Source organism: Dendropsophus ebraccatus, chromosome 1 (assembly GCF_027789765.1).
Source record: "Dendropsophus ebraccatus isolate aDenEbr1 chromosome 1, aDenEbr1.pat, whole genome shotgun sequence".
Classification (NCBI taxonomy): domain Eukaryota; kingdom Metazoa; phylum Chordata; class Amphibia; order Anura; family Hylidae; genus Dendropsophus; species Dendropsophus ebraccatus.
Genome location: NC_091454.1, coordinates 142,276,358 through 142,417,579, shown reverse-complemented (window position 1 = coordinate 142,417,579; position 141,222 = coordinate 142,276,358). Strand labels below are relative to the sequence as shown.

The 141,222-nt window shown below is 43.8% G+C and overlaps 3 protein-coding genes across 19 annotated transcripts; 2 read left to right on the top strand and 1 right to left on the bottom strand.

Moving 5' to 3' along the window:
- Positions 1 to 39,201: 39,201 nt before the first annotated feature.
- TPM1 (tropomyosin 1) lies at positions 39,202 to 69,856 on the top strand. Of its 15 annotated transcripts, none has more exons than XM_069980715.1 (10): positions 39,202 to 39,437; positions 40,371 to 40,496; positions 52,216 to 52,349; positions 52,778 to 52,895; positions 53,035 to 53,105; positions 54,100 to 54,175; positions 55,589 to 55,651; positions 55,752 to 55,821; positions 56,318 to 56,396; positions 63,606 to 63,857. In XM_069980715.1, exons 1-10 carry the CDS (start codon positions 39,324 to 39,326, stop codon positions 63,607 to 63,609), a joined length of 855 nt encoding a protein of 284 aa, XP_069836816.1. In that variant the 5' UTR covers positions 39,202 to 39,323; the 3' UTR covers positions 63,610 to 63,857. The 15 variants fall into 15 exon arrangements, with proteins under 15 accessions (XP_069836816.1, XP_069836858.1, XP_069836781.1 ...); XM_069980757.1 differs by lacking the exons at positions 54,100 to 54,175; positions 56,318 to 56,396; positions 63,606 to 63,857 and adding exons at positions 40,056 to 40,181; positions 54,723 to 54,798; positions 68,685 to 69,856 and having other exon boundaries at positions 39,203 to 39,437; XM_069980680.1 differs by lacking the exon at positions 54,100 to 54,175 and adding an exon at positions 54,723 to 54,798 and having other exon boundaries at positions 39,203 to 39,437.
- A 4,625-nt stretch (positions 69,857 to 74,481) lies between these two features.
- LACTB (lactamase beta) lies at positions 74,482 to 98,549 on the top strand. Its single transcript, XM_069956346.1, has 6 exons — positions 74,482 to 74,768; positions 77,450 to 77,516; positions 81,117 to 81,307; positions 83,354 to 83,669; positions 85,344 to 85,509; positions 97,904 to 98,549. Exons 1-6 carry the CDS (start codon positions 74,583 to 74,585, stop codon positions 98,409 to 98,411), a joined length of 1,434 nt encoding a protein of 477 aa, XP_069812447.1. The 5' UTR covers positions 74,482 to 74,582; the 3' UTR covers positions 98,412 to 98,549.
- A 4,973-nt stretch (positions 98,550 to 103,522) lies between these two features.
- Positions 103,523 to 114,828, bottom strand: RPS27L (ribosomal protein S27 like). 3 transcript variants are annotated; one of them, XM_069956343.1, is made up of 4 exons: positions 114,732 to 114,828; positions 108,285 to 108,393; positions 105,938 to 106,048; positions 103,523 to 103,757 (listed from the first exon to the last, which is right to left on the bottom strand). In XM_069956343.1, exons 1-4 carry the CDS (start codon positions 114,735 to 114,737, stop codon positions 103,729 to 103,731), a joined length of 255 nt encoding a protein of 84 aa, XP_069812444.1. In that variant the 5' UTR covers positions 114,738 to 114,828; the 3' UTR covers positions 103,523 to 103,728. The 3 variants fall into 3 exon arrangements, with proteins under 3 accessions (XP_069812444.1, XP_069812446.1, XP_069812445.1); XM_069956345.1 differs by lacking the exon at positions 114,732 to 114,828 and adding an exon at positions 114,606 to 114,700; XM_069956344.1 differs by lacking the exon at positions 114,732 to 114,828 and adding an exon at positions 108,494 to 108,540.
- Positions 114,829 to 141,222: the final 26,394 nt, after the last annotated feature.

Here is a 141,222-nt window from a genome sequence, read left to right as displayed (position 1 = left end):
CTCTTTGTGCTTAAAAGGCCATAGCACTTGCATTTTTCCACCTAGAAACCCACATGAGCCCTTATTTTTTGCGTCACTAATTGTACTTTGCAATGACAGGCTGAATTTTTGCATAAAGTACACTGCGAATCCAGAAAAAAAAATAAATGTATGGTGAAATTGAAAAAAACAAACAAACGCATTTTGTTTATTTGGGGGAAATGTGTTTTTACGCCATTCGCCCTGGGGTAAAACTGACTTGTTATATATGTTCCTCAAGTCGTTACGATTAAAACGATATATAACATGTATAACTTATATTGTATCGGATGGCCTGTAAAAAATTCAAACCATTGTCAACAAATATACGTCACTTAAAATCGCTCCATTCCCAGGCTTATAGCGCTTTTATCCTTTGGTCTATGGGGCTGTGTGAGGTGTCATTTTTTGTGCCATGCTGTGATCTTTCTATCGGTATCTTGATTGCGCATATACGACTTTTTGATCGCTTTTTATTACAATTTTTCTGGATTTGATGCGACCAAAAATGCGCAATTTTGCACTTTGGGATTTTTTTGCGCTGACGCCATTTACCGTGCGAGATCAGGAATGTGATTAATTAATAGTTCGGGCGTATACGCACGCGGCGATAGCAAATATGTTTGTTTATTTATGTATTTATTTACTTTTATTTATAACCTGGGAAAAGGGGGGTGATTCTGACTTTTATTAGGGGAGGGGGCTTTTTACTATTAACAACACTTTTTTTTTTAACTTTTACACTTATGCTAGAAGCCCCCCTGGGGGACTTCTAGTATAAGTGCTCTGATCTCTCATAAAGATCTCTGCAGCATAGATATGCTGCAGAGATCCATGAGATCGGCACTCGTTTGCTTTCGGCTGCTGCAGCCGGAAGTAAATGAGTGCCGAGCCGGGGACGGCGCCATCTTGGAGCGGTCCCCGGCCGGCTTCAGAAACGGAGATCGCTCCTCCGGGATAACATCCCGGAGGAGCGATCTCCTCCACTAGACACCAGGGAAGTGCTGCGTCCGGTAATCGGATGCAGCTGTCATGTTTGACAGCTGCATCTGATTACTGTATTAGCGGGCACGGCGATCGGACCGTGCCCGCTAATACCGGCGGTCCCGGGCTACAAGCGGCACCCAGGACCGCCGCGGTTCAGAGCGGGGTCGCCGCGCGGCCCCGCTCTGAATGTCCTTAACGGCATCAGGGCGTAAATATACGCCCAATGTCGTTAAGGGGTTAAAGGGGTAATCCGATGGAAAAAAAAAATTTCAAATCAACTAGTGTCAGAAAGTTATACAGATTTGTAAATAACTTCTATTTAAAAATCTCGTCTTCCAGTACTTATCAGCTGCTGTATGTCCTGCAGGAAAGGGTGTATTCTTTCCAGTCCGACACTGTGCTCCCTGCTGCCACCTCTGTCCCTGAGCAAATCTCCATAGAAAACCTCCCCTGCTCTGAGCATTCCTGTCCTAGCAGCAAAACCCCCTTGTTGTCAGACTGCAAATACAACACCACTTCCTGCAGGACATACATGAACTGATAAGTACTGAAAGGCTTGAGATTCTTAAATAGAATATTTCGTTTTTCCTCCCAAAGTTTGCCAAAAATAAAGGACATTCAAATGATTTGATGGTCATTGAAATAATTCCAGATTTTTTCCCTTGTGTGCACTGGTGGCCAATTTTCCGTTGACAACAATGGAAATATTAGACAAAACATTTGCAGATTTATATCAGTTTTTTTAACTGTAAAAATGCAGTTTCACTGGCATTTTACAGCTAAAAAGGTGGCCAATTTTATTGTGAGCGACCATGGCTTAAAGGGGTTACCTGTAAAGCAGAAAAAATCCTACCTGTTCTGTTCAACAGCCTTCCAAGTCCTTCCTCCAGCCATTTTAAAAGGTACCTCTGAGATGAAAAGGGGGTGACGCATATTGTTAGCATTGATCAGCTATCGGACCTCACCTGCATCATGCCCCTATTGCATTATTGCATTGATTGTATATATATATATATATATATATATATATATATATATATATATATATTCATTGGCCTTCATATTGTACTTCCTGGTCCCTCCCTATACAGCTGATCATCAAATATGCAGTGGATAGGCCACCAACAGACACATACCTTTTATATGTTCCCTTTAAATAATTGTTCTATCAGCATAGTTACATTATACTTAGCAGGGACAGACACTGTTGTAATGTATTCCTTACATTTGCTATATGTACCTGAATATTATAAATGGACTGCAGACATAGTAATGAATTAATAGGCCAACAACTGAGGGCTCTGATGCTATTTTAGACGCCTCTACCCTACACTCCTAATGAAACATATGTCATGCCACACAGAGATACAGAGAGGAGCAGGTGCAACAAGCTCACTAAAAATACCCACCAGGAAGGCAGCAGCTGGGCAAGTCAATTAACCCATTCTTCCTCATATTGGCTAAACTATTTAACCCCTTCACTATTAGAGGAATGTGCACTACTGGCAAAAGGGTGAAATTAGAACACGTGGCTGAGATCTTTATAGATATTACATCATGGATTCAGGATGCTGAATTTCTCTTTTGTTGTTCTGCTTAAACTTCCATTGATAGATGCATTGTTAGCTCAGGGCATTTGCATTAGGTCAGATTCACACACAGTATTTGGCTAGTTTCTCATGAGCGTATGGTAATAGATGCATAATACAGATCCATATTATATGGATGTATTAGGGTGGGTTCACACTACGGAATCGGCGCGGATAAGTTCCAGAGGATTCTGTCACTAGTTCCCGCTCACAGCGGCGTGCATCGCCGCCCGCGCCATAGACACCATTCTATGGTTGTCTGGATTCCGCCATCCGCTGGAGAAACCATCATAATTGCATTCATATTTTGTAAAGTAAGAAATGATGGGTGTCTTCTAGACAGAGCTGAATGACACTTTAAAAAATGCATAGAAAATAAATGAAAATACTGATGAGGTATGGATGTAATATGGATTAAAGAAAGATGCATCCATAGAGTTTAGTGGGTACATTTCATCAGCAAAATGGATAAAAGCAGCACTTGCTTTGTTTTAAAAATACACTTACATGTTATAATGCCATGTAACTAGCCCTATAGATTAACATTATCTCTGTTGTTACAGGCTACATGAAAAATAGTTAAAAAGATTCTATGGGCACATTTCAGACAAGCATAATAAAGACACATATTTCCACCTGTATCATTTATTATGGTCACAGTATTAGGGTATGTTCATACATCTATTTCTTTTTTCACAGTGGAAAGCTCTTTTTACCTAATCAGTTTCTATTTTCTGACTGTAATTCTTTACATTTTTTGTACACTATTATGGGGGCTATCATCTTGCCTGGGCTGTTTTTAACAACATTTATGGACATGTTCTACTGCAAGCCCTGTGGATAGGCATAATATTTAGGCGAAGACACTGTTCATTTGTAAGGCTATGTTCCCACATAGCAGGGAAAGGCGCCCATCTCGTCATAATCATGTCCGGGAATAATGATCATGAACATTATTCGTGTTCAAGATTATAATGAGGCGGCCACCTTTTCCTACTATGTTCCCAAGGTGGGTATTTTATAAGTATACACTGTGACCTGAGCACAGTAGATTCCACACGGTGGAAATTTGGGTTGAGCTATGAACATCAATTATTGTAAACCGGTCTTATCTATATAGTGTTGTCACCTTTCATTGTAATCCTGTGTGTGATAATAAGGAGGCAATGCTGGAAAGTGATCTATACAGAACAGAAAATCTCAGCTTAATATTAGGCTTAATGGTCAGACTGAAAAATGCAAGATTTCTGGATAATTTTAAATTATATACGGTAAAATGGAAAAGGCATTCTCTCTAAGGCTTCCCTCAGACACAACTTTTGCACATCATTTTTGGTTGGGGAAAAAAAAAACTTTTTACTGGCAATTTTTTATTTTAGTGTAAATTACTATTGGCGTTCTAATTTGTGGTGTTGGTGTTTAATCTTCAGGGGTCTTTTTAAGTTTAAGTCATGTGATTCTTTATCATGAGAAAGTAATGATAGCGCAGTCTTAGGGCCCATTTACACAGAAAGATTATCTGACAGATTATCTGCCAAAGATTTTAAGCCAAAGCAAGGAATGGATTTGAAAAGAGGAGAAGTCTCAGTCTTTTCTTTATGACCTGATCTCTGATTATAGTCTGTTCCTGGCTTTGGCTTCAAATCTTTGGCAGACAATCTGTCAGATAATCTTTCTGTGTAAATGGACCCTTAGGTGGTGCAAGTTGATAAAGTAAAGAACTATATAAGAATTGTCAACCGCATTCAACATGATTTGTAATGCTCTTTAGACCATGTAATTTATTCAGAAATTCAATATTTCCATGCTATATGGATTGGTACATCAAACATTCAGACATTTGAAGAAGTATTCAGATTAGTGTACCACACATGGGACATTTCGGACATGTAAGACAAATTACGACATGGAATACATGTGAATAGAGCAATAAATATAGAAGGTAATATACCGATCATTAAACAATGAAGAGCATGTAGTATGGCCTGAGCCACAAAACACACTCCCCGTCCTGCTACAATTGGTTGTGTGCGGTTGACAATTTTTCATATTCTTTATAATGTGACTCCAAGCAGGGCTAATTCTAGCTTATGTGCTGCCTGAGACCAGAACTAAAAAAGAGTTCCTACCGCCCCCACCCCCACACATACACACACACACAAAAAAAGAAGAAAAAAAAAGTGCATAAAACCACCCTAGGGAGTCCAGCACAATTACATCCAGTGACTAACATTCAGTCTGGGCCATCATAATAACTTCTGTTAGCCACGAATTGTCCTCCCAGCATCTTTTGGACGAACATTTTAGGCTTCACACTTTATCAACACTCTCCTCACGATACCCCATCCATAGGGCCACAAACATGAACAGTTCTCCCTATTTGACACCTATACAGTAATTAGCCTCTTCTGTTCCCCCACGCTGTAAATATCTACTTTTACCCTGACAATCAATAAGATCCCTTTTATACCTCCAAACTATTATAATCCCCCTTTTTTGTCTGCTAAATAGCAATAATCCCCCCATGTGCCCTCTAAATAGCAATAATTCCCCTCCTGTACTCCCAAATAACAATTATGCCCCTTACTGTACCCCAAAGTAGCAATAACCCCCTTGTGGGCCCCAAGTAGCAATAACCCCTTTCCTGGGCCCCCAATATTAATAGAAATCCTTTTTGTGCCTTCAAGCACTAGAAATGCCCCACTTTTGTCCCTAAGGATAATACTTATTATAAGTAGCAATTATCCTCCCTTCTGTGCCTAGAAATAGCAATAGCTCTCCTCCTGTGCACCAACATAGAAATAATACCCCTCTTTTGCCTCCCAAATTCTAATATTCTCCAATCTTGTGCCCCCAAGTAACTATAATGCCCCTCCTTTGCACCAAAGTAATAATGATTCCCCCCCCCCCCCGTGCCCCCATGGAGTGATTATCTCTCCCCTGTACCCCATGTAGTCATAATCCCCCTTCTGTGTCCCCATGTAGTCAAAATCACCCCTCCTGTGCCCCCATCTCATTATAACCCCCCTCCTGTGTCATCATTTAGTCATAATCCCTCCTTCTGTGTCCCCATATAGTTATAATCCCTCCCTTCTGTGTCCCCCATCTCCTAAATACATTTCTTTGCAGTAAAAAAGCAAACACACTACCCACCTCTCCAGTTCCTCCCACACTGCTGTGCCCCACCAGATGCTTCCTGGTTCAGGCTGATTGACGATCTCATAGAGCAGCCTGACCAGGAAGACATTACTGGCTGCTCCAGATCACTTTTAGATTCCAGGCCTAACAGAGCCTAACATTCCAATCTAGAAGGGAAAGGCACAGAGCAGAGAGCTGATTGCTCCATGTGCCTGATTGCTCCAACGTTTCAACCAACAGGTTTTTCTCAAGCTGTTGGTTGAAATGTCGCTTATATATATGGATGCCAGTTCTTTTCTCTATATATCGCCTGTGGATGCTGTTGCTTCTGTTCACACTTGGATTTTCGTTGCCACACTTTGGACACTGCGACTGGTAACTTTGCATCCCCTCCACATCAGATTATATGATTGCTAGGGGTATTAGCCCATAAAGAGTGTGCTGTGGTTACTACTATACTTGTAAGGACGCAGACACAGATGACAGTGGGGGCGCCACCATAGAGCACAGGAGCAGAGAGTCCAGCATCAGACTGCTTCTATGAATATTCTGTTGTGCAGTCGGGTGCGCTATTAGTGTAGCGTGCCACTGAATATGCATAGAGGAGCAGGGACATCAATCCATTGGTGATCTCTCTGGTCCTGTACTGTAGTCAGCGGTCATACATATATGGAAGGATGAGATTCGGTGCATGGATCAGCACTCCCAGGTGAGTAGATCATTAATACATAAATTTTAATGTGCAACTAAAATCATACCACAATCCATATGTCCGTTCTTGGAGCGGAGAGTGGAGGCGCCCTATAGATAACATTTAGACAGTGAGGCAGGTGGGATTCCAAGTGGAGTCCACAGCCGGGGTTCCACTCAGAATTTCCACCTGTTTTCCGCAGTGTGAACAGGCCCTTTGTTCTCTTTGTTTTCCACAGCAACCAATTAGAGCTCAGCTCTAATATTACCAGGACTTATTAACGTATGAAAGCTGAGCTACAATCAAGTGGTTTTCAGTTATCATGTATAATGACAAATCTATACTTACCAGAAATCCAGGTCCAGTCTTTGGGGGAAAAAAAGAGTCAGAGCACAGGAAGTGCCGTGTTTTCCATGATAACTAAAAAGAATTGACTGTAAATTGCAAACTTGCTTTATATTAAATCTACTGTAACTTTAAGTTATAATGTCAGTGGCACTTTAAAGAAATATTAGCAAGCATTGTTAACCTGACCACTATTTCCTTACTAGTCCATGTGTAAAGATCATCCAGTACATTAAAGGGGAACTCCGAATAAGAAAAACTTGTTTTCTATTAAAAGTACATTAAAAGTTAAATAGATGTGTCTATACAATGTATTACCGTATCTGTACGGTTCTGCCACACTGGTAGCTGACAGAAATCCAGGAAGTGAAAAAAATGGCTCCTGTGAAAAATCTTCTATGCACAGGAGACAAATCTTCTATGCCTCTGTCTCACATTGTGTGTGTTTGCTGAGATCAGGCTGATGATGCAGACAGGGGGCAGGGCGTGATGTCCCAGGAGGCTTGGCTGGATCCCCCAATCCCAATCCCCCCCAATCACCTTCTCTGACCAGACAGAAGCAGTTGTTGCACTGATTTCTCTAATTGTGCAGAAGTGTTCAGTGAAATTAGGGCTGTGTTCACACATGTTGGAGTGTCACTGCAGTACTGCAGCGTATTCACAAAAATGATGCAGTAAGGGTCCATTTACACAGAAAGATTATCTGACAGATTATCTGCCAAAGATTTGAAGCCAAAACCAGGAATGGATTTGAAAAGAGTTGAAATCTCAGGCTTTCCTTTATGACCTGTTCTCTGTTTATAGTCTGTTTCTGGCTTTGGCTTCAAATCTTTGACAGATAATCTGTCAGATAATCTTTCTGTGTAAATGGACCCTAATGCTACATTTACACGGAACGATTATCGGGCGAATTTTCGCAAAAACGATCGCATTGAGCGATAATCGTTCCATGTAAACACAGCAAACAATCAAGCGATGAGTGAAAAATCGTTCATTTTGATCTTTTAACATGTTCTTAAATTATTGCTCGTCGTTCGCTAAAAATTCGTAGATCGCTTTGTGTAAACAGTCTTTCAAAGATTCACCCTATGTAAAAGATGGGCTTAAGCGATCTTAAAAACGATCACATTAACGAATTTTCTTACGATTTTTCTAACAATTTATTCGTATAAACGCTGATCATTATAAAAACCAAATCGTTGCTTCAAAATCATTAAACGATCGATTGGGCGAATTATCGCTCCGTGTAAACGTAGCATAACACAAGTAAATGATGCTAAACGGCAGAGAGGATCAGAGCCTTATTGTGGGGCTCAACTTCAAAGATAACAGATGCTTGATCATAATATGTGCGTGGAAATGAAAAGAAAAAAAAATCAAAAAGTTCTTTACTTTATTCCAATATCAGCGTTACAGGTAGAGAATACAGTGTGCTGTGTGGTGTTACAGGTAGAGAATACAGTGTGCTGTGTGGTGTTACAGGTAGAGAATACAGTGTGCTGTGTGGTGTTACAGGTAGAGAATACAGCGTGCTGTGTGGTGTTACAGGTAGAGAATACAGCGTGCTGTGTGGTGTTACAAGTAGAGAATACAGCGCGATGTCTGTTGTTACAGATAGAGAGTACAGCTTGCTGTGTGGTGTTACAGGTAGAGAATACAGCGTGCTGTGTGGCTTTACAGGTAGAGAATACAGCGCACTGTGTGGTGTAACAGGTAGAGAATACAGCGTGCTGTGTGGTGTAACAGGTAGAGAATACAGCTTGCTGTGTGGTGTTACAGGTAGAGAATACAGCGTGCTGTGTGGCTTTACAGGTAGAGAATACAGCGCACTGTGTGGTGTTACAGGTAGAGAATACAGCGTGCTGTGTGGTGTTACAGGTAGAGAATACAGCGTGCTGTGTGGTGTAACAGGTAGAGAATACAGCGTGCTGTGTGGTGTTACAGGTAGAGAATACAGCGTGCTGTGTGGTGTTACAGGTAGAGAATACAGCGTGCTGTGTGGTGTAACAGGTAGAGAATACAGCGTGCTGTGTGGTGTTACAGGTAGAGAATACAGCGTGCTGTGTGGTGTTACAGGTAGAGAATACAGCGTGCTGTGTGGCTTTACAGGTAGAGAATACAGCGCACTGTGTGGTGTTACAGGTAGAGAATACAGCGTGCTGTGTGGTGTAACAGGTAGAGAATACAGCGTGCTGTGTGGTGTAACAGGTAGAGAATACAGCGTGCTGTGTGGTGTTACAGGTAGAGAATACAGCGTGCTGTGTGGTGTTACAGGTAGAGAATACAGAGTGCTGTGCGGTGTTACAGGTAGAGAATACAGTGTGCTGTGTGGTGTTACAGGTAGAGAATACAGTGTGCTGTGTGGTGTTACAGGTAGAGAATACAGCGTGCTGTGTGGTGTTACAGGTAGAGAATACAGCGTGCTGTGTGGTGTTACAGGTAGAGAATACAGCGTGCTGTGTGGTGTTACAGGTAGAGAATACAGCGTGCTGTGTGGTGTTACAGGTAGAGAATACAGCGTGCTGTGTGGTGTTACAGGTAGAGAATACAGAGTGCTGTGTGGTGTTACAGGTAGAGAATACAGCGTGCTGTGTGGTGTTACAGGTAGAGAATACAGTGTGCTGTGTGGTGTTACAGGTAGAGAATACAGTGTGCTGTGTGGTGTTACAGGTAGAGAATACAGCATGCTGTGTGGTGTTACAGGTAGAGAATACAGTGTGCTGTGTGAGTGGGTGGGACCACAATGAAATCATAAATTACTGCAAATAATTCAGTAACACAATGAAACTGCAATGTGTGAACACAGATTAATTTGTTCTGCGACAGATTTGGGTGGGGAATGTGCAGGGTGGAGGACTGTGATGAACAGCCTAGGGAAAGCATTGTATTCTGGAACTTGTAGTACTGTATACAACTGATAAACCATGAAGTGCAGAAACACAAAACAGAACAAAACCCCCCAAAACAAATGGATTTTTGGTAGTTTCAAAAATGGAATAGATAGGTAAGTAATGCTTTATGCTTCTGCAGAAGTTTCATTTTTTTAACCTCTACCTGGAGTTCCCCTTTAATGTAGAGTAAAATGTGAATTAATATATTTTCCAATCATAAAACCCTTTCATGATACATTTAATTAAGTGTGAAATGTGTGATACTGGCTTATTAAGTATCTAGTGTGCATATTGCAGTCTATTTCATCACCACAGTTTATTTCTGTGCAATCTTAATTAATGGATTCCCTAGGGGGTGCTTTTATACTTCTCGAATAAACATATACTGTAGTACTTCAGGGCAGATAGAGCTGTTCTACATTCAGACAGCTTAAAACTTGACCAGACAGAATTTATAGCAATCGTGCCATACGTAAGACACCTTTTTCTTCCCTATACCCACTCTTGACTGGTGCTTTTCTTTTGTGTCTCCTCTTCTTTATAATTTAGAGATAACAAAAAGGTGTCATATGTAAAACACGACAGTAAGAAGTGTTCCTCTGTGTACACATATCCTTAGGGTGTGTTCATACCGAGGAAAAGGGGGAAATTCCGATTGGAATCCCTGCCTTAAATTCCGCCTGCCTCAGTGTCTAAATGTTAAGTATAAGGCACCTCCGCTCTCCGCTAAAAGAATTGACATGACGAACGCACCCTAAGGGTATGTTCACACTGAGTAAAATAGGCAAAATTCTGTGGCGGAGAGTTCCGCCTGTCTCAGTGTGTCATAGCATCTCTATGGGAGAGCGCGAGCTCCTCCGCTGCCACCGCTCTCCGCTCAAAGAAGTGCCTATTTTAATCAGTGTGAAAATACCCTAACATAGCAACAGGCGTCACAACCACTGGCGGAACTACCGCCGTAGCAGCCGTAGCGGCTGCTACGGGGCCCCGCCGCATCAGGGGGCCCGTGACGCGGGCCCCTGGAGCTTACATATCCTGCAGCACCCGGCGGCTGAGCATGCCTCCCGGGTGCTGTAGCCGGGGGCCGGTCCCGTGCTCCTCCCGACCCGGAGACTCCTTTCCCCAACCATAGGGAAAAGGAGTCACTGGGCCAGGAGGAGCACGGGATCGGTCCACAGCGCTCCTGTCACCCCCTGTCTGATGCGCGGCTGCCGTCTGATGCCGCGTCCTAGCCCCGGCAGCGCGCGTATCATAGAGTTCTGTGTGGGCTTGTGCTGCGGCCGCGACTTCCGGCACAGAGACGTGTGCCGGAAGTCGCGGCCACAGGCCCACACAGAACTCTAAGATACGCGCGCTGCCGGGGCTAGGACGCGGCATCAGACGGCAGCCGCGCATCAGACAGGGGGTGACAGGAAAAAGGCTCGACGGGGGAGCGTGTTGTTAGGTGAGTTTTTTTTCTTTTTTTTAAATTTGCTTTCCTCGGACGGGGGGGGAGAAGGGGGCATCTATAAGGAAGGGGGGGAGAAGAGAAGGGGGCATCTATAAGGAAGGGGGGGAGTAGGGGGCATCTGTAAGGAAGGGGGCATCTGTAAGGAAGGGGGGGGAGAAGGGGGCATCTGTAAGGAAGGGGGGGAGAAGAGAAGTGGGCATCTATAAGGAAGGGGGGGAAGAGAAGGGGGCATCTATAAGGAAGGGGGGAGAAGGGGGCATCTATAAGGAAGGGGGGGAGAAGGGGGCATCTATAAGGAAGGGGGGGAGAAGGGGGCATCTATAAGGAGGGGGGGAGAAGGGGGCATCTATAAGGAAGGGGGGGGGGAAGGGGGCATCTATAAAGAAGGGGGGAGAAGAGAAGGGGGCATCTATAAGGAAGGGGGGGGAGAAGAGGAGGGGGCATCTATAAGGAAGGGGGGAGAAGAGAAGGGGGCATCTATAAGGAAGGGGGGGAGAAGGGGGCATCTATAAGGAAGGGGGGGGGAGAAGAGAAGGGGCATCTATAAGGAAGGGGGGGGAGAGAAGGGGGCATCTATAAGGAAGGGGGGGGAGAGAAGGGGGCATCTATAAGGAAGGGGGGAGAAGAGAAGGGGGCATCTATAAGGGGGGGGAGAGGGCCATCTATAAGGGGGGGACACCATAGGGGGAGAGCAGGCCATCTATAAGGGGAGAACATAGGGGGAGAGGGGGATATAAACGTACAACATTGGGGGAGAGGGGAACATCTATAAGGGGACAATAAAGGGGGAAAGGGGGCCATCTATAAGGGGACAATATAGGGGAAGAGGGGGCCATCTATAGGGGGGGCAACATAGGGGACCATCTATAAGGGGACAACATGGGGGGGCATCTATAAGGGGGACAGCGGGGGGGCAACATAAGGAAGCTATCTATAAGGAGGGGCGACAGAGAGGAGGGCCATATACTAAAATGGGATCACATAGAGTCAGCCTACCCACTAAATGTGGGTGTAAAGGGGCCAATACAGATGTGCAGTTGGTAGAGATGAGGATGGTGACAGAGTGTGGAGCCTAATATGTCTGTCTGGCAGATTCTGTGGATTTGAGGCCCGGAGAAGTTCTCATAACGGCCCAGGGCAGATGGAAAAGAAAATGAAAAGGGAAGAACTCCGATCAGAGAAGACGTCTCCTGTAAGTCACCTGATGTAACTGTACTGTAATTTATATGGTGTACAGAACCTGTGTAGAGCTGAGTGTGTTGATGGCATAGTGGTCGATCGAGAGGGGGTGGGGCGGGGGGGCCCCAATCAAAAGTTTGCTATGGGGCCCAGCCATTTCTAGTTACGCCCCTGGTCACAACATTCGCAATAACCACCGGGCCCATAAGCACACAGGCCCTCGCTTACTGCATGCTGAATCAGAAGCTCAAGGAATTCACCCTAATCTGATGTTAAAATGGAAACCTGCTGAAGGAAGCCTGTTGTGTACTCAAGGCAGTGTACCTCAATCTGTGGCTGTCCAGCTATAGCAAAACTACAGCTATTGCAAAACAAAACTACAATGCCCTGCTATATATGTATGATGGAAGTTGAAGTTTCGATAGCTGGAGAGCAACAAACTGGTGAACACTTATTTTGGGATCAGTAACACAATATATTAGGGGCCATGGTGGCACAACATATATTGGGCAACAATCATTTGAAGGTTGTTAGTACAAGGGTTGGTGGTGCACTTCAATAGGTGAGCGGTGGCTCCATTAAATTACTTAAGGGTGCACAGTGGTGCAATTAATTATTACTTACCTACTCACCTGTTTTCCTCCGCTATGTCCAGTGCTACCTCTCCAGTCCTCCACACTACCTATTCTTTATTTCCCTGCAGAGATGATATGCCCGTATACTCTGCACCAATCACTGGCTTCTGGGCCAAATTATTTTAAAGGAGAAGTCCAGCGAAAATTTTCATTTCAGTATTGTATTGCCCCCCAAAAGTTTTACAAATCCCCAATATACACTTATTACGGGAAATGCACATGTGGTGTCCCACTAGGGGTGTTACAGCTGTTCACACCCTTCGTAAAAGTCTGTACTTTCTGTGGTCTTATTACAGCCAAAGTCTTACTAAAGATGACCACTAGGTGTCACCGTATTGTATATTGAAGTATGGAAGCTGCACAGCTGAAGTGTCTCAAAGGGTTATTGTGTTTATGTGTACCAGATTCTGTGAACCAGTAGGATCTTTACTTTCTTCTGTCCTATCACCTCTTCCCTTTCTACTCTTCTGTTGCACTCTGTCCACCCAACCACAGAGCATCTTATACGCTGGTTAGGAAGTTTGTCCCTTGGGTGAAGGAGGAGTCTTAGTTGAGCTTCGGTGGAAAAAGGACGCAGCTCCGATAGCTCTCCACAGTGGTTCTACCTTGGCCCTGGCCCTCTGCCAGGTCCCCTCTACAGAAAGTCTTTGGGGGGAGATTTATCAAAGGGTGTAAAATTTAGACTGGTGCAAACTGGCCACAGCAACCAATCACAGCTCTTCTTTCCTTTCCCCAGAGCTGGAAGCTGAGCTGTGATTGGTTGCTGTGGCCGGTTTGCACCAGTCTAAATTTTACACCTTTTGATAAATCTCCCCCTTAGTCTTAGTCTTAGTCAGTACCCCGCATGGGTAGGACGCAGGACAGTGTTCTCTTACAAACTTTTTTCTTAAAGTGCCTATACCCTGCATAATGCAGTGTTAAACCTCTCAGGATAGGACTAGCCAACAGATCATCTCAACCCACGCCAAGGACTAGGAGTAACCACAGTGCAGGACAGTATCCACTAAAGAGCCAAAGAGCTAGCAACTGATCCGGGTGGAGCAAAGTTACTGAAAAGTCTAGGAACTCCATCTCGCAGCACGAGTGTCAGCCAGGAAACCCTCAACACTCTGCTCATTCCAGGTAACAAGGTCTGGGGCCTGTGTCGCCCATTGGTACGGTTCAGCCAAAGCTGGTGGGCATAAGGTGGTGTGAAGACTATAGTAAAGTCAATACACGGGCACAGGTTGCCTTCTTCTTCTTCTTCTTCTTCCTCTACAAGTATTCTTCTATACACTACACTTCCATACACACCTGTTGCACATTTGCCTATATTAAATCAAGTCAACGTTATCAACAGAGTCTGTGATTATTCACTACCACCTGCACAGCACTTACCCCGCAATCTTGGGACATTCCCCCTTTCTGTGGGTGGCGGGTCCTACTATTATTTGGGAGAGTCATTACACCGCTCTGGCCATCTGTGACTACATCACCTGTGACTACACTATCCCAAGGGACCCAGCAGCAACCTGATGCAGTAGTAAGTGCAGGGAAAAAAGCACTTTATAACCATTTTCCGTAATAAGCATATATTGGTGATGTGTATAACTTTTAGGGTTCAAATTTTGCGGGACTTGTCCTTTATAATAATTTAGACATTCAGATCACAATGGTGTGATTATTCAGTTCAGGAGGCAGTGTGTGGCAACAGCTGCGAACTCTGCTTAGTGTGACTGGAAGAAGTTTCATGGAGGCCTAAGCCAGAAGGAGAAAAAAACAAAAATGGACTCAAATAAGGAAAGATGTCACCTGTGAATCACTGGATGTGAATGTATATTCTGCCTCTGACTACATCTATAGCCTGTCGAAATGAAATCGAAAGCATATCATTATCCGTCGTTTCAATAGTACAGGCGATTTTAAGAAACTTTGAAATTGGGTTTATAAGGGAAAAATGCCATTATCTGCATTCAAAAAGACTTTCCCCAGGTCCCCCCACTCCCTCCTCTCTCTCATTCACTGCTCATTATCAAAATCAAAATCTCGACTCTTTCACATCAGTCGAACCCTGTGTAACCTATGGAGAGGGGAGGGGGAGGAGAAGGCCAGCAGAGAGCAGAGAACAAAGAATTACACAGTGGGAGCTGTGTGAAACCATTCAGAGGTCAGAGAGGTCAGTGCTGACTTCAGAGGAGATAGCCTGGTGATAGCTGTAAATTAACTGTTTGTTGTCCTGTTTTGGTGACTCATCTCCCTCCACCCCTTCCCTCTCCATAAAAACCCATGAAGACGGGAAAGAGCTTTTTCATGATAAAAAATTATTTTTCGGCTAATAAACGCAATTACAAAGTTTCCTAAAATCTCCTGCAAAAAAATGTAAACAACAGTGACACTTTAAGGTCACACTGAATGCTGTCGTTCCACACACATAACACTTTAGTAGCATGTTTTTACCCTCACTTAGCATGTGTACATATACACAGTGTGTAGTGATATATGCTATGTTCCCCTGTTTATTTGGCTGCTGTATAACTTTCTATTACGATACTGTATATAAATATTTATTGCCCAATTTAGAGGAAACAGCGCGAAGGGGGGGAGCGGCCCAAAGTGAATTTTTGCACTAGGACCTTTGAGCCTTTAACTACTATTTGCACATGAACCTGATGCTCAGAGGAGATGCTGATCAGTTGAATGTAGGGGTCTAGGTGGGAGGACTTAAGAATTATTCTGTAACATTCTATTTGCCATTAGTTTTCATGCCAAGTCACATTTTAATCAAATTCCTGGAAGTAGAAAAGGGTAGCATATGTGGAAATACATAGGAAGCTGCTAATTAAATAGTGTAGAGGTGGCAACAAGTTATTATGGGTTGTAAGTAGAGATGAGCAAATCTCGAGCACGATCAGATGAGCCCTAGAAATGCGCTTGGGTGGGGGGCAAAAGCTTGTTGAGCAGCCCAAAGCCTATAGAAAAGATAATCCACCCCTGGTCTGATGTAAGGTAAGGAGTTCCAGAGTATGGGGGACACATGGCAGAAGAAAATTAGAGGTGAAAAAGAAAGAACCATAGATTACATGTGAGGAGGTATTGGAAGATAAGGTACATATATGTATGAAGGGCACAAGTTGTGGACAGCCTTGTTTGTCTTTGCTGGTACTCCACAGAATCTTCTAAACATTTTGGGGGAGATTTATCAAAGGGTGTAAAATTTAGACTGGTGCAAACTGCCCACAGCAACCAATCACAGCTCAGCTTTCCTTTCAGCACTGCCTAAAGCTGGGCTGTGATTGGTTGCTGTGGGTAGTTTGCACCAGTCTAAATTTTACACCCTTTGATAAATCTCCCCCTTTAGGTCCAGCATCCTCCTCACCTCAATAGAAATTTCTTCTGTATCGACCCTCTGTACAATATTAGGCCTACCTCTGTGTCCATATAGCTTTAGGCCTCCTCTGTGCCCTCATATAGTAGTTAGGACCCTCCACTGTAGCATCATTAAATGGCAGGCACATACCTTATTAAAAACAAAACAAAAAAAAAACAGGAAGTGACACAGAATCCATGTGTAAAAAATCTGTGTGAACAAGGCCTTATGGTGCAGGAAATTATGCTATGATATTGCCCAGAAATTTGGCTTTTTGCCAACTTGACAGGATGCCATTGGTCACATACATCCTAATACACAAACCTCATATTCTTTTCCTTATTGCTTCTAGCAGCATTAGACATTTCTGTTTTACCTGGATATGAAGCAGATAATAGATCCTGAAAGCTACACTGTGTAGAATTGTGCCATTAGGACCATTATTTGTATGTTATGTATGATTTATGGAAACAGCTTTATATATTATTAAACCATGAAGCAGCCCACAAATATCCTAAATAATTTATCTCTGTAATTGTTACCTTGCCAGCATTGTATATTGGCTTAACTAGGTTTTGATATATGATTTTCAGACTGCTGAAACCAGAAAGATCCCCTAGGTTTATCTGTGTGTGGTGCAGAAACTAAAATTGGCAGCTAGTCCTAGTATAACCTCATACAACTGAACTCAAGATAAGCAACAAACAGCCCACCCCTAGCATGTATTACATCAAGCATAGTGAATAGACTCATGAGTGCTGACAGCAGAGCTGCACAAGCAGGAACGTACAGCCTGGTTACACACGTTTTTGGCAGACAACCTCTGCTCTCCATATTTGTTGTTCATTCATTTCCTCATTGATTGAGGAAATATAGCAGAAACTTGTATTTCAGTGTTACAAGTATTTTATGTTTTGTATTTATGCATCTTATTTAACTATTATATTATGTTATGTAAAGGGGACCTGTCAACACTTGAACCACAAGGCATTGGGATGGTCCCCAGCTGCTCCTGCATGCCCTGCCAGCCTAGATTGGTAGATCTCTCCCTGTACCCAATTGGCTGCATCAATAGCTTGTGGTTTAGGCAGCATAAAACCTATACTAGCCCCAAGTAAGCATAAATTTCAGCTACAGCTTATACTAGTTCACTAGAATAAGTTGTTGAAAATTTGGAATATGCAGAAAGCCAAGCCTGATTTATGCTAAGCCTTCTCTACGTGCTTAAAAGGAAACTATCACCTCTGAATCACATATAAAACATGCTTACAAAGCCATTTTTTATTCAATCTAATGCCCCTATTCCACGAGTCGTTTGGAGGAGCAAACGAGCGCTATTAGCGCTCGTTTGCTCCTCGTTCTCCGCTCGCTGCCGCCGCTATTCAACGCGGCTGCAGCGAGCGGGTGAGTGCGGGAGGGGCTGCTCGGAGGATCGCTGATCGTCCGGGCAGCCCATAGGATATAGCAGCATCTGCTGCCGACGCTCCTATTCAACGGAGCGACGGCAGCAGATTGCTGCTATATCAGTCGCTTGTTTTTCAACATGTTGAAAAACAAGCGACTGCAACGATCAGCCGACATGAACGATGTCGGCTGATCATTGCACTCTATTCCACGGGACGAATATCGTTCGTAGCGGCCGATATCGGCCGAATACGAACGGTATTGCTCCTTTAAACGACCCGTGGAATAGGGGCTTAAGGCCATGTTCCCATTGAGTATGTTACGCCGTTGTAACAATGGCCGTGAATACAAAGGTACTTACGTAGTGCTGCACCTCAGGGAATACCGGCCGGAGTGTATACACATAGGGGGAGATTTATGAAAGGGTGTAAATATACACTTGGTGTATTGGTGCCCACAGCAACCAATCACAGCTCAGCATTCAGCTCTGGTAAAATATGGAGCTGTGATTGGTTGCTGTGGGCAGTTTACACCAGGTGTATATTTACACCCTTTTATAAATCTCCCCCATATTATACACCCTGGCCAGGATCCCTAGCGGCACTGCAAGAAACTGACATGTCAGCACCAGTATAGGATTTGAGCAGGACTGTGAGAGCCCAGCTTCTCAATCAAACCTCAGTGGTTGGAGATGGAAAGGGAAGAAACAGGGAGAGGTGCAGCAATGTTGGAATCAAATGGACAAACAGGAGTATTTTTACAGTGAATAAAGAAACGGACATCCATTACAATGGCACCATCTTAATCTAGGTGTGGATGGCTATGTTAGCATGCCGGAGGTGTTATATGTAATTCAATGGTGACAGTGCCTTTAAAAGTAGCAATAGTGTGCAAATTGACAAATAGTTGTATATGTGCAAACCAATTTTGTACCACTCTGCGCCAGGCATCATTTTTGATAATTTACCCCCTGTGTGTGTGCATATGTGAGTATATAGGTAGATATATTAATAATAATATTATTATATTAATGATAATATCTATATAATAAAAATTAAAGTCTGTCTGTCCCAAATAGACTTCCAAACGCCTGAACCGTTTGACCCCAAATTTGCCACACAGATACATTGGGTGCCCGAGAAGGTTATTGCGAAAGTCCCGTGACTGCCAGATGTACAGGAGGGGAGGGGAAAGAGCGGCCCATAGAGATAAATGGGAAAATCTCCACACTGCACACAGGTGATATAATTAGCTGCTTGTCTCCAGCAGTAAACGGCAGTTGGAGCCTTAGCAACCAGTAGGATTACTGCTTTCATTTTCACAGGGAGCAATGGTTGCTAGGGAAGCTGCCTCACAACATCCACAGAAATAACTGGTAGACCCCCTACTCCATCTATACAGTACATGTATATACAGGACCCCCTACTCCCATCTATACAGTACATGTATATACAGGACCCCCTACTCCACCCATACAGTACATGTATATACAGGACCCCCTACTCCATCTATACAGTACATGTATATACAGGACCCCCTACTCCATCTATACAGTACATGTATATACAGGGCATCCTACTCGATCTATACAGTACATGTATACAGGACCCCACACGCCATCTATACAGTACATGTATACAGGACCCCCTACTCCATCTATACAGTACATGTATACAGGACCCCCTACTCCATCTATACAGTACATGTATACAGGACCCCCTACTCCATCTATACAGTACATGTATATACAGGGCCCCCTACTCCATCTATACAGTACATGTATACAGGGCCCCCTACTCCATCTATACAGTACATGTATACAGGGCCCCCTACTCCATCAATACAGTACATGTATACCGGACCCCCTACTCCATCTATACAGTACATGTATACAGGACCCCCTACTCCATCTATAAAGTACATGTATACAGGACCCCCTACTCCATCTATACAGTACATGTATATACAGGGCACTACAGGTATACCAAACTGTGACTGGATAACACTGCCACACCAGACCTGACCAATACCGCCATACTGTGCTGGATAACACTGCCACACCACACCTGACCAATACCGCCATACTGTGACTGGATAACACCATCATATTAGACCTGACCAATACCGCCATACTGTGACTGGATAACACCGCTATACCAGACCTGATCAATACCACCATACCGTGACTGGATAACACCGCCACACCAGACCTGACAAATACCGCCATACTGTAACTGGATAACACTGTCATACCAGACCTGACAAATACCCCCATACTGTAACTGGATAACACTGTCATACCAGACCTGACAAATACCGCCATACTGTGACTGGATAACACTGCCATACTGTGACTGGATAACACTGCCATACCACACCTGACCATTACCGCCATACTGTAACTGGATAACACCACTATACCAGACCTGACCAATACCGCCACACTGTGACTGGAGAACACTGCCACACCAGACCTGACCAATACTGCTATACTGTGACTGGATAACACTGCCATACCAGACCTGACCAATACTGCCATACTGTGACTGGATAACACTGCCATACCACACCTGACCATTACCGCCATACTGTGACTGGATAACACCACTATACCAGACCTGACCAATACCGCCACACTGTGACTGGAGAACACCGCCACACCAGACCTGACAAATACCGCCATACTCTGACTGGATAACACCGCCATACCAGACATGACCAATACCGACACACTGTGACTGAATAACACTGCCATACCAGACCTGACCAATACCGCCATACTGTGACTGGATAACACCGCTATACCAGACCTGACCAATACCGCCATACCCCCCTTGAAAAGACACCAGATTTTATGGCAAGTCTGAACGGGAGGGTACTGCCCCTCTGCAAGGTGCTACCCTACGCACCAGACCATGGGTGCCTAATGGTAAATACGACCCTGCAGGTATACAGGACACTACAGGTATACAGGACCCCAAAACTATACACTACAGGTGCACGGGACCTCCACCAACTATATACTACAGGTATACAGGACCCCAAACTTTACACTACAGGTATACAGGACCCCAAAACTATACACTACAGGTATACAGGACCTCCACCAACTATATACTACAGGTATATAGGACCCCAAACTATACACTACAGGTATACAGGACCTCAAAACTATACACTACAGGTATAAAGGACCTACACCAACTCTATACTACAGGTATACAGCACCTTCACCAACTCTATACTACAGGTATACAGGACCCCAAAGCTATATACTACAGGTATACAGGAACTCCACCAACTCTATACTACAGTTATACAGGACCCTCAAACTATGCACTACAGGTATACAGGACTCCCGAACTATATACTACAGGTATACAAGACCTCCACCAATTATACACTACAGGTATCCAGGACCCTCAAACTATAAACTACAGGTATACAAGACATCCACCAACTATATACTACAGGTATACAGGACCCCCAAACTATACAGTGCAGGTATACAGGACCTTCACCAACTGTACACTGCAGGTATACAGGATCTCCCTCAACTATACACTACAGGTATACAGCCCCCCCCCCAACTACACACTACAGGTATACAGGACTCCCCCAACTATACACTATAGGTATACAGCCCACCCACCTATGCACTACAGATATGCGAGACCCCTAAAAACTATACATTGTGGGTATACAAAGCCCCTCCAACTATGCACTACAGGTATACACTAATTCCACTGATTAACTCAGATGAAACAATACCTTTAGCTTGGCCTCCTGGGCACCTTATAACAAATCTAATTAACACACTGACACTTTATACCCGGGCAGCGTCGGGTATATTTTCTAGTCTATATCATAAAAATGAAAGTCTGTCTGTCTGTCTGTCCCATATAGACTTCCAAATGCCTGAACCGTTTGACCCCAAATTTGGCACACAGATACATTGGGTGCCCGGGAAGGTTTTAGCGAAGGTCCCATCCCCGCCAGATGTACAGGAGAGGAGGGGGAGGGGTAAGAGCGGTGCCCCATAGAGATGAATTGGAAAATCTCCAAACTGCAAACACAGGTGATATAATTAACAGAGAAAACGGCAGTTGGGAGCCTTAGCAACCAATAGGATTACTGCTTTCATTTTCACAGGGAGCAATGGTTGCTAGGGCAGCTGCCTCACAACATCCACAGTAATAACTGGTAGACCCCCTACTCCATCTATACAGGACATGTATACAGGGCCCCCTACTCCATCTATACAGTACATGTATACAGCACCCCCTACTCCATCTATACAGGACATGTATACAGGACCTCCTACTCCATCTATACAGTACATGTATACAGGACCCCCTACTCCATCTATACAGTACATGTATACAGGATCCCCTACTCCATCTATACAGTACATGTATACAGGACCTCCTACTCCATCTATACAGGTATACAGGGCAGTATTACCAGCTGCTGCTGCCCTAAGCACTAAACCTGAAGACTCCCCATCCTCACTCTCCAATTAGCATCAGGACTGGTAGGTAACAGCTCCACACGTCACATTTAACACCGCCACACCAGACCTGACCAAAACCACCACACCAGACCTGACCAATACCGCCATACTGTGACTGGATAACAACTCCATACCAGACCTCATACCACCATACTGTGATCGGAAAACACTGTCATACCAGACCTGACCAATACCGCCATAATGTGACTGGATAACACCGCCATACCAGACCTGATACCACCATACTGTGATCGGATAACACTGTCATACCAGACCTGACCACTACCGCCATACTGTGACTGGATAACAACTCCATACCAGACCTGACCAATACCGCCATACTGTGACTGGATAACACTGCCACACCAGACGTGACCAATACCGCCACACTGTGACTGGATAACACTGCCACAACAGACCTGACCAATGCTGCCATACTGTGACTGGATAACACTGTCATATCAGACCTGACTAATACCGCCATACTGTGAGTGGATAACACCGCCACACCAGACCTGACCAATACCACCATACTGTCACTGGATAACACTGCCATACCAGACCTGACCAATACCGCCACACTGTGACTGGATAACACTGTCATACCATACCAAATAAGACAGCCACACCAGACCTGACCAATACCGCCACATTGTGACTGGATAACACTGCCATACCAGACCTGACCAATACCGCCATTCTGTGAATGGATATCACCGCCATACCAGACCTGACCAATGCCGCCATACTGTGAATGGATAACACCGCCACACCAGACCTGACCAATACCGCCATACTGTGACTGGATAACACCGCCATACCAGACCTGACCAATACCACCAAACTGTGACTGGATAACTCTGCCATACCGGACCTGACCAATGCTGCCATACTGTGACTGGATAACACTGTCATATCAGACCTGACTAATACCGCCATACTGTGAGTGGATAACACCGCCACACCAGACCTGACCAATACCACCATACTGTCACTGGATAACACTGCCATACCAGACCTGACCAATACCGCCACACTGTGACTGGATAACACTGTCATACCATACCAAATAAGACAGCCACACCAGACCTGACCAATACCGCCACATTGTGACTGGATAACACTGCCATACCAGACCTGACCAATACCGCCATTCTGTGAATGGATATCACCGCCATACCAGACCTGACCAATGCCGCCATACTGTGAATGGATAACACCGCCACACCAGACCTGACCAATACCGCCATACTGTGACTGGATAACACCGCCATACCAGACCTGACCAATACCACCAAACTGTGACTGGATAACTCTGCCATACCGGACCTGACCAATACGGCCACACTGTGACTGGATAACACTGCCATACCACACCTGACCAATACAGCCACACTGTGACTGGATAACACTGCTTTACCAAACCTAACCAATACCGCCATACTGTGACTTGATAACACCGCCATACCAGACCTGACCAATACCACCATACAGTGACTGGATAACACCGCTATACCAGACCTTACCAATACCGCCATACTGTGACTGGATGAATCTGCCATACCAGACCTGAACAATACCACCATACTGTGACTGGATAACACCGCCTTACCAGACCTGACCAATACCGCCATACTGTGACTGGATAACACTGCCATACCAGACCTGACCAATACCACCATACTGTGACTGGATAACACTGCCACAGCACCTCCACCAACTCTATACTACAAATATACAGAACCCCAAACTATACACTACAGGTATACAGGACCCCTGAACTATATACTTCAGGTATACAAGACCTCCACCAACTCTATACTACAGGTATACAGCACCTCCACCAACTCTATACTACAGGTATACAGGACCCTCTATACACACTGACACTTTATACCCGGCAGCGCCGGGTACATTTTCTAGTTAATAATATAAAGCAAGTTCGCAATATACATTCATTATTATTATTATTTTTTAGATATCATAGAAAACCTGGCACTTCCTGTATTCTGACTCCCAGGTCATCTGCGCACAGAGAAGGCAGTCATGTGATTGATTGACATATTGCGATTGACAGATTTATTAAAGGTTGCAAAATATACACTGGTGTAAACTGCCCACAGCAACCAATCACAGCTCCTCTTTCATTTTACCAGAGCTGAAAGCTGAGCTGTGATTGGTTGCTGTGGGCAGTTTACACCAGTGTATATTTAAAACCGATTGATACATTTCCCCCCATGTGTTTAGTCTCTTTTTTTCAATCAGCACAAGACTAAAAATCTGCCTTCAGGAGACTGGACCTGGATTTCTGGTAAGTATAGCTTTGTTTTACAGCTTGAGGACAAAAACTAAACTAATGTTTATTGCAAACTTCTTTATATGACATCTACTGTTGATTTAGATTTTGAAAATGATAACAACAGGTATGCTTTAAATAAATTCAACCTAATATATCATAATAAAATTGCAATCTATTCAGGTATGATCACTATTCTAAAGTCATCTTTAAAAATGCTACAGTACAAAAACATTTCTGACTAGTAATACTGTGAAGAATAATACAACTGACTTTATATAAAGATCTATTAATATATTTTTCTCAGGTTAGCCAAGGCCTTTCTATGCATTCCATATGCATTCCAAAGCAAATCATGCACCAGAATCTGCCTGAAAATTGCATGGAATCCTTTCCCCTTCATTGGAAATCCACACTGTAGTTTGCACATCACAGAAAACTCTTCAGGTAGTAACACAAGCTAAGAATTCTAGACCGTGGATTTCTGCCACAGATTCAATTTTTCTAACTGAAAGATGCATTGTGTGTAGTGATGAGTGAATCTGACGAAAGCTCAGCTTCAGCCAAAGCCAAAGTTTGCAGGCATCCCAACGGCTGCATCCAACTTCTCCAGTCACCAGGAGTCAAATGCAGTTCAGGTTTGGCTGAACCTGAGTGTTTGACAGGTTTGCTTATCACTAATTGTGTGAACCTACCTTTAAAGGCTTGGGCTAGATAGGCATTTAAAGTGACACCCCTTTTTGCATTCTGACTTCTCTACACAGGTGTAATGGGTAAATTTTGCAGTTTTTATACCGTATATTACATCATACATCATGGTGCTTGTTCAAGTAAAAAGCGATCTTTTATCATCTGCAGATTGTGCTAAATGGGCGGAGTTCATGGCAGTAGTGACACTTGGCCCCGTCCACATCGGCACTGTTGACCCCGCCCCTCCGTGACTTCATAGGGATATAGGCCCCGCCCCCTCACTAACCATGGGAACAGGCTGTCCTAAAGGTCTAGGCCTCACCCCCTCTAGGTCGGCCCATACCAATGGGCATCTAGGGAGCGGGCCTATGTGGCAATTACGTCACCGAGGGGCGGGTCCAAGGGTGGCAATGTGGGCGGGGCTAAGTGGTGCTACACCATGAAGCCCTGCCTACTTAGCACAATCTGCAGTTGATAAAAGATCACTTTTTACTTGAACAAGCACCATGATGTATGAGTTAAAATAAGGTATGAGAACTGCTAAATTTACCCATTACACCTCTGTAGAGAAGTCATAATGCAAAAAAGGGGGTGACAGTGTCACTTTAAGAAGCATGTGAGCAGATGGGGAGAGTTCAGGCCGGTATTTGTAGTTTATGCTGCCCTAGGCATTATACGTGCTGACACCCCAAATCCATGCCTCCAGAATCAGGAGAGGTACATTTTGGGCTGTGTTCAAACTGCCCAATGCAATGTGGGAACACATCCTTTCAGCACTTTGTTGTTGCTCTTTCCTGTTTCACTAGCTTAGGTGTAGGGAACCTTGTCTCTCCAGCTGTTGCAGAACTACAACTCCCATTATGCCTGGACAGCCAGAGCTAAAGCTTTGGTTGCCCAGGCATTATGGGAGTTGTAGTTTTGCAACAGCTGGAGAGACAAGGTTCCCTACCCCTGCCCTAGCTGCTGGGGCTAGAGCATATGCTTGCAAACTTGAGGTCCCCCCTGGAGTTCACAAGCATATGCTCTAGCTGCAGCCACTAGTGCAGTGGGAAAGAGCGTCCTCCATTTACTAATGTTTTGGTTGTTTGTTTTTTTTTGTCTCTCTTTTTGTTTTTCAGATTTCAGTAGCTGGTCCGATTTGATGGACTACATTGTTGACTGGTGACTTATTATTATTACTTTAATAAAATGTTCAATGAGAAGTATGGGTGCTTTAATTTCAATAAAAATTTTTCTCTGATGTATTTTTTCCTCACTTTACAAGCTTAGTGGCAGAAGCATGTCGGAAAGACAGCATCCATTACTAAGCTGGAGCTTAGTGTTAGCCTGTAAAATGGCTAACAATAACCCCAGCATTATTACCCCAGTACCCACTACAACAGGGTTACTGGAAAGAGCTGCTTACCATCAGTCATGGACCATCAATAAAATGGTGCTCCTGCTCTGGAGTGGTAGCAGGCTAGTATTATTAGTCTGGGAAGGGCCAAAACCTATTGTCCGTCCTACCCTGATGTTACTAGGCTGCTGCTGTTTGTTTTTTTATGAGGCTGGTTATGAAAAAAAAAGAACACTCAGCACAACTACTTGTTTTTTTGTTTTTTTTAATAATTAAAAAAAAAAAAAGCAGTAAGGTTCCCCATCATAACCCCTTCCTGTTAGTATCACTGCCTCGTCATCAGTCTGGTCCTTCTAGAGATAATCAATGGAGTGGGCCAGCCGGATTGCGCTTAAGGGGGTTGTCCAGCGGAAATCAAGTGTTGTTTTATTTAAATTCAGAAACAGTGCTCTCTGTCAGGAACTGTCCAGAGCAGCAGCAAATCCCCATAGAAAACCTCTCCTCCTGTCTTGTACACAGGTGTCAGCCGAGAGCACTGTGTCAGACTGAAAAGAAAACAAGACTTCCTGCAAAACATACAGCAGCTGATAAGTATGTAAAGACTTGAGATTTTTAAATAGAAGTACATTTTCTGACACTAGTTGATTTGAAAGATTTTTTTTTTTTTTTTGCTGTACAACCCCTTTAAATACATTAGCCATTCAGCTACCATATAAAGAGCAAATACTGTGACCCTACATATTACCTCCATACTTTTACTGAGCAAATCCTGCATACCAAGGACAATAATATCAGTATACAAGGGAGAAATATTACCGCCACACAATGACCACTACTATTACCACCATACTGTTAGGGCCCATTACACAACAGATTATCTGACAGATTTTTTGAGCCAAAGCCAGGAATGGACTATAAACAGAGAACAGGTTATAAAGGAAAGACTGAGATTTCTCCTCTTATCAAATCCATTCCTGGCTTTGGCTTGAAAAAATCTGTCAGATAATCTGTTGGTGTAATAGGTCCCTTACTGATCAAATCCAGTATACTAAAACCAATAAGGCCAACAGAGAGACAAATATTACCTCATCCTAATTACTAATACCACTACATACTGACTAATGCCACCACTAGTGAATAAAATCCACTGTACAAAGACCAGTATCACCTCATAACGTGTAGTAACAGTCAGTGACTCGCAGGGGACGTCTTCTCTGATCGGAGTCGCCAACTTTTCCTTTTCTTTTCCATTATGAGGTCTTCTCGAAATCCCCACGGAAAACCCGTTGCGGATTCCGCAGCTCGCGCCCGCTCGCTGACTTAGGCCCGTGCCATAGACGTCCAAAGAATGAACAGGTTCATTCTTTGGACAGACAGCGGATTCTGCCTGTACATAGAATGGAGTCTATGGCACCGGCAGAAATGCGATCGGCCGCCAGAGTCCGCGAGCGGGTGTGAGCTGCGGAATTCGCAACAGGTTTTCTGTCGGGATTCTGTAGTGGCATGTACCCTAAGCCTTTCTGTGCCCCCAATATAGTAGTTAGGCCATTCTCTGCCCTGTATAGTTGTTTCATGCATCTATATTACAGTTATATAATTTTGTACAGTAGGCCCCCAAGTAGGTAGTATCCCACATGTACTGTTGTAAATGGCACTGGTTCTCACAGGGCATAATTGATATCTAAAAGGTAAGCACCCTTCCCGATTGTAAAGATGTCCAAACACATTAGGTAAATGATGGATGAACTTTTGATTTTGGCTGACTAGAGGTAGCCACTAGCCACTTGTCTCGCGCTCAAATGAGATGAATATGCATATGAGGGAAGAATAGCTGTCCACCCAACATTCAGCCAACAGCTTATGCATGTGTATAGGGACCATAAAGAAACAAGTCCTAGCAGAATACCCATGTAATTTCCATGGTGCAGACAGTGTAGCGGAGTCCAGTACAGGAGAAAGGAAAATGTCAATAGCAATGCTGACATCCACCATTGCTTATGCGGTGGCCTGAGGAGGAAGATATGGAGTGATGGCAAGCATCTCCCTTGACACCAAGCTACAGGAAGGCTATCAAGTCTGGTTCGGAAGAGAAGCCATTTCCAGGCCCTAATATTTACTGTATACTGGAAAGCCATATTGAACATGAATGCTCCAGTAAGAGACTAGAGTGTAAAAGTCTTAGTGAGGCCATCAAGCCATACTGAGCGTGCAGCAGTCCCACTGAGGCCATCAAGCCATACTGAGCGTGCAGCAGTCCCACTGAGGCCATCAAGCCATACTGAGCGTGCAGCAGTCCCACTGAGGCCATCAAGCCATACTGAGCGTGCAGCAGTCCCACTGAGGCCGTCAAGCCATACTGAGCGTGCAGCAGTCTCACTGAGGTCGTCAAGCCATACTGAGCGTGCAGCAGTCTCACTGAGGTCGTCAAGCCATACTGAGCGAGCAGCAGTCCCACTGAGGCCATCAAGCCATACTGAGCGTGCAGCAGTCCCACTGAGGCCGTCAAGCCATACTGAGCGTGCAGCAGTCCCACTGAGGTCGTCAAGCCATACTGAGCGTGCAGCAGTCTCACTGAGGTCGTCAAGCCATACTGAGCGTGCAGCAGTCCCACTGAGGCCGTCAAGCCATACTGAGCGTGCAGCAGTCCCACTGAGGTCGTCAAGCCATACTGAGCGTTCAGCAGTCCCACTGAGGCCGTCAAGCCATACTGAGCGTGCAGCAGTCCCACTGAGGCCATCAAGCCATACTGAGCGTGCAGCAGTCCCACTGAGGCCGTCAAGCCATACTGAGCGTGCAGCAGTCCCACTGAGGCCATCAAGCCATACTGAGCTAATGCAGTCCCACTGAGGCCGTCAAGCCATACTGAGCGTGCAGCAGTCCCACTGAGGCCATCAAGCCATACTGAGCGTGCAGCAGTCCCACTGAGGCCGTCAAGCTCATGGGGGTTTGTTTTGTTGTGTTTTTGTTGTAATTGCCTGGCTACAAGGGATTGTGATTAACCCCTTGCAACTGGGATTTTTTCTATAATGTTATGTACAATATCCAATTTTGGATCAGGTTCATATGAACTTTGAATTGGTTAAGTCTCTTATCGCTTATTACAGTTTGTAATGAATCTCAGTTCGGGAAGTTTGGTTTACTCAGCTCTAATTTTTAGGGAGAAAAACAGGAGTGAAACAAACATAGAAAAACTATGCTTTAAACCCACTCCTGTTTTTGGTAAAAATACTGACCAAAATAAGGTTTAAAATATTGTGTTTGTTCAGAGCCTGACAGTTCATCCAGACATGTGACCAGAAAACTAACCCGTAAGATTTAATAGCAAAGACACTTTTTAAAGCATGTTGCCTCATGTACCCATTTACAGTTTAGGAGGAGGGATTTCAGGTTCCTGCTTAGGCATCAGAAAGGCTAAGGCTGGGTTCACACTACGTATATTTCAGTCAGTATTGTGGTCCTCATATTGCAACCAAAACCAGAAGTGGATTAAAAACACAGAAAGGCTCTGTCCACACAATGGTGAAATTGAGTGGAGTCTTTCCTTTATGACGTGTTCAGATAACAAGTCTTAAAGGAAAGACTGAGATTTCTCCTCTTTTCAGATCCATTCCTGGCTTAGGCTTAAAAAAACTGTGAGATAAATCTCTCTGTGTAAACGCACCATAAGGCCATGTCCACACGGCGTAAGACACTTGCAAATTGCAACAACGGCCGTGATTTATACACAACATATGTTGTGTGAACATGGCCTTAGACTGTAGCACGGGTCTGTTTTAGCTTGATGTTGCATAGACTGTACAGACTTGAGCATTCATACATGCATCATGTAACATTTCCTTGTTTGTTGATTCTCCTACATGCAAACTGTGTATATGTCAGTGTCCTTTACTATTTTGGAGCATACCGCCCTGGTCCATCTCTGTCCAGAAGCAAAGTGCAAATTAATACACCTCAGATTTTCTTTGTGTAGTTTTGTGCCATAAATTGCACCAGAAATAAGCTTTTTTTTTTTTTTTTTAATAGATTCATTGGGAAACATACATCCTTCTGGCCATGCCCCATTTCTGGGGGAAAAGAACAGGTTGAAAACGTGTCGCTAAAACATTGTACATTATCAGTCGATGGCATATAACTGATGTGTGCTAAACACTGGCAGACAGACCTTTTGCGTTCCTTCAAACTCCATGGCTGGGAACCTCTGCACCTCCTTAAAGGGAATGTGCCACCTAAATTTTATTTTACTGATTATAGTCAGATAAAACAATGTCTTTTATTCTAATATGTTTCTATTTTCTGACTGTCATTTTTCTTTATTTCTCATTTGTACATTGTTATGGGGGCTGCCATCTTGCCTGGGCTGTTCTTAACAGCATTTAATGACATGTTTTACAGCAAGACTCATGGACATAGATGACAATAGACAGAGCCTGTCACCTTCAGATGAATGTAGAACATAACATTACTGGGTGCACTCTGGGACCTCTGTAGAGGTCATTCCACGGAAAGCTGCTGTTGTCTCCTCTACCAACTGGTGTCACATGACGTGGCAATGCTGTACAGATCACTATGCCTGAGTGGTGAAAATGAAAACTATGGGATCTCAGAATTATTTTATAATATAGACATAAAAATGGAAAATTTGATAAAATGGCACCACAAATTTAAAAAAAAAATATGTTTAACATAAAAACATAATTTAAACAATAAGTTTTCTGATGATCTATTCCCTTTAAGGTACTTCCTACAGCAAATGACTCAAATCAAAATGCTTAGGATAAAATAGTAAAAATTGCTTGAAAACTAGAGACATAAAGCAACTAGAGATGAGCGGACCGTTGGACTTTTGGTCCGACGGCTTCGGCACTCTCACCTCATCATGCCTTTGATCCCCTCAGAGGAAGGTAATTCCCTCCCCTCTATGACGCGGCTCCGTTAGAATGAAAGGTGCCGCGTCATAGAGGGGAGGGAATTCCCTCCCACTGGGGGCAGGCCAGCCTACCTCCAGTGCTTGAGCACCGCCCGGTAACCGTGGATAGAACAGCTCCGTACGTGGAACCGGGCCGCAGTTCGAAAAACAGACTGCGGCACCGGCTTCCCCGTCACAGCACCGTTTTATCCCTGTGTCAGGTTAAAAAGGATGTAACTGGTGGTACATCCTCTTTAAAGCTTGGGATATTTTTTGTGGTGACCAATGGAGGGAAGCTATATGAGTAATGGTGCATTTACATGGAACGATTATCGTTCAAATTTTCGTTCATTGTGATCTTTCAACATGTTCTCAAATTATCGTTGGTCATTCGCTAAAAATCCCCAGATTGCTTTGTAAAAACAGTCTTTCACTGATTCACCCTGTGTGTGAGATGGGCTTAAGCGATCTTAAAAACTATCGCAATAACAATTTTTCCAACGATTTATTTGTCTAAATGCTGATCGTTATAAAAACCAAATTGTTGCTTCAAAATCGTTAAACAATGGATTGGGCGAATTATCGCTTTGTGTAAATGGACCATAATAACACCCAATGATCAAACGAATGAAAAATTGTTCATTTTTGTTTTCCAACATGTTGAAAAAGTATTGTTGGTAGTTCGCTGATTGTTTGAATATCTGTTCGTGTAATAAGTCATTTGCTGATAAAACTAGTGTGTGGGTCGTCCTGAGGAACGATTAGCGACCGTTAAATGACGTAAAAACAATCATTCATAACAGTAATCTGTTAATGTAATAACCTCAGAATTGGTCGCTACTAAAATCGCTAGTTTTCACTAGTGATTGATCATTATTGCCAATCTTTAAATGATAATACGGGCTTAGGCATTTTGAAACAACGGCCGTGATTTAAACAAAACATACGTTGTATTGCAAGTAAATGGAAACTCGGCTGGAGCATATACACATAGCATACGCTCCGGTCATGATTCCATCCGGCCGCATGGTCATGGCCGCTTATAAGTCAGTTTTCTGCGGCTGCTATTCATTGAATAGCGGCTTCACAGAACCTGTCAGTTCACACAATGGAGCTTGCGGCTCTGGCTGCACGCTCCATTGTGTGCAGCGGGGAGTTCTGCATCGGAATTCATCAGAAATGAGGATCATCCGGCCTGTATTGCAGTATCGCCTGGGACGATCTTCTCTGACATCAGCAATTCTGTGCTCCTGCTAGGTCACAGAACGGCTGGTGTCTTACACCATGTGAACATGGCCTAAGGGTGCATTCACACGTAAAGGATCCGCAGCAGATTTGATGGTGCAGATTTAATGCTGTGTTCAGTTACTTAGTTCAAGTCTTCAGTGGATCTGTCAGATATCTAGACAGATTATCTGACAGAAGCCAAAGCCAGACTATAAACAGTGAACAGGTCATAAAGGAAAGACTGAGATTGCTCCTCTTTTCAAATCCATTCCTGGTTTTGGCTTAAAAAAATCTGTCAAATAATCTGCCAGATATCTTTCTGTGTAAAAGGACCCTTACACACTGGTAATAAAACCTCATTGCAACATAGTATATCACATAGTATACATACAGCAGAAAACATCAATAGTGCCTGTTTCCTACGATTAATGTTTGCCTTCACATGACTGCTACAGTATTGCTCCATGTGTGTAGCATGCTGGGGCTTTTAGTAAGCAGAGCACTGTCATCTAGTAGTAAGGGAGCAGGCAGCATCTAGGAGGATCTGCCAAGATTTCTGTATAGTGGGCTCAACACATAGACACATCCACTATAATCCCATCATCTAGGCATGTGTGATTAGACACAATATCCCATCATCCAGGGATGTGTGATTAGACACTATATCCCACCATCCAGCCATGTGTGATTAGACACTATATCCCACCATCCAGGCATGTGTGATTAGACACTATATCCCACCATCCAGACATTTGTGATTAGACACTATATCCCACCATCCAGACATGTGTGATTAGACACTATATCCCACCATCCAGACACGTGTGATTAGACACTATATCCCACCATCCAGACATTTGTGATTAGACACTATATCCCACCATCCAGGCATGTGTGATTAGACACTATATCCCACCATCCAGGCATGTGTGATTAGACACTATATCCCACCATCCAGACACGTGTGATTAGACACTATATCCCATCATCCAGGCATGTGTGATTAGACACTATATCCCATCATCCAGACATTTGTGATTAGACACTTTATCCCATCATCCAGCCATGTGTGATTAGACACTATATCCCACCATCCAGACACGTGTGATTAGACACTATATCCCATCATCCAGTCATGTGTGATTAGACACTATATCCCATCATCCAGCCATGTGTGATTAGACACTATATCCCACCATCCAGACACGTGTGATTAGACACTATATCCCATCATCCAGTCATGTGTGATTAGACACTATTTCCCATCATCCAGACGTGTGTGATTAGACACTATATCCTATCATCCAGACGTGTGTGATTAGACACTATATCCCATCATCCAGACATGTGTGATTAGACACTATATCCCACCATCCAGACACATGTGATTAGACACTATATCCTATCATCCAGACGTGTGTGATTAGACACTATATCCCATCATCCAGACATGTGTGATTAGACACTATATCCCATCATCCAGACACGTGTGATTAGACACTATATCCCACCTTTCAGGCATGTGTGATTAGACACTATATCCCATCATCCAGGCATGTGTGATTAGACATATATCCCATCATCCAGACATGTGTGGTTAGACACTATATCCCACCATCCAAGCATGTGTGATTAGACACTATATCCCATCATCCATGGATGTGTGATTAGACACTATATCCCATCATCCAGGCATGTGTGATTATACACTATATCCCATCATCCAGGCATGTGTGATTAGACACTATATCCCACCATCCAGGCACGTGTGATTAGACACTATATCCCATCATCCAGACATGTGTGATTAGACACTATAATACCATCATCCAGGCATGTGTGATTAGACACTATATCCCATCATCCAGGCATGTGTGATTAGACACTATATCCCATCATCCAGGCATGTGTGATTAGACACTATATCCCACCATCCAGGCACGTGTGATTAGACACTATATCCCATCATCCAGACATGTGTGATTAGAGACTATAATACCATCATCCAGGCATGTGTGATTAGACACTATATCCCATACCCAGCCATGTGTGATTAGAAACTATATCCCACCATCCAGGCATGTGTGATTAGACACTATATCCCATCATCCAGGCATGTGTGATTATACACTATATCCCATCATCCAGGCATGTGTGATTAGACACTATATCCCACCATCCAGGCATGTGTGATTAGACACTATATCCCACCATCCAGGCATGTGTGGTTAGACACTATATCCCATCATCCATGGATGTGTGATTAGACACTATATCTTATCATCCAGGCATGTGTGATTATACACTATATCCCATCATCCAGGCATGTGTGATTAGACACTATATCCCACCATCCAGGCACGTGTGATTAGACACTATATCCCATCATCCAGACATGTGTGATTAGACACTATAATACCATCATCCAGGCATGTGTGATTAGACACTATATCCCATCATCCAGGCATGTGTGATTAGACACTATATCCCATCATCCAGGCATGTGTGATTAGACACTATATCCCACCATCCAGGCACGTGTGATTAGACACTATATCCCATCATCCAGACATGTGTGATTAGAGACTATAATACCATCATCCAGGCATGTGTGATTAGACACTATATCCCATACCCAGCCATATGTGATTAGAAACTATATCCCACCATCCAGGCATGTGTGATTAGACACTATATCCCATCATCCAGGCATGTGTGATTATACACTATATCCCATCATCCAGGCATGTGTGATTAGACACTATATCCCACCATCCAGGCATGTGTGATTAGACACTATATCCCACCATCCAGGCATGTGTGGTTAGACACTATATCCCACCATCCAGACATGTGTGATTAGACACTATATCCCATCATCCAGGCATGTGTGATTAGACACTATATCCCACCATACAGACATGTGTGATTAGACACTATATCCCATCATACAGGCATGTGTGATTAGACACTATATCCCATCATACAGGCATGTGTGATTAGACACTATATCCTATCATCCAAACGTGTGTGATTAGACACTATATCCCATCATCCAGGCATGTGTGATTAGAGACTATAATACCATCATCCAGGCATGTGTGATTAGACACTATATCCCATCATCCAGGCATGTGTGATTAGACACTATATCTTATCATCCAGGCATGTGTGATTAGACACTATATCCCATCATCCAGGCATGTGTGATTAGAGACTATAATACCATCATCCAGGCATGTGTGATTAGACACTATATCCCATCATCCAGGCATGTGTGATTAGACACTATATCCCATCATCCAGGCATGTGTGATTATACACTATATCCCACCATCCAGACATGTGTGATTAGACACTATATCCCATCATACAGACATGTGTGATTAGACACTATATCCCATCATCCAGGCATGTGTGATTAGACACTATATCCCACCATCCAGACACATGTGATTAGACACTATATCCTATCATCCAGACGTGTGTGATTAGACACTATATCCCATCATCCAGACATGTGTGATTAGACACTATATCCCACCTTTCAGGCATGTGTGATTAGACACTATATCCCATCATCCAGGCATGTGTGATTAGACATATATCCCATCATCCAGACATGTGTGGTTAGACACTATATCCCACCATCCAAGCATGTGTGATTAGACACTATATCCCATCATCCATGGATGTGTGATTAGACACTATATCTTATCATCCAGGCATGTGTGATTAGACACTATATCCCATCATCCAGGCATGTGTGATTATACACTATATCCCACCATCCAGCCATGTGTGATTAGACACTATATCCCACCATCCAGGCATGTGTGATTAGACACTATATCCCACCATCCAGGCACGTGTGATTAGACACTATATCCCATCATCCAGACATGTGTGATTAGAGACTATAATACCATCATCCAGGCATGTGTGATTAGACACTATATCCCATACCCAGCCATGTGTGATTAGAAACTATATCCCACCATCCAGGCATGTGTGATTAGACACTATATCCCATCATCCAGGCATGTGTGATTATACACTATATCCCATCATCCAGGCATGTGTGATTAGACACTATATCCCACCATCCAGGCATGTGTGATTAGACACTATATCCCACCATCCAGGCATGTGTGGTTAGACACTATATCCCACCATCCAGACATGTGTGATTAGACACTATATCCCATCATCCAGGCATGTGTGATTAGACACTATATCCCACCATACAGACATGTGTGATTAGACACTATATCCCATCATACAGGCATGTGTGATTAGACACTATATCCCATCATACAGGCATGTGTGATTAGACACTATATCCTATCATCCAAACGTGTGTGATTAGACACTATATCCCATCATCCAGGCATGTGTGATTAGAGACTATAATACCATCATCCAGGCATGTGTGATTAGACACTATATCCCATCATCCAGGCATGTGTGATTAGACACTATATCCCATCATCCAGGCATGTGTGATTATACACTATATCCCACCATCCAGGCATGTGTGATTAGACACTATATCTTATCATCCAGGCATGTGTGATTAGACACTATATCCCATCATCCAGGCATTTGTGATTAGAGACTATAATACCATCATCCAGGCATGTGTGATTAGACACTATATCCCATCATCCAGGCATGTGTGATTAGACACTATATCCCATCATCCAGGCATGTGTGATTATACACTATATCCCACCATGCAAACATGTGTGATTAGACACTATATCCCATCATCCAGACATGTGTGGTTAGACACTATATCCCATCATCCAGACATGTGTGGTTAGACACTATATCCCATCATACAGGCATGTGTGATTAGACACTATATCCCATCATCCAGGCATGTGTGATTAGAGACTATAATACCATCATCCAGGCATGTGTGATTAGACACTATATCCCACCATCCAGGCATGTGTGATTAGACACTATATCCTATCATCCAGGCATGTGTGATTAGACACTATATCCCATCATCCAGGCATGTGTGATTAGACACTATATCCCATCATCCAGGCATGTGTGATTAGACACTATATCCCATCATCCAGACATGTGTGATTAGACACTATATCCCACCATCCAGGCATGTGTGATTAGACACTATATCCCACCATCCAGACACATGTGATTAGACACTATATCCTATCATCCAAACGTGTGTGATTAGACACTATATCCCATCATCCAGACATGTGTGATTAGACACTATATCCCATCATCCAGGCATGTGTGATTAGACACTATATCCCATCATTCAGGCACGTGTGATTAGACACTATATCTTATCATCCAGGCATGTGTGATTAGACACTATATCCCATCATCCAGACATGTGTGATTAGACACTATATCCCACCATCCATGGATGTGTGATTAGACACTATATCCCACCATCCAGACATGTGTGATTAGACACTATATCCCACCATCCAGGTATGTGTGATTAGACACTATATCCCATCATCCAGGCATGTGTGATTAGACACTATATCCCATCATCCATGGATGTGTGATTAGACACTATATTCCATCATCCAGGCATGTGTGATTATACACTATATCCCATCATCCATGGATGTGTGATTAGACACTATATCCCATCATCCATGGATGTGTGATTAGACACTATATCCCATCATCCAGGCATGTGTGATTACACGCTATATCCCATCATCCAGGCATGTGTGGTTAGACACTATATCCCACCATCCAGACACATGTGATTAGACATATATCCTATCATCCAAACGTGTGTGATTAGACACTATATCCCATCATCCAGACATGTGTGATTAGACACTATATCCCATCATCCAGAAATGTGTGATTAGACACTATATCCCATCATCCAGGTATGTGTGATTAGACACTATAATAACATCATCCAGGCATGTGTGATTAGACACTATATCCCATCATCCAGGCATGTGTGATTAGACACTATATCCCACCATCCAGGCATGTGTGATTAGACACTATATCCCATCATCCATGGATGTGTGATTAGACACTATATCCCACCATCCAGGCATGTGTGATTAGACACTATATCCCATCATTCAGGCATGTGTGATTAGACACTATATCCCATCATTCAGGCATGTGTGATTAGACACTATATCCCACCATCCAGTTATGTGTGATTAGAAAGCAGTGCTCCTGTACACTTCTCTCTAATCCTGGGACTCCCGGCAGGAAGAATCCTGTTACTTGAAGGAGTTATCCTGAGACGTCCCAAGCCCAGAGACCTCCCCTTACAGCTTCATGCCTAGAGGTTTAGAAATAGGAACACAGTGCTCCCCCCTCAGCCCCCCTCCCATCCACCCAATGTATGCCTCTGCCCATCACACCCCTTATATAGTCAAATGCAGTCAAATGGTCGGCTGCAGCGAATAGAAGGAGCTAGCCTTAAAAAAAGCCAGGCTGGGACAGAAGGCAAGGCTCCCAAAAAAGTATTGGGTGTCCTGAGGAATGTGCCTGCCCCCCCCTGCCTGCCCTGGTACATATTTCTGAGGCTGAAACAGCTGAGAGTTTGCACTCCAGCCCAGGGCTCAGAATAAGAAGGAGCTGAACCTCTCTCTGCATCCTCTCAGGTCCTGTTTTCTCTCTGTGACTCCCCCCAACCCAAACAGCAGCCATGGACGCCATCAAGAAGAAGATGCAGATGCTCAAGCTCGACAAGGAGAATGCCTTGGACAGAGCAGAACAGGCTGAAGCCGACAAGAAGGGAGCAGAGGACAAGAGCAAACAGGTCTGCTTGGAAACCCTTACTCCACTTCCCATGGCAGTGCCAATAGAGGACAACTAATGCCACCCTGGTCCTGCCTGTAGCCCACAGGAACGTCCGTCATAATGAATCCATAGTTCATTCACAGTACTGGGAACAAATGACATCTATTTGACAATCCAATGCCTTATCCTCAGCTATACCGGGGAGAAATGTATGCCACTCTAAGTTAGTATCTAAGTCATGGAAGGGAACTGGCAATACCCAGCACATCTACATGTAGGTAACTGTTAGTCGCCCAGCAGTCCAGAATTGTGGTTTCCCTCCTTCTGTCATCATAAATAACAGAGGAGGGGGGATATGTTGCTGGTTTTGAACTTCTGTTCGGACACTTAGAGATGGTGAAGGTGTATAGTAGGAGGACATGAGGCTACTTTGGTAGATTAGTTACCTGTAATTACCTCAGTAACTGATTCTTTCATTATGAGACACATAGCTAATCCCTAAACGGTGTATTAATGTTAGGAAAATCACCTATATTATACTATCTAAGCTATTAGACAGTCCGGTATAGTTTACGTGTATACACTATAGACATATCTGTTCTATTTTTGTCTTCCTAAACTGCATGAAACCACTTAGTTAGAGGAAGAGATTGTCCAACTGGAAAAACAGCTGCGGGAGACAGAGGACTTGAGGGATAAGATTTTGGATGACCTTCATCTGGCTGAAGAGAGCCTCCTATCTTCAGAGGAGAAGGCAACTAAGGTATAAGGCTGTACCAAGGTCAACCTGTCTAACTATCTTCTCTCTTTCTTTCTCTCTCCTTGTGTTACCTGTCCTGTCCCTCTGCACCTCTGTTGCCTGCTACCACACCTTGTTGCCCCATGTCACTGCCCTGGTCTGTCCACCCACTGCCCCCTCTACCCCAATGGTACCCATACAACCCTGTCTCAGCTGGAGGATGAACTTGTAGCACTGCAGAAGAAACTAAAAGGTACTGAAGATGAGTTGGACAAATATTCTGAAGCCCTGAAGGATGCCCAAGAGAAGTTGGAACTTGCTGAGAAGAAGGCCACTGACGTAAGTTTAGGTTGAAAGTAGTCCCCCAACTATTGCATAGTCCCTGTTTTTTTCTGCTATAACACTAGCTTTGCACTTTTTTCATTCAGATGTTCTTGCCCATAATGTTTTGCATGCATCACGAAAAAGCACTGGCAGTATAGAGAATGTGTTTAGTTTCAGTACCGTCTTGATACAAAGACAATGCCCAAAGAGAGACTTAAATGTTTCTATTGGAAAATGATGCTGAAATATGTCTGAATATATATATATATATATATATATATATATATATATATATATATATATATATATGTGTGTGTGTGTGTGTGTGTGTGTATAAGTGTACGTGTGTGTGTACATTTAAAGACAAACACACATATATGCATGTATATGTAGTAAAGGTTACTAAAGTGTACTTTCCAGGAGCAGATACAAGGCAAATGGAATAGTCTTCTGTAGATACAAAGGGGAGACTTAAGATGGGTTACGATGACAACATAATCTATTATTGCACATTACATTCCAGTATGAGTAAGACACTCTCAAACAGACAAGGCCTTCCCTGCCATTTCTCCTTTAGCAGTTGTTATTAGAATACATTTTAAAGGGGTATTACAACCAACAACATTTATCACCTATCCACCGGATTTGTGATAAATGTGTGACAGATGGGGGTGCTCTGAATGGAGAGGTAGTCTCATGTGCACACTGCCACTTCATTGACTATCTATAAAACTGATGAAGATAGCTGAGCACTGTAATCAGTCCTACGGTTAATAGAGCTTGGGAGACTTGGGTGGGGGCCCTGTCAGACCCCCTTTGATCATACATTTATTTTTTATGTTATTGGTGGGACAACCCTTTTAACTGTATAAAAAATATGTAATATCTAAAATGTGTTTGTTCTTAAAGTGTCACTGTGGTTACAAAAAACCTTTGACATGTCATAGGGACATGTCAAAAGTTTTTTGTAACCACAGTGCCACTTTAAAGCTGTATTGGGTCACCCATAGCTGTATGTTACAGACCCAACTATTTCAGAACCCATAATTCTTAGTATAGACCTCCTGTTTCGTATAATGAGCTAGTAGTTTCAGGTAACCAGCCTGCTTTTTAAAGTGTCCCCTGCCCCATACAAAGGCCATAAAGTGCTAAATCTGTACAATGGCTAACTGGGAGGAGTAGTCAGTTCTTTCTTTGGCTTCAGCTGTGCCCATTTGTACAGCCTGCAGTGTAGCTGACAAAATGTGTCACAGCTTAGAGAATAATATATATGATGGTTTATAAGCCTAAATCCTTATGAGCTTGCTGATATCCAACCATTGTTGGCTGATGAAGTCAGAGAGGAGAATCTTGGTAGATGACAAGAGCCATATAAATTTTGCAGTGACCTCTTTCTTTTATGCTGTCATACATCTGCCAAGGAGAAATCTAGTCCTTACTGTAAAGGAAGGAGGAAGATGATACTTGCTGTCCCTGCAGAGTGCAGAGATAGGAATACACTTGGTTTATATATAACTCCAAGCTTTATATGGTATACACTCAAGACTCTGTGCCTCAGCTGTCTGCTCCCTGTCAAATGGGAAATAACTGTGCTGGGGTGGGTCTAAAACTATACAATCCCTGCATGCATGAAGGCCTCTGCACATTAATTAGCTCCTCGCTGTCCAACACACTAATATATATATATATATATATATATATATATATATACACACATAAATCATCTATATACCTGTATGTGTATATCTATTTATGTTTACTAATAAATAAATAAATATAATATATATATATATATATATATATATATATATTCACACAAATCATCTATATACCTGTATATGTATATCTATTTATGTCTACTAATAAATATATATATATATATATATATTCACACAAATCATCTATATACCTGTATATGTATATCTATTTATGTAGGTATTTATTTGTTAGTTATGTATTCATGTGGTTATATGTCTGTATATGTGTGTGTTTAGTAATATATAATTATGTCTCTATCTATCTATCTACACACACACATACACAATAGTAGTAGAGATAAATCTGTCATGTGACACAGTCCATAATGACACTCCATCAGAATGTATAGTTAGTATTCTTGATGAGTTAAACATACTGTATCCACAGTTCATTCCACGCCTTTATATTTAGCTCTATAAATGTATAGTATAAGGGCAGGAGTATGAATGAATACATTCTTTAAAAACAAACAGAAGAAACCATAATGTTTCCAAAATAACAGTAGCCCAAATTGCCAGTAGTTTCTGGCCATTGGGCATGGAATGAAGTGTAATGTGAGCGGTGTGTAACCAGTGATACAATGGAACATTCTGTATTGTGGAGTGCACTAGACTGCATATGGATTCCAGACAGATATTCCTTATAAGGAAAAGTATGTCGACTATTTAGAAATCGCTCCCTATGCACAATCCAGACAGAGAGCAGATTGCAATTGGACGTTTGGACTGGGAATAGTTATTAGTGTTTATTTCACTAAGATAAAACTCTTGTGACGACTTGTTCTAATGAATTGGTTAATTACAGGAAAGCCTAAAGCTATGTAATAAAATGAATTGCATATTCCATAGACATACTGTACTCTATGCCAGGATGGTCCATGCTGAAAGCCAAGTACTGACACAATCATGAGTACATACACTTACAATACAGCACACTTTCAGTCTATGGGGTGAATCATAATCATTACCGTAATGAATATTGCTACATTACATACACATCTATATCTATGGGTGTATAAATTAAATCCATGACTTGTCTGTTGTACCATGTAGTGTTCCACTGCAACCAAAACCATATTGCAACCAAAACCAGGAGTGGATTAAAAACCCAGAAAGGATCTGTTCACACAATGTTGAAATTGAGTGGATGGCCGCCATATAACAGTAAATAACTGCCATTATTTCAATATAACGGCCTTTGTTTTAAAATAACAGCAAATATTTGCCATTATATGGCGGCCATCCACTCAATTTCAACATTGTGTGAACAGATCCTTTGTGTTTCTAATCCACTCCTGGTTTTGGTTGCAATATGAGGACCACAATACTGACTGAAATATACGTAGTGTGAACCCAGCCTAATAGTTAGAAGAGAACTCTGGCAGGGAGGCAGAAAAAAAACATCATCTGGCATTAGGATATATATATATATATATATATATATATATATATATATATATATGACATATGCACCTTTATAGGCATACTGTTACATACATCTGTCTATACATTTAGCAGCGCTGTTTTAATTGGTCCAATTTGTCTTGTGTCCCTCTTGAATGGCGTGACAGCCCAGCATGTGCAGTTCACTTACATTCAAAGTCTATGGGACTGCTGCAGAAAGTAAAGTGCTTGGTGATCTGCAGCAGTCCCATAGAGTTTGAAAGGTGTGCTGGCATATCATTGACTGCTGCTGCTTTACTTAAATGTTATCCTGATCATTTCTCCACTGATAACACACTTTCCACCTATTCTGTATATAAGTAAAAAGTTTTAATCATAAGACACTCCCTTTAACTTAAAATATAAGATATGCAATAGCCCAAAATAGCTTGTGGTGTGAGAACTCATACAGTACTATACTGTATAGTCAACTACTTTACATTGTCATAAGACAGTAACTAGCACCCCCTGCTGGCACTGTAGAATATTGCACAAAGCTGAAAGAATAAACACAATATACTAATAATATAAATAATTTTATTTATATAGTGCCAGCAGCACTTTACAATTCTTGGTACATATATAGACAACATCACACATAGATACATACATATTTAATCATCAATTCAAACATGATCTAAGGAAATATTTTTCTGTGTTTCATTAGATTCCCTTTCCCATCAGGTTTACTTTGTCAGAATGGTGTAGCATTCTACGCAATTCTGTTGATTAAACCAAACAAAACCTGATAGATCCATTGAATGCTTATGGAGGTGGGAAATTATTATATTGGATTAATATCAGTATTTTGTATATTGTTTTAAAGGACTCTTACATCCACAGTGCTACACATATAAATAGACATAAAAAATTGGATTTTTCAAACAAATCTTCACAAATTGGTCATAGATGCTGTAAAACACACACTATAACCCTAGGGTGTAGGACTCTAGTAGCTATAAATCTTTGTTACACAGCAGTGTTTTTAAGACATGGTTTGAATTTGGGTGTTTTCCAGCAAGTCAATTATGACTCCAAAGTTCATAGATAAAAAGAGATGACCCCCATTCAATAGTACAGTATATAGTGTGAGATTTTTAGCATAGAAAGGGGCAGGATCATACTAAGCACAATATCACACAGCAGGATTTGGGTCAGTATTGTAAGCTATTTATAAGCTAAAGCCAGGAGTTGGACCTATACAAATACAAATTGTAACAGAAAGATTAATATATTTTTTCTTTTGTTAACCCATCCCTAGTTTTGGCTTATAAATATCAATTCTAAATATGAACCCAAATTCTGCCATGTGATACATTAAGGTTTTTCCTATAACTGTACTTGTAGCTAATGAATTCTCTAGGTTAGATGTGTCAAACACAGGCCCTCCAGCTGTTACAAAACTACAATTCCCATCATGCCTGGACAGCCAAAGCTTTAGCTGTCCAGGCATGATGGGAATTGTAGTTCTGAAAGCTGGAGGGCCTGAGTTTGGTACCCCTGCTCTAGGTTCTTGGTCCATAACAATATACCATAAGGCCACTAGTAAAACTTGTTATGAATGCACTAATACAATCATACTAATCTAGTAATCCTATTCCTTTAGTCACTGGGACCATGGAGAAGGCAAGGGCTACATGGCAGACTTAGCAGGATGCAGTCGATTGGTTTACAACCATTGCTGCGCTTCTATCTATGTATCCATCTATTTGCTGTCGAACTACATAGATCCTCTATCTGTTAGTCCATAATAACCTGATTAGCCATCTACTCTCACTGCATGGATAGTTATGTTGAGATCTTAGTTTCCCCTGTTAATAAATACCCCCTAATACCTGAATGTTCCTCCATGCTCTTTTTTTTTTTTTAGCTAGGTTCTCACTGCACTTGCGTTCACGTTTAATGCACATGTTTTATACATTCTCATGTACAGGATCTGCTGTAGATGTGATGCTGCAAATATCAATGTAACTAAAAGATTAAACACAGCATAAAATCCGCAGCATGAAATCTTCTGCAGATCCTGTATGTGTGAATGGACCCTTAAAGAGGATAAAAACAATCATTAAACTTAAATTGATCCTGCTGTATGGCAGGATCCCACTGACTTACATTATTAAAAAAAATGCATTGCAACCTCTACTTTTTGCTGTATACAATAGTCAGCTATGTTTTTGTATGCAGCAAGATTCAACAGAAACAAAGAAATATGAAGAAAAATGTGTGTGCAGTGTGAACCTAGCCTGATTTGTCTAGCCTTTCCGTTCTGATTCCACCAGGCTGGTCATGTGACACAGCAATGTACATTTGTGTCTGGAATGTGAGGACATGTCTGTACCTGTGAAGTCATGACAGTGTCAGTCCTGGGCGTGTACATTCATTCATTCATGCTAGCTCTCATGGGCAGCTGATGGTGACCATTCAGGCATGAGCTGACCTTTGGGATATTAGTAATATGCATATGAATGAAAAACATTACAGCAATAGCAATAGACAATACACGGAGGTAACGTCATGATGCAACACAGTTTGCTCTCACGGTCATAGAATAATAATAATAATAATAATAATAATGCTGTTATTTGTATAGCGCACACAGATTCCGCAGCACTTTACATAGTTTTGCCAATTATATTACATGTCATTGCTTTAGCTGTGATAAAATAACTAAATACAATGCAAAAATTAGGACTGAGCAAGTGCATAAAAACTAGAGCAAACCAAAATCCATAGTAACCAATCATTTCCTACCAGTTTGTAGCTTCTACTGGGAGAAAACCAAAGCCACAATCTGGACCCATGGTGTGCAGTGGGGAAGATTAATCAAACATGGTGTAAAGTGAAACAGGCTCAGTTGCCCCTAGCAACCAATCACATTCCACTTTTCATTCCTCACAGACTCTTTGGAAAATGAAAGGTGGAATCTGATTGGTTGCTAGGAGCAACTGAGCCAGTTTCACTTTACTCCATGTTTGATAAATCTCCCCCAGTGTGTTTGTTTCACATGTATTCGGTTGTTACACTATGGCCATGGTGCATGTTTGTTGTAGACTACTATCACCCAATGGAGGCCAAAATAGAGTCATTTTGGCCACTGTTGGGTGGTTTCTATTTATTTGATCAAGAAATGGTAGAGCAGGTTGTTTAAAAAAATGTATGTTGTGCAGTAAGGGTGGGTTCATACTGAGGAATTCTCGCAGATAATGTCCGCGGAATTCCGCAGTCTGTCCGTGCGCACGGCCGCACGCCTTTCCGCCGGCTCCATAGACACCATTCTATGGGCCGGCGTATTCCACTATCTGGCGAAAGTAGTGACATGTCACTTCTTTCGGCGGATAGCGGAATACGCCGGCCCATAGAATGGTGTCTATGGAGCCGGCGGAAAGGCGCGCCGACATACTGCGGAATTCCGTGGACATTATCCGCTCGAATTCCTCAGTATGAACCCACCCTAACATAGCGACATAGAGGTCTATGTATGATGGACAGCCAGTAAGAAATATCTGCCATAGGTATATAACTACTGGGCCCATGATATAAAGTTCTTGGGGCATCTTCATGCCCCATGGATTGGACCAAACATGGCTTTGGACCAAAAAAGTGAACGGCAACTGCTGGTCTGTGCTGCTATAGGCATCACGGCATCATTAGGAGAGTATATTGGTACATGGTAGTGTGCATTGCACTGTTTGTAATGGAAATATGTACCAAAACTCACATTGTGTGCTGCAGTGATCATTTTTTCACCACTTAGTTTGCCCAAAGCATGACGTCACAGAAAATGCACTGAAAATAAAGGATGCTGATGAGCTCCATTGAATGAGACTAATCCACGCCGAACCCCAAAACAAAGTATGCAGAGTGCAAATACCTGGCAGGAGTCCAAAGCTGCTCTCCAAATGTCTGCTACCTATTTCCCAATGCACATAGCATTATTCCTAATCATTAGAGATTGTTGTCATAGACAGCCCCAGACTCTGTATGAAGCATACTTGGATTCCTGCAGTTTAGTAGTCTATGGCACAAGATCATGCAATAAGCCTCATATGCCTGGATCCTGTGCAGTTCAGCAGTTTTGTAACTACAGGTTCCAGCATTCTCTGATGGTTTGGAGGTGGTACGAAATACTTTGAAACAGTGGAGCCCTTAAAGGGGTCATCCAGCAGGAAATAAAAAATATTTCTTGCAAAGTGCCAGAGATTTGTAATTTTGAGATATTAAAGGCCTCAAGTTTTGTAGTACTTTCCAAGGGCTGGATATCCTTCAGGAAGTGGTGTATTCTCTCCAGTCTGCCACAGTGCTCTCTTCCTGACAGGAACTGAAAAGCGAATTCCTCTCCTGCAATCCAGACTGAAAAGAGTCCACCACTTCCTGCAGGACATACAGCAGCTGATGAGTACTGGAGATTTTTAGATAGAAGTAGAAATCTCTGACACCAGTTAACACCAGTTGACATTGCTGCTCCTTTTCCCTCTATAGTACTAGTAAACGTTATAATTCTCGCTTTACTTCAGTCAGCCATCATCTCTGCTATGTGATCTCCCAGAGTGATAGTCCAGAATGCACAGGAGACTGTTTCCTTGTGACCTGCGGAGTAGACTGCTATGCCGCCAGACTACCACTAGATGGCCCTAGCACTCCTGCTATACCTGGACACGGGGGTCTTCCCATAGCTGAATAGTTCGGGTGCCTGTATTTCCTAGTTGGGGTCTTCTGTCAGTATTAGCCCCCCTCATTACACAGAGCTGGGCACAGGTGGAGGCCTGGGGCGCCCACAGAGGGGAGCAGCCTGCAGCAGGCCAGGCCGTCCTCCGATGATAGGGTTAATTAGAGGGTTGGAGCCTATGTAAGGAGGAGACTTCCTGTACGCAGACTGAGCAGGTCAGAGTGGCAGCAGCCGGAGGATTCCAGGGGCAGATCCGTCCAGTCAGGGAGCCAGCAGCAGCGGGGAGTGCGGGACAAGTAGCCGGAAGTTAGTCGTGTGAGCCGGGCAGAGCGCTGTGTGAGCGGGCGGATGGCCGGCATGACTTCCCTGGAAGCGGTCAGGAGGAAAATCAAGAGCCTGCAGGACCAGGCGGACGCGGCGGAGGAGCGGGCAGAGCGGCTGCAGAGGGAGCGGGACGTGGAGAGGAAGCTGCGGGAAGCGGTGAGAGCGCAGCCTGTGCCAGGGTCCCCCCTGCCCCTTGTAGCAGCAGTGCACCTCAATGTGCGGCCCACAGCTGCTGCTAAGGCACAACTCCCAGCAGGTACTGACAGCCTGCTGGGAGTTGTAGTTCAGCTGGAGAGCCGCACTTTGAGGAACACTGCAATGTACATATTGTATCTGTTAGCCGGGAACTCAGTCACATCCTGCAATAAGATGCAATGTACAGGCCCTATTGGGGGAGGGGTGCATGGTCCACTGTTCTGCCCTGTAGTCCCCCTGCTTGTATAGGAACCACAGGCAGGTAGGAGCCTCCTATACACCTATGGTGACCCTTAACGGTTAATTGAATGGCTGCTAGTCCCAGGAGCTTGTGTGTTGTGTATTGGGTAGCTGCCCCCTAGGGTCCTGGTTACTAGGTAGTTAGGGAGGGGATGGTGGGGCCTGTGATTGCAGCAGAGAATGTCAGGCATGCAACAGGCTGGCTCATCCTGACTCCACTTAACTCCTTCCCTGCCACATCTACCTGGGGTGTGGTGCTCTGTACAGACTGCCCCTACTCTGTGCAGGGCGGTGGTCTTCTAGCGAGTGGCTGAAATAAATGTATTGGGCCACAGACCAGCTGTAGAAAGAGAAGAATGATAGGAAATCAAAGATGCAACACTCCTTGACAAGTTAGGTGCCAGCTGATCCTCACCTGAAATCACAAGTATGCCAATATGTCCTGGCAACTCTCGTAAGGTCCCACTGTATGGCCTGAACATGACACTGTTAGCGTGAGTAAATAAACTGCACACCTTTATTTGGAGTGCTGTGACCTCTTAGATGGATGTGTGAATATTCTGAGAGTGGATGACCTTTATAAATTCTCATTGCCTGCCTCCTGATTGGTCCACCTCTAGATGTATTTGTAGTGACATTCACTAAGCCCACACTTCAAATGTGATCTAGTATAGATCCTGTGATGCTGGGGTCAGGTGACTAACCTGCTTAGCCTGGCACCAACCAAATGAGTGCCCAGTGCTGACAATGCCTGGCATCCCATGTAATGAGTAGGTACAGACGCAGTCAGGAGAGTAATGTGCAGCTTCACTTCTTTCCCTCCTGCTACCTTTGTCCATTGATGGTGAGAGATGTTCTAATCTATCTTTCCACCCATGTGATGCTTACAGGAAACTATTTAGTATACTATAAAGGGTCTGTAATCCAGTGTCCTATAGCCATAACGCAGGCAGCTATGTGAGGAGCGTGAGGTAGGCACGCCGCAGTTGGGAGTTTCTTCGAACTTTCCTCTCCTTATAAGGTTATACAGGCAGCCCTGTCTTGTCACTGACTATATGGATGTGGCCTTCCCTACTGAGGCCACAAATACTCCAATGACACAACAGGAAGCACTACATTGTACTCCAGGGCTCTCCAGCACATTCTTTACCTCACAATTACTTTGGAGGAAGTTGGGTTGTTGCACTATAGTTAACTATTGATACATACTGCATGTCAGAATGAATTGCATTGGTTTACAGCAGCCCCTAATAATGGATCTTATCAGAAAGCCACATCCTTAGAGATCTCTAGGACCTTGTAAACAAAGGGTTAACACATCATGCCTTATAATCAGCTGCATGCAAATATTTAGCCATTGTGTTACCTGTGCTATTTAGTGACTAGACCTTTTTAACCCTTCAGCATCTATTTTAAAATATGCTGTATTTATAGGCCTTGAAACTTTTAGGTGTGTATGTATGGTGTTTTTTTTGTGCTTTTTAAAAAAAATCTGTATTTTTCTTCAGCTAAAGGGTGTAGTTTTTGATGCATATCTCATTGTCGCAGGTTATTTTTCCTTATCTTTTTTACAACCTATAGTTTAAAACTTCAGGTTTTGCTTGTCCCTTGTCACCTCTCACACTGCATTACTGTAAAACCGGTAGAGCAGACTTGTGCTTGAATGGCTTAGTGTATTACAGGGCAATACACCAGAGCTTGGTATGACGGCACCGAGAATTAATAGTAATCCAGTTAGGTCTGCCTGGCAAGAAGACAATTGCTAATTTATAGTCCCAACTATACAGCCTGGAGCTGTCAGTTCCCTCTTATGAAGTGTAATGTGCCAGGATTGCTCTTTTTTGGTAAGGTTTATTAAGGGTGATCCTAGGCTCTGTTCACACTACTACAATTCTAGTGGACGGATTGTGTACATTGGTCCACAGAAAGAGTGCTGCACGTGAGGCGTGATTTTCTTGCCAAATTCATCCTGCATTTAATTTAAAAAATAAATATAGAATTGTGGCACTCTGACCAGATTCCTATTTGTTAGGGCAGGGGTAGGGAACCTTGGCTCTCCAGCTGTTGCAAAACTACAACTCCCATCATGCCTGCACAGCCAAAGCATGGTCGGAGTTGTAGTTCTGCAACAGCTGGAGAGCTACAGATTAGGGAACAGTGGTTTAAGGCAATGGGTCATGTTGAACCTTTGTATGCTGTATCTAGCAGAGGTTCTACTTCCTCAAGACTCCATCTCATGGTTAGAATCTGGTCTTCCCTTCAAGAAGTTGTTACCTAACACATTGATAGATGTCTGTGTAATGGTTAGTAACCAGGTTTTGTGCAGGAGGGGTTAATTGCGTACACATAGTTTTGTAGGGCGGATTCCCCTTTGCTCAGCAAACACTTCATCAACCCCAATGGCTAGGCATGGAGGTTTTATTCTGTGTGACCAGAATGCCACCTCCCATCTGCCTGTTATTGCCCTGTGCATACACATATAGTGCTCTGCAGACTACCACTGTGCAGAGTCTTTATCTCCTGTATGAACAGTTACAAACCGCAGATATCTTCATTGCCTCTTTTTGAAAGAGGAAGTTACTAAGTGTTTAGTATCTAGTTTTAGAGGTGTGTGACCACATCCTACATACACATTTCAGCACACACCCTTGTATATCATGTGAATGAGAACACTATATAAAGACTAAGCAATTTATCAGTTTAAGTGTTTTACACCAGAAATTTAGCATAAAAAATATGTAGTGACTACACTATCTGAGGAAAGATCTGCATACATATGGGCAATAGATATGAGGGAACCTCTAGTGCCACAGGCACTTTCACTCCTTCGTTCCCTCTAATGGGTGAGCGCGTGAAGGGGCATTTCACGTGCCCGTCTTATCGGGAAGTTTGTCGGAGGAAGATGTGCAAATTTAAAGTGTAAAACATTGGGTGCATCTTTGGTTATCAAACAGTGCATAAGGTCCAGGTGTATAGCGTTCCACCTTGTAGTAGTGCCCCGTGTCTGATATATTCATTTTCACATAGCATGGCAGATAATGGGCATGCTAGATTACACAATGCACATTTATATTACACCAACTGCATAATTTTTCTGTTGCTCACCTAGGCTGAAGGAGATGTAGCCTCATTGAACAGGCGCATCCAGCTGGTAGAGGAGGAGTTGGATCGTGCTCAGGAGCGTTTGGCCACAGCTCTTCAGAAACTGGAGGAAGCTGAGAAGGCTGCAGATGAGAGTGAGAGGTGAGTTGGGTTTTCTGGGCACTTCTTTTTGATATGCCCATTCACTTTATTGGGCCAATCTTTGGCATATAGACTCAATTTCTGCTCTTCAGAAAAGGTAGAGAGCATATCCCATGTGTTTGGGAGATGGCTGAGAACCTCAGTGCTGTCTTACAAACAATAACTGGTTAACTTTTTACTGAGATTAGTATGGTGAAATCATAAGGCCTCCTTGGTTCCTTCAGTACACTGAGCTGCTGAATATGGAAATCAAGATAGTGTCAACTTCTTGTGTTTGCCCTGTAAATACTCAACGCTGTTTTTTTCTGTGCGTTGTTTTCAGCGTTCTACATCAGTAAAAAGTGACACACAAGCTTTTATAGGCTATTGTTCTGGTTTACTCTGCTGTGCAATCTATGCTCACTGATGGGTGTCCTGTTGTATTTCAGAGGCATGAAGGTCATTGAAAACAGAGCCCTGAAGGATGAAGAGAAGATGGAGCTGCAGGAGATCCAGCTGAAGGAGGCCAAGCATATTGCTGAGGAGGCTGACCGCAAATATGAAGAGGTGAGGCCAAAATGACTTCAGATTATTTCCCCTTTGGGGTCTGATCAGTGTACACCACTGCCTATACAATGGTGTCATAGAGTTGATTTATGGGAAAACGTTTATCAATATTTCTAACATAAGTTCTTCTGCATGATAGGTTGCCCGTAAGTTGGTGATCATTGAGGGTGACCTGGAACGTGCAGAGGAACGTGCTGAACTGTCAGAGAGGTGAGTGCCTGTCCCTACAGCATTGTGCATGTTACCACTAGCTCTCTGCATCCTTTTGCACTTAATACACCTGGAAATGTTTCCCCAGTGAATGCATTGCATGCTTTCAGAGCAGTCTGAAGACCCTTCAAAGTTGGTGTTATCTGTTATGAAAACAATAGCCTCCCCCCCCCACAATAAACCTACCGTAAATCTCAATTAAAACTAACATATTTTTGCAGGAGTAAGTTTTAGTAAATCCATTACACTAATTACGTTAACACGGGCAACTAACAATGCTGACAATCTTTGTGCAGACCAGGCCTTAAAGTGGATCTATACCCTTGGACACGCCACCCCAAACTGCCGATACAGTTTTGATGATCTTTTTACAGCTTTCTTTTTGGCAGACCCTTGGTCTGGATCTTTATCTTAGGCGTGCTGAAGATCCAGCCCAAGGGCGTGCCAAAGAGGAAGAAAGGCAGGAAGAGAGGTGCTGCAGGTCTAGGGCACAGACTATGTAGGCTCCGCCTCATTGACACCCCACGCTGCCAGAATCAGAGTTTTATTTTAACAGCAAATACTGGCTCCATTAGACAGGCAGACTCCAGGACGGACATGTCTTGATGCAATCATCAAACCAGTAGCAGCAGTATGGAGGCATTTCAAGTGTACAAATTCCCTTTAATGCGGACATAAATATTATAGATGAGCACGCTCTGCATTCGATTACCAGTGTCTGAAGAAGTTTGATGTAGAAGGTAAAGCGATGCTACCACTTAATATAAATGGATTTCATATGTGAACATACATTTTAAGGTTCTAGATCAATAAATTGCCCAACTTCAGAACTGGCAGCCCAACTCCTCCTGGTAACCCAACACATTAGTAGTAGCTTTAACTGATTTTCTGTGTATCTTTTCCACATCATCACGTATAACAATGTGTTTTTCTTTGCATGCTCCACATATTGTGAATGGCTTGTGTGCTCCTTATTTCTTGCACTCATTAATAGTCGCTGCCGACAGCTTGATGAACAGCAGAGAATAATGGACCAAACGTTGAAAACGTTAATAGCTTCAGAGGAGAAGGTACTGCTGCCAGTCTGGGCCCTCTCTTTATCCTTGGCTGCTGGGCTTCAGATCTCCTCTTAACTTGCTCTAAAGCAGTATTTTCACACCTCCCTCACTGCAGTGTCCCCCTGTAACCCACCTTTTGTTTTCTTAATGGTACCTGACTCTCTCAAGCTGAGAAAAAGCTGTATTGTCCACATGTAAAAGATGTGATCTGTATGCAACGATAAGACTGGCAACAGTTTTACATATGACCCTAGTATTTGATTCCTTTCCACAAGTTTCAGTGCAGCTGTTCTGCCAATTAATCTTAATTACTTAATTTACTTGTAAAATACTACTTCTAGTCACTACTGTGTATCTTTTACATGACGGCACAGCTTTTTTTCCTTTTTATATTGGCTCTGTAATTCTCCTTTTTGATCCGGTTTGGTTTTTCATTCTACTTTCCTTTCAATCTCCTTTTTTTTATTTTTTATTTTTTTCCCCCCTTCTCTACCCCTCCCTTCTTTTTTTTTTTTTTCCCTCCTGCCACCTCTGCCTTTCACCTCACCCATGCAAATAGCAAATGTGCCGAGCTTGAGGAAGAGTTGAAAACTGTCACCAACAACCTGAAATCTCTGGAGGCCCAGGCAGAAAAGGTAGGATGGCAATATATATTCAGACCTACCCAGAGAGCATAATTTTAAAGGTCTGTCGATGGAAGGGTATCTGCTGAGGAGACTACCGTGCCAGTGGTTAACCTGTAATGCTTCGCCTGTCATATCACAGACGTGAAGGCTGTGTTACAAGCAGAGAGGGGAAGATATGGTTAATATTGAACAGTTTACATACTTGGGCCCATCCCCCTTCTGAGCTCTTAGGGCATCCCTTGCCAGTAATAACACTGTATAGAAAAGCCAGGGATGCAAATTACTAAGCAAAGCATGTGTAAGTTTCTGCAGAATCATCAAAGTTATCCGCTAAGAGAACATTCTGTTTCTGGATATACTATTAGATCTATGTGAAAAGATGGTCCTGTGTAGTTTTATATAACACTCCTTTCTGGCCAGCTTTATTTGCTGCAGGATGCTCCGTATTCTTATTTTTGTCATGATCCTTGTGGTTCCAACCTCTAGGGCTTCCAAAAATCATGAAACTAGAATGGACGAAGCACTGGTTTAGCATTCTGTCCCCTTTAACATTACACTATGAATGTTGCAGGGCTTACTCCAATCAGTAATTAATGGCCATCAATTATATAAGCCTGGAAACCCCCTTTAAGAGTACAGTATATGACTGCCCTAAGAGAGTGGATACTTTTGTCTCCTTGGTGGTTTTAGTTATCCCTGGTTCCTGTTCTGACTCTTTTCTTCTTACATTCTCTAGGCTGTGACTGGTTGTGGTTAAGGCCCTGATCCATGCACTGAACCTTGTTCTTTCTGTTTACAGTACTCCCAGAAAGAGGACAAATATGAGGAGGAAATCAAGGTTCTTACAGACAAACTGAAGGAGGCAAGTTCTACTTTATTTTTATGGCTATTTTTTAGTACCATGTGCGGCTATGGAGACTGGTTAGACTAGCTGGAGACTTATGTTTTCTGTTGTCCTTCAGGCTGAGACACGTGCTGAGTTTGCAGAGAGGACAGTAGCCAAGTTGGAAAAGACCATTGATGACTTAGAAGGTATGGTTTTTCTTTCTGTTTTAAAATTCCTTTGTGTTTGTTTTTTCGTTTTTTTTTTTTGTTTTTTTTTGTCCACTCATGGTTTTGAGATGTAGACGTCTGTGTCCAACTACAGATGTGAACATATGGGAAAGATTTTAAATATATATTAAAATTCTATTTTTCCAATCAAAATCTCCTTGGCAGGTGGTAATGTTGTCCTTTTCTGTTGCTAATCTGTCTTTCTTTTCTTTTTATTCATGCATTATTTGTTTTTCCATGCCGGGCTCTTCACTGCTTCTCCACCACGCTGTCTGCTTCTTCATCCTGCACCTGGATGGTGGTTGCGAACACTGGACTCCCTTCCACCCTTTCCCTCATCTCTATATTACTTTCTCACCATACCTTTCCATCGTTCCTTTTCCAATTCCTTTTTGCCCTCTCCACCATTTCCTTTTGTTTTTGTCAATTTCTTTCCACCCTCTTGTGTTTTCCCTTCAACCTTCACTCTGAGCAGATGAACTGTATGCCCAGAAACTGAAGTACAAAGCCATCAGTGAAGAACTGGATCACGCTCTCAATGACATGACTTCAATGTAAATTCCCCTTTCTATGTTTTCTTCGCTTATGTTCTTACCCCCTCTGCTCACTTAATAAAACTCACGTCCTACCCTCACACCTTCATTTTTAATTTTATTTTATTTTTTTGCTCCTCACTTCTGGCTTCCTTTTACTCTCACTTACTTTTTACCTCTGTTTAGACAACTGGCATCTTTGATGTGTAAATCTATTATAGCTAACATCTGTAGATCAGCAAAAATGGAAGAATTCACACAGCTGATTTGAGTTGCAGGGGAGTAGTTGGATATCTTACTATGTTTTAAATCTTTATAGTTTTGTGTGAAAGCCAGTGTCTTAAACAGATGTAAACTCTGCTTTTTACCATTATTTGTTTTGCTTTTTCCTTATATAAACTCCTCATACCTGTCACTGCTCACTAATGTAGAACCCAACAAAGCTGCATATGAGTGGTAATGGAAACATCAATGGCTCCTCCCAATACAGCAATATTAAAAAAAAAAAAGAAAATCTAACATGATAGGTAAATGGTGTACAGTGCATACAACTGTATGGGCACTACTTAGAAGATTTAAGGGGGGTTACCCGGATTAGAAACACTTAGCTGCTTTCTTCCAGATACACTGCCACTCTTGTCCCTAGTTTGGGTGTGGTTTTGCAGCTCAATTCCCTTAAAGCGACTCTGTACCCACAATCTGACACCCCCCACCACCCCACCACCAAAACCGCTTGTACCTTCAGATAGCTGCTTCTAATCCAAGATCTGTCCTGGGGTCCGTTCAGCAGGTGATGCTGTTATTGTCATAAAAAAACTACTTTTAAACTTGCAGCCCCGTGCCCTATGGCCGTGGCTTACATTGTGTATGCATTAGACTGGCACCACCTCTCCATCCCTCCTCCCCACCCTCTTCATCATTAGAAATGCTCCAGGCAGATTGCCTACTATTCGGCAGCTGTGTGAATACTGAACATGGGCTGGATCGTTAAGGCACCTGTGCAATGTTCAGACAGGAGACAATCTGCCTTGAGCATTTCTAATGATAAAGAGGTGGTGCCAGCCTAATGCATACACAATGTAAGCCACGGCCATAGGGCACGGGGCTGCAAGTTAAAAAGTTTTTTAAGACAATAACTGCATCACCTGCCGAACGGACCGCAGGACAGATCTTGGATTAAATGCAGCTATCTGAAGGTACAAGCGGTTTGGGGGGGTCAAATTGTGGGTACAGAGTCGCTTTAAAGTAAAAGGACATTGGTTGTAATACCACACACAGCCTGAGGACCTGTGTGCTGCTGTTTTTAGAGCAAGGCAATTAATAATTTCTAACCCTGAATAACTCATCGAGACAACATTCCTGATCGCTCAGGGACCTGCTCCCGCAAACCCTGTCAAATAGCTGGTTTTTCTGGGGGACACTAAACCTATATTGCAAGGGAAATTATGTGGTGGCTGTTCAGAAGAATAGCCATCCATGTAATACAAGAACTGGAGTCTAACAACACAGGAACTGCTGGAACAGGTTAGCATTCTGTTCTGGCTCATATGGGGAAGGGGGGGCTGAGCAGGGGAACCTCCTCCTCCTCTTTTTAGTTTAATTCACTCTTCTGCTAAAACCTCTTATGTTAAAACCAACCTATTTCTCCTTAAATACAAAAGGCTTGCCAAAAAATGTTATTTATTGAGTAATGGGAATTTATACCCATTTAGGCCCTTTTCACACATCTAAGTTTTTACTGATCAGGAAGGCATCAGGAAACGATCAGTATTTCCTGAGACTAATCGGTATTTAAAGTTAGGAAACAATCAGGAGTAGTTTTAGGATTTCCTGATAAATGGTATTGTAGTGTCCGTAATTCCAGGTGCTTTCTGGATGCGCATCAGGAATACTTACGGATGTTCCCATAAACTTCTATGGGGGCATCCGTGACAGAATTCTGTATGAAAATAAGACAGGTTCTAATATTTCCTGACCTATTTTCCGGAACTGACACCCTTCAGGAAAAATCCTGAAGGGTGTCTGTGCCTGATAGAACCCTATGGGTCAGGAAATCTAACTGGATTTGCCGATAAATCAAATGTTCTTGATGCGTAAAGGTTGCCTTGGCTTATATTTATGTCTTAAGATATTTCCATTTAGTAGAACTTGATCATGCAGCAAGATATTTTGAACATTTTATTTATTCTTAAAGAACCTGATACACACTTGTATGTCATATGGGTATTGGTAGCTCCAATTGCCTAAGGGCCACTTTGTATTTTTTGTGTTTTTCTGTTATGTTGTATAGACTTAAAGGGGTGCTATGGGCAAAAACAAAAAATATAGTGCAGGCAGGAGTGGGGAGAACATAATATTGTATATTTACCAGTCCCTCTGCCACTGCAGCGCTGAGTCAACAGGCTCCTGGACTCCCACTGGCTATCATTTTCTCCATAGCTCTCTGCTAAGGCACGGGGAAAAGTACCCACTCAGCCACTCAGTGACTGCAGCGTTGTCCCGTCCCAGTCACTGACTGGCCCAGTGGGGCATTAATCAGCTATGTCATGACATTACGGGGGGGACCGGTAGGTATACATTATGTATTATGTTCCCCATCCCCTACTCGCAAAAGTTCCCCCCCCCCAAGAGTACCAATTTAACAGTGCTTTGGTTTGCATACTATAGGAATAATATCTGTCAAAAGATTGGGTGGAGCCATTGTATGCAGCTTGTATGCTTTCTATTCCAGACAGGAAAACTAATGACTCTAATTTACATTTGCTTATTTACTCCAGTGCCATCGAAATCCCTTCTTACAATACCTATAGCAGTTAATGGTTTGGGGACTGAATTCTGTGCATTCACTATAACATTTCAGCTATACCTTTCCCATGTGGCAGAAGGAAAAGTGATTTTAAGGCTTCCTAACAAGATGGTGAGGCCTTTGTTAGCCTCACCTCTTGTATCTGCCTATTTCTGAGACAGGCAGGTACAAAGAATTTAAATTCTGGTGGCATTTTCTAAAAGCCTGTACAGTGGACAGATAGTGCTTAGGTAGGTTTGTTATTGATGATACATACCTAGAAATTATCATCTGTATAGGTAAATTCTGCACATAGCAATGTTTCTGCGTGCCCAGCTCACCAGAGAGCCATTACTAGGCAAAGGTGATTCTCCCCACCTATCTCCACTCATCGTATAAATCACCATCAGATGTTCTGACTCATTTTTGTCAAACCACTGATTTATTTTATTACATTCTTCAGTAGAACGGGATGGACTGAAATTAGTATTATAATATTACATAATACATGGCCATCATCGGTAGCACAGAAGATAAAGGCCTGGGGGGTTACTGATGTAGAGCAATATTGTATGCAGCTACTTATAGGCACTGCAGTGCTCTTTTGGGACCACTTCCTCGACTGACCCAATAGGACAGCATCTTCTCCTCATTACTAGAGCATCACTTTGGAAAGCTACAGACAAGAAGATTCCACCTATTGGGACATTTCATGAAGACCTTTTCACAAGGAATTTGTATAGATTTTCCCAAACAGTATAACAAGTAACAATATCAAATGACGAATTCCAACATGTAAAAAGGGGGGGGGGGGAGTTAGTCAAGAGACTCCCATTACATAGAATACAGCTTAATTGTGCTTGAATTTGATGGCCTGCAATGATCCATCTCAAGTATAGTTAACTGCACCTAGCACTTAAAGTAGGACACATGGGTTTCACTGCATAGATTTAGGGCTAGTTCACGCAGAGTAAAACTGGCGAAATACTGCCAGCCTCCGTGTCATACTGGCAGTCAATCAGAGGCTTGCGTGTCTCCTCTCTCTGCATGCAGAAGAATTGACATGTTGAGCCTTCCGCGTGGAGAGAGTAGGCGCACAAGCGTCTTATAGACTGCCAGTATGACATGGAGGCTGGCAGAATTCAGCCAGTTTTACTCTGTGTGAACTGGTCCTTTTTAAATAACAAGCCTTTATTTGGTAACATACATACCATCGAAAGTGTATAGGGCTTTGCCAACTTGTGCCCTGACAGCAGATGTGGAAGGGGAGAAGCATTGGACATGTTGGATTTTTAACATGTCTGATTCACACAGAAAATAAACTGCTGACAGTGGTCTGGCAGTAGCTTATGTCTCTCCTCGGTGTAAACCATGCACACTTGCCACTGGGCATGCATGTGTATGGGAAATTGGAGAAACATCTCTCAGACGAGGACTATTGTAATCGTATGGGCACTTTTTTTTTTTAGTTTTATAACTTGTGCATATTGCAAGCCAGTGTTCAGCTTCATGCAAGCCAGTGGCTTGGACTTGTCCATAGGCTGTGACTTTACCAACAGACTATTTAATTCTCCTTACACTGAGCCTGCATCAACATAGTACTAAAAAAAACCAACCTGCAGGTTCTTCCTTTTCTCTAGGCCCTTTTTTTGCCAATATGGCCTAAATGTAGGCATACTCTTCCCACCACTGAAGTATGCTGAATATCTCAAACACATTTGGTGTTTGCTGAACAAATTAGTCAGTTCAGCTGAGCAAAGTCTATATGAATGTCCTCCCTGGGGTATGTTTACACATGGCATATATGCTGCAGATTGCAAGCAAGAAAATCTGCAGTGTTCCTCTGCATAAAATTTACACCCAATGCTGTAGATTTGATGCGGAAAATGTCAATATTTTTGCCCTAATTACAGATAAAATATATATTCAAAATACCCCTTTAACACTCTGTAGGTTTTATGCAAAGTAAAATCTGCAGAGTACATGCTATGTGTGATGATTGCTTAATTCTATGTTTCAACTACATATAAACAATGGCCGTTATTTGGCAGTCAAAACAACGGCCGTTCTTTTAAATGAAATATTGCAAGACTATGGACAACAGCCCATTCTTTGCATTTTCTTCAATGCAAATCCTTGCATCATGGAAACATTGGCCGTTCTTTTCAGAACGGCTCTTCTTTTCTTGCCTACAGACCTGTTAAAGCAAGTAAACACTCAAACATTGTAGCCTGACATTAACTTATCACATCCATGTACAGATGTGGTTAATATTCTAGTACATGTTAGATGTAGACATTCTTTAGATTTAGGATTGAGCTGTGCACATATAATGGGCATCTGCACAAATCAATCTTATAAAATCCAGTCTGAAACTTTAGTACAGATGTCACATCAGCAGTTCTCCTGCCCAATAAGTGAATGCAGGGAACTACACAACAGGCTCATAGTGGTTGGATGGGCATCTTACTCAACTAGTGCTAGGACCCTTTAATTCTCTGGGTAAGTGGGGTCTCATCTTTTGCTAGGACCCTTTAATTCTCTGGGTAAGTGGGGTCTCATCTTTTGCTAAGTGTATGTTCACACTGAGCAAATCTCAGTGTGTCATTGCCTGTCTTTGGGAGAGGGTGCACGCTCCTCCGCTGCCACGGCTATCCGCTCAAAGACGTGACGTTGTGTCTTTGAGCGGAGAGGGGGTGAAGCGGACACTCCTCTCCATTCACTCACTGCAGGACACTGAGCACAGCGGGTTTCCGCGGCTGAGAGCTCCGCCACGGAATTCCACCGTTTTTGCTCAATATGAACATACCTTAGCAGTTAAAAATTTTCTGTACACTTGAGCCAACTATATGCTTACAGCTAGGACATGTTGAAAGGTTTTTTTTTTTTTTTTTAAGTGACAGGAACTGTATGATGCTTCTTTTAAAGCATTCATTTAGAAAAACTTGTCATGTCATGATGTGTCAAAACTTTTGACCAGTTGGGGTCTGCTGTGACCCCCACCAATTAGACATGTGAAACTTGCTCCAGCAAATTACTCCCTGCTTGACCTAACATCTGTCCAGCAGCTCCATGAGTGTTATAATGGAGCCGCTGGACAGCCAAAGGTAATGCTGTGTGCTTCTTGTTGCTCATTCTCCAGACTAGTTGAGGTCTTGGCAGTAGGAACCCGACCAATGAAGACACTTAACAAGTGGATGACCCCCCCCCCCCCCCCCCTTCCCCATACACAAGTTTCAGCATACTAGGGTTACACTTGCATGTTCCATCAAAAATACCAAATAAAATAGCACAGCAAGCTGTTCGGTTTTGTCTGGTAAAGTGCCGGACACAATGCTGGAAACCTAGGAAACCCTATTAGTCATTGGTGCCATTTTTGTCCTGTGTGTAAGTCCTAATGTGCACAGGGAGCTGAGGATGAAGTCTCTTACCTTCATCCTCAACACAGTTTCCATGAAGCCTATAGTTTAATACCGCTTCTAGTAAGACTGTTTAGAGCACTGGGGGGCGGGGATACTACCCACCAAAGCATCGGGGACAGATTGGTGCTCTGGGTGCAGTAGCCCTGCCCTTTTTTGGGGGGGGGGGCACACTCCTAGCTTTGTCTAAGCAAGGACCTAGGACTCGCACATCATGTAGTAACTCTGTGTATTAAGCACAGTACAGATTAGTAGGCATTTATGATTGTGGCTTTATTTTAGACTTAAAGGTAAACTAACAGCACAGATATGTTTATATCGTTACTGCCAGTTTCCAATTAGCTATCACACAAGCAGGGCATAGTTACCTTCAGTACTGCTCTGTTTTGTTTCATACTGACAGTGTCAGAGGCGGGTTTGTTACGGCCTGTGCCCGTCATGCTCTCCGGCTGCTGCTGTCTCCAGGCAGTCTCCTCCAGAATGATTGACAGTGGATTACAACGTGAGACAGTTGTCAATCGTTTAGGAGGAGATGCGGGCGGCCGGAAGACGTAGTGGAGAGCGGGGGCTGAGGGGGGGCATCTGGTGGATGCAGACAGACCTGCCTCTGTGACACGGTTACCCGAAATATAGAGGGAAGTGCCAGATCCCAGCAGTGCTAAAGGTAACTGTGATGCTCCTGTGATGGGCAGCTAGGATATATGCATATCTGTGCTGTCAGGTTTTTCTTTAGACTTGCTAACTTGGCTATATTCTCCAATGAATTAGCTGGTGTAAGAAACACAAATTTTCTTGCTTCCCTGTCCTTTAATTGGGATCTTCCTACACTAGGTTCACATAGCTGCTTTTAGCAAAAGCCATCTCTAAGGGAAATATTTAATAGTGAAATATTTCTGTCACCTCTTTCTCAATTTCTGGCTAAAAATGCATGATGGCTGCTGTGTGTGAACAAGTCCTAACTGATCGTGTTTCTATAGATTTCTTTCTTCAGTCTTGTTTGTTTTTCTTGTTTCCCTCTCTGTACAGATAATGTGCTCTGCTTCATGTGGCCATCTCTATCCTACCTGGGCTGGATACACCTTTCTATGCTGTCCTATTATTCTAGTCTCGTCTTTGAACTCCTAAATCCATCTTTCTGTAGTAATCCTCAAGTCACTCTTCTGCTGTACAGACACTGTAAAATAAAAGACCCACTGTGTATTTTCTCTCTTCTTTCCTGCATTATTTATTGAATGCCTTAAATGAACCTTTAATAAAACTGCAAATCTCTACTTTTGACACTTTGTAGGACATCTGTGTTTTATACATGACCATATACTAAGATGTCATTGCTCTATGATCTTACAGAACGGGTAAAAATAGAAATTCATACGTGAGTTCATGGCACCCAGACATTTTAAAGGAGAAGTCCGGCCAAAATTAATTTTTGATATGTTGTTACTTATGAAAAGTTATACAAATTTCTAATGTACATTAATTATGGGAAATGCACATATAGGGCTATTTCCCTTAATTTAGTAGATCAGGAAGTGTTAGAAATATCTCTGAAGAAGTGACGTCACGACCCAGGGTGTAATTCCTATGGAGTGTCCAGCAGGGGGCGCTCTCTATATAGAAGTCTATGGGACTTTATTGTTTCTATGGGTTTCTATGTAATGTAATGTAATGTAATGTAGTGTACAGTGCTTTATTGAATGAATACATCTATGGAATACTTTGGGGAGCAAGTGTCCTTGCTCCCCAAAGTATTGCATAAATGTATTCATTCAATACATTCAATACACAGTAAGCCCGCCGATCCGCCGAATTTCCGCCGCATTCCCGCCGATCCGCCACACGCTGATCCGCCGCATTCCCGCCGATCCGGACCATATACATTGAACTACAGCTCCCATCATCTGCTTCTAGTATGAACAGGTGATGGGAGCTGTAGCTGGGTAATGGATATGACATGCCGCCGGGCGCAGGGGGGAGCTGCTCAGTACACAGGAGCGCTCCCCCCTCCTCCTCCTCCTTCCGAGATAACTTCCGCCTATACCAATGCTGAGTCCCTGCCTGGCCGCCGCTCTCCGCTCTCCCCCCCATACATACCGGCTCCCGATGCATCCTGGTGTCCGCGCTGATGCCGGGAGCCGGTATATGAGAGCGGAGAGCGGCGGCCAGGCAGGGACTCAGCATTGGTATAGGCGGAAGTTATCCCGGAAGGAGAAGGAGGGGGGAGCGCTCCTGTGTACTGAGCGGCTCCCCCCTGCGCCCGGCGGCATGTCATATCCATTACCCAGCTACAGCTCCCATCACCTGTTCATACTATAAGCAGATGATGGGAGCTGTAGTTCAATGTATATGGTCCGGATCGGCGGGAATGCGGCGGATCAGCGTGTGGCGGATCGGCGGGAATGCGGCGGAAATTCGGCGGAAATGCGGCGGATCGGCGGGCTTACTGTGTATTGAATGTATTGAATGAATACATTTATGCAATACTTTGGGGAGCAAGGACACTTGCTCCCCAAAGTATTCCATAGATGTATTCATTCAATAAAGCACTGTACATTACATTACATTACATTACATAGAAACCCATAGAAACAATAAAGTCCCATAGACTTCTATATAGAGAGCGCCCCCTGCTGGACACTCCATAGGAATTACACCCTGGGTCGTGACGTCACTTCTTCAGAGATATTTCTAACACTTCCTGATCTACTAAATTAAGGGAAATAGCTCTATATGTGCATTTCCCATAATTAATGTACATTAGAAATTTGTATAACTTTTCATAAGTAACAACATATCAAAAATTAATTTTGGCCGGACTTCTCCTTTAAAATGTAGTGACGCCCCTTGTGGCCATGCTTTATGGATATGTTTATCTGGACTACAGGACATCTAGACCTAGGTTTCCATCTTCTCTATTGCGTTGTAGCAGTGATATTTGCATTTGACCAATATATCGCTCTATTGCAGTGTGTAGTTACATCTGCAGTCTCCTAGCACATTCTGCATAACACAGGCTTTAATAGGAGATCTTACAGGACAGCCACTGAGGCCTTCAGAGGCCAATGTGATGGGGTCACAATGAAAGACCTAATCATACTGGCTCTAGATGCCATGGTTACTATTCACCCTGACATTTTGGGGGTTAAATGAACAGCATTGCAACATAGTAGCTGGCACCTGCCTGTTATGAGAGGACTTTGCTTCTCGGCCTACCCCATACATCCGGGGCACGTGTCTACTGTAATAATAAAGGGATGTTGCCAGGGGATTAAAAGTATGATGTGATAACCTGCAGGCTCCTTATCCAGCCCCCTTCCTTGTCTTTATTAAGTTGTCTTGTGTATATCATTGTGAGCATAGATCTGTGTTCTAGGAGGTTTTTTTTTTCTCTCTTGGCTGGATGGTGATCTAACAGTGAGTCAGTAGTGTCTCTGTACAGGAACCAGATGTTACCTCTTTGAGGGTTTCTTATCGGCTTACACAGCTTCACCCAGCTGTTTTTAACCCCCCTTTCCTTTCATAGAAATATTTTTAGAGTTCAGTAACTTACAGTCCATAGGAGGTTTTCTGGTTATGTACATGCATAATTAGTGTATAAATGGAAAGTTTTTGTTCCTCGTAGTTGTAGAGTTATTATTTTGCCGTTGGTGCATGAGGAAATCGGACTGACCTATAGAGTAATATCATGTCATTTTGTCATGTTTTACCATATAGTGCATTACTTAGACACAGGAACCCCCCAAACGTTACCATATTGCATTCTTTTTTACGATTTCACCAATTTATATCTTCATAAATATATTTGGAATTCCATCATACATGTTATGGTAAAATGAATGACGCCATTACAAAGTACAACTATTCCTGTAAAAAACAAGCCATTACATGGCTTGTAGATAGAAAACTGAGAGTGCTAGAGCTCTTAGAAGAGGCGGAGGGAAAAACGAAAACACTAAGATCAAAATTGCGCGGTCCACTGGGTCATTTTGGGCCTGGTCCTCAAAGGGTTAAAGTCAACACTTATAGAATTAGAATAACACAAAATGGACCCTGTGATGACTTTTGAAGATATGTCACGTTTTACTGCGTGGTGAGTCTTGTAAACTTGTAACGTTACTGGCCAGATAAGGTATTGTATCAACTTTTGCTATTGTTTGATTTAACAATGTGTAACCAAAAACGTGTGCATATCTGCTATAACATTAATGGTATGGTTTGAAAATAACTTTTATGCATGTCTTGTTTTTAAGATATTGGGATGAAATTCATTTAAGCATATGGATCATATATTAAAGGCAAAACCAGATTTATAAAAGTGTGTACTATAGAAACAGGTGCATTCTGTATGGGTAGTTTACACCAGTTTCTATTTTACGCACTTTAATAAATCTATATTTATATGACATGGCTTTACATGTCGAAAAGAGAGATGGTCTATTCTAGGGATAGGCCATAAGTAAATCTCTAATGTAAGATTATGAAAATGTTTGTTTTCGTGAATTTCACCTTATGTTTACAGCATATGTTTCCCTTTCTGTTAAAATGTATGTGTAGACTGTAAGCTATGATCCCTGCATAAAGAGTTGAGTAGCGCTGCCAAAATTTTTATTTACTTGTACTGATCCAGAGTACTGTATTATATCCACTGTAATCCTAGTTCTGTTTCCCACTGGAAATGGTTGACAACTAGTTGTCCCCATTCACTGTTTGGTGGTGGACATGCATAATTGCAGCTCCGCTCCAGTTCAAGTGAACGGCAGCTAAACTGCAGTAAGCGGTGTAGTGTGTAGTGTAGGTGGCGAACAGCAGGGGTGCCAGGTGTCGGCAAGTCTATCCTGTATTCAACTATAATGCAGAAAATGGATATATAAACAGTAAAACTATGTGCAAAGGTAAACATATGCTGAACTCCAAAAATGATTTTGTTTTTTTTCTAACCTAGAACCCATATAACATGACTTATCTTTGCAGGTTGCATTGTTTTTGTGTTTGAGTAACTGTGCTCTTGTCAATTATGTATCCCAATTTATTGCATGGATATATAATAGGCAGTATGGCTTGGTGTAATCAGGGGTGATTCTAGCCTCTCTGCTGCTCGAGGCGAACTATAGAATGCTTCCCCCCCCCCCCCCCCGGTCAATCCGCCCACATTATAATCCACTAGTCCCCCCCCCCCCCCCCCCCCCACACTGCTGTCCCCAATGAACATATTGTTTGGTCCCTTGCTGCACAGAGGATGTCAGGAGAGGAGGGGGCTGATCTTATAGGAGAGGTCCCAGCAGCACAGAGGATGTCAGGAGAGGAGGGTGCTAATACTATAGGAGAAGTCCCAGCAGCACAGAGGATGGCAGGAGAGGAGGGTGCTGATCTTTTAGGAGAGGTCACAGCAGCACAGAGGATGTCAGGAGAGGAGGGTGCTGATCTTTTAGGAGATGGTCCCCCTCTTCCCCCCCCCCCCCCCCCCCCCTGCACAGCAGATAAAACAAAAACAGCACATAACTCACCTACCCTCCGTTCCCCCGTCGAGCCTCTCTCGTCTGGTCCCAGCTGATGTGTGGCTGCCGGAGGTGTCCTGTCCTGTCCCCGGCAGCGCGCGCATCAGAGAGCTCCCCGTGCGCCTAGTAACAGCACGGCGCGGCTGATTCATTGCGGCGCTTATGAATACAGTCTCCCGCGCTCCCAGCATCTCATTACAGATGCTGTCCGGGCGCGGGGGGGCTCCAGTACATGGTACAATCAGTGGCAGATTATAATGTGGGCGGCCACCCGAACCGCCCATATTATAATCTGCCACTGAATGCTGCCTCCATGAAGATAGCTGGTGGTGCCGCCTGAGGCAGACGACTCAGGTCGCCTCATCATTGCGGCGCCACTGGGTGTAATCTTATATGCACTGTTACTATGTAAATGAGGCTTATGTGCCTTTGCAATCCTGGGACCCTGCAAATATACCAGTTTACATTGTATACACATCCATGCATATGAATTGGGCTGTTTTGTTAATAACACTTGTAATCTGCATTTGTATTCTTGTTTTGTGTCCTAACACAAGTTTTCAGGACTATTGGATACATAGCCCTCATAAATTTTACTTTGTTTTTACCACAGAAAAAGTGGCGCATGCAAAAGAAGAGAACTTAAATATGCATCAGATGTTGGACCAAACACTTCTGGAGCTGAACAACCTGTAAAACTGCTGTCGTTTACCTGTGACATCTGTTTTCTGAAGACACTGCTTGATAAGACGTCCCTATTATTGCAGTTTTTGAAACAAAAACCGCAGGGCTGGGATTGGAACGGATATATTTTCATTTCCCCCAAACTACCCCTCCTCCCCCTTCCTTATAAATGGCTAAAGATTACGTCTTTACGTCAACAGATTAAACTGGGAAGGGATGGATTAGAATGCAGTTAGCCATCGTGCCAAGTATGGGTGGCCTTTTATTGGCCCAAATTTTTCCAAAGTGTCTTTTTGTTTGTTTTTTTTAACGGTTTGTTTTGGTATCTGCCTACTATTTTTTTTTTTGTTTGTTTTATGAATACAGTTAGTCATATTTTTTTCTACTTTCAAGATTCTTACCTATGCAAAATCTGGTCCAAATTAACGTACTTCTATAAAGTACAGTCATTCTAGGATAATGAAACCAAATCCATCACTGGGTACTGGCCAGTGTTTACACTAAAGAATAAAAATATGTGGTAAAATAAAAGTTTTTGGCCAGTTCCTAAGCATCAGTTTCTCTGTAACTGTTTTATGTGAACATGTAAGGTACATTGGTATTTTTAAGGCAAGATGACAAAGCCAAAGCTAAGATATACTTGTATATGAATCCATCCCCAAATAAGCAGTATGAAGCATTCCCAATATTTCCTATAGAATGGTTATTTGAATTGACATACTGTCTGTTCTCATGTACAATGATTTGTTTATAGACGTTAGATTATTTAAGTTGTATCTAATTTAAAATCTGAAATTTCAGAAGCTGGTCAGTGTAGACTTATTGTCTTCCATTCTAAACACCATGAGAATAATCTTGCATCATATCTGTTCATTCTTTTATGGTCTAACTGCATTCCTCCTCCCCTGTATGTTTTTTAGCTGAATGCAGATGTTCTAACTATTCCACAATAATGTCAAATTGGGAGAGATTACCTATCAATGCGGACATAATCTTTGCAATGCCTCACTTCTATTTTTTTTTATTTTTACACAAGTTTTAGATTTAAACCAAAAGTGTAAAACCTTGTAATATGAAATAAAAAGCACACTTGAAATTTTCTATATTTTTGTGTGTTCATAAGCTTTGCTGTCTGCTTGGACTTCAAAATCTGTGTTAATGTAGCCTAAAGGAAGAAGGTTTGAATTGATGAAGTGAATCTGTGACCCCCACCGACTACAGAGCTGGCTGTGCTTCTGGATAGATTTTAAGCAGAGTGATGACAGGGAATATTAATATTTCCCAATTTGAGAAACCAACTTATCTTCTCTTTGAATAGGGCATACCTGGGGTATAACATTGTAGAATGCACTATATACTGCCATTCTGTTGTGGTTTTTTTTTTTACCCTTCACTTTTCTGATATGCTGACATTCAGAACACTTAAAGCGTAACTGTCTTTTTTTTTTATTGCAGAAATCAGTAGTATAAGCGATTTTAAGAAACTCTGTAATAGGTTTCATCAGCCAAAAAAGCCTCCTTCTGTACTCAAGAAGCAATCTCCCAGCCTCCCCCCCCCCCCCCCCCCGACTTCTTATCTGTACATTATCAGGCAAACACGTCTTCATTACAGAGAAGCCAGTGAAGACTGGTTCTGCTCTCTCCATTGTAAGCCTATGAAGGGGGGAGGGGCTGAGGGAGCAGGAAGAGGTGACATGAAGGTCAGCTGTTTGTAGACTCTCTGGGCACCTAAAACGCAGGATTCAGGTTTCAGAAAGGTCAGTGCTTATCTATGAACTTACTGAGAGAAGATTGCAGGGTGTTGTGCTGTGCAGGACTGCTCCGTGCTCAGTCACTCCTAACAGCCCCTCCCCTCTCCATAGCCACATAATGGAGACAGAAATCCTGCTTCATTTGATGTGAGGGGGAGGCTGGGAGATTGCTTTTTCAGTCCAGAAGAAAACTCTTATAGTACATAAAACCTATTACAGAGTTTCTTAAAATCGCTTGTACTGTTGATATTTAATGTTTTCAGAAAAATGACCCTGAAATGACAGTTACGCTTTAATTGCAATATTGGTTGGGGGGTGGAATTTATCAAGACCATGTACTCGTACGCCAGTGTTAAATTTAGGCCCTGACCCCTCTAACTAAATTTGGCAGGCTGTGCGCTTCCAGCAGGTGTAGATTGGAATCATGATTTACGCCTGATAAATCAGGATAAATGAGGTGCCTGAGGAGGCTAAAATTTAAAAGGCTTTATTCCAATATCTGTGTTACAGGTAGAGAATACAGCGTGCTGTGTGGCGTTACAGGTAGAGAATACAGCGTGCTGTGTGGTGTTACAGGTAGAGAATACAGCGGGCTGTGTGGTGTTACAGGTAGAGAATACAGTGTGGTGTTACAGGTAGAGAATGCAGTGTGCTGTGTGGGGTGTTACAGGTAGAGAATGCAGCGTGTTGTGTGGTGTTACTGGTAGAGAATACAGTGGGGTGTTACAGGTAGAGAATACAGCGTGCTGTGTGGTGTTACAGGTAGAACATGCAGTGTGGTGTTACTGGTAGAGAATACAGCATGCTGTGTGGTGTTTACAGGTAGAGAATACAGCGTGCTGTGTGGTTTTACAGGTAGAGAATACAGTGTGGTGTTACAGGTAGAGAATACAGCGTGCTGTGTGGTTTTACAGGTAGAGAATACAGCGTGCTGTGTGGTGTTACAGGTGGAGAATACAGTGTAGTGTTACTGCTAGAGAATACAGTGTGGTGTTACAGGTAGAGAATACAGCGTGCTGTGTGGTGTTGTTACAGGTAGAGAATTATTTTTTGAATAAAACACTTCTCAATTGTCTGATAGACAGCATCCATTACTAAGTCAGGGCTTAGTGTTAGCAGGTATCTTGGTAAATACTTGTGATCAAAGTATTTTAGGAGTGATACCTTTATTGGCCAACAAAAAATTGTTAGAGCTGTGAGCTTTCGGGATTCACAAGATCCCTTCATCAGACAAGTTCACAAATGAATGACTTACAGAAACAGCACAACATTATAGGGATGTTACAAGCAAGAAAAGAGAGACATCTGTGAATAAGGGGGTGGGGGATGAGAGGGTAAATACATCACATAGATAAGCCAGGGCAATAAAAAGGACTTGTTGTAAATTAAAGCTTATTTGGAAGTCCAAGATTCTTGGTCAGTTCAGTCCTATCTGTGGAGTGTGTCCATGTAGTGGGTCATAAATCCAGGTGCCAGGTTTAGTCCATGTAGTGGGTCATAAATCCAGGTGCCAGGTTTAATCCATGTGTTAATGACAGACTGGCACCTTCCCCTGCAACAACAGAAAATGCAGCACATGTCCCCACATACTACAAACACACACAATCCGCATCCCCAACACACAGCTGGACTACACAATCACCAATGCTTTTTCATGTACATCCTTCAATGTGGTCTACATGATAAAGTGTACATGATGCCCAACAGGGATTTACATTGGGGAAACAAAACAGACTACAAACTAGAATGACCTTACATAGACATACAATAAAAAGAAGTCTCAACACCCCTGTAGGCCAACATTTCTCAGGACTGGACCATAGAATAACATTTAAAGGTTATGGTCCTCAAGAGTGACAGAGAGGAAAGTGTGGGAATTCAAATTTATAAAAACATTCCAGTCATTAACACATGGATTAAACCTGGCACCTGGATTTATGACCCACTACAAGGACTAAACCTGGCACCTGGATTTATGACCCACTACATGGACTAAACCTGGCACCTGGATTTATGACCCACTACACGGACACACTCCACAGATAAGACTGAACTGACCAAGACTCTTAGACTTCCAAATAAGCTTTAATTTACAAGTCCTTTTTATTGCCCTGGCTTATCTATGTGATGTATTTACCCTCTCATCCCCCCCCCCTTATTCACAGATGTCTCACCCTTCTTGCTTGTAACATCCCTAAAATTTTGTGCTGTTTCTGCAAGTTATTCATTTGTGAACTTGTCTGATGAAGGGATCTTGTGAAGCCGGAAAGCTCACAGCTCTAACAATTTTTTGTTGGCCAATAAAGGTATCACTCCTAAAATACTTTGATCACAAGTATTTACCACAATATGGATTTTTCTGGCTAACACGGAACATACTGTACATTTTTTTTATTATTGTTACCAGGTATAAAATGGCTAACACTAACATCCCCCATTATTACCCCAGTAACCACTGCACCAGGGGTACTGAGAAGAGCCAGTAGTCCTGGAGCATCATAATTGGCACTTCTGGATTGGGTGGTGGCAGGCTGGTATTATTAGTCTGGGGAGGTCCAAAATAAATGGCCCTTTCTCACCCTGGTCCTACTGGGCTGCTACAGTTTTTTTTTGTTTTGTTTTTTTTCCTAACCTGGCTGATAATCAAAATCGGGGGAACATACATGTTAATTTAAAACACAACAAAGCACAAGTAGAGTTCCCACTATTTCCAGAACCAGCCAGGGCAAAAAAAAAAAAAAAAAAAATACAGCAGCAGCCTAGTAGTACCAGGGTGGGACGCTCTGGGAATACTGGTATTTGGCTCTTCCCAGTACCTCTGGTGTGGTGGGTACTGGAGGATTAATAAGGGGGGGGGGCAGGTGTTAGTCATTTTATATCAGCTAAAAGTAAGCACCGACTTAGTAATGGATGTTGTCTATCAGCCAGCTTCAACTACTCAGCCTGTAAATTAATGAAACACAAAACTCAATTGAAAAAAAAAGTTTTATTAAAAAAAAAACAAAAAAACACACACCCTCATTGACAATTTTATTTAAAAAAAAAAAATCCCACAATGCTGGTTCACAGAATCTCACACAATCCTCTGGATACTGATATCTGAAAAACAAAACAAAAGCCAGTAGCAGAACACCCGGAAAACTTTGTATGCTGTGTGTGTCTGGAGGCCGCTCCAGCAAGGAGGGGATCACTTAACCCCTTACTTTCTGGAGTGGGTACATTCAGGTCAGAGTGTTCGGGTAAAAACGCAGAGCTGAGAAAAATATATAATTCACAAAGTCAAAAACACCTGATAAAACGCAATGAGGAAAAAACGCCATGTGCCATATTGTTTTTTTTTGGCCTGAAAAACATCAAATAAAAAGCATGTGTGAGGGCACCCTAAAGCTATTATTTGATAGTGGATCCTAGTGCGCTGAGGGTGCTGGGCCCTTTTATGATGCCTGTTGCCCAGAAGGCAGGAAAATAACTGACAGGTTCCCTTAAAACAGGGATGGGGAACCTTTGCCCCCCTCAGCTGTCCAGGCATGATGGGAATTGTAGTTTTGCAACAGCTGGAGGGTGGAAGGTTTCCCATCCCTGCCTTAAAATCTGCACATTTATTACCTCCCAGTGAAGTGAATGGGGAAAATCTTCCCAGAAGCCCTGCACCATACAGTGTCATGCTGTGGGTCTAGGATACATATTGTTCAGAAGATTAGGAATAAGATGTGGTAAAATGTCATTCACTTTGCGGTTAGTATAAAGGCCGCATAGTTTGTCAGCATATCCAGTGTCCTCCATCTCTGTACATAACCTGCCTAATGTCACTTATATAACCACCAGCACAATACAGTGTAGAATCCTCACATTGATATTTTACAGAAACAGCGATTGTAAACAATGTAGACTACTGTAGTACACCCCCAAAATGCAACTTTGGTTTAGTCCTAACTCCTTAAGCAATTCTGTAACATAGTATCGGTCTGTACCAAGTCTCTGCAGAGGGGAATCCAGCCCTTCCCGGTGTCTCCTGTTCAGTGTGCCAGGGTTTTCTGTGAAAGTTCCAGGTCAAGGAGGTGCGGGGGGCTGGAGACATGTTGTCCCGAATAACGCGCCCGGCCCGCGGTCTGCCCCGGATCTTGCTCGGCCTGGGGATCGCTGTGGCAGCGACTCGAGTTGCTGAAGGGCCCGGGGAAGAAGACGAGCAGAAAAAGAGGAAAAACCGCGAGGCCTATGTGTCAGCGATAGACAGGAGCCGGGAGCTGCTCAGGAGAGTGAAGGTAACGCCAGGGCTGTGCTGCCTCCTCTGTGCTATGGCCGTCACCACTCACAGCTGCACAACTATAGCGCCAACATGTAGTGCAGCGCTGTACGGGGGCGCCACATCAGGGGCTCTGCTAACCAGGGGTGCTGTGTACTACAGCCGGGCCCCCACCCTCCCGCTCACTGCACCTCGGGTCACATGACCTACAGCTCCTCAAATTTATGGCGGGGGATAGATATATATATATAATGTGTGTGTCTGTATGCAGCAGCTAATATTCATGTTGAGCTCTGATATCCTGTCACTAGGGATGAACGAACCATCTTCGCTCAATTACTATGCCTGTGATGCCTGCGATCCCGGGTGTATAGTTGCGCTCCTGGGAATCTGCGGGCAGGATCTTCCATGGAATTCAAGATACATTCCCTGGATTTCCAGGGAATGTATCTTGAATTCCCTTGAGAATCCCGGCCACAGATTCCCGGGAGCGCAGGCATTGCACTGGAGTGAGCGGCTTTCGGACCGAAAGTTCCGCTCATCTTTATCTGTCACCCCCCCGTGCCGGGGTGACAGGCTCCCGACCCCCAGCTAGATCCCCTTATACTGACCTCATGTCGCCGAGTCCTGCTCCCGGGACGGAGATATCCCGGTGAGAAGCCGGCACGTGCGCTCTGGAGAGAGGTCCGGCGTCCATAGAGAATGAATGGAGCCAGACTCATCTCTGCAGCGCACGCACGGCTCCATTCATTCTCTATGGACGCCGGACCTATCTCCAGAGCGCGCGCGACGGCTTCTGACCGGGATATCTCCGTCCCGGGAGCGTGACTCGGCGAGATGAGGTCAGTATAAGGGGATCTAGCTGGGGGTCGGGAGCCTGTCACCGCGGCACGGGGGGGTGACAGGTCTCCTTTAAGTCTCCCTACCCAATTAGGTATGGAAAATGTTTCCCTTATATATTGCCCCATTTTGCATTTTTATCAGGTCTGATTGACAGGTCTGCTTTCAAAGAGTTTCTGCAGAAGCTGCTATTCCTGCTGGGTTCTTATTTTCAAATTCAAAAGTTTTATTAAAGTTTTTCAGAATACAATAAAATCGACAACCAGGCACAAAAAGGCACAATAAGGGTGCAGGAAAGAGCTATCAAGCAACAATCTCCGCAGGCCTGCAATTTAACCGCAGAAATGAGCCTGCTGGGTTCTTATTTTCAATGCTATGATCATCTACCACATGGGCTCTGTACTAAAAAGTGTTTCCCTCTATTCTGTCCCCATTGCTTTCCTTCTGCTGTATAATCCCACATAAAGTGCACTTCCAGAGATGTTCTGCAGCAGCTGGTAGTAATGCTGGATTCATTATTAATCCCAAGGGTCCCCATCACACACTGGAGGCAGCATAAAAATGGCCCCATCATTTTACAGTTAGCTTATTTCAGCAATCATGTGACTGTCAGTGTTGCTTCTAAAGATGTTCTGCAGCAGCTGCTATTAATGCTAGGCCTTAATCTTTCATTAATTAATTGTATAATATAGTATAAAATGTACTTAAATATTAGTCCCATGTGTGTATAAAGTGACCAGTGCACCATGCAAACCATTGAGTATGTGTAAAAATGGTCAGACAAATTATGTCTCTCTGGATCACCACGTGTTTCTGCCCTGACGCGCGTTTCGGCACCTGCCATTGTCAAGGGGTTGATAAAGGTAGATTCCAGAACATTTTTCGAGGCAGGAGCACGTGGCGATTGCATTGATCGTCTCACTACTGAGATCTGATCCCAAGATATAGCCAGGGGAGAGCACGGCAGCATGCGTCTTTTTCTGTCGGTCATTCAAATCCTACTTCATTAGCGTCTGGACAGAGAGGGGGACATTTATCTATACTGGCGTACGAGTATGCCAGTCTTATATAAAGCCCCGCCCCCAGTTTCACAGATTAATTTACTAGGAGGCGCACACCTTTTAGTAAATCCGCTGGCCCTGCACTTGGCGCTCAGGAGTAGGTGTAGATTTCTGCCATGGTTTATGCTAAGCCGTACCGCACCCCCTCCTACCTGCCCATCAGGCAAGTGGGGATACAGCTGGTGTACACCCTAAAAAGTGGTGAATCTGTCCCTTTTTCATGGTTTATGTCTGGGGCACATTTTGATAAATATTCCCCAAGAGTTGGACATTCAGTGGGAAGGGGGCCCATTCAAAAGTTTGCTATGGGGTCCAGCCATTTCTAGTTACACACCTGAAAATGTCTCAGGCCTCCTGGTATTTGTCTCCCATCAGGCTTGGTGCCACCCTGTCACCTGTGAAGGAAGATGGCATATTAGGGGCATATATAAATGTGTTGCACTTCTAGACCATCATGGTGGCAGATTGGCCTCCCAAGGCGCTGTTCATACTTTGCGTTTTTGTTTTTATTTTTGAGTCAGCCCTCTGTATAGGGAAGCATAGTCTGCTATGTTCTCCTGTGACTCTAATAGACCACTAGGACACTCTTTTGGCCACCATTGACACCGTAAAGGACTATGGTTTGTTCAGTGGATGTGCTAAGCGCTTTCCATACACAGAACGTATGCCACGAAAAAATGGAGCTTTAATATTGCTTTCTCATTGGTTTTAATAACATACAACATATGATAGCTAGAATTCCTTTGTGGAGTGTTTGATTGTACATTGATATGTCCTCCAATCTCACATTACTTTTCAGGATGAAGTGGGATCTCCGGGAATAGTGGTGGGTGTTTCTGTAGATGGACAGGCTGTTTGGTTGGAAGGTAAGCTGGACAGACATGTCATCCTCTGTGCTGTATCTGATTAGGAATGTTTTAGTAACATTGTACAGGTGGTATAATGGAGATAAAAGGCTCAGAGCTATTTGTTTTGGTTAAACACAACTATGACTGGGTTTTCTGTTATGAAAACTGATTAGTAAAATAAAGTACAGAAAAGTCATGTGTGTACAGGTGGCTTATGAAGCCTGATCAAATAGTATTGTGTTTATAAAAAACATGAAGCCACCTATCTGTTGGGTTTGTTGTACTTATACACTTAACTCATCATAAGCTATAGTAAAATGTATGTTGTAGTTCATATACAAGTCTTTTAAGGGCTATTATCACAAATATGAACATTTGAACATCATAAAGCCAGAAAGGAGAGATGCCATGTTAGAGAGTTTCAACTTGGTAGGTCTATACATTACATTGTTGGCATACAATTCTTTGGATAAAACTTTGTAACCAGGCGAGAGGGTTAAGTGCGACCCGCAGCATTCCGCTCATCACTAGGGTGGGTGAAATAAGGGTCCATTTACACAGAAAGATTATCTGACAGATTATCTGCCAAAGATTTGAAGCCAAAGCCAGGAACAAACTATAAACAGAGAACAGGTCATAAAGGAAAGACTGGATTTTTCCTCTTTTCAAATCCACTCCTGGCTTTGGCTTCAAATCTTTGGCAGATAATCTGTCAGATAACCTTTCTGTGTAAATGGACCCTAAGGTAAGGAGAAATTGGAGTGGCACTGCTCCTTTAAGAAATCAAAATCTACAAATCTTTACTGTTACTGACATTATAGGATCCACATCATTCAGTGAATATCAGGGTGATAGCAGTGACTGTGTCAGGGTGACTAATGACCGGAAAGTTGTTTTTATTTGTTACAAAAGCAAATGGTCATGGTTCAAGCCAAGGGCAAAACTCCGTAATACACTCATTGGCAAAACAAAACAAAAAAAATTACATACTAAGAATGAGTAGTTGGAATGGAATGAAACTTATGGTGTGTTTAGACGGACAGATTTTGAAAGCCAGGAACAGACTGTAGACAGAGAACAGGTCATAAAGAAAAGACTTAGATTTCTCCTCTTAAATCCATTCCTGGTTTTGGCTTCAAAAATCTGTCAGATAAATTTCTCTAATGGTGTGTAAGCACACCCTTAGTGGGGGGAATTTTTAAGAAGCTTTTACACCTGATTTTTGTCAGATTTATGCCTCAGAAAAAGATGGTAAAGTGTGGCAAAAGGGCATAGCCACAGGAGCACTTTATATTTACTATGATTTATGCTAGGCTCTAGGGCCCTGTTGGACAGTCTCTAGCCTAGGTGCAGGATGAGATACAGGTAGGCATAGAGGTATACAGGTTGTTTATGGCATTCTGCCATTTGTCCACAAATGTTGCAGCTGGGCCTGTAGATTCTGCATACTTATGGTATGTTTACACGGAGCGATAATTCGCCCAATAGAACGTTTAACGATTTCGATGTAAGGATGTGTTTTTTATAACGATCAGCGTTTAGACGGAACAATATATCATTTGAAAAAATCGTTTTTACGATCGTTTTAAGATCGCTTAAGCCCATCTCACACATAGGGTGAATCGGTGAAAGACTGTTTAGACGAATCGATCTGCGAATTTTCAGCGAACGACCAGCGACGATTTGAGAACATGTTGAGAGATCACACAGATCTGTGTTTACACAAGCTGATTATCGATCGAATGCGATCGTTATCACGAAAATTCGAACGATAATCGGTCCGTGTTAAAACACCATTATAGGGTGCTAAAGCCGGAGTCTCAGCTGGTTCCATTAAAGCTTGATTGGCAATACGGTGATCAGGCAGCCCAAGTAAGTGGTCCTTTTACACACACAGATATCTGACAAAGGTTTGAAGCCAAAGCCAGGAATGGATTTGAAAAGAGGATAATGCTCAGTCTTTCCTTTAGGACCTCTTCTCTATTTATAGTCAGTGATCTGTCAGATAATATATCAGATATTTGTGTAAAAGGACCCTAAGGGTACAAACCCACTTGACGTATTTGCTGCGTGAATCAGTCTTAAAAATAAGCAGGCAAAACGCAGGTTGGCTTTATACAATTGTTCTGCGTTAAAATACGCAATTGCGTATTTTTGAAGCGTGAAGCTACATGCGTTTTTCGCACAGGTTGTTAACAACTGATGCTTTGCTAACAACAAGCTTCACGCTTCAAAAATACGCAATTGCGTATTTTAACGCAGAACAATTGTATAAAGCCAACCTGCGTTTTGCCTGCTTATTTTTAAGACTGATTCACGCAGCAAATACGTCAAGTGGGTTTGTACCCTTAAACTCCTATTACACAGGGCCATTCAGAGGAGCATGCCAGCGCCGACCTGTCGGGTCAGCGCTCGCTTGCTCCTCATTCCACGCTCGCTGCCGGCGCTGTCACATGGGCCAACAGTGAGTTGGTAAGTGCAGGTGGCCCCGGGGAGCTGCAGTGGGGGTGGCTGCCCAGATGATCGCTGTATCAGGGTTTTTTTTAATCAAAATTATTTTTATTAAAAAATATGCCTTTTTTTTTTTTTTTAGTAACAACAAACAAAACCTCCCCAGAGGGCATACCCTCCGACCCATACCCTCCCTAACCCTCCCCCCACCCCCTGTCCTGTCAGTTCCACAGTCCTCATGAACATATGTAGAATGCTGCAGTCCACAAATCTTGACATCATTCCACCGCATGAATGTTTCCGGATATTAAACTGAACTCAGAAAACCATTAAATGCAAAGCACAAATAAGGAGCCTGGCTAAGCCAAGCCCTGCACACCGTCCACCGATCAGCGGGAATAAGATACAAGCAATGACAATATAGATCTTCCCTCCTACTCGTACATCCTACATCCCAACCTATGTGCGATAAACTGGAGACACTAGTTCAGGGATAGCCAACCATTTTCCCAAGAGTTTCTCAAATTTCTTGGGTGCTTTTCGTTGCTCATACGCATACCTTTCTATGCCAATCAACCAATTAACCTTTCCCACAAATTCCGATACCGAAGGAGGGGTCTCGCCTAGCCAGTGCTGTGCAATGAGCTTACACGCCATGAACAAAATACGGGCTACTGCAGTTTGTTCTACAACAGGTAGTGCTAAGTCTTCTACATATCCTAATACATAAACCAGTGGAGATTGTTGCAATTCCACTGAGTAGCTGTATCAAGGTTGATCGTTGTCTTCTACTATACGAGATGGTTATCGACCGAATACAGCTGATAATCGCTTTGTGTAGTAGGGCCTTAATTGTTGTAATCTAGGCAAACATCAGGGAGTCTCTTGCTGTATGTGGGTGACCATTATTCTGCTGAAAATGCCAGTGGGAAGCTCTGCCATGTGAGGTAACACATATGGCCGCAGGGTTTCCTGCACAAATCACTGAGCTATTAGTGTCCCTCCTGTTACTACTAGGGGTGATCTACTGTTATACCCAATGGCCCCTTAGAATATAGTAAGTAAAGGTTACGACCGCTGTAAGATTTACAGGGATGGCATTCAGATTATTTGTTAAATCCATATAATATGTTAAGCAGTCCTGAATGCTTTGCTTCTTTTCTGTAGGGCTTGGGTTTGCTGATGTGGAGAACCGGATTCCATGTTCACCAGACAGCGTAATGCGTGTAGCCAGTATCAGCAAATCCTTTACTATGGCGGCTGTGGCCAAACTATGGGAAGAGGGACGGCTTGATCTGGATGCACCAGTGCAGAAGTATGTACCGGAGTTTCCAGAAAAGGAGTTTGAAGGTGAAAAGGTGTGGACAGTGCCAGTATTAGTATGTTTTACCTGTTAGGAACAAAGAAGTAGTAACAATCTACCAAAAGGCTTCTTTTCTCCCATAGTGACTGTATGATATTTGCTTAGATACTATAAAAATATGAGTCTGATAATGTAATACTTCTTTGTGATTGGAGTGCAGACACCTTTGGAGAAGCTGTATTTGTATTACACATAGCCCCTCTATAAATACAGTGATTTTCTAGCAGAAAGAAAGCCTTAAATACAAGCATGGATAACATTCACCCATGATTGTGCTGATATGGTTCCCTCCAGCACCATATAAAGCTACTTTGCAGCTCAGGGTATGTACTGGCCGCATTTCAGGGTCATTTTTTTGAAAACATTAAATATCAACAGTTCAAGCGATTTTAAGAAACTTTGTAATAGGTTTTATAAACCAAAAGAGTTTCCTTCTGGACTGAAAAAGCAATCTCCCAGCCTCCCCCCTCACATCAAATGAAGGATTTCTGTCTCCATTATGTGGCTATGGAGAGGGGAGGGGCTGTTAGGAGTGACTGAGCACGGAGCAGTCCTGCACAGCACAACACCCTGCAATCTTCTCTCAGTAAGTTCATAGATAAGCACTGACCTTTCTGACCCCAGAATCCTGCGTTTTAGGTGCCCAGAGAGTCTACAAACAGCTGACCTTCATGTCACCTCTTCCTGCTCCCCCATCTCTCTCGGCCCCTCCCCCCTTCATAGGCTTACAATGGAGAGAGCAGAACCCGTCTTCACTGGCTTCTCTGTAATGAAGACGTGTTTGCCTGATAATGCACAGATAAGAAGTCAGGGGGGGGGAGGCTGGGAGATTGCTTCTTGAGTACAGAAAGAGGCTTTATTGGCTGATAAAACCTATTACAGAGTTTCTTACAATCGCTTATACTACTGATTTCTGCAATAAAAAAAAAAATATGACAGTTACGCGTTAAGTTAGCTGAAAAAGAAGTTCTATTCTGCCACATGAGGCAGGGGAGGGGCGGTAACTAGTCATCTGGGCAGGGAGCATCCCATGACTAGTCACAGCTCTCTGCTTGTCAGTGTGGGTATCATTGACAGGCATAGAGACCTTAGTGGCCTCTCTGCCTGTCCATCATCCCCACACTGTGCGCTGACAGGCAAAGAGCGCTGATTAGTCCCGGCCTCGCGCTGACAGGCAGAGAGCGCTGGCTAGTCCCGGCCTCGCCCTGACAGGCAGAGAGTGCCCCTCCCCTAGCCTCGCATGGCAGAGTAAAACTTCTTTTTCTGTTTACTAAAGCTGCCGCTGGCTGCACAGTAGACCTATATGGTGCTGGAGGAAACCATATCAGCACAATCATGGGTGAATGTTATCCACTGTGGAGTGTAGCCATCTGCTTGTATCTAAGCAGGCTATAGACTGAAATTAAAGGTTTCCTATAATTTTGTTGTCTGATATAAGGCCTGATCTAATATAAAGCTTGAGCTGTCGAAAGAACACTGTGTGATCCAGCCACTGTTCCTATGTACAGATTTACTGGGACTACTGGACTACTGGGGGGGGGGGGGAATTCATCAACTGTCTTGCTGTGTGTTTTCATATCATAAATTTGCTAATTTTTTGCGCAATCATTTGTGACTTTTAAGCCCTAGTCTGCCTTTTAAGATGAAAAGTCCCACATTTTATATTTATAGCTCTGCTTACTGGCAAGTGCTACTTAGTATTTGCGACTTTTAAGTTTTTGCAGTTTTTTTGTGCAAATCTACTCAAGGTCAGGGCAGTCTTATTTTAAGGATTTCCAGACAGACATATTAGCTGAGGAGTAAATATATACAAATTTGTGAAGCTGTGTGCAATTTTGAGGAATTGTGGTAAGGCTACACATGTACTTGGTACTACACCACTGCAGATGATGAATTCCTCCTACATATCTGGATGTATGGGATTAAATTAAAAGTGCTTGCTTAGCGTTCTTTACTCTCATTTAACAGTTGTTTCTCTCTTCAGCCATTGCAATATTTAGTTGTGTACTAGTTTCCCATAATGTTCCATTTTTCCTTTCAGGTGACGATAACATCCAGGTTGTTGGTGTCACATCTGAGTGGAATCAGGCACTATGAAAAGGATATTCAGAAAATCTGGAAAAAAATTGGTAAAAAATCCTCAGAAATGCCAGCTGTGAGTCCATCAGAGAAAACGCCTCCGAAAGATACTGAATCAAGTAAAGCTGAGGAGCAACGCAAACTCAAACAGCCGGATACTGTAAAATCCAAGAAAAGTGTATCTTTGGAACCGGAAGAGTTTTATATTAGGGACAGGTTCAACAGCGTGATAGATGCTTTAGAACTTTTTAAGAATGATCCTTTAGTGTTTAAACCCGGTAAGTGATGTGTTATTGCACAATACATGGGGCATTCATGTTTTGTTTTTTTTTGAGATGTCTCTAAAGGGGTATTAGTTAAAGTAAGTTCACGCCCATCTGACTATTAACTGAATTGTCAGACAAAGTCTAACAGGAATGGAGTGACACATCAAGAAACGTTAAGCTCATACCTAAGCTCTTGATCGCCTGCAAACTGGAATGCCTCCTTGCATCCCCTCACAAGACAGGAAGTAAAAGTTTGGGCACAAATGTGTTTTACAAATGGATAATATCCCAAACATGCTTCTAAAGTTGTGGCAGAATGGCTTAGCCCATGAAAGTGGTATTCATACCTTGGACATTTATGGTGTATCCATTCGATATGCCTAAAATGCCCAGTTGTTGTGGGTTTCACCCCAAGGCTCTGCAGCTATACCTAGAACAAAGGCTCCCTGGCCCTTTCCTGTTTGTTGCTGGCAGGGGGGGTTGCAGAGTCCCTATTTAACACAGTTTGTTTAACTCCCATTGATGTTAATAGTTGTGTAAACAAGCATAGTACCATGAGCTATGCTGTTTCTGTAACTGTTGATGGTTTTTTGATCATCTCTGGCAGCCACAAGCAGGACAAGGGGGCTCTTGTTCTAGAGAAAAGTGCTAGTTTATATTGTGAAAAGCAATGTCAAATAACAGTGTATGTAACCGTATGACTTCAGCTGTAAGTCACTGGATATATTTGGTTTATTGGTTTGCTATACAATGTGTTTGCAGACCATAAATGTAGCTGAAAGTGTGTCTGTCTTTATAACTTTCTAAATCAACAGGGGATTTTTTTATGCTTTAAAACGAATGTATAATGGGAAGATGTACTCAGCCTTTATATAGATATTGTTTATTTAAATGGAGGAGACTAAATGCTAGACTGGACAGAAAGCATTATAAAGGGGGTGTAGCTTAAAGGGAACCAATCAGCCCGTTTGGTCTGATATGGTTCCCTTGAGCATTGTATAAAGCACCTGGAGCGGCCCCGGCATGTACCGGCCGCGGCCGCAGCAGGTGCTTTATATCGGAGAAAATAGTCATGGTGGGCGGCTCCCCGCTCGTATCTAGTCACTGCGCTCTGCCTGTCAGCGTGCTCGGCGGGATGATTGACAGGCAGAGAGGCCAGTAACTGACCTCTCTGCCTGTCAATCATCCCCTCTAAGCGCGCTGACAGGCAGAGAGCAGTGACTAGATACGAGCGGGAAGCCGCCCACCATGACTACTTCCCCGCTCGTATCTAGTCACGAGCCGGGGAATAAAAGTCATTTTCTCCGTTATAAAGCACCTGCTGCGGCCGCGGCCGGTACGTGCAGGGGCCGTTCCAGGTGCTTTATACAATGCTCAAGGGAACCATATCAGCCCAAACGGGCTAATTGGTTCCCTTTAACTACTCTAGAAACCGGCATAAATATACTAATGTATTGCATATGCTGTACTGGGCATTCTGGCATCCTAAAATTAATACTATATTGATGGAGCTGGGAAAAGCAGGGGGGGCTAGGGCCAGGTGAGGTGTTTTTTTTTTTTTGTTTTTGTTTTTTTTTTTTTCTTTAAAAAAAAAAACGCTCCAACAGTATAGCAATAATTTTAGAATATCTTTTACATTAGCTAGTAAGTGGCCAGCCTCTTTAAATCTTTTCGTATCCTTTCCAGGATCACAGTTCCTATATTCTACCCATGCCTGGACATTATTGAGTGCTGTAGTAGAGCGTGCCTCAGGACGCAGGTTTCTGGATTACATGCAGCAGATGTTTAGAGACTTGGGCATGACAAACACTCTTCCAGAGGAACACGAACCAATTATATACAACAGAGCCAGGTATGTGCAGTTGTAACAAGGGAAAACATATGAAGCAAAAACTCACAGTCTGGCCACAGATACCACTCCATTCATTTTCCCTATAACTGACTATCACATTTTTCTTCTGCTCCATTCTGTACATGCCACATACCGCCATACACAGTATAATGGTATGTAAACCACTTACAGAATCTTTTAAGATTAGCAGTGTAAGGAATTATATGACTGAAATATATTACTGTATGAACACAAATCCACCTTTTTTTTTTTTAGTGCCTCTAATATTATATTTTCAGAATTAGGAGATAATTCTGAACATGTGAGCTACATAAACATTTTATGAAACCGTTTTATATTGAGGTAATAATGCAGCAGTGTGCTGGCTGTTCAGTGGTCAAAAATGGAGAACACAAGCTGTGCTATACATTTGGGAGAATCTGTCTGTGGCCTTTAAAAATGCAGAGCCGTCCCAAAGTAAGTCAAGCCAAACCCTGCACTAGAAGAATGATTGCTGGTTCCTCTGTCTGTGGAGCAGGATCCATATTGTTCTAATTATAGGCAGACTATTAGTCATAGGTCTCCCTGTGTATTGGATGGGATGCTCTGCAGACTGACCGTTTTACATAGTAAGATTTCACATTTAGGTATGTTCTGTACATTGCAAGATAAAGCTGTGTGACTGCACATGCTTTTATGTTTTTTATTCTTTGTAATAAGAGAATTGTGTTTTTCTATCTGATTCTGTGCCGCCATATCCTCTCCCAAATTCAGACTTTTGTTGACTCAGCTGTTGGAAGCGTAGGAGGGCTGGAAATTTGAAGAGCAGTAACACAAGGCAACCTAAAGATCACCATTTCTGATATGTTGGTACTAAAAGAGCAAAGGGGGATTTTACTGGAATAAGAGACCATGCACAGGAGACTCTGGCAGGAGAACAAACAAAACAATCTCTGCATGCTCCCCAATCAGAATGCAATGCATCTTTACATGAATAGCTCTATAGTACAGCATGCCATTGACATGCATCAGTTCAGATCTGTTTAAAATTGCAAGACCACATTTGGTGCCCATAGAAGACTGTAGGGCACTGTGTTTTAGATCAGTAATATGTTCACACTCATGGATCTTAAGGCCTAGTAGTTACATTAAATGTTTTGAGTAGCTGAAAGGAAGGGGGAAATGTGGGTGGAAGTAAGGTGAGGGTAAATCTTGGAACTCATACGCTATAAAATGAAAAAAAAAAAAAACCTTCCTGAACTCATTTGTTTGTTATTTAACCCTATGCCACAAAATGTCGATCCCAGAACAGCATGCTGTCCCTCTATAGCTCATTCACTCTATAATACATTACAGCACTGATCATGTGCTATAATGTATTATAGAGGTAACTGCAAAAGTTAGTTAAACACACACACAATTACATACATAAATAAATAAGTTAAATAAATAATTAAATATACACATTCCCCACCCCCTTTATAAATGATCCCCTATAAAAAAAATACATATATTTTATACATTAATATAAATTAATACATTAATATTTTATACATTAGTTAGAAGTTCCCCTGGGGGACTTCTAATATAACTACACTGATCTCTCATAGAGATCAGTGTAGCTGTATAACACAGCACCGATCCATGAGATCGGTGCTCTATTGCTTTGGCCTGCTGCAGACCAATGCAATAGAATACCGAGCCAAGATCAGTGTAATTCCGACTCTGAGGCCCGGCAAGACCAAGGGATCCCCCCCTCCGCAATCGCATCGCGGGGGGGATTCCGCCACTAGACACCAGGGATGGGCTGCAAATAAGACTGTTAGATGCAGCTGTCAAACATGACAACTGCATCAAACGGTCTCAATTAGCGGGAGTGGCGATCGGCCTGCTCCCGCTAATAGCCGTGGTCCCGTGCTGCAGATGGCAGTCGGGATCGCAGCAGTTGAGAGCGGAGTCGCCGTGCGGCCCCCCACTGAACACCTCTTGCGGACGTATGCCGTACGGGTACGGCATATGTCCTTAAGGGTGCGTTCACACGTACAGGATCTGCAGCAGATTTGATGGCGCAGATTTGAAGCTGCAGATTCGAAGCAAATCAATTCTGGGCCATCAAATCTGCTGCAGTTCTGCTGCAGATTCAAATCTGCGCCATCAAATCTGCTGCAGATCTGCTGCAGTTCTGTATGTGTGAATGCACTCTAAGAGGTTAAAATTGAATATCTGCCCAAAAAAATTTTTAATTCCTCCCCAAGCCTGCTTAAATTTCTACGAAACACCTAAAGGGTTAATAAACTTGTTACTTTGAATACCTTGAGGGGTGCAGTTTTTACAATGGAGAGATTTATGGGAGTAACTAACAAACAGGCCCCACAAATCCACTTCAGAACTGAACTGGTCCCTAATAAAATCAGAATTAGAATTTTCCCTGAAAATTTTAAAAATTGCTAAAAAATTTCGAAGCCCTCTAACATCCTAACAAGTTAAAAAGTAGTTCACCAAATGACGTCACCATAAAGCAGACATGTTGTAGATGTTGCAGTAATAATTAGTTTATGTGGCATGACTATTTTTCTTAGAACAAGAGAATTTTGAATATAAAGAAATGTAAATTTTTCAAGTTTTTGCGCAAATGTGTTTTAGTAGTTTTTGTAAAAAAAAAAAAAAAATGTATCAACCAAACTATACCCTTAACCCCTTAAGGTCAAAGCCAATTTTCGTTTTTGCGCTTTTGCTTATTCCATTTTAAGTTTAAAAGTCAACAGCGCTTGCATTTTTTCACCTAGAGACGTATATGAGCGCTTATTTTTTGCGAAACCAATTGTACTTTGTAATGACAGGCATTATTTTTCCATAACATATTCTGCGAAACCGGAAAAAAATCATTTGCCCTGTCAAATTGAAAAAAAAACTAATTTGTTTTGATTTCGGGGAGTTTTGCATTTACGCCGTTCGTCCCATGGTAAAACTGACTTGTTATGCATGTTCCTCAAGTCGTTACGATTACTATGATATATAACATGTATAACTTATATTGTATCGGATGGCCTGTAAAAAATTCAAACCGTTGTTAACAAATATACGTTCCTTAAAATCGCTCCATTCCCAGGCTTATAGCGCTTTTATCCTTTGGTCTATGGGGCTGTGTGAGGTGTCAGTTTTTGCGCCATGATGTGTTCTTTCTATCGGTACCTTGATTGCGCATATACGACTTTTTGATCACTTTTTATTACATTTTTTCTGGATTTGATGCGACCAAAAATGCGCAATGTTGCACTTTGGAATTTTTTGGCGCTGACGCCGTTTACCGTGCGAGATCAGGAATGTGATTAATTAATAGTTCGGGCGATTACGTGTGCGGCGATACTAAATATGTTTATTTATTTGTTTATTTATTAATTTATATTTATAAAATGGGAAAAGGGGGGTGATTTGGACTTTTATTAGGGGAGGGGATTTTTTATTAATAAAAACACTTTTTTACTTTTTTTTTTACATGGACTAGAAGCCCCCCTGGGGGGCTTGTATATGGACAGCACTGATCTCTCATAGAGATCAATGCTGTGTATATACACAGCAAAGATCCATGAGATCGGTCATAGATTACTATGGCCTGCTGCAGACACCAGGGATAGTGTGCATAAAGCACTTCAATGCAGCTGTCAGGTTTGACAGCTGCATTGAAGTGCTTAATTAGCCGGCGCGGCAACAGGACCCGCGCCGGCTAACAGAGGCACTGCCCGGCTGCACGTGTCAGCCGGGATCAGCGCCGTTCAGAGCGCGGTCCCTGCGGGACCCCGCTCTGAACACCCCCCGCGGCACCATGACGTATCAGATACGTCATGGGTCGCTAAGGGGTTAACATAAAGAGGAATATGTAATGAAAATACAATTTCAGAATAACCGCGATAGTTAACATAAAGAGAGACAATTCAGATTTGAAAAATAGGCCCCGGGCATTAAAGGGGAACTCTGGATAAGAAAAACATGTTTTCTATTAAAAGTACATTAAAAGTTGAATATATGAGTCTATACAATGTATTACCGTATCTGTGCGGTTCTGCCACACTGGTAGCTGATAGAAATCCAAAAAGTGAAAAAAAAAATGGCCCCTGTGCAAATCCACATCTCCTGCTCCTTCTGCTATCCCCCCTTAGGAGACAAATCTTCCATGCCTCTGTCTCACATTGTGTGTGTTTGCTGAGATCAGGCTGATGATGCAGACAGGGGGCAGGGTGTGATGTCCCAGGAGGCTTGGCTGGATCACTCAATGCCCTGAGTGATTCACTATCTCTGACCAGCCAAAAGCAGGTGTTGCACTGATTTCTCTAATTGTGCAGAAGTGTGGAGTGAAATCAGGGCTGTGTTCACACATGTTGGAGTGTCATTGCAGTACTGCAGCGTATTCACAAAAATGATGCAGTAACACAAGTTAATGATGCCTAACGGCGGAGAGGGTCAGAGCCTTATTGTGGGGCTCAACTTCAAAGATAACAGATACTTGATCATAATATGTGCGTGGAAATAAAAAAAAAAAAATTAAAAAGTTCTTTACTTTATTCCAATATCAGCCTTACAGGTAGAGAATACAGTGTGCTGTGTGGTGTTACAGGTAGAGAATATAGCGTGCTGTGTGGTGTTACAGGTATAGAATACAGTGTGCTGTGTGGTGTTACAGGTAGAGAATACAGTGTGCTGTGTGGTGTTACAGGTAGAGGATACAGCGTGCTGTGTGGTGTTACAGGTAGAGAATACAGCGTGCTGTGTGGTGTTACAGGTAGAGAATACAGTGTGCTGTGTGGTGTTACAGGTAGAGAATACAGCGTGCTGTGTGGTGTTACAGGTAGAGAATACAGTGTGCTGTGTGGTGTTACAGGTAGAGAATACTGCGTGCTGTGTGGGTGGGACCACAATGAAATCATAAATTACTGCAAATAATTCAATAACACAATGAAACTGCAATGTGTGAACACAGCCTAGATGGTCTGCAACAGATTTGGGCGGGGAATGTGCAGGGTGGAGGACTGTGATGAACAGCTGAGGGAAAGCATTGCATTCTGGAACCTGTACTACTGTGTACAACTGATAAACCAGGAAGTGCAGCAACACAAAACAGAACAAAACCCCCCAAAACAAATGGATTTTTGGTCATTTCAAAAATGGAATAGATAGGTAAGTAATGCTTTATGCTCCTGCAGAAGTTTAATTTTTTTTTTTTTACCTGGAGTTCCTCTTTAAGGCCAAAACAGGCTGCAGAGGCAAGGGGTTAAAGTGGTAGTCCAGCAAAAAAATATATATTTTTTTCACATGAACTGGTGCCAGAGATTTGTAATTTACTTGTATTAAAACATCTCAAATCTTCCAGTACTTATCAGGTGTTAAATGTCCTACAAGAAGTGGCATATTTCTAGTCTGACACAGTGCTCTCTGCTGCCACCTCTGTCTGACAGGATCTGTCGGAGCAGTAGCAAATCCCTATAGAAAACCTTTCCTGCTCTCCAGACTGAAAAGAAAACACCACTTCCTGCAGGACATATAGCAGCTGATAAGTATTGGAAGAATATTTTTTTTAATAGAAGTAAATTACAAATCTCTGGCACTTTCTGGTTGATTTGAAAGAAATATTAGTTTGCTGAACTACTCCTTTAAAGAAATCTTCTTGGTCTTTATTGAAGCCATTAACTGTTTCTGCTAAAACTTCTGAGGTAACTGTTTTGCAGCTCTTAAAGTAAGGAAGGCTTGTCTGCTATAGACATTGGATGGAAAGGAAGAACTTGTGTGAGTAGAAGGAAACATATTTGGTATCTCTGTGTCTGGAAATGTTTAACCCCTTAGCGACCCATGACGTATCTGATACGTCATGGTGCTGCTCGGGGTGTTCAGAGCGGGGTCCCGCCGGGACCCCGCTCTGAACGGCGCTGATCCCGGCTGACACGTGCAGCCGGGCAGTGCCTCTATTAGCTGGCGCGGGTCCCGTTGCCGCGCCGGCTAATTAAGCCTCTAAGTGCAGCTGTCAAACCTGACAGCTGCACTTAGAGGCTTCAGACCTCACGTCCCTGGTGTCTAGTGGGACGGATCTCCCCCCCGCAATGCGATCGCGGGGGGGAGATCCGTTCTTCTGCCCGTGCCGGGCCTCAGCGTCGGAATGACGCTGATCCCGGCTCGGCAATAGATTGCTATGGCCTGCAGCAGGCCATAGTAATCTATGACCGATCTCATGGATCTTTGCTGTGTATATACACAGCATTGATCTCTGAGAGATCAGTGCTGTCTATATACAAGCCCCCCAGGGGGGCTTCTAGTTACAGTAAAAAAAAAGTAAAAAAGTGTTTTTATTAACAAAAAATCCCCTCCCCTAATAAAAGTCCAAATCACCCCCCTTTTCCCATTTTATAAATATAAATTAATAAATAAATAAACATATTTAGTATCGCCGCGTGCGTAATCGCCCGAACTATTAATTAATCACATTCCTGATCTCGCACGGTAAACGGCGTCAGTGCAAAAAAATTCCAAAGTGCAAAATTGCGCATTTTTGGTCGCATCAAATCCAGAAAAAATGTAATAAAAAACAATCAAAAAGTCGTATATGCGCAATCAAGGTACCAATAGAAAGAACGCATTATGGCGCAAAAACTGACACCTCACACAGCCCCATAGACCAAAGAATAAAAGCGCTAAAAGCCTGGGAATGGAGCGATTTTAAGGAACGTATATTTGTTAACAATGGTTTGAATTTTTTACAGGCCATCAGATACAATATAAGTTATACATGTTATATATCATAGTAATCGTAACGACTTGAGGAACATGCATAACAAGTCAGTTTTACCATAGGAGGGACGGCGTAAATGCAAAACTCCCCGAAATCAAAACAAATTCGTTTTTTTTTTCAATTTGACAGCGCAAATGATTTTTTTCCGGTTTCGCAGCATATGTTATGGAAAAATAATGCCTGTCATTGCAAAGTACAATTGGTTTCGCAAAAAATAAGCGCTCATATACGTCTCTAGGTGAAAAAATGCAAGCGCTATGGACTTTTAAACTTAAAATGGAATAAGCAAAAGCGCAAAAACGAAAATAGGCTTGGACCTTAAGGGGTTAAACTATTAAAAGTTAATGTTATTGAAAATGCACAGTGAATGGCAAAAACAAAGAAAAAGTCCCAAATGCCAAAGTTGTTGTTTTATCACATTGCACATAAAATGGAATAAAAAGCAATCAATAAGCACAAACAATTACAGATCAAGGTGCAACAAATTAACCCTTATACATAGCTGTAGATAGAAAAATAAAAAAGTTACAGGGGTCAGAAGAGGATATTCCCATCTGCTTAAAAATATTTGTAAGGAATCCTAAGCATAAAAACAAAGTAGCTTCATTAGGCTTTCATTTAGAGATGAGTTAACCAGATTAGTCTTGCTTCGTACTAAGAAAAACTTACCTGCGCTTGTATCCCTCAAGTAAGCTGCTGCATGCAGTGGGAGGATTTCACCCGGGGACCACCTTGAAAATGCTTGGAAAACATGGATTTCTCCCTCTGCACAGAGCCATCTGGGTCTTCTGTTCTGCTCAGCAAATCACAGCTGATGACACGCGGGAGGGGGGCTGGCATGAGGAAGGGCTGGAGCAGTCAGGCAAGCCTCCTGAAGAGTATATTTGTCCCAAGATGGCGGCCGTCACTGAAGGGGTTGACAGTAATTCTGTGAGCATGCAGAATTAGGCTGGGTTCACACTACGTATATTTCAGTCAGTATTGTGGTCCTCATATTGCAACCAACACCAGGAGTGGATTAAAAACACAGAAAGGATCTGTCCACACAATGTTGAAATTGAGTGGATGGCCGCCATATAACAGTAAATAACGGCCATTATTTCAATATAACAGCCGTTTTATATGAATCCCCATAGAAAACCTCTCCTGCTCTGGACAGTTCCTGTCTCGGCCAGAGATGTCAGCAAAGAGCAGTGTGTGAGACTGAAAATAAAACATTTCCTGCATGACATACAGCAGCTAATAAGTAAGGGAAGACTTGAGAATTTTTAATAGAAGTAAATTACAAATCTATATAACTTTGACACCAGTTGATTTGAAAGAAAAAGATTTTCGCTGGACAACCCCTTTAAGCATAGCAGCATCAGGACCACACATGCAGGCCCCAGCAGGGTTGACATCAGGGCAGCACTTGAGGGCCTCAGCCGCTGATTACAGGTCGAGGTCCTGCCCTACAGAACAAGGAAATGAGAGCAGGAGCTCCAAACCACTTTTAAAAGTAGTAAAACTTAACAAAAACAGATATCCTCCAATTAAAGTCCATTAATGCCGCATCATCAGACAGAAAGATCAAAATTGTGGCCCTCACCAATTGTACTATGCTTGAGCTTCTGAAGAAGTGTGCCAAGATGCAAAACGGCCATTGCCCTGTGAAATGTGAGTGGTGAGTGCTGCAATCCTTATCGCTGGTGAAGTGGTGTTCCTGGCAGGATGTTTTCACTTTGTTCCCTGCCCTTGTCTTACAGCTGTAGTATATAGAACTTTACAAAGAAATTCACATTTGTTTCCTTTATTCATTTTCAGTTGTTTGATCTTTACTACCCTGAGACATCATTCCTGTAGCTTTCGGTAAAGCAGCTCACGCCCCAGGCAGCAATGTAAGAGGAATCCTTCAGTATGAAGGAATGCTAGGAGCAGTGGTCAAGAAACCACAGAAACATGCCACAATGATGAGTTTTTTCTCTGAGTCTGCACAATAAATGTGTGTCCCAGAGTGACCCTCCCTCCCAGCAAGAAATGTTCATACTGCTGTCTGACACTACACTGACTGCTTACCCTCTTTCTTCATTGTATAACCACACAACGGCCAAGATGCATCAAAACTGCTGCCGGGGAGGATGCCTATGAAACCAGCTTGTGCTTCTCACTTGTCAGGGGCTTTTTGGAAAATGAAAGCAGCATCTGGTTGGTTGCCATGGGTATTTACACTTTACCTTTTTTCATCGTTTTACCAACACCTGATTGGTGAACACTGTTAGGCTGGGTTCACACTATGTATATTTGAGGCTGTATTTGTGAGGCTGTATAGCAACCAAAACCAGGAGTGGATTGAAAACACAGAAAGGATCTGTTCACATAATGTTGTAATTGAGTGGATGGCCGTCATTTAATGGCAAATATTTGCTGTTATTTTAAAACAACGGCTGTTATATTGAAATAATGGCAGTTATTTACCGTTATATGGCGGCCATCCACTCAATTTCAACATTGTGTGAACAGAGCCTTTCTGTGTTTTCAATCCACTCCTGGTTTTGGTTGCTATGAGGACCTGACTTGAGGACCAAATACAGCCTGAAATATACTGTGTGTGAACCCAGCCTTAGGGTGCAAACACACAGGACGTATATGCAGCGAGTTTCTCACTGCGTAAACGCAGTGAAACTCGCTGCATATCCCGTCCCTGTGTAGTCAATGGCAGGCAAAAGTTTGTCTGCAGCCCGCCCTTTTAACCCCCCGGCCGCTGGAGCGTATACTTTAACTGATCCCGGCTCCGGCGGTTCCCGGTGTCTTCAGTAAACCGGAGCAGGGACCAGGTAAAGTATATGCTCCAGCCAGCCGCCGCCCGCAGCCTCCTTAACACATCCTGCAGCCCCGATCGTCCCCTCGCCCCCCCGGCAGCCCCGATCGGGGCTGTGGGGGGGCGATCGGGCGCCCGTGGGGACTTCCGGGGGGTGCACGATGTGTTAAGGAGGCTGCGGGCGGCTGGCTGGAGCATATATTTTACCTGGTCCCCGCTCCGGCTTGCTGAAGGCGGCCGGGGGGTTAAAAGGGCGGGCTGCAGACAAACTCGCAGCAGGGATGTTCATCCCTGCTGCGATTTTGCCTGCCATTGACTACACAGGGACAGGATATGCAGCGAGTTTCACTGCGTATACGCAGCGAGAAACTCGCTGCATATACGTCCTGTGTGTTTGTACCCTTAGGGGAATTTATAAAGACCTATGTCTTATGGTGCGTTTACACAGACAGATTTATCTGACAGATCTTTGAAGCCAAAGCCAGGAATGGATTTGAAAAGAGGAGGAATCTCAGCCTTTCCTTTATGGCCTGTTCCCTGTTTATAGTCTTGTTCCTGGCTTTGGCTTCAAAGATCTGTCAGATAAATTTATCTGTGTAAACGCATCATTATACACTGGTCTTAAGTGGAAGGTAGAATGCTGCGTTTACACGGAACAATTATCGTGCAAATTCGCACGATAACTATCGAATTTGCACAATAATCATATGTGTAAACGCAGCGAACGATCAAACGACGAGCAAGAAATCGTTCATTTTGATCTCTCAACAAGTTCTCAAATCGTCGTTGATCGTTCACAAAAAATTTACAGGTCGTTCCGTGTGAACAGTCGTTTGCCGATTTAACCAATGTGTTAGATAGGCTTAAGTGATCGCAAAACGAATTTCCGTACGCTATATAGTACCGTCTAAACGCTGATCGTTAAGAAAAAAAATTGTTAATCCGACATCGTTAATCGTACGATCAGGCGAATTATCGTTCCGTGTAAACGTAGCATTATGGTGCGTTTACACTGAGAGATTTATCTGACAGATTTTTGAAGCTAAAGCCAGGTACAGACTATAAACAGGGAACAGGTCATAAAGGAAAGACTGAGATTTCTCCTGTTTTCATATCCATTCCTGGCTTTGGCTTCCAAAATGTGTAAAATAAATCTCTCTGTGTAAGAAGCACAATCCTGTTAATAAATTTGGTGCACCAGTCACACTGCCCATACACCACTTTTCCTTTACAAATAAACTCTACAGTAATATATACTTTTTAGCTAATGTAAAACAAAAAGTCCGCAGCACAACGGCTAGGAAGAAGGTTGGGTGCCCGCTTCTAAATACCTGATCTTAGGGTATAGCAGTATAGTGTCCAAAAATGAAAGCGGCATGTCCGTAGATAAAGTGAATCAAATGTTTATTTGCTCAAAAAGGAATAGCAAATTCTTTTTTGAGCTATTCCTTTTTGAGCAAATAAATATTTGATTCACTTTATCTACGGACGTGCCGCTTCCATTTTTGGACACTAAAATACATTTCAGGAGATAAATAAGATTACTATTACATTCTTTTCTGGTTCAGGAAAAAAAATCAATATAAGACATCACTTCTGTTTGCAGTATTCCTTTCTTCCAATTAATTTCACTTATACAATATTGTGTAAAATTGTGATGCTATTGCCCCCTGCTGGCTATGCCATGCATTTGCACTTTCCACTTCGGGCCAGCTTGCTTTAGACATGATAATCTGTTAAATCATCACTGTCATTAAAGAAAGAAAAAATCTTTTGACTCAGGGTTTTACTGTTAATACCCTCACCAACCAGGAATGTGAGCTCTGTTCAGGTAACTCCAGTATATGTCTATGGGGCTACTTGGGTGGAGATGATTTACATCAGGCAAGTGTAGCAGGCTCCCACAGGTGTCTTCCTGCTTATTCTCCTGATCAGTGGGAGTCTCCACAATGAAACCATCACAAATGTAAACTTTTAACATGGTCCTATGACAATAAAGTAGTAGAATTATTTCAATTTAAAATATGTAGTGTCAGGGTAGCTTCACACATACCGTATCGCAGCGGATTTTACTAAATGAATAAACACAGCATTAAATCTGCACTGTCAAATCTACTTTAGATTTGATACTGTGTTCATTCATATAGTCAAATCTGCTGCGATACGGTACGTGTGAAGCTACCCTCAAAGAGGCTTTTCCTGGCCCAGGTGTGCTAGCGGCTGTAACACCCTCCCCCTCCCATCCTTGTCTCTGCTTAGGACTCAGACTGTTTAGCAGGGATGAGGTTTAGAGGGGGAGTGAGGAGTTATTACAGCTTGCAGCATGTCAGGGGCTTGGGAAACCCTCTTTAGCACTTTGCACAGAAAAATAAAATAATTTTTCTCTGTTATAGAAGAACAGCTGGAAATATGAAAGGTATCTTGTGTCTTGACCTAACAGCTCTCTACCAGTGTCAGTAGTTTGGTACATGAATTGCAGCTGACGTTCACTTTAAGTAGCATTACGTTAAAAAGAAAGCACCTCTTTTTCAATTTTTATTAGCTACATCCCAGGTACAAGCAGCAAGAAGAAAGAGGTGCTGTTTACAAATTTGGTTTATTACATTGATTATTTGCAATGGTAAATCTGCCCCAGTGTCTTTTTAGTGGAGACACATGCTGTATTCTCTGTACAGGCAGGGTGTGTGCATGTGTGTACCTTTTATGGCATCTGAACCCTAATAAAAATGTGTAGGTTTGTAATAAAAACTTGATTTATATATCTTTGTAATGACCTATTTCCTTTGCCTTTACTTGTGAAGGAAAATGGTGATCAGTGTATTTTTTTTTTCTATCCCATACAGATTTTACAGCATAAGCGACAAGAAACGTCTAATAAACTGTCCATACGTTGACAACTCTTGTAAATGGGCAGGTGGAGGATTCCTGTCTACTGTGACCGACCTTCTGAGGTTTGGAAATGTCCTTCTGTATAGCTACCAAGCAAAGGAAATGTCCACAGTGTTGCCTGGATATCTTAAACCAGACACAATTTCTATGATGTGGAGACAAGTCCCCAACACTGAAATGTCTTGGGATAGAGATGGAAAGTATGCCATGGGATGGGGAACTGTGGAACAAAGGCAGGATTATGGGCAATGCAAGTGCCAGAAGCATTACGTATCACACACAGGAGGAGCAGTTGGAGCTAGCAGCGTCTTGCTGATCTTGCCTGAGGAAGACAGTCAGACAGTGATCCCTCCAAGGGGAGTTGTGGTGACTATAATAGCCAATATGCAGGGTACAGGGCTCAATAGCACGGCCTTAAAAATTGCACTGGAATTTGAAAAAGCCAAGTCAGCTCAGTCATAAGGCATATTCCTTGGACAGATTTTTAAATGAAGTGATTTTATAACGCTGCACACGAACTAATAAAGAACATTTGATTCAATATATAAAATATAATTCACTTTCAAGAACACTTTTATATTAAACAATATTTTCATGTCAGTTTTTGTGCTATTTCTTTAAAGCAACGTTTCTCAACTCATTAAGTACCCACAGCAGGCTATATATCACCACCATTTTATAATGATGGTGGTTATACATGATTCTTTGGGATAAGGTTTTTTTTTTTTGTTACTTTGCACTAGTATTTACTAGTGCACCTTCATCATGTATATCATGATTACTGATACACTGTACTATTACTGTAGTGCAGAGTATTGTGCCTATTATTTGCCTATGGCATTCGATACATTCATACCTAGAGGAACATACAGGAGAGCCCTGGGGACCTTCAGAAGACCACCACAATGACCTTCGGTTTAGGCAGCATGACAGTAATTCTTTCTAAACCCCTAGACATCATACTGACTTAAGGGAATAGATCCCCTTAAATGTATTAAGGCTACTGCACCAAAATGTCATCTGTCGTGCCAAAATCGGACACGTTTAAGTGCCAACGTTTTCAAAGTATATGCGCCTAACTTGCTTTCCACATTCTTTTTCTTATGAACAGGGACATAGAATTGTAGAATTCAACTCATTTACCAATTCCTGCACACATTTTTTTTTGAAGGTGGTGTAAAGAAACCAACACATTATGGCCAATGATTACCACCACAGGTAATGGGTAAATTCCTCTCATTTTGTTCTCAGTGCTCAGATCTAGAGAGAAGTGAACTTACATTAAAGTGACACTGTCACCCCCATTATTCATTTTTCAATCTTTAAAGATGTGTGTAACCCGCAAATAGCTCTCTGCATACCTTTTCGTATTTTTTTTTTTCATGAGGCGGGTTGCTGAGAAATTATAACTTTGCTGAGTGTCTTCTAGCGCCACTGGGCGGGGCTTAGTCCCTGAAGCGCCACATAGCCCCGCCCAGTACATCGCCGTTGACCCCCGCCCCCTTTGGCACGTCATATCTCCCGGCCGACGCTCACAGTCTTGAGTACTCCAGGACGTCGGTGACGTGCGCGTCCACATCCCCCTGCGTCCGTCAAGTGATGCGCAGGCGCAGAAGGTGACCACCGGGTCACCCACATCCTGCGGATTATACCAGCCGCACAGTCCCTCGCCGTTCCGAACGCTCCTGAGCCCTCGCTGCGGCTGTGAATCTCCTCACAGCCAGCAGCGAGGTGCAGAGATAGTTTGCAGACGCACTGCGGCGTCCACCTTGCACTGCGCATGCGCCGAAAAGAACCTCCGCATCTCCGTGCCTCGCTGCTGGCTGTGAGGAGATTCACAGCCACAGCGAGGGCTCAGGAGCGTTCGGAACGGCGAGGGACTGTGCGGCTGGTATAATCCGAAGGATGTGGGTGACCCGTGCGCATCACTTGACGGACGCAGGGGGATGTGGACGCGCACGTCACCGATGTCCTGGAGTACTCAAGACTGTGAGCGTCGGCCGGGAGATATGACGTGCCAAAGGGGGCGGGGTCAACGGCGATGTACTGGGTGGGGCTATGTGGCGCTTCAGGGTCTTCAGCTAGAAGACACTCAGCAAAGTTATAATTTCTCAGCAACCCGCCTCATGAAAAATAAAAATACAAAAAGGTATGCAGAGAGCTATTTGCGGGTTACACACATCTTTAAAGATTGAAAAATGAATAATGGGGGTGACAGTGTCACTTTAAGTATGAGCTTGCGCAAACCTGATCGCTTGGCCGTTGCATCTCACTGCCTGGAGAAGATGAATGCAGCCCTAGGGCTGCCTGTACAAAAAAGGATAGAGCCATAGGAGACCTATAGATGTATCCAATGTTTTCCAGGCAGCCTTAAAGTGACACTGTCACCCCCTTTGTGCATTCTGACATCTGTACACAGGTGTAAAGGGTAAATTTAGCGGTTTTCATACCTTATTTTATATTGTACATCATGGTGTTTGTTCAAGTAAAAAGTGTCCTTTCATCAACTGCAGATTGTATTAAGTGGGCGTGGCCTTGTGGAATTAGCACCACTTAGCCCTGCCCACACCTGCAACGGTGGCCCTGCCCCCTTGATGCCCATTGGTTGGCCGACGTAAAGGGGGTGGGGTCTAGACCTTTTGGCCAGCCTGTTCCAATGGCCGGTGAGGGGTCGGGGCCAACTGTGGCGTTGTGGGCAGGGCTAAGTGGCGCTAATGCCGCAAGACCCCGCCCACTTAACACAATCTGCAGTTGATAAAAGATGACTTTTTACTTGAATAAGCACCATGACGTATGATATAAAATAAGGTATGAAAACCGCTAAATTTACCCTTTACACCTGTGTAGAGATGTCAGAATGCAAAAAGAGGGTGACAGTGTCACTTTAAGGATGCATCAATCTTCTCCAGCCAGCGAGATGCAAAGGCCAAGCGATCAGGTTTTTACAAACTTGTACTTCACGTGCATTTTTTTTTAGAGGTGAAAACACAATGAGGTTGGGTTGCAGTAGCATTGTGGTCTGTAACTGCATCATGTCAGTTTCCAATAGTAAATAATGGAAGAATTTCACTGCAGTATTGGAAACTGCAATACAAACTGTTCATATGTTTTTACAGGTTGTTAACTACAAGCCCATACATTCCAGTTTCCTGCAGTCTTCAAGTTGTGCTGTCCTTCAGCTGGAGCCTTTGCATGTAACAGTTACATGCTGTGTAGAATAAAAAGTTTGTTTTAGATTATGTTCATATAGATAGCTGAAAAATCTGCAGCATATTACAGTAGCAACACATAGTAGACTTAAAAGAAAATCTCTTCTACATGTTGCATTAAAAGAAAATCCACAATATATACCTGTGGTGAAGAATATAAATCCCCATTATGTCATTTATGCTGGGATACAGAGTGAAATGTTTTACTTTATTGGGGAAGTGCAGCAAACTCACATGTTAGAACATACCTTAAAGGGGAACTCCACATAAGGAAAATTTGTTTTCTATTAAAAGTACATATAGATATATAAAGTTATATAGATGTGTCTATACAATGTATTACCATATCTGTGCAGTTCTGCCACACTGGTAGCTGATAGAAATCCAGGAAGTGAAGAAAAATGGCCTCTGTGCCAATTCATATTGTCTCTTGCTCCCACTGCGCTCCTCCTACCTTAGGAGACAAATGTTCCATGCCTCTGTCTCACATTGTGTTTGCTGAGATCAGGCTGACGATGCAGACAGGGGGCAGGGCGTGATGACACAGGAGGCTTGGCTGGGTCCCCCAATCCCCTGACTGATTCACCAGCTCTGACTGGCCAGAAGCAGCTTCTGCAAGGACTGGACGGTGATGAACAGCTGAGGGAAAGCATTGCTGCTGGAACCAGTACTGCATTCTGGGAACTGCTCAACCAGAAAGTACAGAAACACAATACAGAACAAAAACCCACAAAACAAATGGATTTTTGGTAGTTTCAAAACTGGGATAGATAGCTAAGTAATGCGTTATGCTTCTGCAGAAGTTTCTTTTTTTTTTTAACCTCTACCTGGAGTTCCCCTTTAAAGGGGTTATTCAGAGCAACAAAAACATGGCAACTTTCTTTTAGAGACAACACAACTCTTGTCTCCAGTTCAGGTGCAGTTTGCAATTAAGCTCCATTCACTTTAATGGAAGGGTATGTTCACACTGAGTAAGTACGGCGGAATTCCCGCCGTGCTCATTGCCCCGCTGTCTTTGAACAAGAGGGTGCGCGCTCCTCCGTAGCTGACGCTCTCCGTTCAAAGAAGTGACATGTCAAAGAAGTGAGAAGAACTCCGCCACACTTTTTCAGTGTGAACATACACGAACTGAGCAGCAAATTCCTGCCCAAGCTGGAGACAAGAGTGGGGCTGTCTCTGGAAGAAAGTGGCCATGTTTTTGTAACGCTGGATAACCCCTTTAAGGGTAGCTTCACAAGTACCGGACTTGCAGCAGATTTCACGCTGCGAATCCTGGTAGTGTGAAGTTCAATGGGGTTACATACCCACAGCGGAATTTTCATTATGTAATTTGGCCCCTTTAACCCCCACAGCCCTGAACTTCACACTATTCGAATTCGCAGCGGATTTCGCTGCAAACTCACAATGTGAAATCTGCTGCGAATCCGGTACATGTGAAGCTACTCTTAGGCTGTGTTTCCACATTTGAGTTTTTGATTTATATAGATCAGAAGCCAAACTGTCTTGTCTAGTCTTTGCAGTGTGATCAGTATTACCAGAACCATCATATTGTTTGTACTAAATAAAAAATTGTTGCTAAGGCCGTGTTTACACATGCTCCTCTATGTCACCCTGTGTAATAGGGGTTTTACTCTTCGCCTGATTTGATCTTTTGTGAGGCCAGTAAATTTAGCTTTATCGGCTGCACATTTGTCTAAATGGGATAAGCAGCCAATAACGTATTTAAATAGCTACACTAAAGGTGCGTTCACATGTGCAGATGTGTGGCAGATCTGTTGCAGAAAATCAGTAATTTCTCCACCCCCCAAAAAAAACTGCAGCAAATGGCACAGAAACATACCTTTTAACATGGCCCTTATGGGGCCACAAATGAGTGCCAATAAGCAAGATCTGTGCTGATTTACAGTGGCCAACCCACACCTGCTGTGTCATTCGCACTGTTCTCAGCTGCACAAGGAGATATGCAGCCGCTAACAATTTAACCGTCCACACAAAAGATCAAATCAGCAAACAAGGGAGCTTGTCAACTGATCGCTGGCCCTTTTACACAGGTCGATTATCGCTCATTAATGATAATCCACCAGTGTATTAGGGCCTTAAAGTGTACCTGTCATTACAGCCACTACCAGATCAGCGGTGAATTCCACTTGACACCCAGAAGTTTGAACCTCCATGGCTACAAACAAGTTGAAATCGTAATGCGAGTGGCCCCCATTGGAAGGGCAAAAGGGTGCCTGATTTTTCTTAAGACATTCAAAGCTCATTGGTTAACATCTGTCTATGACAAAAATCTGATCATTTTTGAGTAATCTGGTCAGTGTTTCATACAGACACTATCAGGACTGTAATAGATTAAGACAACAGTTGACTGCAATTCTGCATTTATTTAGGAAATGGTTTGCACATAATCAAAGTCAAACTGCAAAAAAATTCCCTGAATTACAAAAGCCAACGAGATTATGTACTATCCACAGCAAGGAAAGTAGTGCATGGGACCCGACATAAGGCAAATCATCCTGAGGGGTAAGTTGCAAGGTGCAGCAGATTCTATCCCGCTATGAAGAAAAAGTTCAGTGTTGCTTTCGTCTGAAAGAACAACCTGTGAACAGAGAATGTTGTGTTATAGCTTGCACTGAGCAACATCTAATACTTAAGACACTGTTTCACAACTGGAAAATATTGCCATGTTATCCCTTGTAAAAAGAAAATTGATCACAATTAGGAATGTGTTTGGTAGTCTACTGCAGTACGGAAGGGACTCAGTCCCCTACTACACCAAAACTAAAAGCAATTTAGTCTTCTTTTGGGCTCATTCACATTGCCAATACATCACATCCATAGTAATTAATTTTTCCCACTGAAAAAAAAACTTCCAAACTATTACCTTTTTTATTTTTGCACCTACAGGCCTGGTTGGGGGCTAATTTTTTGGACCATGATCTATAGTTTTTATTGGTACCATATTGGTGTAGATGGGAATTTTCTATCCTTTTTATAATTTTTATGCACACACAAATATATGAGGTTTTTTTTCCTCTTCATTTATGCTGTTCACCGGGCAGGAACAATATTGCTATATGTTAATAGATCAGACAGACAATTCCACATGCTACATTACCAAATGTTTGGGTTTTTGTTTTTACATATTTTTATTTAGAACATGGGAAAGGAGGGGACGATTTAGATTTTTAATGGGAGAGGGGCTTTGTAATATTTTTATAATTTTTTTTTTTTACACTTTTTAGGTACCCCTAGGGGAGTCTTCTAAACATCCAATCATTAGATTGCTTACACAGATCACTGCTATTGCATAGCAATGATCTGTGCTACTGAAGTGTGCCTGAGGCAGACCCAAGATGCGGATAGCCAGTCAGACCACACAGAGGAAAGAATTACACCTCCTGATACCAGGGAAGCCGATCGGGACCTCTGCAGTGATTCCATTGGTTAGTGACAGTTACTGCTCCGGTCACTGACACTCTGTGATCGCTTTGTTACTCAAGTACTGCAGGTCTGATGCCTGTTTTAGGGGGGAAAAATATCCTTTGCCAAAATGAGCTGTGCTAAAGATATTTTCCATCATGAAGTCACCTGAAATTGCAGGTATACCTTAGGACATGCCATCTACATGGTATAAATGGTCCCCAGTGGTTGTCATATTAAAGAGACTCTGTACCCACAATCTGACCCCCCCAAACCGCTTGTACCTTCAGATAGCTGATTTTAATCTAAGATCTGTCCTGTGGTCCATTCGGCAGGTGATGTAGTTATTGTCCTAAAAAACAACTTTTAAATTTGCAGCCCGTGCCAAACGGGAGTATCTGTGCCCTAACCTTGCACCACCCCTCCGTCCCTCCTCCCCATACTCTTCATCATTAGGAATGCCACAAACGTTTTCTCCATGCTGAACATTGCACAGGTCCTTAATGATCCAGCCCATGTGCCAGGCTGACACAGATGAGGAATAGGAGGCAATCTGCCTGGAGCATTTCTAATGATGATGAGGGTGGGGAGGAGGGACGGAGGGGTGGTGCAAAGTTAGGACACAGATACTCCCATTTGGCACGGGCTGCAAGTTTAAAAGTTGTTTTTGAGGACAATAACTGCATCACCTGCCGAACGGACCACAGGACAGATCTTGGATTAAAAGCAGTTATCCGAAGGTACAAGCGGTTTAGGGGGGGGTGAGATTGTGGGTACAGAGTCGCTTTAAAGCCTCATACGCACAATACAATGTCAGCTGATCCCACCAAAATGAGCAAAAGAACACGTGCCTGGCCACATTTATGGTGAAGACCGTTTTCAAACCCTTTAGGATAGCTTCACACGTACCAGATCTACAGCGGATTTCAAGCTGCGAGTTTGCAGTGAATCCGCTGCAGATCCATGTACTGTGAAGGTCTATGGGGGTTACATATCCGCAGCTGAATTTTCATTCCACTGCGGATATGTAAGCCGGCCCCTTTAACCCCCCCGTGCACTGATTGGCTGATGGGGAGCCGGGAGCTTCTCTGCAGCCGCGGTGCCGAGCTGGTATTGTATGCTTTGGGCCGTGGCTGCGGGCAGTGGTGGGTTAAAGGGGCTGGGTCACATACAGGCAGCAGAATTAAATTTCTGCTTCGTGTATGTGACCCATTCAGCTTCACACTACCAGGATTCGCAACGGATTTTGCTGCAAATTCACGTGAAATCCGCTACGGATCCGGTACGTGTGAAGCTACCCTTAATATAGACACAAACCATAATTTAGTGCAAGCAGCTTATTAACCTATACATTACCTTCTGTGAGCCTTGCTTTTCCACCTGTGGGCTGACACAGAACAGTAGAACAGCCTACACAAAGGACAACTGTTTGTGCATGGCTGAAAACTGTAGTGATTTTATAGCAGCCTAGAAAGAAAAGCACAAGTATTAATTACAGGGGTTTTTAGGAGACGCACATATACACATACCCGTGTTGTTTGTCATTTACTTTAAAGGGGTTATCCAGCGCTACAAAAAACATGGCCACTTTTCCCCCTCTGGTGGGTTTTCAAACTCAGTTCCATTGAAGTAAATGGAGCTTAATTGCAAACCACACCTGAACTGGAGACGAGAGGGGGGAAAAGTGGCCATGTTTTTTAAAGCGCAGGATAACCCCTTTAAAGTGAATCTGTCAATTGCCATTTACGGCCATCGCCCATGTCTCCCCTGCACCTGCGTTTGTTGCACCAATAAAGTGTCTATGGATTTAATATTACTTGGCAAGTACCATCCTACCAATTTTCTGATTGTTGACTTTGCATCTACACTCTAAAGGGTTTGAGCAATATATATATATTATATATATACACACACACACACACGTGGAACTTCTAGTACATCGCATCTACCAGAAGTTCCAAAGGCAAATTTAAGTACCGTATTACCACTTTTGCACAATAGAAACTATGTGCCTTAATATATATATATATATATTTATTTTTTTTTTTAAGTCACATTCCAAGATCCATAGTGTTCTCATTGTTCTTGTGACAGAACTGGGTGTGGGCTAATTTTTCTGATGGGTAAGTATAGAGAATTGGTTCCTTTACATGCCAATCTTCTGCGATGTCTGCATGGCATATACTTATCCCAATATTGCCATAAAAAGGTGTATGAATAAGGCCCCTTAGTGACGGCCTTAAAAACGCGTTTTGGCAATAAGAATGTTTTGGTGACTTGTTTTAATGGCCACTAAGGCTGGGTTCACACTGCATTTTTGTAGTCCATGTGTTGTATGTTTTTAAATAGTTTCTTTTAACATTTTTGTGTACACTTAAAAGATGGGGGGGGGGAGAAAACACGCATCTGTTTTGATCCTTATTTTTTCTAATCGAAGTCAATGGAAAAATAATTTCAAACTGATTGCACACAATTTCATGTTTCTGTCAGTTTTTTGTTTATAAAACTTATACGTTAAATAAACTGCAAAAATTGCAGTGTGAACCCTGGGCCGATTCGGCCGATTATTGCTCCGTGGCCAGTGATTGGCTGAGCGGTCTGTCAGCTGAGACAGGCCACTCTGAAGCTGGAGCGTGCAGGACCCGGGGAGAAGAAGACTGCAAAAGGAGCCCTGCTGCCTGGATAGGTAATGTTTAAAGTTTAAGCAAGGGCTGCAAGGACATCGGTAACTATGTCCATGCAGCCCTTGTTAAACGATAATCAGGCCGTGGAATAGGCCCAGTAAACAAGCTCCGATCTAGCAGATCGGCGCTCGTTTACATTTATTATCGGGCCCCATCGGCCTGTGTAATGACACCCTAAGCCTCATAACAGGCTGACTATCTGTTCTGCCACACTCCAGGCAGCCTCCTTCCAGGTACTGTAAATTATAAGAGGGGGGGCGACCGTGCTCTGTATCAATAGCGTTGTGCATCAGAGCAGGGGACCAGGACCTGACATGAACATTGGTGGCAACAGAAGGGCCCATACTGGCCCTTACTGCTACCACTCTAAAAGAAAAAAAAAAATATATATATACATTTATTTTAATGTAGTTCTATAAAAAAAATTAATATAACTCTTCTGAAGGAATGTGTTACCAAAAAAGTTAAAGTGTCACTGCTTAATTTTTTTTTTCAGAAATCAATAGTACAGGCGATTTTAAGAAACTTTGTAACTTTGTTATTAAGCAAATATGCCATTATCTGCATTTGAAAAGACTTTCCCCAGGTCCCCCCCCCCCTCCCTCGTCTCTCTCATTCACTGCTCATTATCAGGAAATCTCGACTGTTTTACATCAGTCGTGCCGTCTGTTCTATGAAGAAGGGAGGGGGGGGGGGGTATTAGTCGGCAGCAGAGAACAGAGGATTACACAGTGGGATCTGTGTGATAGCCACTATTCAGAGGTCAGAGAGGTCAGTGCTGTCAGAGGAGATAGCCGGTGATGTGGCTGTGAATTAACTCTTTGTTGTCCTGTTTTGGTGCCTCATCTCCCTCCACCCCTCCCCTCTCCATAAGAGAACAATGAAGATAGGGGGGAGAGCTTCAAACTGCATTTTTCGGCTAATAAACCCAATTAAAAAGTCTCTCTGGAGTACCCCTTTAATGAATAAAGGTAGAGTATTACTTGCGTTTCAACAATGCATTTCTGCTCAGTTCTTACCTGGACATTTTACATCCATGAAGTAGGAGTTTGGGCTCTGGACTAACCTCTTTTTCTTATGTCTAGTCCTTTCCTCATCAGAGGATGGATGCAGCAAATCTTTTGCCAGCTGAAAGAAATCCAAATTTCCCTAATGAATATCATTGTTGGGAGAGTAATGTAAAAGACTAGTAGAGAGAATACAAAATATCAAAGAAGAGCAGTCTTACCATGCTGTCTGCTAGAATAGACGGATGTGTGCCCGCTATACCGCTCTCTGGGTTATACTGCAAGCGCATCTCACTGTTCATTGACTATAAAGAGCGCACAGACATGTACAGACATGTATTCAGCACTGTAACCATTGCATTGTCCGGGCTCTCTCTATCACAGAGCATTAGTAACCTTTGAGTTCCTATCACTGTAAAATGACTAAGGCATGTGGAATTCTCACTGAAAAACAGTGATAATAAAGGGGAAGTGTTAAATACAGATATTGCACTCCTAGATAACCTCAGGACTGTCCAACAAGACAGCAGACGTCAGTGGATTGTATAAGACAATAGTCACTGGTTTTGTTACACTAGAAGATAGAATATTGTATAGTCACACATTAGGTATATGTACTGGTTCAACCTACAAATATAGATGCAAAAATGCTGCGGTTTAGCCAAGATGAGGGGAAAAATCATGTAATAAAAACTACTCCCATCAGAAGTGCACAAAACACACCAATCAGTCGCAATATTAAATCCAACTATTCATATTTTGTAGGTTTCCTGCATGCTGCCAAAAAAGCTCTAAAGAGTGTAGTTGTCTGTCCCCAAAACAGTTAAAAAGTATTCTCATCTCAGCTAATATAGTTAAACCTGTAGGGCTTGTCAAGTTATCAAATAATCTTACAGTAAGAATGTCTTATTGCCCATGGCCACCAATCACAACATAGTATCTTCATATACCTCTGCCTGCCATACCCTAAAAGCGGTGCATAGCACACCACTGTTTACTGTGCAGGAGCCTTACTTACAGGAGACCCCACTATGTATGCACTCCACCTCTCTATTCATCTGACTCTATGGGCCTGATAAAGATAGCCGAGCAGTACTATAAAATAATTTAAAGGAAACCTGTCACCGGGGACACGGGAACAGAGCCCGCCCGACCCCCCGGATACTTACCCTTTCCGACGAGTCCCGTTTCTGGAGCTGTTCCTGGGATGAAGATACCAGCGCCCAAAGCCATGCGCGCACCGCTGAGATGAGTCCGACGCCCATAGAGAATGACAGCTCCATTCATTCTCTGTGGGCGTCGGACACACCTCAGCGGCGCGCGCGGCTTCGGGCGCTGATATCTTCATCCCGGGACCGGCTCCAGGAACGGGACTCGTCGGAAAGGGTAAGTATCCGGGGGCTGCATCGGGGGGGTCAGGCGGGCTTTGTGCCCGTGTTCCCGGTGACAGGTTCCCTTTTAAGTGATACTTTAACCCTCCCTACTTCACAGCAGTTGGGCTTCATCTCCCGGATGGGGGAGGGCCTGTCACGCTTAGGGCTAGTTCACACTGGCAGACTATGGGAGGCTTGCGAACCTCCTCTCTCTGCACAGAAGAATTGGCACGCGAGCCTCCCATAGACTGCCAGTATGACACGGAGGCTGGCAGGATTCCGACAGTTTTACTCTGTGTGAACTCAGCCTTAACCGATAAATCAAGTTATTTTAGAGCAGAAAGATGACAAAAATGAACATTAGAATAAGAAAGTAACAATATCACTTTAAGAGGTCTTTATGTGGCCTGGGGTCAGACAGAATAACATGGTCATGCAGAACATGGCAGACTTCAATTTACCCCAATATAATGTTTCCTGTGAAAATAATGCCAACATGCCGGCATCTGTCTGTCCTGAATGAACCACCATTTTATTCATGGAAAGCAAAAGCTAAAATACAGTGTGATGAGTGCCCACACAAGCTGCCAATAGGGGGCGCTCACTTTATCTCCATTCTAGCTATAGAAAGCTTCTATACTGCGTACACTGTATTATTACTGTCTGCACCACTTCTGATTCATATTAGCTGAGCGGTTATGTGTAACGTTCCACTCCAATAATATTTATAAATCTAATTCAATTTAAAAAAAAACAAACAACATTTGTGCCTACCATTATAGAATGCCACAATACTAATCTTCTTAAATAAAATACAACAAATATAATAAATTGAGGGCAGCATTAGATACATTGGTTTTAATATAAACTAACTCTTTAACCCCTTAAGGACACAATGGATTTTGGCATTGACACAAGACAACTTCCATTTTTCCTCCTCGCTTTCTAGGACCTTTTATTTCTCCATCTATAGGGTCATGTAAGGCAATGTATCTGACAGATAATTGAAGCCAAAGCCAGGAATAGACTATAAACAGAGAACAGATCATGAAGGAAACAGATTTCTTCTCCTTTCAAATCCATTCCTGGGTTTGGCTTCAAAAACCTGTCAGTGAAAAATCTTTGTGTGTAAAAGGACCCTTAGGGCTTGTTATTTTTCAGGAACAATTGTACTTTGTAATGACTCCTTTCACTCAACCATAAAAATCACTGATCAAACCCCAAAATATTTGTGGGGTGAAATGGTTTTGCATCTCAGTTCAATTGACTTGAATAGATCCGAATTGTGACAACACACACAACCTGGGGGAAATAACTGTTTTTCTTTAATCATGGAAAACCCCTTTAAGTGGTTATCTTGGTAACAAAAAACAATATTCTAAAAAAATAAAAACCCCTTCCCAATACCACCCTATGTCTAGTATACATGTATAACCTATCTTGCACCCTTTCCGTTTTTTCTCATTCTTATCCTCTCTTGATGTATAAAGTCCTCTACTCTGGGTCCACTCTGACCACGCTCAGCTCCCTCTTCCCCCCACCCTTTGTGGTCACAGGACATGTAATCTCCTCTCTGGGGGGCAGGTTAGCTGTCTATTGACTTGGTAACCCAACCCCCAGGAGACATCACCTGCATCATCTCCATGCACCTGTACTGCTTCCATAGACTTACATGTATCCCTGAGCCTAGGTTTATGTAATATGAAATGTTATAGTTCTCTCTCTTGCTGTCAGTGAATGCAGACATATGTACCTGTCTTTGTGTCACAGCTCTGTATATTGTAAGTGTTATAAATGTTCTTAGAGTCTGAATGGAACTAGAATGTTTTCATTCACAGTCAGCAAGCAGAGATCTGAACCTACACTAACACCCCTGGTAAACAGATGCCTGTTATGCAGCACATAGCTACATTTCTGGAATGGAATAACAGGCAATAGCTCTGCTACATCCTTAGCTAGTATGGAATACATATTGGCCTGGGCGGAAATGCAGGCGGGCACAAGCGGCGTAATCCGCAGTGGGTTATCCACCTGGATTCTGAAGTCTGAACGCACCCTAGAGTCTATAACCCTGCATTTTCGCAGCAGATTGTCAGTGAGTTGGGACCCAGAGAATCAGGTAAGCATGGTGCCTTTATTATTTTTACCAGCCCAGCATAGAAGTAGTTAAAGTTTTCACCACATTCTCGAAACAGAACTAAAATCCGCTGCTAGAATGCAAGGCTATAGACTCTAGTGGGAACGGGTATCACAGCAGATTGTTACATAGAAGAAGAAATATCAACTGCACACATTAGATTGCCATCGTTTTTTTAGGGGTTTATTTTTGCATTTAGAGTTTTATGGTGCGTTCACACCTACAGGATCTGCAGCAGATTTCATTTAAATAACTGAACACAGCATCAATGTGAAGGTGTGAACACACCCTTACACAATTATCAACACGGATAGCATATTTTTAGTATACCATTTTATTGCTGGACGTTTCAGTCAAAACAAGACCTTTATCAACAGGGTATACAAGTTGTATGTATAGAGAATAGACCGTGTTGTAACCAGAGGTATGAGTGGTGATGGCGAACAGATCTTTACGTGTGAATCTACCCTTAGGTTGCATTCACAGGTACAAGATCGGCAGCATATTGGATGGTGCAGACTTGATGCTGTATTTAGTTATTTAGATCAAATCTGCTGCGATACAATCTGTGTGAAGCTACCCTTAAAGTACCACGAGATACCTGGATGCCTTACATACAGGTATGTCATGGTGAGTGCGCAGGCGCAGGAGCTATACCCATGTGATATGTAGCAGGAGCCTGGCACTACCTCAAATCTGGATAGGAGAATTCTCAATGTTTTACCCCAGATGCCATGGTCTATAGCAACTGCAGCATCTAGTTGGTTAGGTGAGGTAGGGGACTTCCTATGTTACCCAACTGGCACCTCAGGTTTTTTTAGGTCTTTTTTTTTTTTGGGGGGGGGGGGGGATACAGCTTTTTTTCTTTAAGTTCAGAAGTTAATAAAACTGCAAATGTAGCAGTATCAGAGCCTTATGGCAGTGTAACACTCCTATCAGAGTGAACACAAAAGAATAATTCATTTAAATCAACTGGTGCCAGAGATTTGAAATTCACTTCTATTAAAAAATCTCGTCTTCCAGTACTTATCAGCTGCTGTAAGTCCTGCAGGAAATGGTGTATTCTTTCCAGTCTGGAGAGCAGGAGAGGTTTTCCATAGGGATGTGCTAGTACTCTGGACAGTTCCTGACATGGACGGAGGTGGCAGCAGAGAGCACTGTATCAGAATGAAGAGAATACACCACTTCCTGCAGGACATACAGCAGCTGTAAGTACTTGAAGACTTTTTTTAATAAAAGTAAACTACAAATCTCTAGCATCAGCTGATTTGAAAGAAAAAAAAAAATTGTTAACCACCCCTTTAAGACAGCATGACACCCCTATCAGAGCCTTATGGCAGTATGCTACCCCTATCTGACTCTTACAGCAGTAGGACACGCCTATCAGAACCTTACAGCCGTAGGACACCCCTATCAGAACCTTACAGCCGTAGGACACCCCTATCAGAACCTTACAGCCGTAGGACACCCCTATCAGAACCTTACAGCCGTAGGACACCCCTATCAGAACCTTACAGCAGTAGGACACCCCTATCAGAACCTTACAGCAGTAGGACACCCCTATCAGAACCTTACAGCAGTAGGAGACCCCTATCAGAACCTTACAGCCGTAGGACACCCCTATCAGAACCTTACAGCCGTAGGACACCCCTATCAGAACCTTACAGCCGTAGGACACCCCTATCAGAACCTTACAGCAGTAGGACACCCGTATCAGAACCTTACGGCAGTAGGACACCCCTATCAGAACCTTACGGCAGTAGGACACCCCTATCAGAACCTTACGGCAGTAGGACACCCCTATCAGAACCTTACGGCAGTAGGACACCCCTATCAGAACCTTACAGCCGTAGGACACCCCTATCAGAACCTTACAGCAGTAGGACACCCCTATCAGAACCTTACAGCAGTAGGACACCCCTATCAGAACCTTACAGCCGTAGGACACCCCTATCAGAACCTTACAGCAGTAGAACACCCCTATCAGAACCTTACAGCCATAGGACACCCCTATCAGAACCTTACAGCCGTAGGACACCCCTATCAGAACCTTACAGCAGTAGGACACCCCTATCAGAACCTTACAGCCGTAGGACACCCCTATCAGAACCTTACGGCAGTAGGACACCCCTATCAGAGCCTTATGGCAGCATGTCACCCCTATCAGAGCCTTATTACAATGTGACACCTCTATCAGAGCCTTATAGCAGTAGGAAACCCCTATCAGAGCCTTATGACAATGTGACACCCCTATCAGAGCCTTATAGCAGGACAGCCCTATCAGAGCCTTATAGCAGGACAGCCCTATCAGAGCCTTATGACAATATTACACTCCTATCAGAGGCTTATCACAATGTGACACCCCTATCAGAGCCTTATGGCAGCATGTCACCCCTATCAGAGCCTTATGGCAGCATGTCACCCCTATCAGAGCCTTTTGGCAGCATGTCACCCCTATCAGAGCCTTATGACAATAGGACACCCCTATCAAAGCCTTATGACAATAGGACACCCCTATCAGAGCCTTATGACAATAGGACACCCCTATCAGAGCCTTATGGCAGAATGACACCACTATCTGTGAAGGTGACTACAGGGAGCCGTGCAGACGCTGCGACACGCAGGCAATCCGCTCAGGGACACGTGCTCGCCCGCTCATAGCCGCCTCCCCTGCAGCTGCCACCGGGTGAGGAGCGCTCAGCCTGCCGCCTTACATCACCGCCTTCTACTCTCCCCCATCTTATACACCAGTGACGCAGTCACATTGGACTGGCCTGACAGCATGGCAACCATGCCCGATACCCAGACGGTATAAAACCGCACCATGTGACGAGCTCCCCACAGCGGCGCGCACAGCACTGCACGCGGTTTATGAAATTACGCGTCTCCTAGCCATGCAGGCTCGTCAGCCCACGTCTCCGGCCCCGGCCCACAGCAGCTGTCACTTACAGGCATGACTGTACCGTGTACACATCAACAACACGCTCCACGCAGCCAGGCTTCTACTTCCGGCCAAGGGGGCAGGGACAGCAGCGGGAAGCTATTAGTAAAGGGGCTGGCGGCCATGTTTGTTGTGGGCATCTCGCAGCGTTTGTTGCCTTCAATAAGAATGGCGCAGTCGGCAGTTTGCATTGGCGCAGATCCTCTTCATAGAAGTTATATGCTGTATAGTTTCCCATTCATCTCCCAGCTGCAATTTATGAGGATTCCTGCACCCACCCCAATCACTAACCAGCATGCAGATCTCCTTGCAGAACGTACAGTATCACAAAATCACATAAGGGTGCAAATGTATCTAAACCATCATTGTCACGTCATATAATGTACCTGAAAATGGCGGGGAGATTATGGCCCAGATTTACTGTGCACACTTATTCCTGGCTGTTTGGTGGTGTGCAGGCGCTTCAGCGGCATTTACTATAACGCCAAGTAACATAGTTAATAAGGTTGAAAGAAGAAAAGAGTCCATCAGGTCCAACCTCGGGAAACCCTACTGCGCTAATCCAGGGGAAGGCAAAACCCCTATGAGGCAGATGACAATTGCCCCATCACAGGGAGAAAACTCCTTCCCGACGCCAGAATAATCCCTGGATCAACGTATTACCGGAAATCTAGTGCCCATAACTTGGAATATTCTATTTTTCATGAAAAGCATCCATCCATTAGCCATGACAACATCATGTGGCAGAGAATCCCACAGTATTACTGCTCTTACAGTGAAGAATCCATGTTCATTTTATGTTTTCAAGTTGCCAAAAGGGGAGTGTGCGACTTTCTAGTTAGATTTATTAAACAAGTGCCAGATTGTAACACATAAACTAGATTTGCATTTCCAGGGAAATACATAGGGGGAGATTTATCAAAGGGTGTAAAATTTAGACTGGTGCAAACTACCCACAGCAACCAATCACAGCTCAGCTTTAGGCAGTGCTGAAAGGAAAGCTGAGCTGTGATTGGTTGCTGTGGGCAGTTTGCACCAGTCTAAATCTTACACCCTTTGATAAATCTCCCCCATAGTGTTTGAAAAGAGCGCCCCTTTACCAGTGACTTCCTTTGAAGAGAAACTTTAACCCTGGCACCGTCCCTTTAAGAGCGATTTGGGTCCCGTCCCTTTAAGAGCAACATGGGCCTCGTCCCTTTAAGAACGACTTGGGTCCCGTCAATTTAAGGGCAAAATGGGTTCCATCCCTTTAAGAGCGACTTGGGTCCCTTTAAGAGTGAAATGGGTCCCATCCCTTTAAGAGCAAGTTTGGTCCCTTTAAGAGCGACTTGGGTCCCTTTAAGAGCGACATGGGTCCCTTTAAGAGCGACATGGGTCCCCTTAACAGCCACTTGGGTCCCATTCCTTTAAGAGCAACCTGGGTCCCTTTAAGAGCGAAATGGGTCCCATCCCTTTAAGGGTGCGTTCACACCTACCGCATCCGCAGCTTATTTTTCCACGGAAATCCGCAGGTCTGGTAGTGCAGATTTCAACCTGCGAGAAATCCGCATATGTGTGCGTTTTTTCTGCAGCAAGTTTATCGCAACTGAAATGTCAGTTTAAAATGTCTCTCATTCTAAACAGACATTTCAGTTGCAATAAACTTGCTGCAGAAAAACCGCAAAACGCACACATAATGCGGATTTCTCGCAGGTTGAAATCTGCACTACCAGAACTGCGTATTTCCGCGGAAAAATAAGCTGCGGATGCGGTAGGTGTGAACGCACCCTAAGAGCAACTTGGGTCCCTTTAAGAGCGACTTGGGTCCCTTTAAGAGCGACATGGGTCACATTCCTTTAAGAGCAACCTGGGTCCCTTTAAGAGCGACTTGTGTCCCATCCCTTTAAGAGCAACTTGGGTCCCGTCCCTTTAGGGGCGACTTGGGTCCCGTCCCTTTAGGGGCGACTTGGGTCCCGTCCCTTTAGGGGCGACTTGGGTCCCGTCCCTTTAAGAGCGACTTGAATCCCGTCCCTTTAAGAGCGACTTGGAACACGTCCCTTTAAGAGCGACTTGGGTATCGTCCCTTTAAGAGTGACTTGGGTACCATCCCTTTAAGAGCGACTTGGGTCCCGTCCCTTTAAGAGCAAAATAGGTTGCATCCCTTTAAAAGCGACTTGGATCCCTTTAAGAGCGACTTGGGTCCCTTTAAGAGCGACTTTGGTCGCTTTAAGAGCGACTTGGGTCCCTTTAAGAGCGAAACCCACATGAGCCCTTATTTTTTGCGTCACTAATTGTACTTTGCAATTACAGGCTGAATTTTTGCATAAAGTACACTGCGAAACCAGAAAAAAATTCAAAGTGTGGTGAAATTGAAAAAAAAACGCATTTCTTTTATTTGGGGGAACTTTGTTTTTAAGCCATTCGCCCTGTGGTAAAACTGACTTGTTATGCATGTTCCTCAAGTTGTTATGATTAAAATGATATATAACGTATAACTTATATTGTATCTGATGGCCTATAAAAAATTCAAACCATTGTTAACAAATATACGTCCCTTAAAATCGCTCCATTCCCATGCTTATAACGCTTTTATCCTTTGGTCTATGGGGCTGTGTAAGGTGTCATTTTTTGCGCCATGATGTGTTCTTTCTATCGATACCTTGATTGCGCATATACGACTTTTTGATCGCTTTTTATTACATTTTTTCTGGATTTGATGCAACCAAAAATGCACAATTTTGCACTTTGGGATTTTTTTGCGCTGACGCCGTTTACCGTGCGAGATCAGGAATGTGATTAGTTAATAGTTCGGGCGATTACGCACGCGGCGATACCAAACATGTTTATTTATTTATTTATTTGTTTACTTTTATTTAAAACCTGGGAAAAGGGGGGTGATTCAGACTTTTATTGGGGGAGGGGGCTTTTTACTATAAACAACACTTTTTTTTTTTTTTTTTACACATATACTAGAAGCCCCCCTGGGGGACTTCGAGTATATATACTTTGATCTCTCATTGAGATCTCTGCAGCATAGATTTGCTGCAGAGATCGTTGAGATAGGCACTCGTTTACTTTCGGCTGCTGCATCCGGAAGTAAACGAGTGCCGAGCCGGGGACGGCGCCATCTTGGACGAGTCTCCGGCCGGCATCAGTAACGGAGATCGCTCCTCCGGGACAACGTCACGGAAGAGCGATCTCCCCCACTAGACACCAGGGAAAGGTTGCCTCCGGTAATCGGAGGCACCTGTCAACTTTGACAGCTGCCTCCGATTAGCTAATTAGCGGGCACGGCGATCAGACCGTGCCCGCTAATAGAGGCGGTCCCGGGCTACATGCGGCACCAGGGACCGCGGCGCTTCAAAGCGGGGCCACCGCGCGGCCCCGCTTTGAAGTGCTAATGAGGACATATGACGTACCGGTACATCATATGTCCTTAAGAGGTTAAGAGCGACTTGGGTCCCATCTAGAGATGAGCGAACCTCGAGCATGCTCGAGTCCATCCGAACCCAAACTTTCGACATTTGATTAGCGGTGGCTGCTGAAGTTGGATAAAGCCTCAAGGCTATGTGGTAAAACATGGATATAGTCATTGGCTGTATCCACGTTTTTCAGACAACCTTAGAGCTTTATCTAAGTTCAGCAGCCACCGCTAATCAAATGCCGATCGTTCGGGTTCGGATGGACTCGAACCCGGTTTGCTCATCTCTAGTCCCATCCCTTTAAGAGCTACTTGGGTCCCATCCCTTTAAGAGCGACTTGGGTCCCGTCCCTTTAAGAGCAACTTGGGTCCCTTTAAGAACGACTTGGGTCCCGTCCCTTTAAGAGCGACATGGGTCCCTTTAAGAGCGACTTGGGTCCCATCCCTTTAAGAGCAAAACTTGGGTCCCATCCCTTTAAGAGCAACTTGGGTCCCTTTAAGAGCGACTTCGGTCCCTTTAAGAGCGACTTCAGTCCCTTTAAGAGCGACTATGGTCCCATTCCTTTAAGAGCGACTTGGGTTCCGTCCCTTTAAGAGCGACTTGGGTCCCGTCCCTTTAAGAGCGACTTGGGTCCCGTCCCTTTAAGAGCGACTTGGGTCCCGTCCCTTTAAGAGCGACTTGGGTCCCGTCCCTTTAAGAGCGACTTGGGTCCCGTCCATTTAAGAGCGACTTGGGTCCCGTCCCATTATCAGCGGCTCTGCTACTTATAATGGTAAAAATCATTGCTCGGTTAGGTTGGGTTCACACTGAGGAATTCTCGTGGATAAATTCCGCGGAATTCCATCGCCTGTAGGCGCGCACGTCTGCGCGCCTTTCCGCCGGCTCCATAGACACCATTCTATGGGCCGGCTGATTCCGCATTCCGCCGAAAGAATTGACTTGGGTCCCTTTAAGAGCGACTTGGGTCCCTTAAATAGCGACTTGGGTCCATTTAAGAGCGACTTGGGTCCCTTTAACAGCGACTTGGGTCCCGTCCCTTTAACCCCTTGCCTCTAAAGCCTGTTTTGGCCTTAAAGGGGTAGTGTGGCGGTAAAAAAATTATTCACAGAATAACACACATTACAAAGTTATACAACTTTGTAATGTAGCGTCATCAGCCGCTGAGCCGCGATTGGCCGAGCACAGTTATGCTCAGCCAATCGCGGCTGAGCAGCTGATGACGCGGCCGGCACTCGGGAAGATGGAAGGTGTTCGGGCCGGCCGGCCGAAGATGTAGTTTGGCACAAGATGGCGGACGCGTGTCGGCACGGATCAGGTATGTATAATACACTACACTTCCGGGTACACGGGTGGGGGTGGTGGGACACGGGGAAGGGGGCCATTCACAGACATAACATACATTACAAAGTTGTATAACTTTGTAATGTGTGTTATTCTGTGAATAATTCTTTACCGCCGCACTACCCCTTTAACCCCTTAGCGACCCATGACGTATCTGATACGTCATGGTGCCGCTCGGGGTGTTCAGAGCGGGGTCCCGCCGGGACCCCGCTCTGAACGGCGCTGATCCCGGATGACACGTGCAGCCGGGCAGTGCCTCTATTAAAGGGGTTGTCCGGCGATAAAAAATTATTCACAGAAAAACACACATTACAAAGTTATACAACTTTATGTTATGTCTGTGAATGGCCCCCTTCCCCGTGTCCCACCACCCCCACCCGTGTACCCGGAAGTGTGGTGCGCTATACATTACCTGTCACGTGCCGACCACGGTCTCCGATCCTCAGCAGTGACGTCTTCTCAGCCAATCGCGGCTGAGCTTCGGATGACGCTGCAGAGGGCGGCCGGCACTCGGGAAGATCCGCCGGCCTCCCGAAGAGGACGTCACTGCTGAGGATCGGAGACCGTGGACGACACGAGATGCGGTGAGTATAATGCACCACACTTCCGGGTCTAGCGTGGGTGGGGGGAAACACGGGGAAGGGGGCCATTCACAGACATAACATACATTACAAAGTTGTATAACTTTGTAATGTGTGTTATTCTGTGAATAATTTTTTATCGCCGGACAACCCTTTTAAGCCTCTAAGTGCAGCTGTCAAACCTGACAGCTGCACTTAGAGGCTTCAGACCTCACGTCCCTGGTGTCTAATGGGACGGATCTCCCCCCCGCGATGCGATTGCGGGGGGGAGATCCGTTCTTCTGCCCGTGCCGGGCCTCAGCGTCGGAATGACGCTGATCCCGGCTCGGCAATAGATTGCTATGGCCTGCAGCAGGCCATAGTAATCTATGACCGATCTAATCGATCTTTGCTGTGTGTATACACAGCATTGATCTCTATGAGAGATCAGTGCTGTCTATATACAAGTCCCCCAGGGGGGCTTCTAGTTACAGTAAAAAAAAAAGTAAAAAAGTGTTTTTATTAATAAAAAATCCCCTCCCCTAATAAAAGTCCAAATCACCCCTCTTTTCCCATTTTATAAATATAAATTAATAAATAAATAAACATATTTAGTATCGCCGCGCGCGTAATCGCCCGAACTATTAATTAATCACATTCCTGATCTCGCACGGTAAACGGCGTCAGCGCAAAAAAATTCCAAAGTGCAAAATTGCGCTTTTTTGGTCGCATCAAATCCAGAAAAAATGTAATAAAAAACGATCAAAAAGTCGTATATGCGCAATCAAGGTACCGATAGAAAGAACACATCATGGCGCAAAAACTGACACCTCACACAGCCTCATAGACCAAAGGATAAAAGCGCTATAAGCCTGGGAATGGAGCGATTTTAAGGAACGTATATTTGTTAACAATGGTTTGAATTTTTTACAGGCCATCAGATACAATATAAGTTATACATGTTATATATCATAGTAATCGTAACGACTTGAGGAACATGCATAACAAGTCAGTTTTACCACAGGACGGACGGCGTAAATGCAAAACTCCCCGAAATCAAAACAAATTAGTTTTTTTTTCAATTTGACAGCGCAAATGATTTTTCTCCGGTCTCGCAGCATATGTTATGGAAAAATAATGCCTGTCATTGCAAAGTACAATTGGTTTCGCAAAAAATAAGCGCTCATATACGTCTCTAGGTGAAAAAATGCAAGCGCTATGGACTTTTAAACTTAAAATGGAATAAGCAAAAGCGCAAAAACGAAAATAGGCTTTGACCTTAAGGGGTTAATGACCAGGCTCATTTTTCAAAATCTGACCTGTCTCACTTTATGCTCTTATAGCTCAGTGATGCTTTAACGTATGCTAGCGATTCTGAGATTGTTTTTTCGTCACATATGACACTTTATATTAGTAGCAAAATTTGGTCACTACTTTGTGTATTTTTTGTGAAAAACATCAAAATATCATGAAAAATTAGAAAATTTAGCATTTTATGAACTTCTGAAATTCTCTGCTTCTAAAAAAGGAAGTCATAGCACATAAATTAGTTACTAAATCACATTACCAATATGTCCTCTTTATTCTGGCATAATTTGGGAAACATATTTTACTTTTTTAGGGTGTTACGGGGCTTAGAAATTTATTAGCAAATTATCACATTTTGTGAAAATTTCCAAAACTGATTTTTTTTAGGGACCAGTTCTTTTTTTAAATGGATTTAGAAGGCTTGTATACTAGAAACCCCCATAAGTGACCCCATTTTGGAAACTAGACACCTTAAAGAATTAATCTAGGGGTATAATGAGCATTTTAACCCTACAGGGGCTGGAGGAAAGTATTCACAATTAGGCCTTAAAAAAATCGAAAATGTAAATTTTCAAATAATATATACGTTTAGATTAAAGTTTCTCATTTTCAAAAGGAACATGAGAAAAAAAGCATGCCAAAATTTGTAACGCAGGTTCTCCTGAATACAACGGTACCCCACATGTGGGCGTAAACCACTGTATGGGCACACAGCCGGGCTCAGAAAGGAAGGAGCGCCAATTAGCTTTTTCAATGCAGATTTTGCTGAAGAAGTTTCTGAGCGCCAGGTGCGTTTGCAGCGCCCCTGTAGTGTCCTCAGAAGAGAACCCCCCCAAAAGTCACCCCATTTTGGAAAGTACACCCCTCAAAGAATTCATCTTGGGGTGTGGTGACCATTTTGACCCCACAGGTATTAGAGGAAAGTATTCAAGACAGTAAAATTGAAAAACTTGAATTTTTCCAATAATATGTTCGTTTAGTTTGGAATTTCTCAAATTCACTAGGAACAGGGGAGAAGCTGCATGCCCAAATCTGTAACGCAGGTTCTCCTGAGTAGAACGGTACCCCATATGTGGGCATAAACCACTCTATGGGCACCCAGCCGGGCTCAGAAGGGAAGGAGCGCCAATTAGCATTTTCAGTGCAGATTTTTCTGAAGAAGTTTCTGAGCGCCAGGTGCGTTTGCAGCTCCCCTGTAGTGTCAGCAGAATAGAACCCCACCAAAAGTCACCCCATTTAGGAAAGTGCACCCCTTAAAGAAGTCATTTTGGGGTGCAGTGAGCGGTTTGACCCCACAGGTATTAGAGGAAAGTATTCAAAATAAGACAGTAAAAATGAAAAACTCGAATTTTTCCAATAATATGTTCGTTTAGTTTAAAATTCTTAATTTCACGAGGAATGGGAGAAAAAACGTACCACAAAATCTGTAACGCAGCTTCTTCTGAGTAAAACGGTACCCCATATGTGGGCATAAACCACTGTATGGGCACACAGCAGGGCTCAGAAGGAAGGGAGCGCCAATTTGCTGGAGCAAAACCGCAGCTAATAATAGTTATTAGAATAGCGCAGTTACTAAAATACAATAAAAAATTTGATTACAGGTAATGTGGGGTGGTCACGGGCAACCTGGGGTGGTCACAGGCAACCTGGGGTGGTCATGGGAAACCTGGTGTGGTTACGGGCAACCTGGGGTGGTTACGGGCAACGTGGGGTGGTTACGGGCAACGTGGGGTGGTTACGGATAAACTGAAGTACTTATAGGTAATCTGGGATGGGTACCTGTAATTTGGGGTCGTTACAGGCAATCTGGCGTGGTTACAGGCAATCTGGAGAGGGTCACTGGCAATTTGGGGTGGTGAGAGGCAACGTGCGGTGGTCAGAGGCAACGTGCGGTGGTTATAGGCAACGTGCGCTGGTCAGAGGCAACGTGCGGTGGTCAGAGGCAACGTGCGGTGGTCAGAGGCAACGTGCGGTGGTCAGAGGCAACGTGCGGTGGTCAGAGGCAACGTGCGGTGGTTATGTGCAATCTGGGGGTTACGGGAAATCGGGGCGTATTACTCACCAGCTGGAGGGGGTCACTGGCAATTCGGGGTGGTTACGATCAACATGTGGTGGTTACAGGCAACGTGCGGTGGTTATGGGTAATGTGTGGTGGTTATGGGCAATGTGCGGTGGGTGGTTAGGGGCAACGTGCGGTGGTCAGAGGCAACGTGCGCTGGTCAGAGGCAACGTGCGGTGGTCAGAGGCAACGTGCGGTGGTCAGAGGCAACGTGCGGTGGTCAGAGGCAACGTGCGGTGGTCAGAGGCAACGTGCGGTGGTCAGAGGCAACGTGCGGTGGTTATGTGCAATCTGGGGGTTACGGGAAATCGGGGCGTATTACTCACCAGCTGGACGGGGTCACTGGCAATTCGGGGTGGTTACGATCAACATGTGGTGGTTACAGGCAACGTGCGGTGGTTATGGGTAATGTGTGGTGGTTATGGGCAATGTGTGGTGGGTGGTTAGGGGCAACGTGCGGTGGTTAGGGGCAACGTGCGGTGGTTACGTGCAATCTGGGGGGTTACGGGCAATCGGGGCTGATTACGCACCATCTGGAGGGGGTCACTGGCAATTCGGGCTGGTTACGGTCAACATGTGGTGGTTATGGGCAACGTGCGGTGGTTACGGGCAACGTGCGGTGGTTACAGGCAACGTGCGGTGGTTAGGGGCAACGTGCGGTGGTTAGGGGCAACGTGCGGTGGTTAGGGGCAACGTGCGGTGGTTAGGGGCAACGTGCGGTGGTTAGGGGCAACGTGCGGTGGTTAGGGGCAACGTGCGGTGGTTATGGGCAACATGCGGTGATTACGTGCAATCTGGCGTGATTACGGGCAACCTGGGGTGGATACGGGCAACCTGGGGCGGATATGGGCAACCTGCGGTGGTTACGGATAATCTGGGGGGGTTAGGGGTAATTTGGGAGTAAACTGCAATTATTACTATAATAAAAAGTGTGTGTTTTATTTCTTTGTATACTTTTCACTTTTTGTACTTTTACACATTTTCACTGTATTACTATGATTACTGTGATATTTTCTATCACAGTAATCATAGTTCAGTGACAGAGACCAAATTGGTCTCTGTTACTTAAAATTTTCAGAGCTGGCTGGTTGTGAAGCGCATACGCACTTCACAACCAGCCAGGACACCAAGGAGGAAGGAGCTCCAGGATCAGGTAACGTATATGGGGAAGGGGGGGTGACTGGGGGACGGGGGGGTGGGGGGTGACTTGGGGGGCGACACACTGACACTTTTTATCCCCTGTCACCAATGATTTATGGTGACAGGGGATAAAAAGTGCTTCTTTGCACTGGGAACAGGCGATCAGCGGTTATATAGTATATACCGCCGATCGCCTGCTCCGGGACCACACGGGGGGGGGGGGGTCCCCGATCACTGCCCCATGCTCTCCGCTACCTCCATTAGAAGTGGCGGCGGGAGGAGGCAATGTTCTGCAGCCTCCTCCCGCCGCCCGATCGGCGGGAGAACACAAATCTCCCCCATAGATGCTGCAGTCGCATTGACCGCGGCGTTTATGGGGTTAACTGCTCGCGGGGAGCGCAGCTCCCCTCCGGGCAGAGGCAGCGGGAGGATGCTGTGTGACATAGCCTCCTCCCACTGCCCGATCACCGTTAGGGACAGCGGGGGGAGGCAGGGAAAGCATGACGTTTGGGGAACGTCATGTTGCGGGAACTACTTGTTTTACATGACGTTCCCCAAACGTCATTTTGCGGCAAGGGGTTAAGCGCAACTTGGGTCCCGTCCCTTTAAGAGTGACTTGGGTCCCGTCCGTTTAAGAGCGACTTGGGTCCCGTCCGTTTAAGAGCGACTTGGGTCCCGTCCGTTTAAGAGCGACTTGGGTCCCGTCCCTTTAAGAGCGACATGGGTCCCTTTAAGAGTGACTTGGGTCCTGTCCCTTTAAGAGCGACATGGGTCCCGTAATACAGCTACACACACTGCACCCACTGAATATAATACTACACCACACTGCACTCTCTGAATATAATACAGCCACACACTGCAGCTTCTGAATATAATACAGCCACACACACACACTGCACCCGCTGAATATAATACTACAACACACTACACTCTCTGAATATAATAATGCCACACACTGCAGCTTCTGAATATAATACTGTCACACACTGCAGCTTCTGAATATAATACTGCCACACACTGCACTCTCTGAATATAACACTGCCACACACTGCAGCTTTGCAATATAATACTGCCACACAGGGACGGTGTCAGCACCAGGCTTAGCTGGGCAAGTTCAGCCCACTAACTAATGTTCAGCCCACTCACTGTAGTGTAAGGTGAGTGGGCTGAACATCAGAAGACAGTGTGTAAGTGTGTCAGTCAGTTTGTCAGTCTTTCATTGTCAGTCAATGTCTGTATCAGTAATGTGCGTTTGTGTATGTTAGTGGTGTCTTAATTGATTGTGCAGTGTATAGATGGATGAGGGGCCCACTGAGGCTCTGTCGCCCAAGGGCCCGCAAAAACCTGGAGCCATTCCTGCTGCCACGCACTGCACCCTCTGAATATAATTCTGCCAGACAATGCAGATTCTGAATATAATACTGCCACGCACTGCACCCTCTGAATATAATACTGCAACACAATGTAGATTCTGAATATAATACTGCCACGCACTGCACCCTCTGAATATAATACTGCAACACAATGTAGATTCTGAACATAATACTGGCACACACTGCACCAGCTGAATATAATACTGCCACACACTGCAGATTCTGACAATAATACTACCACACACTGAACATAATACTGGCACATACTGCACCCAGTGGCGGATTAAATGTACCCTGGGCCCCGGGCTGTCCACCCAACCTGCCCCCCCTCCCCCGGTCAATCCGCTGACATTATACTCCGCTACTGCCCCCCCCCCCCCCACGCTGTCCCTAATAAACACTGCCTGCCTCCCCTCCCTGCTGGCCCCAATAAACATAATGTTTGGTCCCTTGCTGCTCCGAGCAGCACAGAGGATGTCAGGAGAGGAGGGCACTGATCTAATAGGGGAGGGTCACAGCAGCACAGAGGATGTCAGGAGAGGAGGGGGCTAATCTTATAGGGGAGGTCCCAGCAGCACAGAGGATGTCAGGAGAGGAGGGTGCTAATCCTATAGGAGATGGTCCCCCTCTTGCCCCCTTATAGATGGTACCCCTCTTCCCCCCCCTTATTGATGGTCCCCCTCTTATAGATGGTCCCCTCTCCCCCCTCCCTTTTATAGATGGTCCCCCTCTTCCCCCCTTATAGATGGTACCCCTCTTCCCCCCTTATAGATGGTACCCCTCTTCCCCCCCTTATACCCTTATTGATGGTCCCCCTCTTATAGATGGTCCCCCTCTTCCCCCTCCTCTTATAGATGGTCCCCCTCTTTCCCCCCTCTTATAGATGGTCCCCCTCTTCCCCCCCTCTTACAGATGGTCCCCCTCTCCCCCACCTCTTATAGATGGTACCCCTCTTTCCCCCCCCTCTTATAGATGGTCCCCCTCTTTTTCCCCCCTTATAGATGGTTCCCCTCTTTTTCCCCCCTCTTATAGATGGTTCCCCTCTCCCCCCCCCCTTATAGATGGTCCCCCTCTCCCCCCCCCCTTCTTATAGATGGCCCCCCTCTTTTTCCCCCCTCATAGATGGTCCCCCTCTTTTTCCCCCCTCTTATAGATGGTCCCCTCCCCCCCCTCTTATAGATGGTCCCCCTCTTTTTCCCCCCTCTTATAGATGGTCCCCCTCTTCCCCCCCTCATATAGATGGTCCCCCTCTTTCCCCCCCTCTTATAGATGGTCCCCCTCTCCCCCCCTTATAGATGGTCCCCCTCTCCCCCCCTTATAGATGGTCCCCCCTCTTATAGATGGTCCCCCTCTTCCCCCCCCTCTTATAGATGGTCCCCCTCTTCCCCCCCCTCTTATAGATGGTCCCCCTCTCCCCCCCTCTTATAGATGGTCCCCCTCTCCCCCCCCTCTTATAGATGGTCCCCCTCTCCCTCCCCTCTTATAGATGGTCCCCCTCCCCCCCTCCTCTTATAGATGGTCCCCCTCTTCCCCCCTCTTATAGATGGTCATCCTCCCCCCTTCTTATAGATGGTCCCCCTCCCCCCCCTCATATAGATGGTCCCCCTCTTATAGATGGTCCCCCTCTCCCTCCCCTCTTATAGATGGTCCCCCTCCCCCCCCCCTCCTCTTATAGATGGTCCCCCTCCCCCCCCTCCTCTTATAGATGGTCCCCCTCTTCCCCCCTCTTATAGATGGTCCCCCTCCCCCCCTCATATAGATGGTCCCCCTCTCCCCTCTTATAGATGGTCCCCCTCTCCCCCCCTCTTATAGATGGTCCCCTCCCCCCCCTCTTATAGATGGTACCCCTCTTTCCCCCCCCCTCTTATAGATGGTCCCCCTCTTTTTCCCCCCCTCTTATAGATGGTCCCCTCCCCCCCCCCTCTTATAGATGGTCCCCCTCTTTTTCCCCCTCCCTTATAGATGGTCCCCCTCTTCCCCCCCTCATATAGATGGTCCCCCTCTTCCCCCCCCCTTATAGATGGTCCCCCTCTCCCCCCCTTATAGATGGTCCCCCTCTTCCCCCCCCTCTTATAGATGGTCCCCCTCTTCCCCCCCCTCTTATAGATGGTCCCCCTCTTCCCCCCCCTCTTATAGATGGTCCCCCTCTTCCCCCCCCCCTCTTATAGATGGTCCCCCTCTTCCCCCCCCCTTATAGATGGTCCCCCTCTTCCCCCCCCCCTCTTATAGATGGTCCCCCTCTCCCCCCCCCCCTCTTATAGATGGTCCCCCTCCCCCCCCCTCCTCTTATAGATGGTCCCCCTACCCCCCCTCCTCTTATAGATGGTCCCCCTCTTCCCCCCTCTTATAGATGGTCCCCCTCCCCCCCTTCTTATAGATGGTCCCCCTCCCCCCCCTCATATAGATGGTCCCCCTCCCCCCTCTTATAGATGGTCCCCCTCTCCCCCCTCTTATAGATGGTCCCCCTCCCCCCCCCTCCTCTTATAGATGGTCCCCCTCCCCCCCTCCTCTTATAGATGGTCCCCCTCTCCCCCCCCCTTTTATAGATGGTCCCCCTCTCCCCCCCTCTTATAGATGGTCCCCCTCTCCCCCCCCTCTTATAGATGGCCCCCCCCTCTTATAGATGGTCCCCCTCTCCCCCCCCTTTTATAGATGGTCCCCCTCTCCACCCCCCTCTTATAGATGGTCCCCCTCTCCCCCCCTCTTATAGATGGTCCCCCCTCTTATAGAGGGTCCCCCTCCCCCCCCCTCTTATAGATGGTCCCCCCTCTTTTCCCCCCTCCGTGCAGACAGATTTAAAAAAAACAAAAAACAAAACAAAAAAAAACTCACCTTACAACCCGTTCCCCCGTCGATCCTCTCCTGTCCTGCAGGCTCCGTCTGTCCCCTGGCTGTTGCGCGGCTGCCGGGGGTGTCCCGTCCTGTCCCCGGCAGCGCGCGCATCACAGAGCTCCCCGTGCACCGGAAGTCACAGCCACAGGCGCACGGGGAGCTCTCTGATGCGCGCGCTGCCGGGGGATAGGACGGGACACCTCCGGCAGCTGCACAACAGCCGGGGGACAGTAAGAGCAGGACTCTTGTGACCGCAAGCAAAACAATGCTTGCGGTCACAAGAGCCTGCAGTGGCAAGGGGGGGGGGCGGGCCGCAGCGGCATTATAATGTGGGCGGCGTGGCATGGGCCCCCCGAAGCCTCGGGCCCTGGGCGGCCGCCCAAACCGCCCACATTATAATCCGCCATTGACTGCACCCACCCTCTAAATATACTGCCACACACTTAGTAATTCTGTACTGGGGACAGTGTCTTCAGGCTGATATAATATACTTTGCACTCCCCCCACACACACACACACACACACACACACACACACACACACACACACACACACACACACACACACTTAAGAGATATAATGCAGATTTTGTAGATCCTAACCACACGCTGCCGAAAAATAACCTGCATTGAAATTAACCTGTGGTGAAAATTTTTCCCATTGACTTCAACTGAGAAGACAAAGATAAAATGTGTCTGATTTTTGTTTCAGACAGGCAGCAACCAATTATAGAGCAATTATAGAATAAATCTGGGCCTACAATAAGCCTGATCATACGATTCATGGGTTTAACCCCTTAAGGACAGAGCCAATTTCGATTTTTGCGTTTTCATTTTTTCCTCCTTGTGCTTAAAAGGCCATAGCACTTGCATTTTTCCACCTAGAAACCCACATGAGCCCTTAATTTTTGCGTCACTAGTTGTACTTTGCAATGACAGGCTGAATTTTTGCATAAAGTACACTGCGAAACCAGAAAAAAATTCAAAGTGTGGTGAAATTGAAAAAAAAAAACGCATTTTGTTTATTTGGGGGAAATGTGTTTTTACGCCATTCGCCCTGGGGTAAAACTGACTTGTTATGCATGTTCCTCAAGTCGTTACGATTACAACAATATGTAACATGTATAACTTATATTGTATCTGATGGCCTGTAAAAAATTCAAACCATTGTCAACAAATATACATCACTTAAAATCGCTCCATTCCCAGGCTTATAGCGCTTTTATCCTTTGGTCTATGGGGCTGTGTCAGGTGTCATTTTTTGCGCCATGATGTGTTCTTTCTATCGGTACCTTGACTGCGCATATACGACTTTTTGATCGCTTTTTATTACAATTTTTCTGGATTTGGTGCGACCATAAATGCGCAATTTTGCACTTTGTTTTTTTTTTGCGCTGACGCCATTTACCGTACGAGATCAGGAATGTGATTAATTAATAGTTCGGGCGATTACGCACGCGGCGATAGCAAACATGTTTATTTATTTATTTGTTTACTTTTATTAATAACCTGGGAAAAGGGGGGTGATTCAGACTTTTATTAGGGGAGCGGGCTTTTTACTATTAACAACACTTTTTTTTTTCTTTTACACATATACTAGAAGCCCCCCTGGGGGACTTCTAGTATATACACTTTGATCTCTCATAGAGATCTCTGCAGCCGGAAGTAAACGAGTGCCGAGCAATCTCCCCACTAGACACCAGGGATGACGCTGCGTCCAGTAATTGGATGCAGCTGTCAACTTTGACAGCTGCATCTGATTACTGTATTAGCGGGCACGGCGATCGGACCGTGCCCGCTAATACCTTAGGTCCTGGGCTACAAGCGGCACCCGGGACCGCCGCGGTTCAGAGCGCGGCCACGCTCTGAATGTCCCTAACGTCATCACGGCGTAAATATACGCCCTATGTCGTTAAGGGGTTAAGTAACCAATAACGCTTATGGTGGTTTTACACGGAGCGATAATTCGCCCGATCGCATGATTAACGATTTTGAATGAACAATGTTTTTATATATCGATCAGCGTTTAGACAGAACGATACATCGTATGGAAAAAACGTTATGCGATCGTTTTGCAATTGTTTAAGCCTATCGAAATCGTTGAAAGAATGTTTACACTGAACGATCTGCGAATTTTTTGCGAACGACCAACGATAATTTGAGAACATGTTGAAAGATCAATATGAACGATTTCTCGCTCGTCGTTTGATCGTTCGCTGCGTTTACACGTATTATTATTGTTCGAATGTGATCGTTATTGTGCAAATTCGAACGATAAATCGTTCCGTGTAAAAGGACCATTAGTCAGCATTTCACATCAGGTTTCACATCACTTTTACATCATATATTATACATCTGTGACAGAATAAACGAGATAGCATTAAAGTTTGCATCCATGTAATAACATCTGGAAATCTACACATGCAACAGAAACAATACATTATGGAGGTCTTTGGGAAAAAGCTACAAACTGGGTGACCCAAAAATACACTCCACACAGAAACTCCACACAGAAAATGTATTGTGAGTATAATGTTTATAGTCACTGGCTTCCAGCTAACACCTAGGTAGTAGATGAGCAGTCAGATTATTTCACACAGGAAGTGTACAGGCACAGGACTACGCAGCTGCTACATGGGCCAGTGCCAGCAGCTTCCTATACTCTTATGGGTCTACCCTCTCTTTCAGCACCATGCTAGGGAATGGCATTTTACTTCTTTATTTTATCTTCTTTTTTTAAATGCTACATCTACAATACTTTTTTGTGGCTCCTCCAATGGAGGAGGGACATTTTTCCTTAAAGGGGTAGTGCGGCGCTAAAAAATTATTCACAGAATAACACACATTACAAAGTTATACAACTTTGTAATGTATGTTATGTATGTGAATCGCCCCCTTCCCGTGTCCCACCACCCCCGCCCGTGTACCCGGAAGTGTGTGGTGCATTATACATTACCTGATCCGTGTCGAGGGCCGTCCGCCATTTTGTGCCAAACGTCATCTTCGGACGGACGGACGAATCAGCCGCAATTGGCTGAGCATAACTGTGCTCAGCCAGTCGCGGCTGAGCACAGTTGTGACGCGGCGGAGGGGGGGCGGCGGCAAGGATGACATTTGGCACAAAATGGCGGACGGCCCTCGACACGGATCAGGTAATGTATAATGCACCACACACTTCCGGGTACACGGGCGGGGGGGGTGGGACACGGGGAAGGGGGCGATTCAGAGACATAACAAACATTACAAAGTTGTATAACTTTGTAATCTGTGTTATTCTGTGAATAATTTTTTAGCGCAGCACTACCCCTTTAACTGCAACATGCTCTAGTGGTTTTTCATCCAGTTAGTGATGTTCTTCCTCCCATAGACTGCCTTATTATTTTTTTCTTGCCTAACCTCTTCCGGCTCCAAGGCGTAGATGTATACTCCTGGGAGCCATGTGGTTAGCACTCCATTGCAAACCCGTATGCAAACACAGGCTTGCCAATGGTTACCACGGCAGCCGGAGGTCAAATGGTGACCTCTGGGCCTGCCATGTACAGATGCCTGTGAAGCCTCACTGGCTGTAGCTGTCAGAAACCCACTTGGCGGGTCTGCAGCGAGTCCCCTCGCTGCGTATTTGCAGCGAGACTCGCTGCAGATCCCGGGCCTATACTTTTAATGGCAGACAAACACGCAGCAGGGATGTACGTCCCTGCTGCGAGTTTGTCTGCAGCCCACCCCATTAACCCCCCGGCCGCCGGAGCTGATACTTCACCTGATCCCGGCTCCGGCGGTTCCCGATGTCTTCAGCAAGCCGGAGCGGGGACCAGGTGAAGTATATGCTCCAGCCAGCCGCCCCCAGCCCCTTTAACACCTCCCGCAGCCCCGGCCGCCCGATCGCCCCCCCCCCCCCCGCAGCACCAATCGCACGCCCCCCCGCAGCACCGATCGCTCGCACAACCCCCCAAGCGCCCCCCGATAGGGGCTGCAGGGGGGCGATCGGTGCTGCCGGGGGGCGATCGAGCGGCCGGGGCTGCAGGGGGGCGATTGGGGGTGTGTGCGAGCGATCGGTGCTGCGGGGGCGCGTGCGATCGTTGCTGCGGGGGGGGCGATCGGGCGGCCGGCTGGAGCATATACTTCACCTGGTCCCCGCTCCGGCTTGCTGAAGACATCGGGAACCGCCGGAGCCGGGATCAGGAGAAGAATCAGCTCCGGCAGGGTTAATGGGGTGGGCTGCAGACAAACTCGCAGCAGGGATGTACATCCCTGCTGCGTGTTTGTCTGCCATTAAAAGTATAGGGCCGGGATCTGCAGCGAGTCTTGCTGCAAATACGCAGCAAGGGGACTCGCTGCAGACCCGCCGAGTGGGTTTGTAGCCTAAGACTACTTTTTGCTGTTTCATGGCTGTTTTCTTGGACGGCTGTCATTTTTACATACAAACACACACGGCTTATACGCTGCGTATTTACTGCTGCGATACGCAGCAGATACGCAGCAGATTAGATCTAAATAACTGAACACAGTATCAAATCTGCTGCGTATCTGCTGTGTGTGTTTGTACCCTTAGGCTATGATCACACATCGTGTTTTGGTCAGTAATTTAGTAGGTATTTGTAGCTAAAATGAGGAGTGGAACTGACAGAGGGAAATTAATGATAATGGAAATATATGCACAGTTTCTGCATTTTCAATCCACTGCTGGTTTTGGTTAAAAAGAAATACTGAACCACATACTGATGGAAATACCATGTGTGAACCATGGCCATGATGACCTACTAAGGCCATGTTCACAGAATGTAAAACAACGGCCATTGTTGGCAGCGTAAAACAATGGTCACTGTTTTACATGTTCTTACTATACTTACTATACAATACTATCATATTGGTGAGAGGAACATTATTTAAATACATCAAACTGGGCATTTTCAGTCATATTACAGCCGCAAGACAGCCACAGTGTGTATGAACTGTCAATTATTTCCCGTCAATGTTTGGAAACAGGTCATTTACTTGCACAGCCGTATTGAGCAACTGTGAAATTATATACCTGTGAAAAAGTGCAGTGCTCATCTAATTTGTACACATTTCTGGAAGACACCTGTGAGTGTCAGGTCAAAATGCACACTATACCCCTAAATGAATTGGGGGTGTAGTTCACAAAATGGGATCACTTGTCTGGGGTTCCCACCGTATTATTACTTCAAGGGCAGTACATATGTAACCCAGCGCTGGAACCGGGCCGTGCACAGAAAATGACCCCAGCCCGGAGTAATCCTTTAAGGAAGAGCTACAGGGCACAGGGACTGGTAAGTACATTTTCTTTATTATGTTTCTGCACCCCCCCACCTACCTGAGATTTGTTAGTTTCATGGGACTTCTCCTTTCAAGAAACTTATGTGACACATTATGCTGTTTGTATAGAGTGGCTGACGAGTTACTATCAGTGAGCTAGCATTGCCGGTCACATACACAGCTTTGTGCATAGTCACTATAGTAATGCGAAAGGTTTGTTGCTTGTTATATCTGGTGTATGTAGGGTGGGCCAAAGAATCAAATTCTCTGGTGGGCCCAAGGTACCCTAGTCCGACACTGAAAGAATCACATGACTGAATAAAAAAAAAACAACACAGAGATAAAACATCAATAGTAATTTACACACAAAAAGAGAAAACAGCAGAAAAAATGCCAGAGAAAAAACTCCAAAAAGCAGGAGAATTTTCAACAATCTTGGTTGAGATTTGTAATGAATTTGATCAAGCGATGTTTGTGAACTTAGTAAAATTAAAGGGTTACTGCAGCAATTTTATTTTCCAAATTAAATGGCGTCAAAAAGTTATATAGATTTGTATTCCACTTTTTAAAAATCTCCAGTCTTTCAGTACATATCAGCTGCTGTATGTACTGCAAGAAGTGGTGTATTCTTTTCAGTCTCACACAGTGCTCTGTGCTGCCACCTCTGTCCATACCAGGAACTGTCTATATTAGTAGAGGTTTTCTATGGTGATTTGCTACTGCTCTGGATAATTGCCATCATGGACAGAGGTGGCAGCATAGATCACTGTGTCACACTGGAAAGAATACACCACTTCCTGCAGGACATACAGCAAGTGATAAGTAATGGAAGACTGGAGATTTTTTTTTTTATAGAATTAAGTTACAAATGTCTGGCACCAATTATTTTGAAATATTTTTTGTGTGTGCTGGGGTACCCCTTTAATACTGTGGACTATTTTACTCTTAGACAACCCCTTTCGTACAGTCAATGCAGTTTCTCCAGGGATGAACTAGACGCGTGATCACTGATTTCCTATGAATGCCTGGAAAATGTAGTGTTACATGCCACCCATAATGTTTGTCTTTATTCTGAGGGATTTCCAGGTAGGAATCCCCTCCTTGTCTATTAATTTTAACAGCTTTATTCATAATACTCTTTGGCATTCCTTTCTACATACAATTACATCAGATTGTCAGCAGTCTCCTTCATGTTAACAAATCCGCTGTGTATAACCGTATACCAGTGGATTCCAAACTGAGTGATAGGAAATGCTGGGAATTGTAGTGTATAGAAATGTCTGTGAATCAGAAGTGTCCCTCCCCAAAGTTGGGAGGTATGGAGAAAGGGTTGACTGCAAAGCATTATGGGAAAGCTTGATGTCATGTGTTTTCAGTCATCATCATCATAAGCTTTACAGCAATGGAGCAGCTTTATCAATTTGCCAGAGATTGATTCGCCTATAGCAACCAATCACAGCTCACCTTTCATATCTTAACAAGCTTTTATAAAATTAAAGCAGAGCTTTGATTGGTTGCTATGGGCAAGTTACACTGTCTAAGTTGCGCATGGCAACCAATCACAGTTCAGCTTTTATTTTACCAGAGTAATATGAGAAACGAAAGCTAAGCTGTGATTGGTTGCTATGGACCACATCAAACCATATTATCAAGCTGTTTGCTTGGTCACAAGTGTTTTTAGTAACCTCTGCAGTAAGGCGCATTACCAGTCATTAATGGGTTAATGCTTCAGATGTGTTTACCTGCAGTAACCATGGCAACCATGCACTGTGATGACAAGCGCTTATGTCATAAAGAAGTTTCCATAAAGCAATGCACCGAGCCCTGATCAGTGCCATCTTGGATGCGCCAGAGGACCTTGAGCTTGACCATTTTACTGCCCCCTACCCTTGAAGTAATTTGGAGGTTCTAGCAGGGGAACTACCCCTTCATCGAGTCTCCACCTTCTCAAGAAGTGGACCTGGATCTGTGAGGGAGGAGAGATACATCCCCTAGCCTTCAATAAGGTGACAGATGTTGCAGCCAGATTTTTCTCATATCCAGTTTATTATAGTTATAGTATGGTATTACCCTCTAAGCCCAGGGGAGGGGCAACTCTCCAGCCATGGCTCCCTCGAGGTTTCCCCCACAGGGGTTTTTTCCTCGCCTGAGTGCTGGAGGGTGACTCTTCGTGAGTCGGGGGTCTGCAATTTTTGGGTGTCATGTAATCTTAAATAAAATTGGGACCCTTTGACACCTGATAACAATGTGTTGTGTCTTTATTTTGCGTTCTTTGGTTTAACTTATTATGCTTGGAAGTTGGGGATCCCTCACATAAAGCTGGACATCTGTCTACACAAACCTATCACCTGCACAATGAGCGCAAGTAGGATGGAGCAGTGGATAGTAGAATTCCTGCATGTATGTGCATATCCCTGGATTAAAGGGGCACTCAAATCTTGAAGAAAAAACATGCATCACAAAGTTTATACCTATATCTGCAAGTGACAGGATCACAACAATTATAGAATATCATAGGAACGTGGGCACCACCATAAATATACATCATATATACACAACCCAGTGGCTCTTGTGTGTGGGGGCAGCATCAGGGGCAAGGCGAAGTATTGCTCCCCCACACACATACATCCAGGTGTGGCCTAGGTAGCTGCCCATTCCCCACAAATCCACAGGATAGGGGATAACAAGCTGATTGGTAGGGGTCCCAATGGTCACGAGAATGTGGGGATGTTCTCATGTATCACATTTCTGATCTCGCACGGTAAATGGCGTAAGCACAAAAACTCGACATAGTGCAAAAGTGCAGATTTTTGTTACATTAATTGCAAAGTACTATTGGTGTTGCAAAAATAAAGGCAGTAGGTGGAAAAATGCAAGCTCTATGGCCTTATAAACATGGAGCGGAGAAATGAAAATTAGCTTGGTCCTGAAGGGATTAAAAAATGCTGCGACCAAATTTTAGCTGATAGTCAACACGGAAAAGTGAAATACCCATAGGACATTTTTCTGCTATGGTGTTTTTATGTGAAATAGTAGCAGGCTATGTGTTTTGCCACAGATTTCTATAGGGGAGAATATTGTCATGTCTGTGTGGAAATTAGTGTGTGGCCTAGGTAGCTTCCCCCTCAAATCCACAGGATAGGGAATATTAAGCTTATTGGTGGGGGTCCCACTGGTCACGAGAATGTGGGGAACGTACCATCCTCAAATAAACAGTGGGGACAATGCTCCATTAATTCTATATAGTTCTTGTTATCCCTTATCCTGTGAATAAGTTTGGGAGATGGGTATGTTCTCATGAACTATATGGCTGGACTAGGCGTTTTTGTCAGAAATATGTCACATGACATTTTTTGGGGTCAAAGATGCTGCGACCAGATGTGCAAAACACGATACCCATAGGACATTTTTCTGTGTGAAATCGTCGCAGGCTATGGGAAAGATTTATTAAACTGGTGTAAAGTGAAACTGGCTCAGTTGCCTCTAGCAACCAATCAGATTCCACTTTTCATTCCTCACAGATTCTTTGAAAAATGAAAGGTGGAATCTGATTGGTTGCTAGGGGCAACTAAGACAATTGTACTTTACACCAGTTTGATAAATCTCCCCCTATGTGTTTGGTGTTTTGCTACAGACTTCTATAGGGGGGAATATTGTCATGTCTATCTGGAAATTACTGTTTTTTTCCCCAGTTCTTCAACAGAAAACCTGGGATAACATGATAAAGATTCACATGACTTGTACAAAAAAACCTCAAGGGATAGGGGATAAAACACCAATAGTATTTTACACTAAAATGAGAAAATGATAAAAAAAAAAAGTGCCAGGAAAAAAAAAAAACACCAAGAAGTAGGAAAGTTTTGTATTTCATTTCACAGTGTGGTCTTGGAGCAGCAGATCTGACAGCATGTGAGCAATACCTGGTGATTTCCTGTACCAGAGGTAAGTCTGTGAACATGAAGTATGTATGTGAGTATGTGTGTATGGTGCACATGTGTATTATCTATGCATATAGGTAATGTGTATTTCTTTATATCTGAGTATGATGTGTATACTTCTTCAGCTGGGGATTTTGTAGACTTTCCTCCTGCTTCTTGCAGTGTTTCCTTTGAGATGTACCTCCTGCTTCTTGCAGTGTTTCAGAAAAAGAATAGCCCTGGTGTTCCTGGCATGGACAAGGTGATCCCTGTGTGGCTCCCCCTGTAGAGTTCTAGCACTGCATCTTGGGTCTGTTGCTTATAATCAGGGCCGTATTTACCACTAGGCACCCGTGGTCCGGTGCCTAGGGCAGCACCTTTCAGGGGGGCAGCCCCAGGGGGAAGGAAAAATGTTTAATCTCCCACCTCCCGTTCAGACTTGCCAGTAAATCTGGTGTCTTTTCAAAGGGGGGGGGGGGTGTATGGTGGAATTATTTAGGTCGCGTATGGCAGTGTTATCCAGTCACAGTATATCGGTACTGTTTAGGTCTGGTGTGGCGGTGTTAAATGTGATGCCTGGAGCTATTATCTACCAATTCTGTGGCGAGAATTCCTTCAGACAATATGCAGACGGCCCTAATCATTGATTCACGCATGAGTAAGGGGGCGACCCCAAAATGTCGCGTCACGGCAGTGAGGAACGCCCACTCCGTTCTATGCACACCTGAGAGAGCCCATAGCTACCATTGTGAACCAGCATGCGAATACATCAGAGAATAAAACAAGAAAATGAACGACTAAACGTGAGTCAAATCCTTTCTTTCTTGGATGTATAAGAAGTTTAAAGCTATATTTACTACTAAGTACGGTGCTCCAGCAATTATACATATATATGCAGACAAAAAAGGTATACCAGAGTATATTAAACAGATGGAGGCCAAAAAGACACTTACTGGGCCACCACTCGGGCAATGATGTGCTTATGGCTATGTTTGATGTTTGTAACAGGAGCTTTCCAAGAACTTACACCAAAGGTGATCATACAGTCTTACAGTTTTTAGAAAGCAGTCGCGCCCAAGCCCTGGAGCCCAAGGAGGCACAAAGCCACCCTGCCACATAACAAGACACAAGCTAGTTCTGCCTCTGGCTCAATAACCTGTATCCATCACATTACTGATAAATCTCCCCTAATGTGTATGTCATTCTGCTTCCTCTACTGCCCTCAAGCTTGTGAACAAGGCAGCTCACCAAGTAGCACTGTACAAGAGGCTAAATGACAATGTATGCTGTGTAATAGAATGTCTCCTCTACTGGATTTCCAGGAATGCTCCCGGAACAATGATGTTATTCACAAATAGTTGCTTAGAGGTCATAACATTAACCTCTAAATTAAAGGCCATGCCAGCTTGTGAGCCAGAAATACCCATGTGTGAACAAGGACGTGAATGCTAAACAGTCTTTGCTCCCCTGTACAGTCTCTAGTATGATGTTATGAATATTCTGTTTAATAATTTCTGGGACCCTTTCATTGATTGCTTATCCTCAGGAAAGGCCATCAATATCTGATCGGTTGAGGTTCAACAGCTGGAACCCCCCACTGATCTGCTTGGGTATTTGTCAGAGCCTGGGCACTCACTTACACAGTGAACAGAACTAGCAGCAGACAGCTTTGTATATTGTGTAGTGGCTATGCTTCCATTCACTTCAATAAGACAGTAACCCAGCATGGTCACTATATAATATAATAATATTATAAATCTATAATGTAATAATATATGGAGCTGTCTGCTTGAGGTGCTGTTCACTGCATATGTGGGTGCCACAGCTCTGGCAAACAGCTGATGAGTGGTGGTGCCTTACGCCCCTACCTATCAGATATAATGGATGGCCTCTGCTGAGGATAGTCCATCACTAAGAAAGTCCCAGAAACTCTTTTTGAGGCCATGTTTACACAATGTATTCTTTTATTAAACAATGGCCATTGTTACAGGTTTGCCACAACGACCATTGTTTAATCACAGCAGCCTATCGCATTACCACACTGTATACACTCCGTCCGGGATTCCATGAGGCCGCACAGAAAACTGACATGTCTATGTTGTGCAACCATTATTCATTAAACAGCAGCCGCACAAAATAGACTGTGCAGACAATGTAAAGTACGGCTCCGGCCACACTTTACATTATCTGCTACGGCTAATTGGAGTGTGGGCACACCTGAATGCTCCCGCACTCCAGTTAGGTTGATGTTCACCCAGCCGATACTGCAGTATCACCCAGCCGCGTTGAACATCTCAGACAGCAGTCGTTCTGTGAAATGGCCGTGTCACTCAACGGTCGCAGCTTTGCCATGTGTGAACATGGCCTAAAGGGGCTAACCAGAAAGCAGGACAGATCCTACTTGCTCTCCAGTGCTCAACTTCCTCTGTCTGCCTGTCCATGCTGATACTTCTGCAGTTGAGAGGGGGAGGGTGCATGTTGCGGGTGCTGAAGTCAGGAAGGGACATTTATGAAAGGTATGCCCGAGGCGTACGCCAGGGAGAGGGTGCAGATTTGTCACTTCTCCCTGGCGTACGCCTCCTGTTCATAGGCGTAAATCATGACCAAAATCTACACCTGCTGGAAGCAGGTGTAGATTTAGTACTCTGGACACAGGTTCGGGCGCCCGGCCGGATGGATTCACTAAGAGGTGTGCACCACTAGTGAATCCTGCCAGGGGGAAGGGGGCGGGGCCTAATATAAGACCGGCGTTTTCATAAATCCCCTATGCCAGATATGCAAGGGTCGCTGCAACATCGGGCAGCTATTGATCACTGCCGCAATATGCTCCTGCTCCCCTCTCATTTGCACAAGTATCAGCATGGATGAGCAGACGGAGAAGTGGGGTGCCAGAGAGCAGGAAATCTAGGACCTTTCCTGCTCTCCCGATAACACCTTAATATCCATGGCTTCAGGTGCAAACAAACCTTGTGTATTTACTTGTATTGTTTTTTACTTTTATACAAGCACAAAACAAAGTTATATTATTTTTATGTAATAATTGTAATCTATACAAACTAACTAAAATATATTATTGATGAATTGTCAACAACCGGCACTCCAACAATGACTGTGGCGTGGTGCACAAAGCCAACCATATAATGAAGACAAATAAATCCTGGATCAATAAAAATTCACCTTCATTCGTCTTCACTAAAATATATTATTGCCCATCTTTGAAAATACTGGCCCCCTATATCCCCATGATGGGAATTGTAGTTTTGCGACATCTGAAGTCCGGGACGCAGGTTGTGGA

What these genes read in the sequence shown, in the direction of transcription:
- RPS27L (XM_069956343.1), bottom strand. An exon ending in CATGGATGTAAAATGTCCAG is followed by an intron (nt 106,049 to 108,284) that starts GTAAGAACTGAG and finishes TTTTCTTTCTAG; the next exon opens with GCTGCTATAAAATCACTACA. An exon ending in AAAAGCAAGGCTCACAGAAG is followed by an intron (nt 103,758 to 105,937) that starts GTAATGTATAGG and finishes CTCTGTTCACAG; the next exon opens with GTTGTTCTTTCAGACGAAAG.
- LACTB (XM_069956346.1), top strand. Translation starts at nt 74,583, where the DNA reads ATGTTGTCCCGAATAACGCGCCCGGCCCGCGGTCTGCCCCGGATCTTG. An exon ending in AGGAGTTTGAAGGTGAAAAG is followed by an intron (nt 81,308 to 83,353) that starts GTGTGGACAGTG and finishes TTTTCCTTTCAG; the next exon opens with GTGACGATAACATCCAGGTT. An exon ending in TCCTTTAGTGTTTAAACCCG is followed by an intron (nt 83,670 to 85,343) that starts GTAAGTGATGTG and finishes TATCCTTTCCAG; the next exon opens with GATCACAGTTCCTATATTCT.
- TPM1 (XM_069980757.1), top strand. Translation starts at nt 39,324, where the DNA reads ATGGACGCCATCAAGAAGAAGATGCAGATGCTCAAGCTCGACAAGGAG. An exon ending in CGTGCTGAACTGTCAGAGAG is followed by an intron (nt 53,106 to 54,722) that starts GTGAGTGCCTGT and finishes CCATGCAAATAG; the next exon opens with CAAATGTGCCGAGCTTGAGG. An exon ending in GACCATTGATGACTTAGAAG is followed by an intron (nt 55,822 to 68,684) that starts GTATGGTTTTTC and finishes TTTTTACCACAG; the next exon opens with AAAAAGTGGCGCATGCAAAA.